This window comes from Balaenoptera musculus, chromosome 6, assembly GCF_009873245.2.
Source record: "Balaenoptera musculus isolate JJ_BM4_2016_0621 chromosome 6, mBalMus1.pri.v3, whole genome shotgun sequence".
Lineage (NCBI taxonomy): Eukaryota > Metazoa > Chordata > Mammalia > Artiodactyla > Balaenopteridae > Balaenoptera > Balaenoptera musculus.
Genome location: NC_045790.1, coordinates 12,188,655 through 12,332,833, shown reverse-complemented (window position 1 = coordinate 12,332,833; position 144,179 = coordinate 12,188,655). Strand labels below are relative to the sequence as shown.

The 144,179-nt window shown below is 39.0% G+C and overlaps 1 protein-coding gene and 1 non-coding gene across 5 annotated transcripts; one reads left to right on the top strand and one right to left on the bottom strand.

Moving 5' to 3' along the window:
• Positions 1 to 4,518: 4,518 nt before the first annotated feature.
• Positions 4,519 to 4,625, bottom strand: LOC118897609. Its single transcript, XR_005020496.1, has one exon. It is a non-coding gene; the product is annotated as a U6 spliceosomal RNA (small nuclear RNA).
• A 41,629-nt stretch (positions 4,626 to 46,254) lies between these two features.
• PPP2R2A (protein phosphatase 2 regulatory subunit Balpha) lies at positions 46,255 to 130,866 on the top strand. 4 transcript variants are annotated; one of them, XM_036854533.1, is made up of 11 exons: positions 47,073 to 47,089; positions 48,434 to 48,508; positions 83,802 to 83,940; positions 99,507 to 99,604; positions 113,915 to 114,080; positions 120,313 to 120,425; positions 121,463 to 121,640; positions 123,468 to 123,632; positions 124,555 to 124,724; positions 127,207 to 127,298; positions 129,869 to 130,863. In XM_036854533.1, the coding sequence occupies exons 3-11, from the start codon at positions 83,925 to 83,927 to the stop codon at positions 130,146 to 130,148; spliced, it is 1,278 nt and encodes a 425-aa protein (XP_036710428.1). In that variant the 5' UTR covers positions 47,073 to 47,089; positions 48,434 to 48,508; positions 83,802 to 83,924; the 3' UTR covers positions 130,149 to 130,863. The 4 variants fall into 4 exon arrangements, with proteins under 4 accessions (XP_036710427.1, XP_036710428.1, XP_036710429.1 ...); XM_036854532.1 differs by lacking the exons at positions 47,073 to 47,089; positions 83,802 to 83,940 and adding an exon at positions 46,255 to 46,578 and having other exon boundaries at positions 129,869 to 130,866; XM_036854534.1 differs by lacking the exons at positions 47,073 to 47,089; positions 83,802 to 83,940 and adding an exon at positions 47,205 to 47,222.
• Positions 130,867 to 144,179: the final 13,313 nt, after the last annotated feature.

The following is a 144,179-nucleotide window of genomic DNA, read 5'->3' as shown; positions in this document are numbered from 1 at the left end:
GATATACAGGAAACTGTTTATAGTGGTAACCTCTGCAGAGTGGGACCAAAGAATCAGGAGGAAGAATTTCCATGCTCACCGTTTACCCTCCAATACAATTTGAAATTTTACCATGAGCAGGAACTAAGCTTAGATTTTTTTTTTTTTTTTTGGCCACACTGCACAGCTTGAGAGATCTTAGTTCCTGACCAGGGATTGAACCCGGGCCCCAGCAGTGAAAGCGCTGAGTCCTAACCACTGGACTGCCAGGAAATTCCCGAAATTTTTAAATAATAAAGTAAACAAATAAATATTTGTTGAACGATTCTGTGAGGTTGTCTGGGTAAAATTTGTCTGATCATTAATTTCCATCAGCCGGATAAAGAAAGTGATATGTGGAAGCTCCTTTCTTTTCCCTTGATGTGAGTTCAAAGACCATGGGAACAATTTCTGGAACATTCAGCTGCACAGCAGGCATCTCCAGTGGTTTATCAATGTCACTGAGAGCTCCAGATGCGTTTATAATCCCACCCGTAAGAGTCAGTTGTGGCTTGTTCTCCATGATCAATTACCAGCCCCATCTTCCTCCCTGTTAGCAAGAAAGCACATCCTCCCCAGGACAAAAGGGAAAATGGAGAAAAGCAGCTTTGCCAATTGCCTCTGCAGACTTCTTGCTCTTTCCCTGGAAGCCATGTGGCTGCCTTAACAGTTGTCCCAAAGCTGGCACTGCCTAAAGGAGAGGGATCTATAGCAGCAAGTGGTGGTGATTAATTTTAAGCTGTCATGGAAAATGTTTTTGCACTTTAATGTCAGAGAACTGTATTATTATTATAGGTCTGATGCTCCCTTGCCAAGGTGACGTGTTTGCTCTCAGGCTACAAAATGAACACAGAAAGCTTTCTGGTGGGCTCCCAGGAGCATCTTTTGGAGAAAGGACAAATGGGAAGCTGCCAAGCCAGCCAGGTCCCCCCGGAACCCTCGCCACCTGCCTCCCTGCCCTAGCTGCTCCCCTCTGCCCTTACGGTTATCCACAAGGGTCTCAGTTTGTCCTCTTGGGCCATTAGGAAATCCCAAATAGTGGTGGACACCCCAGATAAGAAACGGATACAGGAGGTCAAGATTCACTCTAAAGAAACGAAGGTGCTGACATTGTAGAAGCAGGTGGAGGAGAGCATGGGGGCCAAAATCAACCAGTACACAAACATCTAAAGGTCCCCCCGACCTGGGTCTGAGTCAGAGACAAAAACTGTTTCTCGGGACTTCCTTGGTGGCGCAGGGGTTAAGAATCCGCCTGCCAATGCAGGGGACACGGGTTCTATCCCTGGTCCGGGAAGATCCCACATGCCACAGAGCAACTAAGCCCGGTGCGCCACAACTACTGAGCCTGCGCTCTAGAGCCCACGAGCCACAACTACTGAGTCCATGCACCGCAACTACTGAAGCCCACGTGCCTAGAGCCCGTGCCCCGCAACAAGAGAAGCCACCGCAATGAGACGTCCGTGCACCACAACGAAGAGTATTCCCCGCTTGCTGCAACGAGAGAAAGCCCACGCACAGCAACAAAGATCCAACGCAGCTAAAAATTAATTAATTAATTAATTTTTAAAAAAACCTGTTTCTCTCCCTTACCTACCTCCATGCCCACTATCACTCCTCACTCCCCAAATGCCCAGGGGAAGGGCGGGGGGAGAAGGGGGGCACAAAAACTGACTAGCTTTTGCATTTCAATAAAATATTTATTTCTTGCATAATCTGCCAGCAAATTAGATCAAAGAGCTGTCAGTTTATAAAATCATGCCATTTATGAAGGGAACAAACTTAAAATATACTCAGTTTAAAATAATAGTCACCAAGAGGCAAGATTGATTTTGGTAGCTAGAACAGATCTAGGAACTAGAAGAGAGTACAAAAGACAGAGACTCAGAACATTTCCTCTATAGCACTGTATCAAACACCTTTTTCAAAACTTAAGTAAGAAAATCATAGTAATAATAGTAAACTTCTATTTATTGAGATCTTACCCTGTGCCAGGCCAGACACTTTACAAAGTTTTTATTTATAATCCTACTGCATGGGAAATATAGTTATTCTCATTTTTCAGACGAGAAATCTGAGAATCAGGGAACTTGCTAAGAATACACTACAAGGAAGCAGTGAGGACCATCCGGTTCACCAGCCCGGACTACTTCCTGGGATGTGCTACCAAGAGAGATACACGTCATGGCTAAACAGCCTACATTCTAAGTGAATCTTGGATTCAAATGTTTCTTTTAATTGCACACTTATTCAAGGCATGGCAGAACCTAATTTGAGCTTAAAAAAAAATATGGTCCTCTACTGTATAGCACAGGGAACTCTGCTCAATATTATGTAACAACCTAATGGGAAAAGAATTTGAAAAAGAATAGATACATGTATAACTGGATCACTTTGCTGTACACCTGAAACTAACACAACATTGTTAATCAACTATACTCCAATATAAAATAAAAAGTTAAAAAAAAAAAAAAGTTTTAAAAAATAAAAATAAATTTTAAAAAATATGTTCCTTGAAGCTATTCAAATACTGGCTACAATAAACCAACAGGAGAAGCTGAACTTGTGCCCTGAGTCAAAAGCATCGCTATGTTTCATGTTAGAGTTTGATGGAAAGGGACTGAGAGCCAACCTTGCATATATTACCTGCTACAGTATCCATAGCTCTTTTCTTGTCCAGGGGCTTAAGCTCCCTCATAAGGTGGTAAGAGAATAAGAAGATGCTTTGTGCACCACCTCTGGACCAGCTCTCTCCTCTGGGCTCCAGATCATAACCAATGCCATTTGGATGCCCCAATTCATCTTGTCCAGAACTGAACTCATCCTTTCCCCCCAAACTACCTCCTGGTTTCCTATCTGCATGAATAGCCTTTCCAGCCTCCCAAGGGCCCGAGGCAGTAACTGGAGTGAGATCCCTAACTTCCCATCCCCCACTTCTGACACTCCCCAAGTCATGTCAGTTTTGTTCCTTAAAGTCTCAGACCTGTCCATTCCATTCTGTCTACTCTATGTCTCTCCCACTACTGCAACCGCCCGCTAACCAGGCTCACACTTTTCACCTTGCCCTGTCCTAACCATCCACTGCATCTATTCCAGAGCAAAAGTTCTAGAGTAAATCTAGGGAGTTCCCTGGCGGTCCAGTGGTTCGGACTTGGTGCTTTCACCGCTGGGGCCCGGGTTCAACCCGTGGGCAGGGACCTAAGATCCTCAAAGCTGCATGGTGTGGCTTAAAAAAAAAAAAAGTAAATCTAATCGTGACACTTTTCTTCTTAAAACCAAATGACCTCCCTATTGCCCCTCTCCCAGATATTTTTTAACAGCTTCATTGAGATATAATTCGCATATCATACCCATGTAAAGCACACAGTTCCATGGTTTTACTACACTAGCGGAGTTGTACAGCCATCACCAGGATCCATTTTAGAACATTTTCATCACGCAAAAAGAACCTCCAGACCCATTAGCAGTCAGTTCCCATTTTACCTCAACCCCTGGCAATTAATAATCCACTTTCTGCCTCGCTGAATTTGTCTATTATTCTGACATTTTACATAAATGAAATCATACAAGATGTGGTCCTTTATGACTGCCTTCTTTCACTTAGCATAATGTTTTCAAGGTTCATTCATGTTGTAGCAGGTATCAGAACTTCTTTCCTCTTTTATGGCTGAATAATATTCCATCCTATGGATAGACCACGTTTTGTTTACCTGTTCATCAGCTGATAGGCACTTGGGTAGCTTCCACTTTGGGCTATTGTGAATAATGCTGCTATGAACATTCACATGCAGGTCTTTGTATGGATGTATGCTTTTGTTTCTCTTGGCTAGACATGAGTGGAACTGCTGGGTCATATGGTAAGTTTATGTTTAACTTCTTAAGAAACTGCCAAACCGTTTTCCTGTTCTCTAAAGTAGCTGCACCACCTCCAGATACTGTAAAGCCAAGTTGTTTAACGCGGTTTATAAAGCCCTTCCTAACCTGGTTGCAGCCTACCTTTTCCCCTTCATCTCCATTGACACCCCAACTCAAACTGTACACTGTATACAGTTCAAACTGTATGCTCGACTTAGCCTTCCCTAAAAAATATATATCCTCTCTCTCCTTTGGGCTTCTGTAAACACTGTTTCCCATGCTTGGACTACTCTCCAGGCCAATGCCCACGGGTCCTCAGGCCTCAGTTTCTGTGACCCTTCCTTCTAGGACCCCCAACAAGACTAGTGTTACTCCCTTGTGTGTGTGACTTGAATTGACTGCTCTGGCAGCACTTGTCACACTGCATTATCATTGCCTTTGCCATGAGCATTGCCATTGCTGGTCTCGATCCTCTTTTTTTTTTAGATTCCATATATATATGTTAGCATACGGTATTTGTTTTTCTCTTTCTGATTTACTTCACTCTGTATGACAGACTCTAGGTCCATCCACCTCACTACAAATAATTCAATTTCATTTCTTTTTTATGGCTGAGTAATATTCCATTGTATATATGTGCCACATCTTAAAAAGACGGAATGCTTCATGAATTTGCGTGTCATCCTTGTGCAGGGGCCATGCTAATCTTCTCTGTATCGTTCCAATTTTAGTATATGTGCTGCTGAAGCGAGCACTCGATCCTCTTTTTTTGTTTTTTGTTTTTTTGGCCGCGTGGCATGTGGGATCTTGGTTGCCCCACCAGGGATCGAACCAGTGCCCCCTGCATTGGCAGCACCGAGTCCTAATCATGGGACCGCCAGGGAAGTCCCACTGGTCTAGATCATTTACTAACAAGTAAGCTCACTGAGGGTAAGGATTATACTTTTCTTCCCCAGCCTGGAATTGGTGTCTTGGAGGTCAATAAATATTTGATAAACGTATAAATTCCCTGGTCATCACTCTTCTTCCCTGGGAGATTAAAGCTGTGGTGCCAGGATCCAGAACTCCTTTCTCCCAAAGGAAATCATTCGCAAACCATCTTGGAAATGCACAATCTGATTTTCAAAATAAAACATTTGTAGTTCCTTCCTAATTCTGTTTTGCTCAGGCTAATAATAAAATGAGTTGGCATTTCTTGGGTATATATCAACTGACAGTAGAGGGAGCCCAGCCAAGAACGTGTTAGGTGACGGGTAGGAGTCTGTATGAGATTAAAAATAGACCGTGTGTAATAATGAAGAATTGAAAATTACTCAAGTGACCAACAATTAGGAAATAGTTAAATAAATTCTGAGATTAGACAGATAGATAATTAGATGAATAATACTGACATTAAAATTGTAAATAGGGAATGGTCTGTTCGAAACAATCCTAAAAATAAAACCAGAACCCCAACTAGAATCAACACATTGATTACAACTATGCAATATTGTGTATGTACAATGACAATGACAAGAAATGTCACGTCATAGAACCAAATGAATAGTAGGTGTTTTATAATGAAACTTAGAATTTTGTTTTTTCGATGTTTTTTAGCTTTTGCTGCAAAAATCTATAACAAATAATTGTGATGTATTGTATCCTAAGTGTGTATCATAAATTGAAACTATTGAGCTTTTCTAAGATACCTAAGGCACGGTTTATAGTTTGTTGGATATATATGATGCATTGCATCCCCTAAGTAAAAAATATATGTGTGCATATGTATGTATGTGTATATACAGATACCTATATTTGGCTTTCATATGCTCTCAGAGAAGGTAAAATGTTTTCACTTTGTCATTGCCCTTCGCCTCCATACTTCTGGGAGTCAGATAAACAAGCACTACGGTATTATCTCCTCTTTATCAGGTTAACTTTAAACACAATATGAAACTGAGATTTATGAGGCCATTTGCTCAAAGTGACAAGCTAGCAAGGATCAGAACCAAGACCAGAAGCCAGGTGCCTTGGCACAAACACAAATTCTTAACTCCGCACAAAAACCTGAGCCAGGATGACCAGGATGAGAGCAGCATGGGCTCACTTCACTCACTCAGTATCTTCAGTGTTCTTCCCTGAAGGACCTTGCACAGCATCCTACACAAGGAGATGCTCAGATAGCATTTGTTCAAGGGACTGATGCATCAGTGGATCCATCAATGGGCAGGAATTTAACAGGTAGACACTGATCAGCAAAAATTCTTCAGTACACTTGGTGGTATCAGTCTTCACCAGATCTTCACTACTATTTAATACCTTTCCTCTACACATATTCTATCCATTCATTTATTCGTTCAGCAATTGATTATTAGGCAACTACTATGTGTAGGAAACTGTGTCACTAGCTTACAGAATTATAGAAATAAGGTATTAGTCTTACCTTCAGGATACTTATCATCTACTAGGAGAATGAGATTTGCATTTTAAAAATCTCTATAATTCTTGGCAGAATATGAGATGAAGGGAGGATAGACAGTGTTCAGAGAGTCCAGAGGAGAGAGAAAAGGTATTTAGCTGAAAGAATAAAGGCAAGGGCTTCCCTGGTGGCGCAGTGGTTGAGAATCCGCCTGCCAATGCAGGGGACACGGGTTCGAGCCCTGGTCTAGGAAGATCCCACATGCCGCAGAGCAGCTAGGCCCGTGAGCCACAACTACTGAGCCTGCGCGTCTGGAGCCTGTGCTCGGCAACAAGAGAGGTCGCGATAGTGAGAGGCCCGCGCACCGCGATGAAGAGTGGCCCCCGCTTGCCACAACTAGAGAAAGCCCTCGCACAGAAACGAAGACCCAACACAGCCATAAATAATAAATAAATAAATAAAAATTAAAAAAAAAAAAAGAATAAAGGCAAGCTTCACGGAAATGAGGCATTTCGGCAGGGCCTTGAATGACAGGAACAATTTCACAAGAAGAGCTGGGGGAGGACATTTCAGGAGAAGCAAAGCATTTTAACAAAGGCACAAGGTGAAAATTTTCACAAAGGTGAGGATCTAAGAAACACTCAGTTTCCTTAGAGAAACACATTTTAGCTAAAACGTGTTCTTTTTTTTTCCCACAGTCGCTTTTTCCAGTCTCTTTGCCTAAAGGGAGCTGGATGGTGCTTTAGCCAAAACTCTCCTCTGACTTGGGCAGCTGCTAGAACTCGGGCCCCAGTTCTGTAGAAATGTGCTGTGAGGGCTGGTTTGTGAATGTCCTCTCTTTTATGAACAAGGTAGAAGGTATTATTAGCCTTGTTTTAGAGCGAGTGTGAAACAAAGGTGCAGAGAGACTGGGAACTTTCTCAAGGTCACAGGATGAGTCAGCTGGAAAGAAACCCTAGAACAAGGGCTACCCCTCTCCAAAGGAGCCCGCAGAGGCACGTCTGCACCAGGGGACAACGTGTTCCCACCCAGAACCCCCGGCATCTGCAGTGCCTTTTCCTAGGAGTTCAGCACGCACGGCAGACATGATTTCGTTCTCTCAGCACCCACTGAAGTCGGGTGAAGGCGTCTTTATGTTCTTTTCTCAAGTAGACAAACTAAAAGTCCCCAAGGTATCCTAAGTAGTTCATCTGCGAGCAAGTAATATGTCAAAGTCACATTGATGATTGACTCAGGAGCAGTACGCTTTTTGACTCTTGTCTTGGGACCAAAGGCCAGCTAGAGAGGTGGTGGTTTGAAGGTTGAAACGTGGCATTTTAAGACCTGAGTTCTGATCCCAGCTCTGTCCCTCACCTGCTGTTTGATTTTGGGCAATCACTCCACCTCACTGAACCTCAGTTTCCTCATCCATAAAATGGAAACAATATATCTTTGCAGGGGCTTCCCTGGTGGTGCAGTGTTTAAGAATCCGCCTGCCAATTCAGGGGACATGGGTTTGAGCCCTGGTGCGGGAGGATCCCACATGCCGCGGAGCAACTAAGCCTGTGCGCCACAACTACTGAGCCCGCATGCCACAACTATTGAAGCCTGTGCCCCTAGAGCCCGTGCTTGGCAACAAGAGAAACCACTGCAATGAGAAGCCCACACACCGCAACGAAGAGTAGCCCCCGCTCACCACAACTAGAGAAAGCCCGTGTGCAGCAACAAAGACCCAATGCAGTCAAAAATAAATAAATAAATTTATTTTTTTAAAAAATTATATATATATATATATATCTCTCTCTCTCTTTGTTCTCAGCATGTATTTTTTTTCTTTCATCTGTTGGGGTTTGCATTCTAATGCCTCCACATGTATGTTTAAATGCTAAGAAAAACAGCTGAGAGAAAACTCACAAATCCATTAAAAATGGTTACTTTGGGGGGAGGAGAATGGAACTGATCAGCTTCTATTTGTATATCCAATGTACTTCTATTTCATTTGGAATTGCTTAAAATGACCCAGGCAAACAAATAAAGGATAAAAATAACAGCAACCTTATAAATTACTGTTTGAAAAGTACCTAGCACAGTGATTGCCAAAGACCTCCTTCTGGACAAAAGTTAGTTTTACATTTAAAAATTAATCATTATGTAATGTGGCAAAAAGGAGGCGGAATCAAGGCAGGAAATCAAGGAACAAGAAGAAAATAACACAAAGTTTCTAGTAAGAGCTAAATTCCTTGGAAGACAATGAATGGAGAAGACAGAGCACAGGCCCTGGCTTTGAAAAAGAGACCTTGTTTTGAATCCAGTCATGGCCACACACGCATTCTGAGCCGTGGGAGAAGTCCCAGCCTCTCTGGGCCTCAGTTTTCTTATCTGTAAATGGAAATAAAAATTCTCACCTCATAGATTTACGGTGAGGATTACATGAGACAAACACGTGAGATGCTTTAGAAGGCACAGAATGTTACATGCAGTGTGGGCCACTGAAATGAAAACACCGTACATACCCACAAACCTCCTGTTTTAACTGCTTCTGGCAGGTGGAGTATTCCTGTGGGTTATTATAGGACCATATCATGAGGGAACGTCTAAACTGTTTAAGCCGCAAATTATCCTTTTAAAAATATTTTGTGCTGTATCCTTGAAAGTTGCTGTAAGGGTAAAGATTTAATGTTCTCATCATAACAGCAACAAAATGGCAATCGTGTGAGGTAAAGGATGTGTGAACTAGCCTGACTGTGGTAACCATTTCGCAATATATATGTGTATCAATATATGTGTGTATTATACACCTTAAACTTACGCAATAGTATGTGTCAATTATATCTCAATAAAGCTGGGGAAAAAAGTTTTAACAGAACTAAATTAAAGCCAAGAAAGCACCTTGAAAACCAGCCAAAGTGGTTTCCATCTTTCTGATCTAGACGGGCTTTTCAAGACCACATACTTGGCGGTCAAATGCTGACCTCGGTGATCCCCTGGTGCTTCCTGGACATACTGTGTTTAAGCTTCTGCAGCCTTTGGTAGCAGATGTGTTTAAAGAGCCGTAAACTCAGCAACGATAGACAGAAACATACTTGCTTTCCTCCTGGTTTCTGGCTCGGAGTCAAAGAATTTTTCCTGTGTAGGAATCTGGCCTGCGTGCCCTGTTCTGTGTATCTGAGGGCTGTTTCTAGAGGAAACTCAAAATCGGGATGATTTTTGTTCCCTTCGAATCAAAGCATTTGGCTTTCTGTTTCTTCGCCTGTGAAATGAAGCAGCCTCCTTGTCACAATGGCATAAAATTGTGACTTGTTGTGAGAGGTCAATGAGACACTCTACATGACAGTGCTTTGCAAACTGGAAACAGTAAACCATTCAGAAGAAAACACACGAGACAAGCTGAGGTCCCAAACACTACAAGCGCGGGATCAATTTTCTGGTCGAAGGAGAGACTTAATGAAAACTTTCCTATAACTCCAAGGAAAAGAAGTATTTTTGCTTTTGAACTTTATGAATTTGTTTTGCCCCAAATCTCCCACTCCTTTTGTCCTTAATCTCAATTTTCGGCTTTCAATTTTGGTTCAGTGCTTCCGCCTGTGTTTCTGTGGTTTAATCGTCTCTCCCACCTTCCTCCTCTTCTCTTTGCTTCCATGGGCATTTCCAGGCAGCACATGAGGTGGGAGAGCTGAATTTCTCAGAGAAAGCAGTAGTTGGTCCATCCAGCTCTCCTGTTAATTCCATCTCTTAATGATGCCACAAAGGACAACAACAGTTTCCTAAGAACTCTTGTCTTCTCTGCTTCTTCTTCTTCTTTTTTTAAAATATTTATTTATTTATTTACTTATTTGTTTGCGCCGGGTCTTGGTTGTGGCGGGCAGGCTCCTTAGTTGTGGCACGCGAACTCTTAGTTGCGGCATGCCTGTGGGATCTAGTTCCCTGACCAGGGATTGAACTCGGGCTGCCTGCATTGGGAGCACAGAGTCTTATCCACTGTGGCACAAAGGAAGTGCCTTGTCTTCTCTTCTTTACTGAGTGCTTCCGTGTGTCAGACATTGTGCCCAGTGCTTTAACCCCACCCCAGTCTCCCTTACAATCCTCACAACAGTCCGCTAGAGAAGACTTTTACTTATTTCACAGATAAGGAAAGTAAGGGTCTAAGTAAGAAATTAAGTGACTTGTTCAAAGTCACACAGCTGATGAATGACAGAGGTAGGATTCAACTTCAGCTACATCTGACATCAAAGCCTTTCGCCACTGGACCACACCACCTCCCAGCCTGCTAAAACTTTTGTATGACCTGGAGCACATCCGACCCCACCACTGCCCACCCCACCTCCCCACAGTCAGCAGGGCTGTCGTCCATCAAGCCTGGGACATCCATGTCTCTCTTGAGAAGACCCTGGTTGACTCTTGCCTGCCCTTCAAGACTTACAGGAGATGCCTGTGCTGAGACAACCTCGCCAGCACCCCCAGGATGATTTCGAGACCCCCCGCTAGGTTCCCAGAGCCCTAACACTATGAATTTCTTTCTTTCTTTCTTTCTGGTCCCACTGCAGGGTACGTAGGATCTTAGTTCTCCGACCAGGGATGGAACCCATGCTCCCTGCGGTGGAAGTGTGGAGTCCTAACCTCTGGACCGCCAGGGAAGTCCCCAATGAATTTTTATATTTCAATTGTGGATTTACTTGTGCTTCGCCCTCACAACTTGACCAGCAACCAGAGGGCAGCGTCTGAAACTTTTTGTGCATTCCCAGTGCTTAACCAGTGCCCAGCACTGGAATGTAGTTGGCCCTCTGTACTTGTCTGTTGAATAAATAAATGGATTAATATATAATGAATACATGAACAGCAACAAAAGCTACAACAAAGAACAAGCCAAAGCTGCTCCTTACTTCTTGTACCCTCATCCATATCGACGCGACCAACCAAGTAGCATGAAATCAATTCAACAGAGATTTATTGAGCCGTAGGGCGGTGTAGCTGAGTGCTGGCACTTTGCATCAGAATATCTTAGAAGCGAGGATGCTGGGCACAGATTTCTTGTCTGTAAAAGTATAATAATCATACTTTTATCACCAGATTGCCATGGGGCCAAATCACATAATGGATATGAAAGCACTTTGGAAACTGAGGCGTGATATGCAAATGTGGGTGGTCGTAATTTAATTGTTATTATTATGTACGAAGCACTGTGTCAGGTCCCAAAGGAGGACTTAAAGAAGAGGAAACTACTGCCCACAGGATACGCACACATAATGAAGCACTCAAGGGACTGTGAAACTAGGCAGAAAATAATGAAAGAAGTTCAAAGACCTCGAGGGGCTCAAAGGAGGGAGAAATCAGGGGTCAGGGGTCAGGGGTCCAAGCAGGCCATCATCTAAGGCTGTGGGATCTAAGGGAGGCTTAATGACAAGGTCCCCACTCTCAAGCCATTTATGGTCATAGCATTGTCTGGTGGGACTGAAATGTGTGGTGTTTGAACGCAGAGAGCTTTTCCAGTGTGTGGTCAGTGGAGGACATCAGAGACCTGGATCTTGCAGAGTGGGTGGGATTCAGGTTAGACGAGAGGGGGAAATGAGTTCCGTACAGGGAGGAGGCTGGAAACAAGGCAGGACTGAGCTTGGAGGGTCTAGGAGAGCAGAGCAGAGACCTCTGTGCTCCATCGCGTCCTCATTCCCTGACCCCGGGCACAGCATCAAAATCGTCTGAAGTGCCACACTGGGTTGGATCAATAGTCCATTCAGCACTCTATATTTGGACCATAGCTCGAGGGGATATTTTGGGAGAGCCTCTGGTTGTCCTAGTTGGGTAATCACTAATCTTTAGCGATTAGGAAGATAAATGATATGATAACCCATTATGGAATAATCATTCATGAATTTTTATTCACCCTGTCTGCAACTATAGGCAAAAATCCCCCCAAAAGGACCATCTCAAAGGAATATTCTAGAATATAAAGCTGTTTCCACGGGCTCTCAGATGGCTGATAGAAAAAAAAAATTTTTTTTTTTTTTTAATATAAGATGCAACCCTACAAAAAAAAATCCCCAAAACTTTAGAGACAGAAAGCAGATCAGTGGTTGCCTAGAGCTGGGGGTGGGAATGGGGAGTGTCTGCAAATTGGCACAAGGCGACCTTTTGGAGGATGGAAGTGTTTGAAATTTACATTACAATTTGTGGATTTCATGATATATATATATTACGTCTCATAAAATTTTTTTAAAAACCTATATAAATGCTTCCTCCCGTCCATTCCCATAAAATATTATTCTTTATAAAGGAAGATATGGCAAGAACAGACATGAGAATAGGAGGAAACTCAAAATTGTGTCACAAGAAAAGCATTTCAAGGACTTGGGGATGTTCGGCCTGGGAAGGTGAGGGGAAAAGAGAAAATCTAGGGGCACCTGGTGGTACATGAGAGAGAATGAGAGGTGCTTCATGGAATCCCAAGGAGACTGAACCAGCTGAAACAGATGAAGGTTGCAGCTTGCTCTGAGAAGCAGGGACCACCCAATACTGGAAGGCTTCAAGCCTAGGCCGAATGCCCCGTTGTTGGATGTTGCAGGTTTTTAAACAACGGATGAGGTCATGGAGTATCAGGGCTTTAAGGCCCTTTCTCACCCTCAGAGTCTCTGATTCTATAAACTGGGTGAAATGTGGGTTTTCCCCATTCATTAGGAGAACTGAATGAACATACCAGGCTTTTGCTCCTTTCCTTCCCAAAGAGCCTGACTACAAAATTGTGCAAAAAGATCCAGTAACTAAACTGGGGATCTAGACATCGGCAGCTAATATTACCTTCCTCTCCCGCAGTTTTTTATTTCTTTACAGTACCTAGAGATTGAGGGTCAGTTCTGTTGTATCTTTGGGTCTTAAAGGCCTTGACGGGACACCCAGAAGCTTCTATCCATAGAATTCTGAGCTCCCTTTCCAGCTTTCCTTCAATGTTCCCCACAGCAAACCACCTGTTCCAGGCAAACCCACCAACACACAGCCCCCCCAAACACCTTTCACATGTTCCATTCTGCATCTTTCTTCAGATCATCCCCCCTGCATACAAGCCCTCCTCTGATCCCCACACTTGCCTAAGTCCTAAGCTGCCCACAAGGCCTGGGTCCGGTTGCTTCCTGCCCCTGCCCCTGCCCCACAGGCGAGATGGTCGTGGAGGTGCGCCCTGGGAGGGCCTCACTGCCAGCCGTCCACCAGCAAAGGCCGAAGCTGGTTATTGGAGGCTGAGGCTACGAGAGGCCTGGGATGAACTTGGAAGTGGAGACCAGGAATCCAAAATAGGTCAAAGCCAAGGGGATGATGTCTTTGGCACAGGATTAGGGGATCCAAACAGAACACTGATTCCGTTTTTTTATCTCCTTTCAAAGTTTTAATTTATATATACTTTATATGTAATATTAAGAAGTCAATCTTGAAACAGAATAAATTATATTATCACCATTTAAATAGTTTACTTACATAATTGTCATTTTTATTTAAGTTCTACGGTGAATTCTGCTTTCACTCTTAATTAAAATGATGCCCTTGGGACTTCTCTGGCAGTCCAGTGGTTAAGACTGCATGCTTCCACTGCAGGGGGCACGGGTTCAATCCTTGGTCGGGGAACTAAGATCCCACATGCCGTGTGGTGGCACGGCCAAAAAAAAAAAAAAAAATTAACTAATTAATAAAATAAAATAAAATGATGCCCTTGTTGAAAATGTAACGGTCATTGAAACATCATTTTGTGATTTTAGGCAAACCAGAGAGGCGTAACTATAATTTCTCAGTCCAAGGATTTTAGAAACCGACTTATTGAGCATTCTCCAAAAGGTATCCTCTTGGCCTTCGAGGGTTTCTATGTTCAAACTTAACAAGCAAAATTGAAAATGAAGAACCTATATGCTGGAGGTTTTCAAAAGTAGAAAATATTATAAAAATTCAGTTTATATTTTTCATAATCATTAATGTATGGTCTATATAAAATTTTTATCTTCTTACCTTAAGATACCACTAAATAAAGGCATATCAGGCACAAAACCCACATGCAATAAATATATAGTAAGCAAAGTAAATTGATAAATGCCATTAGTTACACCATTCCTAACAACCAAAACCATCATTGCTTCCCAGCCTTTGGTGACACAGATGTATAGCTTGTCAGATTCAAGTTCATTACATCCTTCGAAGAAATAAATGAGTCTTTTGGAGTAGAAGACTGCATCAATTTTAGGTTCAATTCCTGGAAATTTCTCAATAATCAGTATGGGATAAACAAGATCCATAACTACCTTCTCTCATTTCCCCTCCAATACTGTTTATCCACAAAGAGGCTGGTCTTGTAGATGAGTGGATTAAACCAGCAACATCAATCTCGTCACAGAGTCAGGGAAACCCAGATAATGTGTGCTCTTGGTATAGTTGGGTTGTGGTTTTTAAATCACTGATTAACCAGTACTTGCAATCTTTAAAAAGAAAAACTTGACTTCTGGTTCCAGTTTCATATGAGGCTTAATAGCTCAGGAAGCTTCCACCAAAAGAATTCATCTTTAAAGAAAAAGATTTTTCTTCCAATTGTAATGATAGTATCAACAGTCAAATTGGAGCCACAGGTGGCTGGTTCCATGGTCTAAGGCTGTGACACTGCCTTTATGAGTCTCCATTGAGAGACCAAATGTCACAAATGACCTCAGCAGAGAGGCGAAATCTGTTGAGGTCAACATAATGTAGAGGGGGAACATAGTAGCCTTTGGATGTTTGGAATGGCCAAACTCATGACCAGCAACAAGAAACAAATGTATGCTTTTGGTGTGTTTAAATCCAGATTTCAGCCCTATCAAAATGCAAGCCTCCTCCAATACCAGCTCCAGGCCCATAAGCACAGGTGATGGTTCCATCTCTGCCGTCAAAAGAATTAGAGTCTCTATGAGCTCCTTGTGGGAAATATATGATAATATCAGCCTCATCAGGGTTCTTCTGTTTGAATTGCAGGGGGTCACATCTCTCCGTACTTGAGAAGCCTGTGGATGGCATGGTCAACATCCTTCCACACCATGGAGGGTAACTGTTGATTCCGTAGGTGACATGATGTTTTGTCCATACTGGTTTCCCCATCACTGTGCCAAACTGGTGAACACTGGGCCTCCCACATCCTGGTGTGGACATCACTGTCAGAGGAGATGCATCCAACTGCCCAGTCACATTTGGCCCCAAGAACAACTGCCACATTTCCTGGATTTTGCCCACCACGGAGTTGCTAACAATTCTCATTTGAGCATGGGAGTTCTTTCCACCAGGAGGCCATAAGAGGTGCCCAGGGACCTTTCTGCAAACAGCACATCATTTTCTTCTGGACTTGTACTATTAGACAGAGGGACAACTCCAGAAGCAGCAGCTCGAAGAACGAGAATTAAGAAAACCCGCGCGCAGCAACGAAGACCCAACGCAGCCAAAAATAAAAATATAAATAAATAAATAAATAAATTTATAAAAAAAAAAAAAGAAGAGAAACTTCATTCCAAACTTCTCTTGAATAGTTTAACCCGATGCACTTTGTTCCTTTTTAGTCTTCAGCTGGCTTTTGTTCCTGCCTCATACATATGCAGGTATTTCCACCCCCAGCATTCCTGAATGTCTCTGACACCAGATCTCAGCACTCCCTCCTCTAAATTCCTTATTATCTGTGCCTCCTATTTAATGATATCTTATATTATTACTCAACTTTTCATAAAAATGGTCTGATTTACCAACTGTATTGTCAGACCCTTGAGGGAACACAAGCCAACCTGAGTGTCCAGATTTATTATTATTGTTGTTGTTGTTTATTTGTTATTTTTTTCATTTTATAGGCTGACATCTCCCTTCCACTCTCTCCTTTGACCCTGAATCTTCAACTTTAGACCAAAAGTTTTCACAGGTGCATTCAGATGAAAATGAGGTGAGGAACAGAGAGCTACTGTTTTGCCAGAAGGAGGGAAGCCCCAGAACTCGGGACCAGTGTCCACAAATATGGCATCACAAGTATCTCAGATCAAACTTGAGTTCTAAAACTAGGACTCTATTTACAAAAGCATATTTAGAACTTCTAGGCTTTTCTGAGCTTTTTGTTGTTAAAGCAAAGAAATGCTATGATGAGGTGTCCACCCTACGTGTAAAAGGTTCCTTCAGAATAAAAAGACTTAATTGAAAACATTTTACTGGAAGTAATTCCACACTCTGAGTAGTATAGCTGTTACTGGTCTTACCCGTTAAATGGGCAGCAGCCAAACTTTTCTCCTGCCCCTTTTGTTAATAGGAGGACCACAGACATGTTTAGAAACAGCCCCAGTACAAGTGGAGGTGACTAGGACCACCTAACACACACCGCCTGCCATGAAGTCCTAGAGAGGAGATTGCTTTATCTTTTATTCCGATTATTTGCTCTTGCTTGGGCATAGAATTGTGTTTAAAAGCTTATTGGGCTTGGGCTTCCCTGGTGGCGCAGTGGTTAAGAATCCGCCTGCCAATGCAAGAGACACGGGTTCGAGCCCTGGTCCGGGAAGATCTCACATGCCACGGAGCAACTAAGCCCGTGCGCCACAACTACTGAGCCTGTGCTCTAGAGCCCGCGAGCCACAACTACTGAAGCCCGCGCGCCTAGAGCCCGTGCTCCGCAACAAGAGAAGCCACCACAATGAGAAGCCCGCGCACCGCAACGAAGAGTAGCCCCCGCTCGCCGCAACCAGAGAAAGCCCGTGCGCAGCAACGAAGACCCAATGCAGCCAAAACTAAACAAATAAAATAAATAAACTTAAAAAAAAAAAGTTATTGCGCTCAAACTCCCAATGAATTCTGGGATTCTCGTTTACATCTGGCCTCTGTCTGACCACTCCCAGTGTTGGCAGATTACTACCGGGTGAGGCCCTTCTGTCCGGTAATGCACAGCAAGGGTGGTCAGGAAACATCCCACAGGCGAGATGGATCTTCCCAATATTTGTCTGAAATTTCTGTCCCCCACACCAGTCTGCTTTCTTCATCGAGTGTAATGTCTTGAACTGCCAAGGCAGGTCCAACTCTACAAGGCACAGGACCCATGTGTGTGTTATATGACTGGATAACAAAACCCAGCAGAGACAGTGTTGGAATTTACGCTGTAGCGTATCCTCTTTTTATTTCCTTCTTCCATTATTCCAGATAAGTTAAACTTACAGAGTTATACAATTGGTAAACTTACAAGGGACTTCCATCTACATCATGAATTCTCAACACGGGCCAAAAAAATCTTACTCATTTTATATGTAAAGCACAAATGTACATACAGTTCATAAACAGATATACAGTATATCTGGTGGTATGAAAAGTTTATGGGAAAGGGCAGTTAGCAAAAATATATCTTTAAAAAGGTTCCTTAGGGGTGAGATAGTGAAAAAAACGTTGAGAGACGCTGACAGGCCAGTGTTTTCAGATCAAGTAAATCAGAATCTAGGCATGGGATCCAAGCAACACTGTTTTGTTTTGTTTTTCCTTTTGGCCGTGCTGCGTGGCTTGTGGGATCTTAGTTCCCCAACCAGGGATTGAACCCGGGGCTCCAGCAGTGAAAGTGCTGAGTACTAACCACTGGACTGCCAGGGAATCCCCAACACTATTTTTTAAACTATTTTTAAAATTTTAATGAATTTATTTATTTATTGAAGTATGGTTGATTTACAATGTTGTGTTAGTTTCAGGTATACAGCAAATTGATTCAGTTATACATATACATATCTATTCCTTTCCAGATTCTTTTCCCTTATAGGTTATTAAAAAAGTATTGAATGTAGTTCCCTGTGCTATCCAGTAGGACCTTGTTGTTTATCTGTTTTACATATAGTAGTGTGTATATGTTAATCCCAAACTCCTAATTTATCCCTCCCTCCTAAACTATTTTTCTAATGCGGTAGAAAAATCCACAGCCAGGATTGTGAACCACTGACCCAGATCAACCCCCTCTTATTCCCTGGGGCAACTGAGAACCAAAAAAGAGAAATAACCAAACCAGACAGCTGTAAGTCTCTCTTGACAGCTATGCCAACGTGTTTTCAACATGCTATGGTGTCTTTTTCAACTTTGATTCTACAGTTTGATTATGCTTTATTACATATTAGCCTGTTGACAGTTTGGTCCATGTTTTTTACACCAAACTTTATCCTGGCAGTTTGAGTAGTGATTTATGGTTTTTTGTAAAAACTGAAAATATACTCCATGCATATGGTTTCAAAAAATTCAAATACAAAACGTACCTTATGAAACCTGAGTGTCTCTCTCTCAACCCCTACTTCAGTCTCCCAGTCACCGACTCCCTTCCCCAGACGCATGCTCCGTGCCAGGTCTCTTGAGTGTCTGTCCGACAGATTTCTGTGCCTCCTTCTATCCCCTTTAAGTAATGCCAGCGCTTGATAATTATACAAGAAAGAATAACGCTCAAATCAGAGCGTCCAAGCATCTTTACTTCTAGCTCCATTGTATCTTTCTCAGGATTTGGTAATGACAAGTACACATCCTTCTCCAGGAGTGAAAATAACATCATTTTGAACAGCACTACGATTATACTTTCATTTTATACCAAATTTGCCTACACCAGAAATGTCCCAGCTATAAAATAGAACCACAACAGGCTGTCTCATGGTCCTGCTATAAGGCAACAGTCTTGGTAAGTTACCCAGCATTTCACAGAACAATCGACGTATCAAGAGAAAACAAACAAACAAACAAACAAAAAACTTTGCCTATCACAGATTTCCTTTCCTTTCCTTTCTTTTTTGTTCTAAAAGCAAATTGCTTTAAGCACAGACTAATCAAATCCTGTATAACAAATATATACAGTAAACTGTGAAAAGCATGGTGGTCTTTCAAATGCATACAAGCACATAGTATCCTTTCTGGATAATTTGGATTGTTTGACTATTGATTCCTTACTTTCGTAAAGAGATTTTTTTTTTTTAATAGAGCATCTTTGTGTCTTCCTTACCAGGACATTCCTGTTGTCCCAAAAGTGACCCGAGGCAGTGACAGGCAATCATCTCTAGACTCATTCTAGGCTGATGACTAATCTCCAAAATTCTGCTTCTTTTCTCCACCCAACCTCCAACTCTGAAGTGTTACCCCAATGAGAAAAGCCATTTTATTTCTCTGGGAAGATAAATTTTAAAAACTGTTCTCTTGAAATTTATCCCTACCCAGAACATGCTGACATAGAAGTGATAACAGTTAAATTTAGATAGCTCTTTCTCAAATCAAAGAATACTCAAGTTGAGAGGAAAAACAGAGCTCATGCTAGCCCGTTATTTCATTTCACAGAGAAGGCAGTTGAAGATGAAGGAGGTTAGCTGGTTTGTCCAAGGTTATGTGGGAAAACTCACTTCTTTTTCTTAGTAAATAGTTACTAGATGCCTACCATGTGTCCAGCATGGCCCAAGCTCTGGGGCACAGCAACGGGTGGGTTCCATCAGGGACATGTGAATGGCAGTGCCAAGGCTAGAATTCGGGTTCTGTCCTCCTCCTGCCTCCATCGCAGTCCCCTTGGCGGGGCCCTCTGGCCTTGCCTCCTCAGAGGATCCGCATTCAGCGTGATAAAAATAAGACAATTTCCAGGAAGATGGAGCCTCATTTTTCTCAGTCCCTTCTGGCAGGAATCGAAGGACATTTGGGAGGAAGCCAGGGACATGAATGTGTCCTTGTTTGTAGTGATAATGCCGTGTCCCAGAGGCCATAGGACACAGGCCTTGGGTGATTTTAGAGACAGCCCCCCCATGGTCACGCACCCCCTTTGTGAATCAAGAGGGAGGCAGGGCTAGAAGTGGCTATGTTGCCCACGGAACACACCAGGCTGACCTACTCAGGGATTGCAACCAAGACGCTGTCTCCCCTAGAACAGCGCTGGAGACAATTCAGTCACAAACAGAACTGCCCTGCCATCTGACTTTCAACCAACGACTCACTTGTTTCTGAAATGTCTATTTATTTTAGCTTCATGACTTAACAGGAATAGTGTGAGGAAAGATGACATGAATCACTTAGAGCCTTTCAGATGGTGAAGTACCAGCCTTGACAAGAAAAATAAAACAAATCCTACAGACAGGCACAAGGCATGCACGTGAGTGCATACATACTCACACGTGCACGCGCATAGGCACACACGCATACAGACGCACACACGCTCCGCTAAAGCGCATCCTTACGAAAATAAAACCTGACAAGAGGAAACTTCACGGGGCACTGACTCTGGAATACCTCTGTGCATGAGTATTCATTTTGTTAAAAACATTTCAAATAAAGTGATAAACCTTAAGGACATTATGCTAAGAGAAATAAGCCAGTTACAAAAAGACAACTACTGTATGATTCATGTATATGAAGCAACTAGATTATTCAAATTCATAGAAACAGAAAGTAGAACGGTGGTTGCCAGGGGCTGGGGGGACAGGGAAATGCGGAGCTGTTTGTTTTTTTGTTTTTGTTTTTGTTTTTATTATTTTGGCTGCATTGGGTCTTCGTTGCTGCGCACAGGCTTTCTCTAGTTGTGGTGAGCGGGGGCTACTCTTCCTTGTGGTGCGCGGGCTTCTCCTGCGTTGCGGAGCACGGGCTCTAGGCGCATGGGGGAGCTGGGTTTTTTTTAATAGGTATAGAGTATCAGTTTTGCAAGGTGAAAAAGTCCTGGGGGTGGATCATACAACAATGTGAATACAGTAAGTCCCCTACACGAAGACCTTCAAGTTGCAAACTTTCAAAGATGCAAATGTGCACTCGCATGTCCAATAACGTAAGTTAGTTCACGTGTCTGGTGTACACTGACACGTGCGTGCATCCTCTACAAGTGGTTGTGCTTTTGTGTACTTTACTGTACAGTACTGTATAGAGTATAGTAGTATAATAACTTTATTTCAAGCCCAGGATGTCCAGAAGCAAGCGTAAAAGCAGCGGTGGTGTAACTGGTACTACTGTACTTTTCAAGGTCCTGTACTGTAAGATTAAAAATGTTTTCTTTATTTTTTGTGTTTGTTTTTTTATGTATTATTTGTGTGGGAAGTATTATAAACCTATTACAGTACAGTACTATACAGCCAACTGTGTTCATTGGGTACCTAGGCTAACTTTGTTGGACCTATGAACGCACTCTCAGAACAGAATTCGTTCATATATCAGGGACTTACTTTATACTTAATAATACTGAACTGTACTCAGAAATGGTTACAGTGGTAATTTTTATGTTATGTGTATTGCACCACAATTTAAAAAAATTTTTTTCAAATGGAAAAGAAGTAATACTTCCTCTCCATGAAGAGTTTTCTACCAAATATGAGGTACTATTAATAGGTGTCAGGGAGGTAAGTTAAGTTCTTGAGGGCCTGTGAATTAAATTGACAAAAGCCAGAATTTCAAGAGAAAAGACGATGTTTATTCACATAGGTACTCAGGAGCGCATACAGAAAGTAGCTCAGCTCAATACCTTAAGTTAGGGGTTTATTTAAATAATTTAATAGGGAAAAGGGAGGAGGGAGAAAAGGGCTCTTTTGGAAAGAACAAATGGGTTTCTTTAGGAAAAACAAATAAGCTTTTAGGAGAACAAAATGGGAGATAAGATAGTTTGTAATAATGTTTGTTTATGCAAGTATGAATGGTCCTCTTCATCTTCTTTGGGGGCATGAAACTCCCTCGGAGAAGGAATTTATGGGAGTTTCATTCTAGGTCTTCTTCCTGGAGAAGAGGGGAATCATGACAGCCTCACTCCCAGAATTTTCTTTTAGTCGGATAAGGTGATGGGAGAGGGGGAGGTTGGGGGGTGGTCAGACAAAGCTTCTTGTTGCATCTGTTCATCCTCCAATGTCTTCAGCTCAAAATAATTTTTATGCCACTGTGGATTACTTCACAGATGTTCTTCCAAATGTTAAAGGCAGTGCTCTCTGTAATAGTTCCCTGAACTTTAATCAATATATATGCCAAATGAACCTCTTCCCTCCTGACAAGAAGTCCCCAATTTCATATTTATTTATACCATATATATATGTATATAATATATAAATTTGTCAGAACCTTATCTGTTTGTTCGACTTTAGCCCACCAAAAGCTGAAGCTAAAAGCTCAAAAGATCTTTTGAGATCAGTTGTCATTTGAGAGGAGCAGTGAAGTGAAAAAATTAGGAGCTGTATGTTGGTAGAAAATGTGATTTTGCACCTGGGGGGCACCCATTGGGTGGCACAGAGGATTTCATTTTTGCTGTAGAGTCTAGAGCCCAGAAGAAATGAAGTTATAAGAACCTGCCCTCCTTGAGTGGGTGCTCACTGGTTCTCAGGACCAGAGCATGTCTGAGGTGACTTTGCACGGGATGTTTATCTATTTCAGGGCGTTTTTCAGTATTGTTTTGATTCTTAGAATTCTATGGGCTTCACTACTTTACTGCAAGTATTTGGAATAAGCCTCCCTTCTCTAAGGAGTTCTCCAGGCAGAGTAAGAAATGTTCAAAGCCTTGCCATTCTAAGTGTGGTCCTGGACCAGCATCATGCGGGAGCTGGTTAGAAATGCAGACACTCAGACCCCACCCCTGACCTACTGCGTCAGAATCTGCATTGCAACAAGGGGATTCCTGTGTCCCTGAAAGGCTGGTGAGAAATGTGCAGTTCTGGGTTCCACCTCAATGAATCTCTCCTAAAGTCTGAGAGCCCCCTGGCCTAGAAGTTTCAGGTTACTTTAAAAATTTCATGTGAAAATAAGAAATTTCATATCCATGGAATGCCTATTGTAACGGTGATTGCTTTCAGAGGAAAGTACTGGGAGAAACTTCCACATTATATCTTTGTTCGGCTTGAATTTTTTTTTAGTATGTGCTCAGATTACCTTTACCGTGTAAACATGTGTCTTTCCTAACTAATACGTTCCTTAGACCACTGTAATTTACCAAGTACTTTCCTATACATGATTTCACAAATACTCTGAATATCCTTACCAAGAAGGAATACATTGAGATATTCCTATATTAGATGAAGATGTTGAAGTATAGAAATAAAAGTCATGAAGAAGCACTGAAAATTAGAGCCAAAAGGTAGGATCCAAGTGTTTAAAATATTTTTATTATGAAAAATTTCAAACATTACAAAATAAACAGAATATTATAATACAACCTCATGTACCCATCACTCCCCACCCCCTACTCCATTAGTATGCACGTAATTTTTTAAGGTAAAATGTACATACATTGAAATGCACAAATCTTAACAGGATCCTTTTTTTTCCCCTTAATTCCAGTCTCGTTTGCCAAAAAATCTGGCTCTATTGCCTCCCAGATGTAAATGCTATTGACGGATTTCCTGCTGTTTCCTACACTGTGTTGAATCATCCTTCCCTCGATTTAGGTTCGCTTGGAGAAGAGGAATGCCTTTGTTTTCAGTCGGAAAGCATATGGGGTACCAAGTCTGGCTGCTGCATTGTTACCCATTCACAAATGAAACCCAGGCATGCCTTCTTTAAATTGTCCTCTTGGCCAAGAGTCAAAAGCCTCCCTCCAAAATGGAAGCTCAAAGCCCCTTTGTGATGTTCCACCCCCAGCCAGCCTTGCACCCCTCCCTGAGCACTCACCACTCTCAGTGGGCTCTTGGGGCCACCATGAATCCATTCAACAACGCTCATTTATTCAGCCCTACTATGTGCCGGGTGCTGCCTATACTGGACCTCATCTCCAAGAGCCCCAAACTTGTAAGACTCCCATTGCCCTTTAACAGCTGGAAAAGAAAATATAAACGTGTCTTCCATCTCGTTGCAGGAGATGAGTCAGCAGAACAGGAAATTCTCCTTGCACAAGCCCTTCTGATCCCGTGGGCTGGGTGTGTGTGGTATCGAGCGAGGGCTGGGAAGGGAACCGGCTTCTCTCCTGGAAGCACTTTGAAAGGTGAACAATGCAAGCTGGCCGGTGAGTTTACATGTGTTGACACACACCTCGCCAATTAGAATGGTCCCAACATGTTTGGGGGAAAGCTCAGCGGCTTCCAAATAAGGAACAGGGCAAATAAGGAAGCTGGTTGTTGCCAAAGTCTAGGTGGCTTCAGAATGAAAGGTTGAAGGAGTTACCTCCTGTGAAACTCAAAAGGCACCTGAGCGGCAAGCCCAGCTTTCAGGATGTTTGAGGAGACAGCCATTTAAGGCGGGGTTCAAGGAAGGCCCTTTAATGCCACAAAAGCTCTAGTGGTGCAATTATGCACACGTAGAGAATTACAGAAGGAAGAAGAGCTGTGGGCATTGGAAATGCCCGCCTGTCGAAGCCCCCTCTGGCCTGATCTCTAACAACAGAGCAAAGTCCACCGTGGGGACCCAGGCTGCAGCCTGGGTTCCACCGCTCACCAGCTGTGAGCCTGGGAATAAGTCATTTAATCTCCGCGGGCCCCAGTTTTCTCCTCTGCAGAAAGAAAGTTAAACACGATAAGCTCTTCCATTTCCAAATTACTGGAGCTCCTCTGCAAATGCAAATTGATTTAGCATTAACCCTACTTTTTCCTTTCCTTTCACTACTTTTCCAATGAGATCACGAGGGAGAAATAGCTGAGTAGAGCTGTTAGCGAAACCAGGACTCTTTAAAATAGCTGTTCTGTGGGAACCAGGCACTGGGTGCCGTGTGTGTGTGTGTGTGTGTGTGTGTGTGTGTGTGTACACATTTCTATTGGGTGGGGCTGTGGAGAAGGGGGGATGCATTCAGCCAGCTCTAAATGTTTCGGCTTTGCAGAAAAATAAATGTAGCCAAGATTGAGGAGTGAGATTTGCGTATGAGAAGGAGGTGGGGGAGGAGTAAATGTGCTGAGATTCCAGCACTGAACTGAAAAAAGGATGAGGACGCAGTTAGAAGGGTAGGCTGCCGAGGGAGCCAAGAAGTAAAAATATGCCGGGGCTTTTAAATAGGGTGTAGCCAGAGCCGGTTAAGCCCTACTCTTCCACTCCGACTGGCCTTCCCCCTCACCCCACCCGCCCCATTCTAAATTCTTTCAAGGCTTGCTCCTTCCCCCTCCTCCCCCGCAGAGAAGTGATATAGGAGCCAGGAGGAAGTGACACATTTTCCTGCTTGAATGGAACAGCCCCCTGCAGCAGTCTCTCGGCAGTCGTCAGCACCCTTATCTCACCCCGGCCATCGCCGGCGCCTGGTTCCTCAAACAATGCTTTCCTCTGGCTGAACCCTGGGTGATGTCTCCAGTGCCTAGGAAAGCTGCATGCTTAGAGGTTCAGGGCACCCCGTGCATGGTTCACGTTCCTTTCCAATGCAACTTCCAAGTCAATAATCCAGCACAGAGGGTTGTGCCTAGGGCTTTGTTAGACCAGTGACGGGAACCTCGGGGAAATGCAGGACCCTTGGGAGGTGGAATGGGAGAGTCCCAAGGCTGGGAGTCCTGGAAAACCTGAATTTGCATGCCAGCTCTCTCGCTTAGGAGCTGTGTGACTTTGGGCAAGTTTCTCAGCCTCTCTGAACCTCTGTATCTTCCTCTGTCAGAGGAGGGACGATTGGTAATAATAACTGCCTTGAAGGTTCCAATGAGGCTTTCATAAAGTAGCAGGTGTGATGTGCCCTGGGAGTATAATAGATATATAAAGAAGTCCATTCCCCTTCCCCTCCCATCTTGGATTCCCTCCACCTACCAGGCCCACTCACACTACTATCTGTCTACCCCTCCATGGCACTTTTTATTAGTGCCTTACCAGCTTAGCAATTAATTTCACGCAGTTGTATTGTAGTTTAATCATACAGGCCTCAGTGACACCGAAAACTTAAATCAGCATTCCAGTCTTACATCTCATTAGTAGCTCCCAAATGACTAACTAAACGCCATACTAACAGAATAATAAAACTGCATAAAAACAGAGAGTGACGTTAAAAATCATCATGGGCGTGAATGGTCTCTATTCCTCCCTGTTTCCACTTGTTTTTTGTCCTGTCTCATGTGTATCTCTACTATATAGAATTTATCTTATTGTGTTGTAATGATCTGTTTCCACACTTGTCTCTCACTAGACTAAAAGCTCCTCGAAGGCAGGGACAATGCCTCTTTTATCTTCGTATTTCCAGAACTTAGCTTAAAAAAATACATGATGGGTAGGTGATAACTTAATGAATTACTTTGAAGAAACAATTGAGCTAGTAGATTTGTTCCTATTCTGTCTGCTGATGTAGCCTCTGCGCATGGAACAGTGCCTGGCACAAAGCAAACACTCCATAGGCACGTGCTGAATAAAGGCCTGGGACCTTCCCGAGCTGCACATTCGTCATCTGTATAAGGTTGGTTCATCAGGGTCCGTGGACTGAATTGGTGGTTCTCAAATCCTGGCTCTCCAATGGGTCCTAGAAGAAACGCAAAAAGATAGAGATTCCTAGACTCCGTTTCTGAATGATTCAGGAGGTCTCAGCTAGGACCTATAAATCTGTAGTTTAAAAAAAAAAAAAAAAGGAAAGCTTTCCACATGATTCTGGTACAGAACAAAATGTAGGCCTCACTATACCAGGTATTTCTAACATTTCTCAGGTAGTATGATTTGATATATCATTTTGACTGTTTTCAAAAGACTACAGATCATCAGAGTGGTTTACCAGGCTGATATAATGTGAATCTATAGAACTTGATGTAAACTAGTCGGCCTCAGGCAGACCAGTGATTATGCACCCTTTAAACCAATGTATTTTTTTTAATATCATCTATTTAGCGGGATTAAAGAGGAACTCATTTTCTTTTAAAGAAATAATACATAGTGCACACCTCTTTATGTTCAAAATAATAGATTTATGAGATTTTTTTTCCCTGAATTTTTGAACCAGGCAGCTCCTTAGAAGGCAGAGAGCATAGTTTCCAATTTAAATAAAAATAAGTTGTTCCAGGTAAACAACACAGTGTCATCCATTATTCAGACCACTGTCAGCTGGCTGCCTTCAAGGCTGGGGATGGACCTGAATAAAGTTGTACCTGGACCTTACATGCATGTGCCACAAAATGCTGAAGGTACAAGGGGGAAGGGCTTTGTTTTTCTTCTAGGGCACGCTCTTCTTTGGTGGTAGCAGGGCTGATTTATATTTCACCACTTAGGTGAAATAATTGGGTGCTCTAACTGGGTGGGATTGTTCAACTCTACTCCAATGATGGTTGAATACTCCTTTTTTTTTTTTTTGGCTGCACCGTAAGGCATGCGGGATCTTAGTTCCCCGACCAGGGATCAAACCCATGCCCTCAGCAATGGAAGCACAGATTTTTAACCACTGGACCGCCAGGGAAGTCCCCTGAGTATACCTTTTAGATTGATGTCCTAGGTAACCATCTGGCTGGCGGGTCCACTAGTCCTCATCACATGTGAGACAGCCTCACTATATAACAAAAAGGTCCCTTCTACATCCCCACAAATATTTTTTCTCTCTCTCCCAGGTCAGTATTTTGAACTTCATCCATTATGTAATTGCAGGTGGGGGATGAGGAGTTCAGGGGCAGAGGAAGGAAGCAGGCTTATTTTGAACTGGATCAAATTCCCTCCCACTCTGTAGTCAGGGCATCCTCTAAGAAGCCAAGTAACTGGGGGGGAGAATCCAAGGAGACCTTCTGGAGATTCGGCATCTCTCAGCAGGTGGTCAAGAGGGAGAGTCAGAAACACGTGCACATAGAAATGCAAAGCCTGGGGACTTCCCTGGCGGTCCAGTGGTTAGGACTCAGTGCTTTCACTGCTGGGGCTGGGTTTGATTTCTGTTGGGGGAACTAAGATCCCACAAGCCACGTGGTGCAGCTAAAAAAAAAAAAAAAGCAAAGCCTGTAAGCAGATATATAAACAAACATGGCGGTGACATCCAAGTGGGGATGGGACAACACAGGTACTGTGATCATCTGTTGACTTATACCAGTGCGTTTATAGTTACTCTTCATTTTTCTTTTCCATTTGGATGAAAAATCTTGGAGTTTTTACATTGTCACCGAACAACAAAAAACCTGTGACATTTCACAACACATAAGCTATTCAGTCAACTTTTGACAATTCTATTATGTTTCTGACACTTGCAGAAACATGTTCAACTCCTCTGGGAGGGTGAGGATGTCACATGTCTGCCTTTCCATTTCCCTGTGCTTTGTTTGTGTCACTATGTGACTTCTGGGGGCAACACAGGCAGACAAGATCAGTAACATGGCTGCACAGTTTCCCCAGGATGTTCTGTTTGGTGACAGAGGAGAGCAAGTCCTCGGGGATACTGGCCTCCTAGAGGTCGTTGGTAAAGCAAGTGCATGCCATTGAGTTGCAGAAGAAGGTTCAGGATTTCACAGTGAAATTCCCAATTGCAGAGCTTTGGCTGACCAAAGAAAAGAATGCGACATGGATGAATATCATAGCATTTTCTGTCAAAGTTTAGGAGCTAGAGTGACATGATGGAGGTCACGGATAGTTTGCATTTGGCCCCAGAGTCGATTTCTCTGGAAGGACCTGAAGCTCACCCTGAAGGACGTCCAAGTTCTTTCTCCTTCCAGATCCAAAACTGTGAAGCACGTCTCCCAGCACGACCTGGAGGCGGTAGCTCCTTGGGTAATCAGGAGGACCTGTATTTAGCGTGGAATCATTTATGGAGCGCCAGCGGATGGTGGTGGTATAAAATCGCACACTTATCATGACTGTGCTCTCAGACTTTCTGCAGAGGAATTCAGTCTAGCGACAAAGAAGAGTGGGGATGACTGCCACGTCAAACCAAAGCAGCCTGTGTGTCATCTTCAAGGTTTGGAGTAATCGGTCTGCCTTTCTTCAAAGGCATGTCTCTCATGAGCACTTAGGAGGAAGGTCATGTTCTCAGCAGCAACTGTTGAGTAGAAATTCTTGGTAAACAAATAGAAAAAGAGCGTATTTCACTGCCTTCAGTTCCCTCAACTATGGTGTTGTCATGCTAGTTGTATGACTGTCACCCTAAATCTCTAGCCTGATAATAATGGTGATGAGGATAAAGTGCATGACTTGCTTTGCAGTAGTGAAAGCTTTTCAAAACATTTGTTACTAGTTGTCCAATCGGTCATTTCATTTCTGTGACACTTAGTTAAAGGCGGACCCTGGAGTCAGACAGCCTACGTTTGAGTCTCAATTCTGACACTTATTTGCTGAGAGATCTTGTTCAGTTACTTACACTCTTTGCTTCCATTTTCTTACCTGTAAAAGGAGGATGGTGGTTCTTACCTCCTAGGGCTGTTGTGCAGCACAAATGAGTTAATGTATGTCAAGGGCTTAGATGGGTGTCTGGCACTGCTAGTAAGTGCAAGATAAATATTTCCTGCTTCTGTTGCCATTGTTATTCCCTCCTGAAAGCAATTCATCCACTTAGCACCAACAGCAAAACTGGCCATGCTGCTGTGTCACGTGACACACCTGTGGGACAGAACAGGTGGCATTAACCCCATTTCATCAGAGTAGAGGACCTAATAAAAATACACCACAGGATATTGAATATGGTTCCCTGTGCTCTACATTAGGACCTTTTTGTTTATGCATTCTATATATAATAGTTTGCATCTACCAACCCCAAACTCCCATTCCGTCCCTCTCCCTCCCCACCTCCCCCATTTAATATCCTGTGATAAACCATATGGAAAAGAATATAAAGAAAGAATGTCTATATGTGTATAACTGAGTCACTTTGCTGTACAGCAGAAATTAATACAACATTGTAAATCAACTATACTTCAATAAAATTAAAAAAATTTTTAAATACATTACTTTATTGTGAGTGACACTTCTTTTAACCAGGACCACTGACCCCCAGCGACGATCCTTAAAGGACCAGTATTCAACCAATATAAGGATATTTGCTATCCCAAAGTAATCATCTCGTATAATCTTTTTCTTTCCAATAAATCAGAGGTTTTTAATATTTCAGGTCATGGTCTTCTTTAAAAATCTGATGAAAACTATGGGTCTTGTGCTTGGAACAATGCACATTCACATATGCAGAGAATATTTTGCATGCAGTATCATGGGGTTCACTGATCTCAAGTTAGGATTCTCCCATAGACATGGGAGGATTAGATAACGAAAGTTCTGGAATGGATCTTCTTTCCAAAATTCTGTGAGGCCCGTCTCCATGGTGACTGTTTCAAATGCCGAATTCCAAGGCCACACCTTTATAAGACAAATCTCTGGATCCAATTGTTTTTAACATAATTTTCAACTTCTCTTCTTGCAATGGTTCTCAGTCTTGGCTATATGTTAGAATCCCAAGGGGAGTTTTAAAAATCCCAAGGTGTGTCCAAATCCACGCCCCAGATCAATTAAATCAGAATTTCTGGAGGGTGGGAGCAAGGCATCAACAGTATTTAAAGCTCCCGGGTGATTTGGATGCTAAACCAAGGTTGAGAAATACTATTCTACCGCCTCCGCATAATTAAGAGCATAATTCAGTTAATCTGGGCACTCCAGCCCCTTACAAACCCCTGTGTCTTCTGTGTCTTCCTGTGTGACTTTGTGTCTTTTCTGTGTGGGGTATAACAACTTCCTCTTTAAGCTAATAATCGCCTTTCTCCTCATGTGACTTAGTACGTCACTAAAAAACGTATTCTTCAGCCACCACTTAAGAAAGACTTCATCTGACTCAGAGTTTATAATGGGGAGAAAAAGAAGCAAAAGAAAACCAAAGCTGCCCTGGATTATTCAACTCCATCCGATCTCATGAACATGCTTTTCCAAAAGAGCAGAAGACAAAGAGGTGGCAGGGACCAAAAAAAAAGTTTTTTAAGCTGATTTTGAAGAGGTAGATGACTCAGTTAAATCTGCGTGAGTGAAGACGTCCAGAGACAAGGCAGAAACATCTAAGGAGCGATGTTCCTTTCATCGTAGGAGGTGAAGAGTAAGGTGAAGACTGAGTAGGTGGGGTTGAGTAGGCAAAAAACAAAAGGTTTTTTCCTATAGTCATAATTTTAGAACTCAAAGAGACCACTGAGAGACTCAAGTGCCATTTCTTTCATTTTATAGATGAGAAAGCAATCCAAGTGGGTGATGTCCCTGCCTGAGGTCTCAGCTGTTAGTGGCAGGGTTAGGCACAGGACCCAGGTCTTCTGAATTCAGTGTTTTCTCATCTTCCATGATGCCAGGCTGACTGGGGCTCCTACGGCTGAGAGAGACCAGGTGAGTAGAGAAAGCTAATGTAACTCATTAATGAGGTGGCCATACACCTTGTCAGCCAAACCTAGACACTTTTGAAAGAAAAAACAGCAACAAAAATAACAACAACAGGCAAATCTGGACTTACTTCCCTCTAAAACCCATTTACCATTATGTGTCATTTAACATTATCTGTCACCATACTGATAATTCTACCATCAATTATGCTGTGTGGAGAGTGGCTATTAGTAGTTTTTCAATGCCCTTCAACTCATCTGCCAGCTCTTCCCATTGAGAACACCAAATTGTCAATCAAAAGAAAAGTGGGCTGGTTCTAACTCTGGTTACTGCTCTTTCTCCATCTTTCATCTAGATCCTAGCATTCCAGTGGGGTGACACGTGGACTCTTGAGAGAACGGTTTCACGAACACACTTTCAGTGGTAGTAAGGTCTCAGATGTGTGTCCTGTATCTTGTACTCCACTTCCTTCCTCATGGAGTTTCCGGTTATGAAACTTTCACTCTGTAGGAAGCCTCTCTGGGTTGACTTCTCTCCTTCCCAGAGATGCAGTGTTGCTTCCCAGTTGAGCACACTGGTTCTCTTACCCACCATAGGTTTCCTTTTTGGGAAGATGATGCTTTGATTTCTGCTGCTTTTTTTGCTTGTTAAAAGACAGACCTGGGGCTTCCCTAGTAGCGCAGTGGTTAAGAATCCGCCTGCCAATGCGGGGGACACGGGTTTGAGCCCTGGTCCGGGAAGATCCCACATGCCGCGGAGCAACTAAGCCCGTGTGCCACAACTACTGAACCTGCGCTCTAGAGCCCACAAGCCACAACTACTGAACCCGTGTGCCACAACTACTGAAGCCCACGTGCCTAGAACCCATTCTCTGCAACAAGAGAAGCCACTGCAATGAGAAGCCCGCGCACTGCAACGAAGAGTAGCCCCCGCTCACCGCAGCTAGAGAAAGCTCGCGTGCAGCAACAAAGACCCAACACAGCCAAAAATAAATAAATTCATTTAAAAAAAAAAGACGGACCCGCCCTCTTTCCAAATTAGGCTCTGTGTGCTTAGGGCTGGATTTTTTTTTTTTTGAATTTTATTTTATTTATTTTTTTATACAGTAGGTTCTTATTAGTTATCTATTTAATACATATTAGTGTATATATGTCAATCCCAATCTCCCAGTTCATCCCACCACCCCCCCTTCCCCCCCACCAAGGGCTGGATTTTAATATCTGCCAAATCTTGGTCGGTGATATCAGTGGGACCTCCAGTCAGTTTTCCATAGGTGCGGCTCTTATGAGTTACCCTGTTACACTTCTGCACTTTGGGGACCTTCCAGGAACAGAGCGCCGTCTCCTTATCTGAGAGGGATGCTGTTTCCAAATGGGCTAATTTATATCTCTCCTGCATCACCTGGGTTTTTCCCCAAGGGGTCGAATGTAGTTACCAGACTCTGAGATGTTTGGTAAGCCCTTTATGATCTCCCTGCATTGACATGGAGTGAACTCCTAGTATAAAACCCTTGAGATTGCCTTTTGGGTCTCCATTTCTCATCAAGATTGGGACCAATTGGGAACAGGACTCAGTCAAGGCTACACAATCCCTTTAAAATATTTAGATCTCAGTTATCAATACTTCAACGTCCACCCAACTGTTGCTGTCTCGTCTTCAGATTTCCTAACATCGCATCTGGTTAATTCAATGATCTTAAATGAGTGGCTTACCAAGCACTGGGGCTCTTCAGTTAGTTTGCTGTTAATGTAGATCTTGCTAAATGGAAATAGCTTAAGCCCATTTATTCTTTAGCTGTGGCACTGTCTTCCAACTTTGTTGGAGCTATTCCTACCTTATCATGTTGTCTTGATTTTGATTAGCCTCCCTCTCCTGACACAAAGCAGTATTTCCCCCTAGATGAGTTGCTTGGGGCCATGAAACCTATAGTGATAAAAGAGGCTAAATTGTGGAGGCGGGTACTTGTATTGGAGGTAAATCTTCTTGGGTTGGAAAGGACTCTGGCAGGAGACATAGGTGGGGCACTCGATAGCATCCTCATGTGACCTTCCAAAGAACCACATACTTTTCCTTCTGCAACGTGGTGGGGATTGCGAACTTTGCTGTGGTGGAGGAGGTTAGGTTCTGGAGGCGGGTGCTTCAAATAGCATTTGCAGAGTGGTGCCTCACCTAATTTCCCTTGCTGAAAGCAATTTTGAAGTTCATCTTTTGTCATAGCTTTATTGCCTTCCAAATTAAGAAGTTATTAAATTAACATTTTTATTGCAAAAAGCTACCAACACACCATGTCAGAGAGGTTTTTGCAGGTCTATTAAGTGTAAGCTGGATTTGATTCATTAAGCTTTCAATTTTCTCTAAAGCCATCTTCAAGTGTTGGTGGAAGCATTCATAAGCTTTTTGGAGGTGAGAGGAGAGTCTGCTCTAAAGATGAGGGGTACACTCATACCAGACTACTATTTTGGACCCTCATAAGTGAGTTTACATGTTTTCCCCCCCAGGGAATTTTTACTCAGCCAGTTCTAGTTAGATTGTTTTTAAAATGTGCATGTTTGAGGATGTATCTTCTGTAAGATCTGTATCTTCTGTGCTCTGGGCCAAAGTATGGTACTGAGGAAAACACTAGAGAAACAAGCAGCTGGGTGGGATAACAGAATAAACATAAAATTGAGTGGACTGAGCCAAAAATTGGCTTCCAGCTCCCAGCCTCTCCACTAACCAGCTGGGTGACCTCAAGCAAGCTACCAGCATTTAATAACAAATGCCTTAATCTCTTAGAACCCTGATGTGTCCTCATTTATCTTATGAACATCTTTGAGATAATATACATGACAAAGCGAATGTACTATCCAGTTGCAGGATATTATTGTTGATTTTGTTGTCATGAATAATAATATGAGATTTGAAACCTGAATTGTGGTAAAAACTGAAATGAGCAGGGCTTTGGCTCACTCAAAAATGCACAAGGCGAACACAGGAAGACCTGCAAAGGCATCTCTTTCCCTGTACCCTTCGGGGGCTTTCAGCGCTTGAAGCAGACTCAGCGTTGGACCAGCATTTGAATTCAGGAGTGCTATTGTTGAGGTAGGACATTGGGAAGTATGTATCAATATCAAAGGCTATTTTCTGGATGGTTAAGTGACAAACTATTTGTTGCTGAAGGGCCTAGAAGCAACTTGGACTGAACTTGGTTATGGTTGAATAGGATCCAGTAATCAATATTAGAGGACCCCCAGGTTCTTGAATGTATCAGACCCAATAGCTTAACTAAATAGTTAGTGTGAAACTGATGAATAGAAGGTCTAGTCATCCTATATCAAAGATCTAGGATTGGGGGTTGAATGTTCCGTGACTAAGAATGTGTGTAAGTAAGGAAATGTGTGTAAGTAAGAACTCAGAGAAGTGCTGTTTCATCAGTGTTGTCAATGAGTCCAGTGGAATAATGAAGGACAGTGCCAAATCTCCCACCAGGGGCTTAGAAGAACTATTAGCACTAGAGAATTTCTTGTGACTCAACTACAGAATGCACTGAGCTACATATGAGTAGGGAGGGGATAATGGCAAGATACAATAAACCTAGTAAAATGGATGTCCAAACTGAGGTTGAAGCACAGAAACAATAACTTAAATAAGTCCTAAAGTACATTATCAAACATTGGGGCAGAGTTGTGGACTGACTTCTGGGGGGAAATTATGGAAGCAATATTAACTGGAAGTAGGGTTAGAAATGAATAAGTAACAGCTTCTAGCATGTCCAAATCGATCTTTACTGCAACTCAAAACCAACATTTATGTGTAAGCATTGATTTCTTTTTATGTTGTTCAGTCAATCTTCATTCGTGACCACACATGTTCCAACATCACTATTTTGCCATCTCAGTAGAAAAAAGGTTCACATCCAATGTACAAGCATGTTTTAGTAAACATCCTAAAATTGAATTTTTTTTCGGCTGCACCAAGTGGCTTGTGGGATCTTAGTTCCCCGACCAGGGATCGAACCTGGGGCCCAGCAGTGAGAGCACAGAGTCCTAACCACTGGACCGCCAGGAAACTCCCTTAAAACTGAAATTTTAAAATAAAAAGTTCAGACTTATCATGGAGATGAGGGTCATCATAACTGGAACATGTCAATGGGAGGAAACACTTTAGGGTAAAAATATGCTGATTAGGAAGGAAAGCAGAGTACAGCTGTAGGACAGAGATTTACTTATGGGGGAAAGTCACTACCCAATGCATGGGCAATGATGTGCTGGTAAATGTTTAACAACTTTTTCCAGCTTTCTGATGTGGGATGGGAGGGGCCCTGATTTCTAGCATTTGCTTATTTCTGAGGTACAAATATTCCCATCATGACCAGTTCCCACCACACAGTTACAATAGATGTAAATAACCCCAAGAACCTAGTAAATAGTAAAATGTAGTAAAATAATTAAGTGATGAGATTTGAGTATTTATTACCTTTGTTTATAACATACACGATTTAATTGTATGTTTACATAATTTAATTTCTAATAATGTCTGCCTTTTGACAACCAGCTCACAAAATTCCTAAAAAATTTAACAATCAGCTCTTAAGAGCCAGTACAAGCTCGTTCCAGCAACCACAGTCTATGAGTGAAAGAACATCTTTAGGGAAAAAAAAAAGAGCATCTTTAGGGAAAGATTAAAAAAATAATAAAAAAAATAAAAAGGAAAGAAAAAAGAAAGAATAAATGGAGTTGCAGTGAAATTTTTTTTATTTATAAGAAAATATGGAGAAATGTGGGTTTAGATTCTTCTTCATTTAAATTAATACTTCACTATCGAATGATTATACTCAAATAACGCTAGCTAATGGATCAGTCTCTTGTCCTCTACGTTTGGGGGAGTGCTTCATGTTAGATCTCATCTGCTGCAGATTCACAATGTACAGGTGACCCCTGAAAAACACAGGTTTGAACTGTGCAGCTCCACTTATAAGCAGGTTTTTTTCAATAGTAAATACTACAGTACAACACAATCTGTGATTTGTCGAATCTGTGACTGGGAATCTCGGATTGGAGGAGTTGCAAACGCGGAGGGCCAACTACAAGTTACAAGCAGATTTTCAACTGTTCAGAGGGTGGGTGCCCCTAACCCCAGTGTTGTGCTAGGGTCAACTGTATATTTAAAAAATCACACAGTAAAGAACCCATTTACACCTCGTGTTCCTCAACATTTTTGACCATAGAATCCTTTGTGGGTGTGCTGTAAGTAGCCTGCCCCTTAACATTTCCTATTAATAATTTCCATCAGACACCTTATAGCATGTTGATCAAATGTGTAGATATACTACGTCAGTGATTCTCAAATTTGACTGCACATCAGATTCATCTAGAAGATTGATTTATAAAAACTATGTATATATTTAAGGTGTACAACATGGCATTTTATACACGTAGAGTGAAATGATTACTACAATCAAGCTAATTAAGGTATCCATCTCCTCACAGTTACTGGTGTGTGTGTGTGTGTGATGAGAGCATCTGAAATCTACTGTCTTAGCAAATTTTTTTTTTTGACTGCACGACGCAGCATGTGGGATCTTAGTTCCCTGACCAGGAGTTGCACCCCTGCCCTCGGCAGTGGAAGCTCAGAGTCCTAACCACTGGACAGCCAGGGAAGCCTCAGCAAATTTTCAGTATATGATAAATGTGGTATTATTAATTATAGTCATCATGCTGTACATTAGATCTCCAGAAGTCATTCATCCTACATAACTACAACTTTGTACACTTTTGATTAACATCTCCCCATTCCTCCCTCCCTCCCAGCCCCTGGCAGCCACCACTCTACTCTCTGCTTCTATGAGTTTGACATTTTTAGATTTACATAAGTGAAATCATGAAGTATTTTCTTTCTGTCTTGCTTATTTCACTTAGTATAATGTCCTCCAGTTTCATCTATACTGCTTCAGATGGCAGGATCTCCCTTTTTAAGGCGGAAGAATATCCCTACATATACGTCACATTTTTAAAACTCATTCTTCTGTTGACAGACTCTAAGATTTGTTTCATATCTTGGCTATTGTGAATAATGTTGCAACGAACATGAGAGCACAGATAATTCTTTGAGGTCTTACTTTCATTTCCTTTGGATATATACCCAGAAATGGGATTGGTGGATCATATGGTTGGAAGATTCTTAAGGGACATAGTAAATTAGAATCTTTGGAGTTGGAGCCTGAAAACTCTCTCTTTATTTTTATTTATTTATTTATTTTTGGCCACGTGGCTTGTGGGATCTCAGTTCCACAACCAGGGATCAAACCCGGGCCACGGCAGTGAAAGCCCAGAATCCTAACCACTAGGCCACCAGGAAACTCCCTGAAAACTCTCTCTCTCTCTCTCTTTTTTTTTTTTTAAGATTTTTTAAAAAATTTATTTTATTTTATTTTTGGTAGCTTTGGGTCTTCATTGCTGTGCGGGTTTTCTCTAGTTGCGGCAAGCGGGGCGGGGGGGGGGGCGCTACTCTTCCTTGCGGTGCGTGGGCGTCTCATCACGGTGGCTTCTCTTGTTGCAGAACATGGGCTCTAGGCACGTGGGCTTCAGTAGTTGTGGCTCACGGGCTCTAGAGCGCAGGCTCAGTAGTTGGGGTGCACGGGCTTAGTTGCTCCGCGGCATGTGGGATCTTCCCTGACCAGGGCTCGAACCCATGTTCCCTGCATTGGCAGGCGGATTCTTAACCACTGCACCACCAGGGAAGCCCAGATTTTTTTTTTTTTTTTTTTTTTTTTTTTTGATGTGGACCATTTTTAGTCTTTATTGAATTTGTTACAATATTGCTTCTGTTTTATGTTTCGGATTTTTGGCCACAAGGCATGTGGGATCTTAGCTCCCCGACCAGGGATTGAACCCGCACCCCCTGCATTGGAAGGGGAAGTCTTAACTACTGGATCACCAGGGAAGTCCTGAAAGCTCTCTTTTTTTTTTTTTTTTTTTGAAAGCTCTCTTTTTAAGAGGCATCCCCTGGGAATTCCCTAGCGATCCAGTGGTTAGGACTCAGCACTTCCACTGCCGGGGGCCAGGGTTCAATCCCTGGTTGGGGAACTGAGATCCCACAAGCCATGTGGTGTAGCCAAAAAAGAGAGAGAGAAAAAAAAAGAGGCACCCCTGTCAAACATATGAGCTAGCAGTAATATCTTTGGGTGTGGTGGTCCACTTTTTCCTAATAATTTGTTAATGTGTAATTTATAAATTTTTGAGCATGTAGTATGACTGATAATCATGAAATCAGGGGGCTCCAGATGTAAGAATTTATCAATGCCTTAAGATAATATATTTGAAATCCTCGTTTAAAAAGCATTTTGCAGGCTTCCCTAGTGGCGCAGTGGTTAAGAATCCGCCTGCCAATGCAGGGGACACGGGTTTGAGCCCTGGTCCAGGAAGATCCCACATGCCGCGGAGCAACGAAGCCCGTGCGCCACAACTACTGAAGCCCGCGTGCCTAGAACCTGTGCTCCACAACAAGAGAAGCCACTGCACTGAGAAGCCCGTGCACCCCAACGAAGAGTAGCCCCGGCTGGCAGCAACTAGAGAAAGCCCACGCACAGCAACGAAGACCTAACGCAGCCAAAAATAAATAAGATGAAATAAATAAATTTAAAATATAATAAAAATAAAAAACATTTTGCTACCAAATTTTAAGCTGAAAAGTATTTGGAATAATTCTGTGGAAAGAATTACAACTACATGGCTTTTTAGGTTTTCTTACAAATTATTCATAATTTCTATGAACTGATCATCAAATTATTACCAATAAAATTTCAATTATGAAGGAAACAATTAATAGAGAATAAGATAAAACCTTCTATTTGTTTATCCAAATATTTATCAAGTTCCTACTATGTTCCAGAGATTATGTATCAATCCAAAAAATGAACCATTGGGAAAAAAGACTAAGGAGCTGTGTATGTGTTAACAGCTATGCATGGAAAAGGGCCCAGATCACAGTATGTGACTGTCAAATCCAATGGACTCTTGGCTAATGGAAATATGGTTTGCAGAAGAGGGCAGGTAACAGTTTCACTCAGATGGGTAATTGTCAGGCCTGCATCGTTATATTTAGTTCTGGGCATCATTATATGACGGTTTGGAACAGTTAGACTATATGCAGAGGATATTGACTGAGATAATACACTGATACATAGATCAAAGCTGGATCAAGGAAGGAAGCTTTGAAGAAGCTAAGTTAATTACTGTGGAGAAGAGAAAATTTGGAAGACATGATTATATTCCAATATCTAAACCACTTTTGTGTTCATGTTGAAGAGGTCCCAGATGGGAGAACCAGACTCTGCAGAATACAGCTGCAGTGAGGTACATTTCTGTACAATACAGGGAAGAATGACTTAGTGATTATGGCCATCTAAGAATAGAATAGATTTTAGTCCTTGGTTAGTTGGAAGTTTTTAAGCAAAGGCTGAATGAACACTGGAGGGCATCTTGAATAGGAAATTCAAGTATCCATTGTGAGAACTGGGCTAGTTAGTGTGAATTTCCTTTCACCTTTGAGCCTATACATTTCTGTTATTTAAGCGTAAAACATGTACTGGTGCCATAGCTAAACTCAAATGCCAACTTGAAGATCTACAGCATGGAAATAGACATACTTCAAACAAATAGGCCTTTTGAATAATACTTTATGTTACAGAGCATTTATGATCATTTAATAAGCAACACTGAAAGTAGATTTCAGAGATAATGTTTAATTTCATAAAGTTTGCATTTCACACCAAGGAGATTTCAGGTTGTATATTTATAGACCGTACCTCCCATGAAAGCATAAGACAAGATTTTTGGTTGCAATTTATAAACAGAAGGTAATGGCATGAATTTACTAATCTTTCCTTCAATTTTAAATATACATAATGTTAAAAGACCAAAACAGAAATGTCTCGGTTTTAGGGTAAAGCCATGGATTAAATCACGTCTGTGTATACGGTTATAATGGACTACAATCTTTACTTTAATGTGGGAAATCTGGAACATAGACTTTATCATCATGCTCTACTACCAGCATTAGAATGGATCTTAAAATTAAGTTTATTCTTTTCCCTAATATATACAGATTATAGAATATTTGGAGAAATGAAAATGTCAAAGGAGAAAAAATTACTCATTGTGCCACTGCCCAGAGACATTTCTGTGAGCACCTTGTGCATTTCCTTTGTATTTTCCAGTCTACATATCTGGTGTATGTTTGTTGTACTGCTTTGATCATATTGTATCAGTATTTTGTATCCTTTTCCTAAAGCACAAGCAATTTCCTCTGTTTTCCCAAATGTTTGATGACATAATAATCCTCCTGGTGGATTCACTATTGTTTTTCTTAAACACCTGCTAGTGTAGGATATTTTGGTGATTTCATAGTGAGTTCTACACCTTGAACATTGTGGGGTGAATTGTCATTATAATCTAGACTCTGCGGAGTCTTGGGAAACTGTCTTCCAGGCCGAATTTATAGATATTAAGAAATTATGTAAAAAGCTGACATCTGCTTATAATATTCCCTGTAAAGCCCTTGAAACTGTTCCATATCAGAAAGCATGGCTCTGACAGGTTTGCTAGAGTTTTAAACCATATCATTTTCTCTTTTTAAAATTTGTTTTATTCAAGTATAGTTGATTTATAATGTGCTAATTTCTGTTATACAGCAAAGTGATTCAGCTATGCATATATATGTATTCTTTTTCATATTCTTTTCCATTATGGTTTATCACAGGATACTGGGTATAGTTCCTAAACGATATCATTTTCTAATCAGGAACCTCTCTCTTTTATTTTTGTTTTTATTTTATTTATTTATTTTTTGGCCTCGCCACATGGCATGCAGGATATTAGTTCCCCGACCAGGGATTGAACCTGTGCCCACTGCAGAGGAAGTGCAGGGTCCTAGCCACTGGACCACCAGGGAAGTCCCAGGGACCTCGCCTTTTACGTTTGAGTTGATGGTTTTTCCTAGACACCCCAAGTTCTAACTGCCTAGAGGAGAGGAGCATCTAAGTGCCACTTCTACTTATTGTGGAGAAGGTTTGTGTTCATCTTAACTCCAAGGAAAAGAACAACTTTCAAGTGATTCTCCTCGCATCATATAACATTCTTTAAAAAGCCTTCTTGCAAAAACCCACGGGTGAGTCCCGTTAGCTCTGTTCTGCTGGTGAGATTGTGGGTGTCCTTTAGTGCCTTTCAGCTCAGATTGGAAGCAAAACACCTCCAGGCCTTACAGACTCTGAAGGACGTCATCAGGAAAACCCAGAGGGAGTTTTCCTCTTGGTGTGCCTAAGCTGAACCCAGCTCTGCTAGGAACTATTACTTTGTGCATCTGACATGTGGCCAGTTGTTGAAGTTCTGGCTCAGGCTCACATGGAAAAATGCTTGCATAATAGCATGTGGCTCATGTTGGTGAGGGAATGGTGTCCAATGGGATTCTCTTAGATAATATGTATTCGGGGACAAAGGACCAGTTGGAAGTAGTGGGAAGGACTCTGCCTATAAGCAAGTTAAATCTTTAACCAACTATTGCCTAACAAATGTAGATCAGCATGACCAAGATAATTTGTAAAATGTCTCCTTCTTCCAGGATTAAGAAGGGTGAGGGAAAACACTTATGATACAGTAAATGATAAGGAGCCAACATGTCAGTGGTTTTCTTTCCAAGCCAGAGAGATTTGTTCACTCATCCATCAATCCAACAAATTATGTGGCTTATGATGTGGAGGTGAATATGACATACTTCCTACCCTCACAGAACTCAGTCTAGTAACAGACACATATTTAGATAATTCTAACATGATCTAGTAAGAGTGAAGTGCCTTAGATTTTTTAAAATAAATTTATTATTTTTTAATTTATTTGGTTATTTTGGCTGTATTGGGTCTTTGCTGCCACACGCCGGCTTTCTCTAGTTGCAGCCAGCAGGGGCTACTCTTCGTTGCGCAGCATGGGCTCTAGGTATGCGGGCTTCAGTAGTTGTGGCCCGCGGGCTCTAGAGCACAGTCTCAGTAGCTGTGGTGCACGGGCTTAGTTGCTCCGCAGCATGTGGGATCTTCCCGGACCAGGGCTCGAACCCGTGTCCCCTGCACTGGCAGGCGGATTCCTAACCACTGCGCCACCAGGGAAGCCCCAGTGCTTTTTAGATTTTATGAGAATATTTTGGAAGGGCATCTAACACAACTTAAGGTCGGTGGGAAATGGGGAACATATCAGGGAAGCCTTCCTGGAGGTAGTTACATCTACATTTTTTTGTTTGTTTTTAATATTTATTTATTTATTTTGGCTGCACTGGGTCTTAGTTGCGGCACGTGGGCTCTTTCATTGCGGCGTGCAGGCTTCTCTCTAGTTGCGGTCCACAGGCTTCTCTCTAGTTGTGGTACTCGGGCTCTCTAGTTGTGGCGTGCAGGCTCAGTTGCCCCACGGCATGTGGGATCTTGTTCCCCGACCAGGGATCAAACCCACGTCCCCTGCATTGGAAGGTGGATTCTTAACCACTGGACAACCAGGGAAGTCCCTACGCAGGATCATTTAGTTGCGGGCATGTGGTATCTTTTTAGTTGTGGCGTGTGGCCTCTTAGTTGTGGCATGCGGGATCTAGTTCCCTGACCAGGGATTGAACCCAGGCCCCCAGCAGTGGGAGCGCAGAGTCTTAACCGCTGGACCACGAGGGAAGTCTCTACATTGCTTTTTAAATAACCAGAAAGCGTTTTGTTGGCTGAGGAAGGAAAGAGGGATGGGCACATGGGTGGGGGTGGGGTGAGTGGATGGTGATGTTCCAGGAAAGAGACAGTGTCTGCCAAGGTATTGAGGGGACACGGAATTAAGACTTATATTCTGGCAGTGCTTGTTTGAAATTTTTTAAAAAAATAAATTTATTTATTTAATTTATTTATTTATTCTGGCTGCGTTGGGTCTTCGTTGCTGTGTGCGGGCTTTCTCTAGTTGCGGCGAGTGGGGGCTACTCTTTGGGGCGGTGCACGGGCTTCTCATTGCGGTGGCTTCTCTTTGTTGCTGAGTACGGGCTCTAGGTGCGCGGGCTTCAGTAGTTGTGGCTCATGGTCTCCAGAGCACAGGCTCAGTAGTTGTGGCGCACGGGCTTAGTTGCTCTGCAGCACATGGGATCCTCCCGGACCAGGGCTTGAACCCTAATCCCCTGCATTGGCAGGCGGATTCTTAACCACTGCGCCACCAGGGAAGTCCCTTGTTTGAAATGTTTATTGGACATCTGTAGAAATGTCACGTAGGCAAGTAGAGGTGTGTGTCTGCAGTTCCAAGGCAAGAACAGAGCTGGAGATCTAGATTTGGCAGTCACTGGTAAATACATGGTACTTACACCTGTAAATATCTGTAAATACTGAATGAAGTTGCCCAGAAGAGTGTGACGTTAGAGAAGAAGACCCAGAGAGACAGATTGCCTTAATATTTAGAGGGTGGTCTGGGAGGAGGAGCCAGCAAAGGAGCTGAAAGGGGTTCCTAGAAAGTTTGGGGGGAACCAATAATGTGTCAAGAAAAAAAAGGGTCTCATTAAGCATGGGGTGATCAGCAGCTTCAAATGCTTTGGGGAAGTAGAGAAAGAGAAAACCAAAGAAATGACCATTGCATTTGGTAACTTGAAGATCGTTAATGACCTTGACAGAAACTGTTTCTGTGAAGTAGCGGGGACAGAACCGTAGTGCAGAGGATGGAAGATAAAATGTAAGATAAGGACAGGGAGATGAACAAGAGCAACTCTTGTCTTTGGGCTAATGGGTCTTCTGGCCTCTCTTCCTAACTGCCATTCAAAGGAAAGGGAGGGAGTTTGTGGTCCACCGAAATGACTGCCCAGGGTCAAAAAGAGCCAGGTCACTCATACCAGGGCTCCAGGGGGCACTGATCCTTTCTTATTAGGCTCATCTCAGCTTCCACAGACATGTAGTACTTTCAAGACTCTATGTAATGTTCTTAGAACAGCACACAGCACATAGTCAGGGCTATATGAACTTTTGTTAAAATTATCCCAATTTCTAGGCAAGCTCTTTGGTGCCTAAGAAGAGCAAATCATTTACGTAGACCAAATTATTTTTCAGGAAGTGTGAAGACACAAATCTTAACACATGGCAAAAACTGAAGCATAAAAAAAGAAAAACGACTTGTGTATAGGGGTGCCAGTCCTCTAGTTTAATGATCTATTCTCTCTCTTTTCTGGTTAAGGTTTTTTAGAGAGTGTAGGATTGAGCTATCGAACAAGGGCAAAGAACATGAAAAGGAAAACAAAGAGTAAAGGCATATCCAGAGAAATACATTTACGAAATCAACCAAAATAGAAGTCAGTACAGCACACATTGCGTTAAAGTTTTGTATCTTTCAGGTAGCTGAAAGATGACAGATACAGGGTGGATTTTTAGTTTTGGTTTGTTCATTGTTTAGATGAAAAATATTAACGTAGAAACGGAGGAATAATAATACAACGGTGCAGCTGTTCCACGTGGAGGAATTTTGAAACCGAACTGCTCCGAAGATCAAGAATAAGGCAGAAAGTGGAGATAATGGAGAGGAAGTGTAAATAATCGTAAACTTCTCCTTGGTCTCTGAATGCCTTATCACTCCTTTCTGCCTGAAGGTTAAATCCTGGATGTTTTCACAGTTTTCATGTGGAAACTGTGGTTCTCTATCTTACAGGAGTATTGTGGAGATTAAGTGAGATATGTAAAGTATACAGTATATAGTGACTGCATCTTTAGTGCGTCTTTTTTTTTTTTAGTTTTATTTATTTATTTATGGCTGTGTTGGGTCTTCGTTTCTGTGCGAGGGCTTTCTCTAGTTGCGGCAAGCGGGGGCCACTCTTCATCGCGGTGCGCGGGCCTCTCACTATCACGGCCTCTCTTGTTGCGGAGCGCAGGCAATTGTGGCTCACAGGCCTAGTCGCTCCGCGGCATGTGGGATCTTCCCAGACCAGGGCTCGAACCCGTGTCCCCTGCATTGGCAGGCAGATTCTCAATCACTGCGCCACCAGGGAGGCCCTTTAGTGCATCTTTGAAAGAAGTACACATCCCCTCTTGACTGATGACTGGTGTTTCCACTTTATTTTTTTCCTTATACCCTTTAACTCCACTGAAGATGCTTTCAATACAAATGTAATAATAACTGCAGCTAACGTTTATCATGTACTCAAATTAAGTCATTTAATCTTTGAAACAATTCTATGAGGTAGGATTGTTACCCTCATCTCGTGCGTGGAGTCAGCATTTGGCATCCTGGCTTCAGAGCCCAGCTCTCAACTACTATTTCTCCACTTTTGGCCGGACAGACCTGGGCCACCCTTTCGGGCATATTCTGCTGCTAGCAAACTGAGTTTTCTTTTTTGAAACTACTCTTAACTGCCTTCCTTTGCCAAGGGCTCTCGCCTCAGTTCCAGGGCCCATGAGAAGGTAATTTAATTCACCCAGATGGCACCAGCCCAGCTACGTCCTCCTCAGATCCGCGAACTTTCACCTTGGCTGAGCAACGAGTCAGCGCTACCGTCCCTGTATTTCACTGGCCGCGGGGCTGCCCTGCAGTGTCATTATTTTAAGTAGCAATACAGTACGGGTATTCTCTGCAAAGACACAGGACCCCACCAATCTCTACGAGCGACCACGTTAACTGGACCACTGAGCCGGCCCCAGAGTCCAGGCACTGGCGCGATGGTGTGGGCACCGATGCGCAGCAGGACCTCGGACTGGGACTGGCAGGGCGGGCAGAGGGGGGAACAGCCTGAGACAGGGAGCGCGCGGGCCAGGCCAGAGGGTACGCAGCAGGCGGGGCGAGGCGGGAAGGGGCGGGGCCAGGAGCCCGCCGGGCCGCTCCCCCGCCCCTCCCCCTCTGCTCCCCGCTCCAGCCCTCGCCCCGCCCCGCCCCTCCGGCCCAGGCCTGCGGCTCCGCCCTCCTGGTGACGTCACTGGCCAGGCCAGCCGGCGCCATTTTGAAAGTGGAGTCGCCTGCCCTGCCGCTGCCGCCGCCGCCGTCGCTGTCGTAGCCGCCGCCGCCGCCGCTGGAGAAAGAGCAAGAGTGGGGAAGACCAAGAGTGAAATCCACCATCCCGCCGGCTGGTTTGCCAGCCCCTCCTTCCTTCTCCCCCGACCCCCGCCCCCTCCCCCCACAGGTGCCATCCGCCTCCATCCGCCCTCTCTACCCCCCCATCCCCAGGTGAGGGGGGTGAGTTCAGGAAGCGGAGACCCCGAGGAACCCAGCAGGGTCACCATTTGCAGCGCAACATGGCAGGTAAAGGAGAAATCACCCTCTCCACTGACAAGGCACCGCTTCCTTCCTCCTCCCTCCATCACCCCCTAGCGACTGCTTGCGCCTCTCGGAGAGCCACGGGGCACCCCTGGGATTTCAGGGAATCGGTGAAGTGGGCTGGGGTGGGGGTGGGGTGGGTTCTGGGGAGGCGAGTGGCCGCTGTGGTATCGAAATGGCTTTGAACAGGAGAGCTGGAGCCTGGGCATGGGTGGGGGTGGGGTGTGTGCCGGCGAGCCGAGGGGTAAGGCGTGGGTGGGGCGGGGTAGGGGCGAGTGCCGATTCGTCCCTGCGCTTGGGAGCCCGCTGGAACCTCCGCCCCCGCCCCCCTCTGGGGGCTTTTTTGCGGCTCTTCCTGCCTTTAATTCCTGTGTTTCTCCCTGCTGCAAGCCTTCTTGGGTGTTCCTACAAATAAACATATTTTGCACTGAGAAGGAAGAGTGCTTTATAAGTTAAAATACAATGGGGACATAACGTGTATTTCTTTCCACTGTGGGTACGTATATTTTTGAGACTGTAAGCCTGAATTTTTTTTTTTTTTTGTCTGGAACCATCTCCCTTTCGTTTTTTTTTTACCCTTTAGGTCCAAAGAGTGCAAGGCCTCTAATACAGCGAGTTGCGTGAAAAATGTAATTTAAACTTTCCGTTTTGCATGTTAGCTTTTGTGCAGATGTCCTTTTCCCAAAAGGGTTTCATGGAGTTAGTTAAAATAGTTGTGGAGCTCAGAGATATAAATAGCCAAGAGAAGAGAGATTTAGGTAAAAGCTTGGGGCGGAGGGGGGGAGATGCAGAGAGAAAACCAGGTTGGAATATTTAGCAAGGAATGGAGGTGAAGGAAGAGAAAGGTAATTGCTTCGAGGATTATTTTTGTACATTTTGGTGTTGCTGAATATCTTCCTTCATCTAGTAGAATCAGTCCTAGATCTAGATTCAGTTTCTTTCTCCATAGATCCAGGACATTTCCCCCTCCCTGCTTGGCAGTGAAATGGAAACATTCAGGGACTAAACCAGTTTTCCGTGCTTTTATCAATATTTAGATAGATAATTAAACCTGTAAAATGTTAACATATTGGATTGACTTAGGGTTTGCTATGCGTAAGTTGCTTTTTGGCCTTGTTGAATGATTAAGTGAAATTAAAATTGTTCTGCACAAGATGATGACAAATGAGCGAAGTTAATTCTTTGCCAGGTCCTTTGGATTCTGAGGGATTAGGTGAAGGGAGGCAAACCAAGCTTCTTTTTGGCAATCTCTTCACCAACATTCAATTCAGTTTCTTTTCCTCTCTGGAGCCAGTGATTTGCTGGTAGTGAACTGCAAAGAAATGGGTGGTGAGGTTGTGTTTGCTGTATGTGCGCTGTGGTGATAGGGTTCATATGAATCACCGCTCCTCACCCAGGCAGTAATGTTCCTGAAGTTTTCTCTTCGTTCCGTGTTTTATGGTAGCTTAACCTTATTAACTCTCCTGCAGCCTTTTGTAGCCTTAAAGGAAAACTCTTTAACTTTCGGTATTTACTTTTTTCTGGTAGGTCTTGCTTGAAGTAAGGCTTTTACTGTGTTTGAGGGGAAGGGAAAATGGAAGGGAACTTTTGAACTGATGTACAATGGTAACGATAGTACATGGCCTTTAAATATTTCAGACCTGGAATCTCTCTCTCTTTTTTAATGCAATACCAACTATTGGGGACTAACCTTTTTCCAAATTAGTGCTGTGGGGTGGTGGTTGTATGTGTGGGCAGTACCAGGCTGTTAGTATCATGCCAACTATGGATGCCATCTCTGTGTTTAGGAGAGTAAACATGAGTAGGACTCAGTTTTAATTGGTATGTTTTCTTTTTCCAGGAGCTGGAGGAGGGAATGATATTCAGTGGTGTTTTTCTCAGGTGAAAGGAGCAGTAGATGATGATGTAGCAGAAGGTAAGAAAGCATTTAATAATGCAGAATTTGGATATAGAATCTTTTCAAAATCTCTGTTGCTGAAGGATTTCCTTTCAGCTGAGTCTGTTCTAGTTTAAGATCGTTCTATGTTTGTTGTCCAAGCAGGGAAAGAACAGTTTTAAAAGTCAGCTTTCTGGAAGATAGTCTTAAATCTTTTATTACTGATGCCGTGTTTTATTGTTATTTTTTCCTGAATAAAATAAGGAGCACTAGATGATGATATATATAAAACCGTCACAAGAAAAGTCTAAGGTCCATGCGGTAAAGGTGTCCTTGCTGTGTAAATTTCACGTACAAATAAATGGCGATGCATTTTCATGGTTGTACACTGTTTTTAGAAAATTTAGTTGAAATAGGTGCCATCAGTATTTAGCTCAGAAATATTCTTGATAACATCTTCCATTTTTAGGGGAGATTTTTAGGTTTTTTTGCACTTGCCTACTATGAGAGTGTGGTGTTGATTGGCATATTCTGTGAAGAAATGCTGGCTCAAATGATGCATTTAATTGTCTTGTAAAGATTAACTTAGGTGGCTAAGAAAATAACGGTGTTATAGATATATAGCATGTCTTCTGGAGAGCTTATTGTTGTGTATTTTGAAGCTCGATTTGATCAGTGGAAGGGCTTTAGTTTTCCACCAGATTTGTTTATTAGTGTATTTCAAAATTCTAAAGTTTTGAAACTTTAGGATTTTGCATTCATTTGAGATGGTCTTAGATGAAGGAAGTCTTGAGATGGAGGAGACATTATTTTCTATAAAGGAGTTTTATTATTTCATTGTTCAGAAATATTAAAGTTTGAATTTTAATAGTATTGTGTTTGAATTACAGTAGGAATTTTCTAATACTCAGATAAATTAAATATGTACTTTTAATTTTCAAAAATTCGTCTAGTGAAAATTTATAAATTATCTGTCTCTACATTGTGTTGTCCTCATAATAAGATCCTATTTCTGACCTACTGTCAGTGTACTGTTTGTTTTGAGGGTTTTTCCAGGTGACGGTAGGATGATGGCCTTGTGTTGAGCCAGTTGAATGCTTGGATTTGCTTGTGTCAATGTTATTCGTTTTTGTTTTTTGTTTTTAATTTTTAAATTTATTTATATTTTTAAATTTTTGTCTGCGTTGGGTCTTCATTGCTGCGCACGGGTTTTCTCTAGTTGTGGCAAGTAGGGGCTACTCTTCGTTGCGGTGCGCGGGCTTCCCATTGCGGTGGCTTCTCTTGTTGCGGAGCATAGGCTCTAGGCACGCGGGCTTCAGTAGTTTTGGCTCGCGGGCTCTAGAGCGCAGGCTCAGTAGTTGTGGCGCACGGGCTTAGTTGCACCGCAGCATGTGGGGTCTTGCCGGACCAGGTTCGAGGACCAGGGCTCGAACCCGTGTCTCCTGCATTGGCAGGCGGATTCTTCACCACTGCGCCACCAGGGAAGTCCTCAATGTCATTCTTAATTAAGTACCTGATCAGTTTGCTAAGTTGCGTGGGGAGCCAACTAGCATATGTTGTACTTCTGATACAGAGCACTCTCACGTTTCTTTCTATTGAATCCTCATCTGTTTTTCAGATGAGAAACTGGAAGCTTTAAGAAGTTGAGACTCACTGATGGTCATACAAATAATGTAAATCAGGGTCTTCTGATGAAGCCTGTGGTGTTTGGCTTGTTCAGAGAAATAAATCCTAAGTTCAAGGGAGGAGTCATGTGTTACTCATTTTGTAATTCCATTACCTATCGAACAGTAGGCACTCAGATATTGGATCATTAGTTCTGTGCTGTTGTGTAATACTCGCCAAGTTATGAAAGTGCTGTATACTTGAAAAACATTCCTTTGTTGATGTCCATTTATTCCCTTTATCAAAGATATTCTAGGGGCCTCCAAAATGCTGAGCACTAGGGCTCCAAGGTGTCTAGAATACAAACCCTGCGCGTAGTTCACTGTTAAACGGGCAAAGACCACATGCATTTTGTTTAATCAGAAGAAACTGATGATTCCAAACTTAACTAACTGAACCAAATGATAGTTTGTGACATGTATGATGGATCAGTGGTAGTTTTCTTCTGCTAATACTTAGTAACTGCATTTTGCTACTGATTCATTAAATAATTTTCATCTGTGGTTGTTAAATATTACTTATACAGTACATTCCTAGTATCTTATGCTGAAGCTTGGTATGTATATTTTAATAAAAACATGATTTATTCTAGTACCTATGTCTATACAAATGCAATAAGTATAAAAAGCACCCAATTTTCAAATTATGCAGCTTTAATTTGGGTTTTTTGCATACTGTAGTTTGCACATCATAGTCTATTATGTTTATTTTACTAAGAGAAGGTTTACTTTTCTGAAATAAAGTAAGATTAATACATTTCCCCCTTGGTTTAGAGTATAGTCTCTAAATGGGTTACATCTGGCTCAACCTTTAGTTTAGCTTGCCTGTTTTCTGTTAACAGTACATCCTAAGTTCTTTTCCATCAAGGGCTCCAAATTGTCTTTCCCCTCCTCCATGTATTCAGCTGTCATGGCATACTCTTTTTACTTCTGTAATGCTTTAATCTTCTTTCCATATCCACTTTTACCTTGGTTAAGGTTCTCAGTATCTCTCATCAGGATTGCTCTAACTTCCTAAATGAGTCCCTGCTTCTTGTCATGTTTTGCTTCTAAGTTAATCTTAAATGCCGTCCCAGTTTTATTTTCCTCAGAAATCTTTAGTGGTCACTGTATCCACAGGCTTATGAATTACATTCAGATATTTTAGCCTAGAATGTGAGACTTCTCACTGGTATGGTCCCTACTTCTCTAAGTTTATTTGCTAGTGTGGTTTACGATCCAGCTAAATGGATACTGTTCTTCAAACAAGTCCTGTACACTCTTACTTTGGGGACTTCGTGCGGTTTATTTTGGTTTTTTTTTTTGCTGTTCCTACCTTGGAATGCCTGATACTCCTGCCACAGTTCTCTTATCACAATCATATTTATCCTTCAGGTCACGCCTGTAACCCTTTTACTTATCTCCCTTTTTTGGAAGTATTTTAAGAATCTTCCTTTGTAGCACTTTGTATTTATAATATTAGTACCTCAAACCTCTGCTGTTGTACTGTGAGCTGTATGTGGGACATTCTATATATAAACTGCTATGCTTAGAAGAAAGCCTGGAACACAGTAGGTGTCCAGTATTTATTGAATGGAGGAAGAAAATTTACTATAATGAGGTTATGAAGGGGGACAAGTATGGGTGAAAGGTAGCATGACTGAGACACACTTGGCAATCATGAATTTATTTACTTGGCAGCTTTGTAAGTGGACTGATGGTATATAGCCGTGTAGTAGAAAGAAGCGAGGAGACCTTGGGTTTCTATCCTAGTGACAGACTAGTATATGTCACTTTGGGTAAGTACTCCTCTGAGTTCCAATATACTTAGCCTTAAGAAAACAGAACTGGATTAGGTGATTTTGGTTGTTCTTGTACTCTTAATCTTGTTAACTCTCAAAGATGTCTTAGAAAAGAGACAGCCCCACATTATTACCACTGGTAAGTTAAATTGTTTGAGATGTTAGACTCTGGGGGCCTTAATTTAAAAATAAGACAGTGGACTTAGTTACTCAAGGCTCAGAATTTTTCCTTAAATAACATTACAGAACTAAGACAGAATTTTGACATTTGATCAGATACTCTCATTGTTTTTTGGCCCAGGTAAGCCCTTCAGGACAGTTACAGCCTGTGTTGGGGTACTTATTCTATGCACACGGCTCTTCAGGCACTTTAAGTAGTTTACCTTTGATGTAGCTAATTGTTTGGGAGAAGGATGAGGCACTAAAATCATTCTCATGTAGTTTTTATTTTAACCTTCATAGTAACAGTAATAACATTTTATCATATCCTGAACTTTTAGTTTTTCCTTTATTGATAGCTATTCTCCCATGAGAAGGTAGGTCAGAGCACAAAGTCCATGATTTGAATCCTGCCCAGTCACCTACTAGCTGTGTGATCTTGGGCAAGTTAACTCAACCTCTTTGTGCCTGTTTTCCACCTCTGTAAAATGAGGATGACAGTAAAACTTGTCTTAGGATGTTGTTTTGATGATTAAATGAGTTAATATTCCTAAAACAGAAACCCAGCACATAATTAGGGTTTAGCTGTTGTTATTACTTGAATATTTATGATGAGTAAGGGAGAGTAGGAGAATGAGGAAACTGGGCAATTGTCTTTAAAGGCTACTAAAAACTTCTCATCAGCCGAAGTGAGGAAAATGGTATGTGTATGTTTTATACATATTCTTTGATTCCACAGATATAAAGTTCAAAAACATTTAGAATTAAACCATAGATTTAGAGACACATATGAAGCTGGTAAAACTCTATAAAGAATAGCTACAAAGTAATTAACTGTAAAAGCCAGGATAGTGGTTATCTTTAAGCAGTGATAGGCAGTTGTGATTGCCAGGGGTTCTGGGAAGGCTCATGGGATGGCAAATTGACCTGGATGGTGGTTGTACAGATGTTTGTAATAACTGGTTAACCTGAAGATTGTTGTTTTGATTTTGATTTTCTATATTTGTTAGACTTCACAATGAAAAAGGTTTTTTAAAAATCCCATACTGTACTAAAGGGTTTAGAATGAAAAATGGCAATCCCTTCCACACTCACTCCCTAATCCTCTGTAGCCCTTCTCCTAAAGGCAATTATATTGAACCCTTCTTCTAGCTGTATTTCCTTGGGCTTAATTACATTTTTTGTGAATAAAATGATATTTCTATTTCTTTCAATTTTAGACATTTTCAATTGACTTCCTTCCATGGTAGATGAAGATTAAGCTGTTGACGTTTTTGTCCCTTTGCCCCAGCGTTACATCATATGTTGTGGTTAAATTAGAAGTCAGTGCTTACATTGTTACGGGGATGCAGATGTTCCCTACTGAGCCGGTGCTGCACTGTAGCGTTGCTCATTTCTTGTGCATCCCTTCATTTTCCCTGAAGCTAATAATTGCCTGTTTTTTAATTTGCCTAGTTCTTTTGGAATTTTTTTTTAAAACTTCATTATGGAGATTTTGAACATTACAGGAAGAAGATGAAATAGTATAATGAATTCCCATCACCCAACATCAACATGTGGCCAGTGCTGTCCCATTTATAACTTGCATGACTTGACTCCTTCCCAGTTCTTTGTTATTTACTAATAGAGGTATTATTGGTTTTGTTTTTAAAATCTAGATTCAACAAACTAGAAAACCAAGTTCATCATTTTAATGTGAAACAGTAAGGAATATTTCCTCATGATTTTTTGCAGTAGCAATTCTGATAATTTGTTAATTTGTTCAAATTTTACTTGTGAAAATAAAATTATTAAAAATTCAAATACACGTGGATAATCTGAAGTGTGTATAATTTTGGGTGAAAGATAAGGAAAAATTAACCAATATGGTTATTTTAATTATTTTAATGCAAATTTTCACTATTTAATATTAAGTATTAAATAATAAATTTTTATTATTTTCATTAATAAATGTAAGTATAATTTTCTTCATCTCCATATTTGACATTCTTAAACTTTCTTTCATAGGATATTATTTTAGGGTATGATTTTATTACATGAAGTCAGTGAAACTTGGATCCAAATGTATTGCATCTTTTCAACACTGCTTCCTGTTTATTTTTGGACTTAGACTTGTGGACTGCTTCTTGGAAAAAAAAACTTTCATTGGGAGAGTCTAAAGACTCCCCACATAAGGACATAAATAAAATTTGAGAGGTAAATAATCTTGGGGTATCACACAAAATTTGAGGGTTTTAAATCCATTCAGTATGTTTTATGCTACAATATAAATAGATTTTAAGATCATTTGTGTTCTGTGTTTCTTAGAGTAGTATGCATGTTAGATTTAGGCACTAGGGTCAATTAGTAGAAGAAAATAGTAGAACCCCATTTTTTGCAAATTTCAGAATATTGGCACATCAGCTGTATTCCAAAACGTAATGACTCATAGCAAAGGTTTTAGTTAACATTCTTACCTTGTTTCACATGTCACACTTCTTTCTCTCAGCACTAGCATTACTGCTGACAGAAGTCTGGTACTAATGCAGTACCATCACTTAAAGTAGTGTAACTTCACCCATTAAATAACATGAATGATCATATTTATCTAGTATTAGGCAGTATCCTTGTTTTCTTTTAAGATGCTAAAATTTTTTTCTTACCCCTTTATTGGTAAAAAAAAAAAAAAAAAATTACAAGAGATAAATGGCATTTTGTCTCAGGTTACTAAAATAAACCAAAAATTACACTTAGGTAGTTTTTAGTACTCTCTTTTAGTGAACTATATTTTAAAATTTTTGAAAATTGTGGAATAAGCAGAATGATGAGAGACTGAAGCAAAGAATTAATTTTATTAAATCAGTAAAAAGATTACCATATATTACATATTTATACATCTATATTTGCCTAGTTGAGTTGCAGGAAGAAAGGTAAACTTTATTTTAAGCTTCTTATGCTGTTAAATAGGAAAATTAAAGGGTTGGAGATAGATGTTTTAGCTAATATTCTCAATTACAGTCTCTTTTCCCGTAGGTGATAGTGGAAATTAAAATTGAGTAATCAAAGGTCTGCAAGTTGCTTCCTTAGTAGAAGGAAAGAGAAGTAAAGTCTGGTAATATATAAATTAGATTTCTCAATTATGTGCCAGGTACTGTTTTAGGTGCTTTATCGATATTAATTTATTAATCTTTGAAATAAATAGATGCTGTTGTTTTTCCAGAGAGACAGGAAACTCGGCTAGGAAGGCTAGTTTACTAACTGTATCCTTGAGCAGGTGGTAGAGCTGGGATTCTTAACTCAAACCTTTACATTTCCCTAATGTAATTTTATTTATTTAAAAACTTGAGCTACTTCTTTTAGTTTAGGTGAAGGTGTTTGAGATTGTTGGAATGTGACTTGTTTAGAGTTTATTTGTAATGCCGAGTAGATTATTGTTTTGAAGTAATTAAATCCAACTTGGAGATTTACTGAATCTTCTGCTAATGGAATTCTTAAGCTAGGACATTCGATAAGGGATTTTTGAACCTTCTGAAGTTGTATGTAAAGTTGTAATGTGTGTGCTTGTACATAGGTGCATTTTTCTGGTCACAGGGGGTCTGTAACCACTGTCAAAACAGCGATCATTTATTCCATTTTGTCATGTGGTCTGGCAACCCCTCAACTGTATCAGAAGGTCTCTGAAGTTGAAACTGTTTTCATAATAATACTAAGATAATATTTGCCTTTTTCACTGTGTTGACATTTGCACCAATGGTACAAAAGCAAGGGTTGGTAAATCTGCTGGCATCTTAGCGTGTATCAAGGCCTTGGCACCAAATGGTACCAATAGTCATGGTAATCTTCATTGCCATGTACCAGCAGTTTTAAAATGCCAGTTTTATGTAGTGTCTTTGATGAAACAGTAAAAATTAATTTTGTCAAGTCTCTGCTATTGAAAGTCTTGACTCTTGAGTACATGTGTGTTGAACATTCTGTGTGACAGAATGGAAAGTACACTTAAAGCACTTATGTTATAGACTAGACAGAGTACAGTGGTTGAAGGAAAAGCATGGGTGCAATTACTTGTTTCAAGCTGAAGTAGTTGCTCTTTTCATGGAACATTATTTTTACTAGAAAGAGTTTCTGACAAACTACTCAGACTTGTATATTTGGCAGACATTTTCTCAAGTGAACGGTGAATCTGTTACCTCAGTGGACAGTGTTTGTTGCCCATGATAAAATCTGAGCTTTCAAGCAAAACTCAAAGTTTTGGAAAACATGTCTCTCCTGAGCTTGATAACTTCTGAATACTTACAGGTATTTTAGATGAGATCAATAGTAATATTAATGATTGTGATTTTTAATACTGTGTAATGAAATGTATCAACATTTGGAAAATCTGCATAACTGAATGGCCAATGCTTGTGATGTTAAAAAGTTATGCATAAGTAAAAGTGCAAGATAGAGCATTGGATTCTAATATAACAGACAACTGATATGGTTTCAGACTCCACAAACCTTTAAGAAACTATCACGTGTTGAGTTTTGCTGTAGTATCAAAGAGATATCCGTAACTACCTGAAAAGCCTATTAAACTATTCCTCCCAGGACTTCCCTGGTGGTCCAGTGGTAAAGAATCTGCCTTACAATGCAGGGGACACAGGTTGATCCCTGGTCAGGGAACTAAGATCCCACATGCCTCAGGGCAACTAAGCCCTTGCGCTGGAACTACTGAGCTAGCGAGCCTCAACTAGAGCCTGTGTGCTGCAAACTACAGAGCCCACGCACCCTGGTGCCTGTGCGCCACAACTAGAGAAGAGAAAACCCGCACGCCACAACTAGAGAGAAGGCCGTGTGCTGCAACGGAAGATCCCTCATGCTGCAACTAAGCCCCGACACAGCCAAAAATAAATAAAATTAAATAAGTAATAAATAAAGCTTAAAAAAAATAAAAGGCAACATCTATTTAAAAAAAAAAAAAGGAAACTATTCCTCCCTTCCCAACTACATACCTGAGTAAGACTGGATTTCTTCATATATTTAACCTACACAGCATAGTGTAGTATGTTGAATGCAGAAGCGATGAAGAGGATCTCAGCATTTTCTGTTAAGTCAGACATTAAAAAGATTTGCAGCAATGTAAAACAATGCCATTCTTCTCACTAATTTTTTTTGGGGGGGCAATAGTCTCTTTTTTTTCTTTTTATAACTTTTTTGTTAATGTGTAGGGCTGCTTATTACATTCTTGTTTTTTGGCTGCATTGGGTCTTCGTTGCTGCACGTGGGCTTTTCTCTAGTTGCGGCGAGCGGGGGCTACTCTTCGTTGTGGTGCATGGGCTTCTCACTGCAGTGGCTTCTCTTGTTGCGGAGCATGGGCTCTAGGCATGCAGGCTTCAGTAGTTGGTGGCACGCAGGCTCTAGGGCGCCCAGGCTTCAGTAGTTGTGGCGCACGGACTTAGTTGCTCTGGGGCATGTGGGATCCTCCCGAACCAGGGATCGAACCCTTGTCCCCTGCATTGGCAGGCGGCTTCTCAATCACTGTGCCACCAGGGAAGTCCCCGCTTATTACATTTTTAAATAAGTAAGTATTTGAAAATTTAAAATATCTTTGGGGTCTTCAGATTTTAATAGTATAAGGAAATCCTGCCATCCAGAAATACCTCACAACTGTGGGCTTAGTCTGTTAATTTCATTGTTCTATTGCTTTAAAAGAATCTCATGAACTATAAGTGATCAGAAAGAATCATAAAGTGCTGCTTTTGTGCATGTGTATTTAAAGCTTTCCTATGACTTCAGATTGTTTCAGCCTACTTACTCCCTTGCTGTTCTTTAGGTACCAAATTAAATCTGCCTTCAGTTTTTTAGGGTTTTTCTCACTATCTCTGCTGAGGTCCAGCTATCATTAATACTTAATGTAGGATTACTAAATTCCTTAAAGCCTAGTCTAGTGCCATTTCTGGGTTGGCTGCGTTGTCATTAGAAATGAGTTGGTGCCCTTGACATTGGGTTTTATTTTGAACCCGACATGTAGTGGTTTGATGTGTTATTTTTTTCTTGTAAGAAAGGCACAGAATTGGCATGGTAACTATTTTCAACTCTTAACCACTAAAGGGAGGAAAGGAGAAGGAACAGTGTTTTTCTTTAAATTCTACTTTAAAATGCAGCATAATTCTATATTTAAATAGTTGCTGAGTTCCCATTCGAAGAATGCAGTATCAACTATTTATTGCTTAGTATTTTCAGGTTTTTTTTTGTGGCTACTTTTCTACCCTTTTAAAAAAATTGTCAAAGTATGTAGGACTTTTAAAACTAGCTTTACCAATTTTCCATTCATGTTTAAACATTTAAACATTAAAATAAACATTGAGTTTATTTTAAAAACAGCTAATTTTTTATTAATATGGACATTTTTAGTTAATGTTAGCTGTAGCTGATTAAAATGTCATCTAGATCTTTGCCTGTGGCATATGTGGAATTCCTGGCAATTCATTATTGAATGCTTCTGTGTGCCACTATACCAAGGGTCAGGCTCTTGTAATTTTAGTTTCTATAGGTTGACTTTCTCTCTGAATGTTCAGATATCAAGTGGAATTTTCTTTTCTGAAGTCCTTGAATGATCTCTTTTATCCAGTTCAAGGGGGTTCATGGACAGTGACCCTGTTTAAGAACCTCTGCTTTAATCTAAAAATTTGTCTACGATTATATGCCTATATGCTTAAGTTGGAGGAGTCAAGGATATTTTATATGGTAACGATAGTTTTTAGGCTATTAAAAGGGTATTCTTTCTTAGGAATCTTCTTAGTACTTACTGTTACTGATATAATATTAGAGGGATAAATCTTCTAAGATACTGGACCTGACAGCTTTAGTGTATTCCCATCTTGATTTTTTTTTTTTTTAATTAAAAAACTGCTGTCTCTTTAACCATGGGTAAAAATATTACAGGAGTATATTGGATTTTTATCTAAGTGCTTGTTTATACTTCATTCAGAAGGAATCTAAATTCTTCTTAAGTGGTCTGTATTAAGAGAGAAACCGAAGTAGGTAAAAGGGATTGGTGGGAACATTTTTTAAATTATTTGAAAATCTGGAACAATGTTACTTTTTAGAAGTTGCCATTGTAGTTTCAGGTTTGCTGCCTATGAAAGTGGAAACAACCTTTTTGGTGTTTCCCCATGTCTTTTTTTTTTTTTTCTTTCCCAGTTTACCACAAGGTGAGAGTCTTCTGGGCCTGGGGTAGATATGTTTTTAAGATAGCATAAGAGGAATTTTTAATATTTTCTGTTGGCTAATAGATTGGGAAGGCTGTATTTCAAGAAAACAAGCTGTTGTAGGCAATCAGTAACTCTTGTCAGATTCCTTATGTGGGGATGCAACATTAAAAATGGTTATAAGAATTGGTAGTGGGGAAAGGATTGCTCCTAGTCTTCTTATTTTTTTCTAGCAGCAGAACCACATCTTTAAGTGAAGTACTTTTTAGCTCCCTAATGTTTTTATGTATTTTTCATTGTAAAAAAACACAAAAACATAAAGTTTACCATCTTGACCATTTTTAAGTGTACAGTTCAGTAGTGCTAACTGTATTCACATTATTGTGAAACAGGTCTCCAGAAGAACTTCATCTTGCAAAACTGATACTGGACCCATTAAACAACAACTCCCCATTCTCTCCTCTGCCCTGATATCCACCACTGTGCTTTCTGTTTCTGTGAATTTGACTACTTCAAATACCTCATACACGTGGAATCATACAGTATTTGTCTTTTTGTGACTGGCTTATTTCATATCCTCAGGGTTCATCCATGTTGTAGCATGTGACAGGATTTCCTTCCTTTTTAAGGTTGATTTCATTTTATGTATATACCACATTTTGTTTTTCCATTCATCTTTTGACAGACACTTAGTTTGTTTCCACCTCTTAGCTCTTGTGTACTTCCAGCCTTTTTATATATAGCTGGGGTTCTGTGGGGAGGAGCATCCTATAAGTACTTTCTGTAAGTGATTGGAGGTGGACAGGAGAGCCCTAAGCAGAACAGGAAAGTATCAGATTAGAGGATCTTAAAGAATACAGATCGGTACTGCTGTGATACAGATCTGTTAGCCCAGATTAACAGTTTGAGGACAAGAACTGGGTTACTTTATTTTGTAGGCTATTTCAGGATAAGATTAGGCAAAATCTAAATTTTTGACCAAAGTTTCACCTCATTTGCAGTTTCTGGTTAAAAATAGAAAATCCCATAGATTTTGTAAGTCACATTTCATTACTGTAAAACTAACAGTAAAGACAGTACGTTGTTTTGTGTGTACTTTAATTAGGCAAAGTCTTCACCATAATAGGAAAATTTGATAACTGCATTGCATTTCTTTATAATGAAATTGTAGATAAGGAATGACCAAGGTTGCGTTTCTTAACAATAGCCTTTGAGGTAGACATTATTGTCATTTTGTACACAAGGGCACTGAAGCTCCAAGAAGTTGAGCAATGTTAATCTAAGATTATGAGTTAGTAAAACTGTTCTGTCTACTTTTTAGGCTCCCACGTTGCTTCTATGTGGTTCAGCTTTAAAAAAATACTATTTGATTAAATCTAAATCTCGGGTTCTCATAGGGAATGGTGCTAAGGTGAGACCTTAGGTATTCATCTACAAGTCAACAAGTACTTGTTGAGTGCCCAGTATTTGGAGAATGTGAGAGAAATAGAAGACATGAGTCCATCACTTTAGGTATATTAAGGAAGGTCAGTTTTATTACAATAAGCATTCTCCATAACACGTTGTAGCCTTTGGTATTAACCAGTTCATGTCACCGGGAGATCCTTGACTAATCGTATGTAAAACTTTTATAGGTAATGCTGGGATATGAGTAGTAAATCATTTCCCCTTTTCCAAGTTGACTTGACTTTGCTTGATATTGAGATGGTGTTGTAGTACACATACTTGGTTGTTCAAAGAATCACATATATTTCAAGTCTTTTTTTTTTATGAGATGTCTATATTTATGCTTTAGAGAAACTAGTAGTATATAACATTAAGTAGTAGTGTTAATTCTGAGGTCTCATAACATGAGCATTTTCCACATTTTTGGAAGAGTTAACTGCAAATAAGCTGTTATCAGTTGGAGGGCCTTTATTCTGTGAAAGTAGATGACAGTTGTCATGGGTGTAGGTTGAAGGCATATGGAGATGTTTGTATATGTTATTTATAGCTATGATGGTAAGAATATCCAATACCAACTAGAAAGAAAACCCCACTATAACTTTGAAGTGTTGTATTTTATTTATGTAACTGATGCCTGAGGCCTCATGGAAATAAAGTGAGAGCTAATTGAAGTTATTCGGAAGTTCCTTTACTGTTAGAATTATAGTCCTTTAAGTCGGGAATGCTCAGTTCTACTCTGGGAGCATTCTGTTATTAACACATGTTAAGCATGTCTCAAGTCTTTTTAAGACATAAATATGTCTTTCAGTGGTTTCAGATGGTCATGAGTTGAATTTACTAATGAATATAACTGGAGATTTCTCCAGGCAAATGTTTGTGGTAGCTTACAAGCCCTTTTGTCCCTTTCCTTTGTATCCTGTGTTTCAAAACCTTCATTTGAAATTTGGCAGTTCCTTAAAAAGTTAAACACCGATTTGCTCTGTAACCCAGCAGTTCTACTCCTAGGTATATATCTAAGAGAATTGAAAACCTGTGTCCACAAAAACTTGAACATGAATGTTTATAGCAACATTATTCGTAATAGCCCAAAAGTAGAAACAAACCAAATGTCTGTCAACTGGTGATGCATAAAGAAAAGGTGATGTAGCCATACGGTAGAATATTCCACAGCCACAGAAAGTAATGAAGTACTGATACATGCTGCAACGTGGGTGAACTTTGAAAACATGCTAAGTGAAGACACCAGTCACAGAATCCACATACTACATGACTCCATATACATGAAATGTCCAGAATAGGCAAATATATTGAGACAGAAAGTAAATTAGTGGTTGCTAGGACTCGTGAAGGGTGGGAGTAAGGGGAGTGGCTGCCAACAGGTACAGCGTTTCTCTAGGGGTTGATGAGAATGTTCTGGAACTAGATAGGGGTGATGGTCGCAAAATTCTGTGAATACAGTAAAAACTGCTGACTTGTACACTGAATTTGAAAAAATAATAATAGTAAATAAACTAAAAAATAAACAGGAGAGACAAGGTAGGATTCTGTTTCTTAAAAAAATTTCTAGAGCCAATTAAAAACTCCCATTTACAAAAGAAAAAACTTCATTTTGTAGTACTTCTCATATACAGACCACATCTACATCTGACTTTCTCCACTGTAGTAAGCAAATCTAGTTTGCATATCTTTTTTACAAACCAAACGTAAGGCAATTATTTTTGTATTTTACTAACCAGAATTTAATATAAACACACACACACACAGACATATACAATGGTAAAGCCAAACAGTACAAGAGGTATACATAGAAAGCATGTCTCCCTTTTACCCCATTCTCCCAGGTTCTGTGTCCCCGGAGATACTGTCACAAATTTCTTATATGTTATTCCAGAAGTATTTCATATTTGCATATTTTTAACTTAATGGAGCCTGTTCATCATTTTAGATTTAAAAGTAGGAAAATACATTCCAGAAATCCATGATAGGAAAGGTCTGTAGGCCCCCTTAGCTACCAATTTCTTTTAACTGGTCTGTGATTTCTATATCTTCAGCCTGAAGAGTTGCTGAGAAGGTTGTATATGTTTGGGATGTGCATCTAGGTGTGCAATTAGTGTGCAATAAAGCTAAGTAAAATTTATAATTATTAATGTCTAAGATATCAAAGTCTTTAAAAATAACAGTTTGTGTTCATTGATACCTGGAGTCTGTGCCTTACCCCTTATTAAAGTAGATCTTGAGCTTTCTGGAATTGAATCTTACTGTTCCTGGTAGAGTCTGAAGTGACCTGGTCTTTTTGGTGATTATTTAATTAAGATTATAGTAGTTATTATAGAGTAGGCTAGATCCCAAGGACCTAATTTTTTTTTCTACTGTGTCTTTCTGACTGTTCAGTAAATACATAGGTCCTTTTGTTCACATATCCACCATCTCTAATTCTCAGATGAATTTCTTGGGAATTTGGTTAACATTGTTTAAAATGCTAAAATGCCCTGATTTGTATACTGCTCAGTTGATGAGAATACAGCTTTATCAAATTCTTGCTATGTGGTAATTTGCTAATGTTATAAATTTTTATTTTTTAAGGAAAAACAACTTTCTGAATATAAACATAAAATGTTGATATATTTTAAAAAATAAGAGCTCACAAAACTTAGCTGATTGCCTATTAGTGTAAGCACTTTGTATGCATTATCTCATTTAATCTCTGAGGATAGGTCTTATCACTTTCATTTTATAGATGAGAAAATCAAGGATTAGATAAAGTAACTTGACCAAGGTCACACAGTTGGTAAGTGGGGGAGCCAGGGGATGAACCTTGGTTTCTTCTGACTTCAAAACCATCATAAGTAAGTGAAAAAAATAAAACCACATACAATCTCACCATTTTTAAATAACGGCTATTAACATTTTGGCATAGATCTTTCCAGTGTACAGTCCTTTTTCTGCTGTGAATGTGTATTTTCAAAGCTGGCATTACACGTATAGTTTTGTATTATGCCTTCTTCCCAGTTAACATTTAAGAAGATAAATGGCTGTATGTTATTTAATTGGATGTCTGGTATATTTAATTTGGACATTTCATTTGTTTATGACTTTTGCTATTATAAATTATGATGAACATCCTTGTGAGAATTTTATCATTACTTTAGGGTATATTTCTAGCGGTAGAACGTAATAGTCAAAAGGTGTGATCTTTTTTTTAAGGCTAATGGTATGTATTACCAAATTGCCGTAGAAAGGTGGCGTTGGGTTTCCCTTCCTCCACCAGTGAATGGGAGTGCCCATTTCCTGACCTGATGACAATGTGTGGCACAATACTACCATTCAGAAATATCTTTTCCACTTATTTGTTTGTGCGTGTTTAAGTGTGTAGATTCTGTCCCTGTCCTTTGTCTGTTGTTCTTTGGGGGTGCTTGTCTTTCTTATTCATATGTATTAGCACCACCTCCCCCCCGCCACCCCGCCCCGCATCATATTACACCTGAGGGAGGTTGTATGGAAGCACAAAGAAGAAATAGTTTGGGTCTAGAGTAGATGGGGAAAACTTTCTAAAAGAAGTGATTTTTGTGTGTTTTTGACAGGCAAAGGAAGGCCAAAGGGTAAGGAAACAAACATTTGAGAACTACTATGTGTTTTCTTATCTGTAAATGGGGGTAATTAATAGACTTGCCTTGTTATTCAGAGGATTAAATGTATGTGCGTGCTTAGTTTTGACACATAATAAGTGCTCAGAAAATTTAGTAGGTGCAGTCATTTAGTTACGTAATGCTAGCAGATTAACAATTAACAGAAGAATAAAAGCCTATATGAGCCCGTAAATTTAAAAAAATCTAGTTGGTTTTGAGATTTGGGGCAGGTTACAGGCACTTTGAATAAGTGTATGTTGCATTAATGAATACAACTGTAGTTTGGTTGGGTTAGGAATTTGGGAAATCCAAAGACAGAAGTGGGAAGATTAATTTCATCAGGATTGGGGTCAGGCTGGGTTCTGGCACTTTGCCTATTCACTTGACTAATTTAAAATTAATGTGTGGCAAAATAAACTCAAAATGGATTAAAGACCTAAATGTAAGATCAGACACTATAAAACTCTTAGAGGAAAACATAGGCAGAACAGTCTATGACATACATCACAGCAAGATCCTTTTTGACCCACCTCCTAGAGAAGTGGAAATAAAAACAAAAATAAACAAATGGGACCTAATGAAACTTAAAAGCTTTTGCACAGCAAAGGAAACCATAAACAAGACAAAAAGACAACCCTCAGAATGGGAGAAAATATTTGCAAACGAAGCAACTGACAAAGGATTAATCTCCAAAATATACAAGCAGCTCATGGCAGCTCAATATCAAAAAAACAAACAACCCAATCCAAAAATGGGCAGAAGACCTAAATAGACATTTCTCCAAAGAAGATATACAGATGGCCAACAAACACATGAAAGGATGCTCAACATCACTAATCATTAGAGAAATGCAAATCAAAACTACAATGAGGTATCACCTCACACCGGTCAGAATGGCCATCATCAAAAAATCTACAAACAATAAATGCCGGAGAGGGTGTGGAGAAAAGGGAACCCTCTTCCACTGTTGGTGGGAATGTAAATTGATACAGCCACTATGGAGAACAGTATGGAGGTTCCTCAAAAAACTAAAAATAGAACTACCATATGACCCAGCAATCCCACTACTGGGCATATACCCTGAGAAAACCATAATTCAAAAAGAGTCATGTACCACAATGTTCATTGCAGCACTATTTCCAATAGCGAGGACACAGAAGCAACCTAAGTGTCCATCGACAGATGAATGGATAAAGATGTGGCCCATATATACAATGGAATATTACTCAGCCATAAAAAGAAGTGAAATTGAGTTAGTTGTAGTGAGGTGGATGGACCTAGAGTCTGTCATACAGAGTGAAGTAAGTCAGAAAGAGAAAAACAAATACCATATGCTAAGACATATATATGGAATCTAAAAAAAAAAAAAAAATTGTTCTGAAGAACCTAGGGGCAGGGCAGGAATAAAGACGCAGACGTAGAGAATGGACTTGAGGACACAGGGAGGGGGAAGGGTAAGCTGGGACGAAGTGAGAGAGTGGCATGGACATATATACTCTACCAAATGTAAAATAGATAGCTAGTGGGAAGCAGCTGCATAGCACAGGGAGATCAGCTTTGTGACCACCTAGAGGGGTGGGATAGGGAGGGTGGGAGGGAGATGCAAGAGGGAGGGGATACAGGGATATATGTATACATATAGCTGATTCACTTTGTTATACAGCAGAAACTAACAATGTAAAGCAATTATACTCCAATAAAGATGTTTAAAAAAATATGTGGGTCAACAAAATTTCAAGCTTTTTTTTTTTTTTTTTTAATTTTTTGCCTCATCTTCCCATTTTTCTCAAGTTCCTCCAGTGTTGTGTTCTTCCCTGTGATTGTATACTCTGCATCTTCTCTCAAGAATAATATAATTCGGGAGTGAGGGGGAACTTGGAACAGGCAGTAGAGCCCAAAGCATCCTTCACCATTAGTTTCATTTTCCCTGAGCAAGTAAGAGTGGAGCTTGGGACACCTGAAGATGTGATATCAGGAAAATCCCATTACAGGTATTGACCCCTAATTGCTGAGGCTCTAAAAAAGCCCTATCGCGTACCCCCTGCCCCAATCTAAGGCAACATTATAAGTACATTATTCTTTTATATTATAAGTATTTTCCCACTCTTCTTTCCTCCACTCCTCAGCTGTTTGTATGATGATCTGAATGCTTTACCAAACCTTGAGTAGGCTGACGAATATATGGTTAGCTCGTAAAAAATTCTACAGGCGTCTGAAGAGAAAGCAAGTTTTATTGTACCAGTGAGCACCTTATTTCTCTCCTCCATTCCTTATTCAGAGGTGTGCTGTTTTGTTGTCAGAGGGATGGTGTTAGCCCAGTACAGGTACTTCTCAAGCTTTATGTGCTTACGAATTTCCTGGGAATCTTGTTAAAATGGAGATTATGATTCTGCATGTAGGTCTCGGGTGGAGCCTATGATTTTGCACTTCTAACCAGCTCCAGTGACCGCCATGTTGCTGCTGCTGCTCTGGTGGTCTGCGGTCCACACTTTGAGCGACAAGGCAGTTGATAGCCTTCTTTAGGGGAAGGGGAACAGGTAGGGTAGTCTCTTAATTCTTTTACTCAGCATTTCTGACAGACTGAATAGATCCATTGTGCTCTTCTCACATCAGTTAACATTTGTTCAATAAATGAATAAACACCTCCTGGGAAGCTTTGTACTAGCTGTTAAAAGAACAGCTTGCATCATAGTACTACACTTTACCCATCCCTAATTGTTAGGTTAAATCCATGTTTGCAAGTTCAGTTTAGCGCAGGCCAAGATCTTACTATACTTATAGGCTTGCTTTTGCTAATTTGCTTTTATAAGTAGATTGTCCCCCAGTGCTGTGAAAAGGATGAGTTTAAGAAGTGAAATCTTAACTCCTTAATCGGTTGTTTCATAATCTCTAACACAGGTTTCAATAAGTATAAATGACTAACCTTTTAATTTTTATGTTTGTGATTCTTCTGTTTGCTTCATTAGCCTTGAGTGACCTTTTCAGTCTCCAATAAGGATTTCTCCCTCCCCGGTCACCTAATCTTAGTTTTGTTTTAGGCTGATTTTCATTTTATCCATATAGCTCATGTACATAATTTAACAAGTCATTAGTTTCAAAATGCTTTTGAGGAAGATTAATAGTTTTCTGTCCCTCCTCACCTATCCTGACCTTGACTCCCCTTCTTCAAACTCTTCTAGCAGTTTCTTCTGGTATTTGTTTTCCTGTTTCTAAGGAGTATGCTCATAGAGCTCTTTATCAAGTTTAGACATCCTCAGGTGTAAATAGTAGCTATCCGTTCTGTCCCTCTTACTGCTCCTGCTCTGTTTCCTCAGGATTGTTGTGCCATTATTATTGTTTAAACCAATGTTAGAGTGAGTTTAGACAGGCTGAATAACGCCTCCCTCCCCCTCCCAAAAGAGGATACCCAATTTGTAACCCTGGGAATGAGTGAATATTATATGACAAAGGGATTTGAGATGTGATTAAATTAAGGATTTTTTTGAGACAGGGAGGTTATTTGGGCTTATCCTCCTAGGCCCTAAATGTAATCACAAGGGTACTTTGTAAGGAAAAGAGGAGGAGATAAGAAGATCTAAGGAGGAAGTAGTAGGTGTGACACCAGAAGCAAGAGGTTGAAGTGAAGCAAGGAAAGGATTACAAGCCAAGGAATGCAGGTGGCCTCCAGAAGCTTAAAAAAGGCAAGAAACCATATTCTTTCTTAGAGTCTCTAGAAGGAGCTAGCCTAGCCAATACCTTTAGTCCAGTGAAACTGATTTTGGTCTGCTGGCTTCCAGAACTGTAAGCAAATAAATTTGTGTTGTATTAAGCCACCAAATTTATGGTAATTTGTTACAGTGGTCATAGGAAACAAATAGAAAAGTAAACATTATTATGTCCATATAAATACTGTTCACGCTGCCAGGTAATGAATTATGATTATATCCTTTCTGCTATAACATTGTTTTTTCTAGGGGTAATAATTACCGTGTTTTTCCATTTGTTTTTTTTGTTTTTTTTTTTTTAATTTATTTATTTATTTATTTATGGCTGTGTTGGGTCTTCGGTTCTCTGCGAGGACTTTCCCTAGTTGTGGCAAGCAGGGGCCACTCTTCATCGCGGTGCGCGGGCCTCTCACTATCGCGGCCTCTCTTGTTGCGGAGCACAGGCTCCAGATGCGCAGGCTCAGTAATTGTGGCTCACGGGCCCAGTTGGTCCGCGGCATGTGGGATCTTCCCAGACCAGGGCTCAAACCCCTGTCCCCTGCATTGGCAGGCAGATTCTCAACCACTGCGCCACCAGGGAAGCCCTGTTTTTGGTTTTTTTTTGTTTTAATCTACCATCACTGTTTTCTTTCTACACCTTTCAGTAGCCTTTCAATATTGTTTTCTACATGGTCAAAAGAATCAGGTAATCAATTATTTTCTCTCCCCTCGACCCCTGGAGTTCTCCATCATGCTGTTTCAGGCTGAAGTGATTTGCTTCATTTTTTGTGAATCTATCACTGAATCACCCTCAAATCCTCTGACAGGGAGACTAGCTTTCCTGACAGTGTTTTGAAGCACATTGGATGTTCTACCAGTTTCCCTTTTGCCTTGAGCTCTGTCCCTCTGATACTCTGGGCATTTTCTAAGTTTATTGCTCAGCCTTGGGATTTTCCTTTGTTCTTATCATTTTCACATCACCATCGTGGGAATTCCTTTTGCCTTTCCTGTGTTGGATCTCCTTGTTCCTGGATGCCATGTTTTTTTCTTTCTTGGTTTACTCCCTCATTTTAGTGGTGTACAGCATCTAGTATGTCATGAGAAAGATTTCATGGGTGGTAGTTTTTGAGATCTTACCTGCTTGGAAAAGATGTCTTTATTCTGCCTTCACACTTTTGGGTTTGGCTGGTTATTGGAAATCATTTTTCCTCAGAATTTGGAAGGCATTTCGTCTGTCTGCTACTGTCCAGTGTTGCATTTGAGAAGCCTGTTGCTATTCTGTAGCACACTATTCTTTTTTCCTCTCTGGACGATGTGCTATAGTGTGAGTCTTTTTCGTTGGTTGGGCTAATACTCGTTGGCCCCTTTAAACTTGCAGATTCATTTCCTTTAGTTTTTTTCTTCTCTGTTTGTTTCTGCAACCCCTAATATGTGAATCTTGGACTTTCTGCATTGATCCTCTAGTTTTTGTGGGGGGTTTTTCCCTTCTATTTTCCATCATCTTTACATTTTGTTCTTTCTGGGAGAGTTCCTCAATTTTGTTTCCAACTCTTTCACTGATTTTTACAATTTCAGTTATTATATTTTTAAAAGCTTTTTGTGGAGTATTCTTTTTCAGCAACCTCTGTTTTGTAGACGGAGTATCTTTGAGAAGATCCATCTAATCTTGGCATTCCATTTCCTTTGAGTTCCTTTGACAGAGCAAATCAGCTGGTGGGCTCAGTGAAGGTGATGAGCCTGGGATTCTCAGCGTCTCAACAGCAGGAACACTTTCAGAGGAAGGTGTGTGTGTGGGGTGTCATAGCTTAAGCCTGGCTGCTGACATCCTGAGAGCCAGGAAGGTCAGCTCATTGCTGAGTATGCATCCTTTCACTTGATTTCGTTTTCAGTTTGGTACTTCGCCTTCAGCTCCAACCGATATCGTCTCTGGCTCAGTTTCTTCAGAAACTAAATAGTTCTCTCCTTGAGAGTAGGACTTCTCTGCATCTTATGTAGATGTTTCAACCAGTAGCCTTGTTTTGAGCCCCATGTCTCACTGTTGTCCTGTGCTGGCCCCTTGCATGGTCTGCGGTCTGCGGGGTGAATCTCCTCGTCTCTCCTTGGCAGCCCCCTCCACGTGCTTTTAGTTTTCAGTTTCCTTTATTTTGCTAAGTTACCTGCTTTCCATTTTCCAGCACATTTGTTATTGTCCTCTGCTGTTTCCCTACATGTTCCTTTGTTCTTATTGTCTTAAACTGTTTTTATTCATTTATTGTCATTTTAGTGGGATCTAAAGGGGAGAGTTAAATGAAGTGTTTGGAATCTCCATGTTTAACAGGTAGATCAATAAATATAGTTCGGTTTCCTTCATGTGGCAGGACACTTGGTAATCACTTTCTCTGCCATGGAACAGGAGAATTCACAGAATTCGTATTTCTAATTCTTTTAATGTAAAGGTAGACTTAATTGTTTTCTCATATTTAAATTCTAACGTTGTGTACTATTAGTCTCCATATACTATAAGCCTTGGAAAATTGTGGAATCTTTCCCTCAATTAGGGCAAAAAATGAGAGAAATTAAAGTAAAAGACACTATTTTCAAACCAAATTTTAGACGTTAAGGAAACAGCCAAAAGGAGTGAGTTTTTAAAAAATTTACTATTATAATTTTTAAACTTTGAAGTGTATTTTGATACATTGAACTCTACAAGGACCAGGTCTTTATTTACTGCGATACCTTCAGCACCTGCAGCAGTGTCTGCATACGAATAGTAGAAGCTCTTGAGATATTTGTTGACTGAATGCATATGTGAAATTTGTTCACATCTTTAAAATGTCAAGAGAAAGCTTGAGCTTTATTAGATATTAATGACTTTTAAGGTTTTTTTTTTACTCCTAAAATCACTTGTAATTAGTTGAAATGTTTGTCCCAAAGTGAATAAAATAAGATTATAGTCAGTTACTGATTGCAGGGCAACTAAGTTCATAATTTTCTACTGGGAACATCACTTATTCCTGAAACCAAGACAGAATTAAGGGAGTAATAATTTTTCTCTCTTTTTATCAGGAGCTCTCATCCCCTGATGTTAGTACTATACCATTTGTATACTTAGTAACCAGGCTGCCTCTGCCTGCCTCTGAGGTCTTTTCTGTCATCTCCTCCATGTGCTCCATGAACATACACATACGTAGTCTTGTTCTTGTTGAAGGCTTTCAACTTGCCTTTTTAACCTGGAATGTACATGACCCAAATTTTTGCATGGCCTTAACTACCAGTGTAAGTTAACTCGAGTCCCCTCCCAACCCCAAAGTACACTCAGTGTTATCTGCTTTTTTTCCTCTTTTTCACCCGCATTATTATTTGAAATAATCTTATTTATTGTTTGCTTGCTTATTATAGGCCTTCTCTCAAGTTTAAAGTTTTCACGCATGAGGCAATGAACTCTATTTCTTTATTTCTACCACTTTATTCTTAGCATCTTGAATAATCTCAGGCACGTAACAGTATTTGGCGCACTCAGTGAGCATTTTGTAATTATTTGTTGAAAGGGTGTATAAATTGTGCAGCGTGTTTTCACATGTCATCCCATTTCTTTAAACATACATAAAACTTCAGTGTTTTATTTTACTAAATGTATATACTAGTTTTTTAAAAACAAAATACAACCAGCTAAAGAAGTTAATAGCATTCATATCATTCTTCTCAGTTTTGTGAACCAGTAAAATGAGGCCCAGAAAAGTACCCTGAGTCACACAAGCTATTATAGACCAAGCTGCTGTAAAAGATCCAAATACCCAGTGGTTCCCCAAATTGGAAGCTTTTTTCTCTCATGTAAGCCACCAGTGGTAGAGAGGAGTCGGAAATGGATAAGCTGCTTTTTTCCAGGGATCATCCAGCACCCCAGATTTCTTAGGTCTTCGTCTTTACTCTTCCGTAGTGTATTGCTCTTATCTGCATGGCCAGATCTGGTTCACATCTGTGTTCAGCCCTTGGGAGGGAGACAGAGGAGGACAAGGAGCTTCTTTTTAAGGATGTGCCATGGAAATTTTACACTCGTATCCCATTGTTCAGAACTTGGACACATGGCCTTAGAAGAGCCCAAGAAATGTAACCTCTACTTTCCTGTTCAAACTTTGTGTGTGGTTTTGCTGGGGGTGCGGGTGGAGGGCCCCCGGTGGGGAGAATCAGGGTGTTTTACTAAAAGGAGAAAGGCGGAAATGGCCACTTGCAGGGTCAGTCTTAGGACTTTTTACTCAGGCCTGATGATTCCTTAGTTCAATGTTCTTTCCTTCCTACCTCATCTGCACCTAATTAACATTAGATATCTTCTTCAAGAAATTAAAAAATTTAAAAATGCTACTGTAACTTTCATTGTCAGATAAAATGTTGGTTAATGCAGAATGGAATAGGTTCTAGAGTAGTAACAGTTAAAATCTTCAACTTTGATTGTGTCTTGTTTGAAGTGGGGTGGAGTAGGCCTGCATCTCCTTTTTAAGAGGCATGAATCCCTCTCCCCCAGTCATGGGTGCCCTACATAGATAGCTTGGTTAGAATAGGGGAGATTTTCTGGTTTAGTGATGATTTGGGAGAAACATGCCAGCTTAGATCTTGGTTTTCACACTGGTTAGATAGGAAAAGGCCAGTCTGGCTTTTTTTTTTTTTTTTTCATTATAGGTGGCTTCATAGTTTTAGGACTAAGCTAAATGTGAAATGAGGTCAGACAGATAATATTAGATCTATACAATGAAATATGAAGAGGTCTCTGCTGGGGGCAGGAACCAGAGGGGTGGTTCCCTGAAAGGCTTTGCAGCCCATTGAAAAGAAACCCAGAGAGGAGAGAGCTTCCTTTTTTGCTACCATTGTACGAGAATGTATCTGGAGTTGCTATATTCCCTCTATCCCTTCCTTTTCCAACTTTTATTTTGAAAAATTTTAAGCCCACAAAGAAATTGAAAAATAAATATGATAACCATTCTTTATTTTACTTATATTCACCAGTTGTAAACATTTTGCCACATTTGCTTTATCTGTACCTGCACTCCGGCCCCTAAATTTTTTGAAAGTAAATTGGAAACAGCATGATGCTTTACCCCTAAATAACTCAGCTTTTATCTCTTAAGAACAAGAATATTCTCTTACACAACCACAATACCATTATGATATCCAAGTAATTTAGCATTAATTCAGAAATGTTCTCTATTACACAGTCCATTTTTAAACTTCCCCAACTGACACAAAAACTGTCCTTTAAAAAAAAAAATTTATTTTTTTCAATTCAGGATCCAATCAAAGCATTCTGTTAATTTTGAAGAGTCAAATCTTGTTATAAAATACCTCACTTTCTGGATTTCACCAATTGTTTCCTCATAATTAAATCCATGTTAAACATTTTTGACAAGACATATTACGTAAGAGTACATAGAGTGTGCTTCCTGGTACATCAAATCATGTAATAAATTTGTCCTGTTATTGATGATTGATCTCTTGGTCATATAGTATATACTAGATCTCTCAAAAAAGGCCCTTTTCCCTCCTTTGTAATTAATAAGTGAATCACTGATGGTCCTTGCCTGAGGCAGTTATTACATTGGTGGATGCAGAATGGTGATCTTCTAATTTCCCAACTCTTTTCCTTTTTAGTATCAATGTGGACTTGTAGGTTCTTTTTTGTTCCATGTATTAACAATCTATTAATGCCACCCAATCTGTTAATGCCACCATTTCTTTTGATGCTCAAATTGTCCTAAATTTGGCCAGTGAGAGACCCATCAAGTCTCTTCCCTTTACATGTCCCAGTCAGTCTTTTAATATTCCCTATTCTTTTGACACGAGATGTTTCCAGTTGTACTTTTTCCCCTGCCATACTGGGAATTATTTTTCTAAGAAATTTTGTGTTCTTTTAGTAGAGAATGGTATTTGGAAACCATTATATGTACTAAGTGTATTCTTTACTGCTGGAATGTCTTTATTCCTAGGCCCTGTCATTTTTTTGTAGACAGAACTAGGAAATTAAAAGGTGTATTTGTTTTTGTTTTGGCCACACTGTGAGGCATGCGGGATCTTAGTTCCCCAACCAGGGATCGAACCCGTGCCCCCTGCGTTGGGAGTGCGGAGTCTTAACCACTGGACCTCCAGGGAAGTCCTGGGTTTTGTTTTTAAATCGTGAGTTCATATAGGATGAAGTACAGTACATTGTTTTATCAAGAGATAAACTGCAAGAAAAAAAATAGAGGGGGAACCTATAGATTAAAAAAACTTAAAGGATGTATCAATCCATTGTAGTTTGAAAACCGCATTGGATCGTAATTCAGATAGTTAAACTTTTTTTTTTGACGCAAGACAATTGGAAATTTGAACATATACTGGATATTTGATACTTGTAATACTGATTTTTTTCAGGTGTGATAAAATACGATTGATTTTTTTCAGGTATGATGTTTGACTATATTAAAAGTGGTGGTCTTATCTTTTAGAGATAACTTCTGAAATATTTAAGGGTGAAATAATTTGATATCTGGGATGTGCAAAAAATAATATGGGATGACTTAATGGATGAAACAAGATTGGCCATGAGTTTGTGATTGCTGAAGCTGGGTACGTGGGAATTTGTTATACTATGCTCCTCTACCTACTTTCGTATATGACTGAAATACTCTGTCATAAGATTTTTAAAATACCAGTTTATACTGATCGACCAATTTCAATTGACTACCACAGAGTTCTTGCTTACCTCTCCCATTCTGTATTTATATCTTTTTTCTCCCACACTAAGAACTCTAGATCCCAACCCTGTAGCTATCTTTTGTCAGAATATAAAGATGAAAAGAACCTGGATCTTTAATTAAATAATCTGGTGAATTAACTAACATTGGATTTAATTGCCCTACCTTGGAATTTCTTATGGGAGATAACTAATTTTTTTATTGTGATAAAATATACGTAAGTTTACTGTTTTAACCATTTTTCTGTGTACAGTTCAGTGGCATTAAGTACATGACACATTATGGTGCAACCTTCGCCACCATCCATCTCCAGAACTTTTTTTCATCTTACCAGACTGAAACTCCATACCTATTAAATGGCAACTCCCCAGTTCTCTCCTTTCCCAGCCCCTGGTAACTCCCGTTCTACTTTCTGTCTCTATGAATCTGACTACTCTAGGTACCTAATAAGAGTGGAATTATACAGTGTTTGTTCTTTTGTGACTGGCTTATTTAACTTAACATGCCCCTTGTCTTTGTCTATTCAGGCTGCCGTAACAAACTACCAGAGACTGGGTGGCTTAAATAACAATTTATTTCTCACAGTTCTTAGAAGTCCAGGATGAAGGCACCAGCAGATTCTGTGTCTGGTTCACAGATTGCTGTCTTCTCCCTGTGTCCTCACATGGCACAAGGGGACAGAGAGCTCCTTGGGGCCTCTTTTATAAGGGCACACTAATCCCATTCATGAAGGCCCTACCCTTATGACCTAATCACCTCCCAGAGGTCCCACCTCCTAATGATCATCACACTGAGGGTTAGGATTTCAGCATACGAATTTTGGGGGCCGGGGGGACAGAAACGTTCCATCTATAACAGTCCTCAAAGTTGTATGTTGTATGTAGCATGTGTCAGAATTTCTTCCTTTTTAAGGCCGAATAGTCCATTGTATGTATATACCATTTTGTTTATCCAATTCATCTGTCATGCACGTTTGGGTTGTTTCTACGTTTTGGCTGTTGTAAATAACGCTGCTTTGAACACTGGTGTTCAAATATCTGTTCAAGTCTGTGCTTTGAATTCATTCGAGTATATACCCAGAATTGCAATTGCTGGATCATAAGATAATTCTGTGTTTAACTTTTGAGGAATTACCGTACTGTTTTCCATAGTGGCTGCACTATTTTAATTCCCACCAGCAATGTTGTACAGGGCTTCAATTTCTCCATATCCTTACCTACACTAGTTATTTTCTGTTTTTGTTTTTGATAATAGCCATCCTCATGGATGTCAAGTGGATTTGATTTACACTGTGGTTTTGATTTACATGTCCATGATGATTAGTTATACCGAGCAAATCTTCATGTGTTTATTGGCCACTTGTATATCTTTAGAGAAATGTCTTTTCAGGTCCTTTGCCTGTCTTAAAATTGGGGATTTTTTTGTTGTTTATCTGTAGGAATTCTTAATATATGCTGGATGTTAATCCCTTATATGATTATGATTTGCACGTTTTTCTCTCATTCCATGTGTTGCCTTTTCACTCTGTTACTTGTGTCCTTTGCACCAAAGGTTTTAATTTTGGTGAAGTTCAATTTATTTTTTCTTTTTTTTGCCTGTTTTTCAGCGTCGTATTCAAGAAATCATTGCCAAATCCAGTGCCATGATGCTTTTCCCCTGTGTTTCTTCTAAGAGTTTTATAGTTTTAGGTCTTTTAAAAAATTTATTTATTTTATTTTATTTTATTTATGTATGTATGGCTGCGTTGGGTATTCCTTGCTGCGCGCAGGCTTTTTCTAGTTGTGGCGAGGGGGGGGCCACTCTTTGTGGCGGTGCGTGGGCTTCTCACTGTGGTGGCTTCTCTTGTTGCAGAGCACAGGCTCTAGGCCCGCAGGCTTCAGTAGTTGTGGCACGTGGGCTCAGTAGTTGTGCTTCACGGTCTCTAGAGCGCAGGCTCAGTAGTTGTGGTGCACGGGCTTCGTTGCTCCACGGCATGTGGGATCTTCCCGGACCAGGGCTCGAACCCTTGTCCCCTGCATTGGCAGGCGGATTCTTAACCACTGCGCCACCAGGGGAGTCCTAGTTTTAGGTCTTATGTTGAGGTCTTTGATCCATTTTACGTCAGTTTTTGTAAATGGTATAAGGTACGAGTCCAACTTCATTCTTTTACACATGGATATCCAGTTTTTCCAACACCATGTGTTGAAAAGACCTTGTCAGAAAGCATTTGACCATGTGTGGAAGGGTCATGTGTGACCAGATTTGGAGTAGAATAGTGTTTATTTCTGGGCTTTCTATTCCATTGGGCTATATATGTCTGCATTTATGCCAGTCCCATACTGTTGATTTCTTAGCTTCATAGTAAGTTTTGAAATCAGGAAGTGTAAAACTTCCAACTTTGTTCTTTTTCAAGATTAGTCTGACTTTTCAGGTCCCTTGAGATTCCACATGAATTCTAGGATGGATTTTTCTATTTCTGAAAAAAAATCATCAGGATATTGATACATCGAGTCTACAGAACGCTTTGGGTAATATTGAACAATATTAACAATATTAAATCTCCCAATCCATGAACATGGGATGTCTTTCCATTTATGTTTTTAATTTCTTTCAGTAACGTTTTGTAGTTTTCCTTGTGTAAGTCTTTCACCTCATTTATTAAGTTTATTCTTAAATATTTTATTCTTTTTGATACTATTGTAAAAGGAATTTCCTTTTTGTATTGCTCATTTTTAATATATAGAAATGCCACCGATTTTTGTGCATTGATTTTGTATCCTACAACTTTGCTAAGATAACAAGTAATTTTATTCCTTAAGTGAAGTGCTAAAATGTTTGAAAATCCCGTTTGACTTAGAACATATCACCTAGAAATCTGATGAGATCAGATACAGGGTTAAGCCTCAGGCACTGTGCCTTTTGTGTCTGTACCGGATGGCTGCTTGTGTAGGTTAGATCCTGTGCAGCAGTATGTGGTGGCCTTGTGTTTACTTAAGGTATTTCTTAATTCTGTTTTCCACATATTCATCAGCAGAAGACAAAGAACCTGAATTCCGATTATCCAGTACCAGAGCATCACATCAGGAAATTTGTTGATATCTGATTTTTTGTTGATTCTCTTCCTACCCACTTTCCTAGTATGCTAAGGAAATAGGGTGAATAAATTATCTTCCTGGGAATGAGGGTGGGGTATAGGAATAATGTGGTATAGGAAAATATTTTTTTACTGTTAAACCAAAAATGGATATTTTCGTTTGTGAGTGAGAATGCTGTTGGTGTTTTTTACTTCAGATTTGTCTTTAAAGTGTTATGTCCATCCCATAGTGCTGGTGCCCCCTGCTGGACACATAGTGGTAGATGCTTCTTTACAACGCTCTCTGATTAGTTCATCCTGCTGAGCAGCTGTGTGTGTGATTCCTCTAAAAATAATGTTAAAGCGTTTCTGTGCTAAGTTTTCTAATTAGTCACATCTTAAACTGAACTAAGTTTGGTGACACTACATTTTTTAGAAATCAGCAAAATTTAGTTATTTAAATTACCATAGAAGAATATATCTTGGGAACTGGTGTAGATTGAAACGTCTTTGTTTTATCCAACAACAGGATTGAATTATATGACTAAGAAAACCAACAAGTATTTCCTGTCATATTTATCAAAACAGAGTCTTTGAAGGAATGTGTAAAGTGCTTTACTTAAACAAATAGCTGTGTTGACTTCCAGTGGAGGATGGTGATCTAAGCCCATGTGTTAAAACAAACAGACAAACACACTGAAATGACCAAGAAGCATAATGGGGAGAGTTCAGTTTCCTTGGAAACCCTGGAAGAGTGCTGTAACAAAACTGAAAAGAATTTTGGCAAGAGACGGTACAGATGAGAAGCATAGTGAGGGAAGTCCTCATTAGCTGACTTGGGTTCATTTATGTGGTTGAGAATCCCTCCTGGGGTGTGACTAAAGGAACCTACCTTGAGCAGCCAGAGCTAGAATTGAAGGTGGTTCATGGGGCAGTTGGTTGGTGAGGTATTTTGTACTTTGAAGCAGGGTTAAACACTGAATGAATCAGCATGGTTCTTACCAAGGGGAATGTGACCAGTTGAGAGGGGCTGGCTACCCATGGTTGTAGGAGAGAGACTAACCATGAAGCACAATGTTAAAACTCCCTGCTCTAAAGCTTCTTTCTCTGGCCTTGTAATCCTGCTTTCTGACCACATATTGCTGAATTGATAAGCTGACTAAGGGTAATGTGTGGCAGACAGTCTCTAAGATGGCCCCCAGTGACCCCTGCCCCCCACTCATGTCCTTGTGTACTTATGTCCCTCCCCTTGAGTATGGTTGGACCTAGTGACTTGCTTCCACAAGTGTGGCAAAAGTGATGGGATGTCACTTTCAAGGTTAGGTTACAGAAAAGCTTTGGCTTCCACCAAAGCCTTTTGGGCGGCCCTGTCATTTGCTCTGAGGGAAGCCATCTCCCACTTAGTGAGCTTCCCTGTGGAGCTCATGCGGCCAGCAGCCCTTGAAGACCCGAGGCCTGCCAGCAGCCGTGTGCACGAGCTTGGTTTGCAAGCTCCCCCACTGGCCCTCATCAAGTTTGGAGATGGCAGGTGCCCTGTCTGACACATTGCTGCCTTTTGAGAGATCCTGAGTGAGATGCACCCAGCTAAGCCACACTCAGATTCCTGATCCACAGGAACTGTGAGATAATACTTGTTCACTGTCTTAAGCTGCTAAATTTGGGCTAATTTGTTAGGCAGCAGTTGAGAACTAATACAGGAAGTAACAATGTAAACATCTCCCCATCCCCAAAGATTTGAACTTGGTTCTAAGTGTTTTTTGATTGAACCCAACACAGTTCCCAATATTGCATAAACATAGACCTCTCTCTTTAAAGTTGAATACACAAAAAGACACAGATGCAGTCTAAGAGAAGGTGACAGACTTACTTCAAGAAACAAGAGAAGACATTGAAATTTAAAGAAGAACTAATTAATATTCTCAAGACTCGTGAGCATTTGAAGAAAAAGTATCAGAGAGCAGAAAAAGGAATTCTTAAGTGAAATATGTGATTCTTAACTATTGACTCTTTGGAGGCAGGAAGCAGCAGGGCTGTAGAAATACTCCTGCAAGTCAGAGGAAAAAATAAGATGAATATTACAGACAAAAATACAAGAAATACAAATAATAGATTCCATGTAGAATATAAGTTCAGAGTGAGAGGTCAGAGAGAACAGATCAAAAGGGCTCAGGGAATATATTTAACATTTATTGAGCACTTAACTATGTGCCACGTGTTTGGCAAGTTGAAACTGATTTAAAAATCTCTACACAACTTCCATGTGGAAGGGTCTGTTAATACTATATTCTTTTACAGATAACTGAAGTGCATACCAAGCAAAATAAATGGGATCCACACCTAGAAATAGCCTAGTGGATTTCTAAATTTTAAGATGTGGAAATAAATAGTACAAGTATTGAGACAAGAAACAGGTTACTGGCAAAGGAAGGTATATCAAGTAGACATTATGTTTGTCTTCTGTATGCTAGAGCTGTCCAGTTAGTGGTAGCCACTAGCCATCTGTAGCCGTTAAACTTAATTAAAATAAATTTGTTCTCTCACCACTGGCAGTTCAAGTGCTCAGTAAATAGCTACATGTGGCTAGTGGCTACCATGTTGAACAGTGCAGAATAGAACATTTCTGTGATCACAGAAGGTTTTGTTGAACCCTGCTGCGCTAAAAGACAGTGAGTGGAGTGCCATGTAGAAAACTTTGAGGAAAAAACTGTGTAAACTGAGAATCTTAAATTGGTGAAACTATCCTTCACATAGGGCAATAGAATAGCATTTTCCAGGCTTGGAATGACCCAGTGTATCACTCAAGTGCTTTTCTTGAAAAAATACTACACTCAGTATACCCAGCCCCCTGAGAAGTCAGCAACTCTGGAGCATGATGAGTCAGCTTCAGTGTTTGCTTAACCCCCTGTTTCCCAGAATAATCCAAGACATATAAAAGTAAGGGAAAATCTTCATCAGTGTCAGACGTAAAGAGGAGGCCCTTCATAAGCCAAATTTCAAACTGTCAGAGCAGTGATTTCAACCTAGACAGCTCAGTGCCAGAGCTGCTTCTCCTGACAACTGTAAAATAAAGCCACAGACAATAACTTTTATTTTAAGGACACCAACCCCCTGAAACCACTTTTGTCAAAATCACCCCCAAAATCTGCATGTCACCAAATCCAAGTTTAATTCTCAGCATTCCCTTGATTTCTATGCACTTTCGGACACAGTTCATCACTGCCTCCTTTTACTTATTCATTTATTTACTTATTTTATTTTTTTCTGGATGCGCCGCGTGGCATGCGGGATCTTAGTTCCCCGACCAGGGATTGAACCCCTGCCCCCTGCAGTGGCAGCGCAGAGTCCTAACCACTGGACCACCAGGGAATTCCCCATCACTGCCTCTTTTCAGAAAGACTGTCTTTGCCTGGCTTCCAGAAAAGCTCTTCTTACCTCACCAGTAGTACTGGTGCATTCTCCTTTCCTAGCTGCTTTCTCCTTTTCAGCTAGTGGTGGGAGAGCCTGAAGGCTCAGTCCTCAGACCAGACCTTGTTTTCTTATCTGTACTTGCTCTCTAGGAAATCACATTTAGTCCTTAAATGCCTCTACTAATTGATGATACTCTAATTTATATCTCCTCTTCCTCCCATAAACTGTCAAATCTGTCTAGCTGCCTGGATGGCGTTTCTACATGTGTGTCTGGTCGAAATCAACACCAAAGATGTGAAAATGGAATTTTTGGCTCCTTTCTTACCCCAAACCTGCTCGCTCTTGGTGTGTCTCTCCTCAGTAAATGGCACTGACTTTCCTCCATTGGACATGGTTCTAAAACCTTGGAATCATCCTGTGACACCTCTTTTGAAACCTCAGCAGGTGCTGCAGTGCTGTCTTCATATTGTATTCTGAATTCATCCATTTCTCTGGCTGCCACCTGAGTTCAGACCATCATCATCTCTTACTCAGGCTACTGCAATAACTTATGAACCAGATGAGCACTTTAAAACATAAATTAAAAACTCTCCAATGGCTTCTTATCACTTAACGACAAATCCACAGTACTACCATGGCTTACAAGGCTGAATATGGTTTGGTCTCTGTTAAATGCTCCATCTTTTCTACCACGTTATTCTGCATTCATCTTATCAAGTTTGGCAAACTCATTTCTACTTAGGTCCTCTGCTTGGAATGCTTTACTTTACAAGCTTGGATGACTAATTCCCTGTTCATTTTGGTTTCTGCCTAAGTCGTCTCCTCAGGGAGGCTTTCTTTGACTACCCTACTGTATTTGTATGGTACTTATTAGCACTACCCGGTACATTTTATATTTATCATTCATTTATCATATGCCCCCATCACTAGAATGTATGATCCATGAGGGCAGGGATTTTTTGGTCTGTCTTATGAACTCCCATATCCCTAGCACCTAGAAACGCTGGCATAACCTGGAGTGTCTTAACGTGTATTAGATGCTCAGGAAAATATTTGTTAAAGGAATGACTCTCTTAAGAATTTGTTGAAGGAATGAGCAAAACAACAAAAATGTGCAGGATTTATAAAAAATAAGATCAGTTGTCAGAGGAGTGAACTTTTAGTTCAAGTAAGTGGAGAAAAACTTTAATTCTCTTTGAGTAAGATTCATGAAAGAAATTGCATCTTTGAAAATGGAATCGTGAAATTAATTTCAAATTATTTGAAAAATACGATTATAATTGTTTAAAAAGTATAGCGGAAACAATGAGTTGCAGTGTAAATACAATTGAAACAAGGTCAGAGAACTATCACCAAGAGCAAACTAACCTAGCAGAACTGAGAAGAAAAGGATAAAAAAGGGAAAAATGAGGAAAAAGAATGTTCTGAACGAAATTACTTTTTCTGTAGTAATGTATGATGTATTCCTTTTGGTTAAGAGTTTTGGTGAAATCATTCATGACATACTCTTTTGAACTTAGCCAATGGTGCTTAGCTTTTTTCTTTTACCTGAAGTTGGACCTGCCATTTAGATGCTATTAAAGAATACCTAAAGTAAGGTAAAATATCTGTCCATTGATGGTAATAAGTACATTCAGCCAGCATGAGAACCTGGACATTATTCTTGCTTTCATCTTCAGCTCTCCACAGCTTACTAATTATCAAGGCTTGCTTTATATACTTCATAAATGAATTTTAAAGTCTGAACACTTCTGTCCCCTCTTTTGCCTCCATGCTTTAGTTTCTTCATCTGTTAAATGAGTATATTAGTACCACCAGCTTCATAGATTTGTTATGAAGATTAAATACCTAACATACTGTAAGTGAATTTTAAATGTTGGCTACTTATAATATTGTTACTATACTAATACTGATTCCCTCAGGTCACCTTCATTGCTTACCAGGATTTCTAGAGTAACTCTCGATTTGTCTCCAGACTTCCCTCTACTTACCCTTCTCCCAATTCCCAGTCCACTTCAGCCTGAGTAATCTAAGGTGCATGTCTAATTGGATTACTCATATTTAAAACTCCCCAGTGGGCTTCCTTTTGTCATCAGAATAAAGTCGATAACATTATTTGTATTGTATCTTAAAGTTCTCTAACCTCTTTTTCTAAATATTCTGCCTCTTTGTACCCAGTTTGTAGGTGAGCTGAAGGAATTCTATCAGAAAACAAATTTGCGCTGGGTGGTCAGTGAAGTGCTTTCAGGTTCTTATAGCGTGGCCATAATAATCCTAGTTTGTAAAGATTTTAGGCAGATAATAACCAGATACCCATCTGGTTATAAAAATATCTTAATAAGGCATGCGTAGATGCAGGAGCTTTGTGCAGTACTGCTTGTTTGTATAATCTCCACGAGAAATGATTTGCATTTTATTTTGATAATGCAACCTAATGAGATGATTTGTTTAGTGGACTTAATTATGAGTCCGTTAAAAGTTGGTAAACATCTAATGAAGATGGTAACTAGGCTTAGAATGGTCAATTTAGAGCTCTTCTTTCTAACATTATATATAACATTAATACACCAAGCCTTGTTTGTTAAATCACCCCTGTAGACTAAATGTATTAGCAACTGTTTATCTTTCTGTTCTTTGTTGCAGGAGGGTATTGTTCCATTCCATTTTATCCAAACATGATATCAGATTATCCAGGAACAAGTAAAAAAGAAGGGAGGCTGGTTCCAGAACACATCTCTGGAAATCACCTTATGGACCCTGACTCTCATGGCAACATTACAATGTAGGTTCCGTATGAGCATCAATAGCCAGCGGTCTTTGTTGAGCTTATCTCATAACGTGTTCCCGGTCACTGAGTCAGAGGTTGAGAAACGGTTATTATGAAGGCTGTTAGCACTTACTTTGTTCTTGGAAATCATGGTAAAATCGAGGTGATATTTTGACCAAGAGACAGAAGTACAGGATCGTATCCTCAACCAGTTGTGCTTCAACCTGAGGCCTCTTGAGTGTATCTACAAAGAAGCAGCAAGCCCGGCAGCTGCAATACTTTGTTCCTAGTTTGGGCTTTAGCCTCAGGCTCCTGGGAGCTCAGCTGGACCATTTGGGGAACTTTTTTTACCTAGGCTAGATTGATTGACTGGAATAGTCTAGAAACAAGGGAAACTGCTTGTTTCTGCTTTGTGCAACAGAGCCCAAACCCCAGCCCACATCTTCTTTTTACCAGTTTGCCTACTGTGTGCCTTATTCAGGGATCATTTCTTTGCATTTATGGCTTGTTTAGTCCTAAAAGCAACTCTGAGGTAGGTATTTAAAGATGAGGAAATTAAGCGTTCAAGGGGCTGAGTTACTTCCTTAGGGTCATACAGACAGAAGAAATGGCAATTTGACGGTGGGGAAATGACCAGTCTGACTTCTGGTCATTTCCTGCACAAGTTCCCTGCAGATGTGGCCCCAAGAATGTGGTAGAGGTGTGCTAAGGTAATGATCCCTCAGTCCTCGGAGCGGACGCGAGCAGCCTCCCCTCACCTCCATGCCAGCGTGCCCTGGCGGGAGGGAGGTGGAGGTGCACTGGCTGCTCCCAGCAGCAGGAGTGCCGCCCTCCCTGCAGCCTTTCAGGCTACAGTGATCTGCCCTAGCCCATGCAACGTAGGAGAGAGGGAGAGAGGAGTCGGGACGGGAGAGAGGCAGAAGTGGCTGGGGCCTGCTCACTGCAGGAGCCAGGTGAGCAGGGCACGTCTTACTCACTTCTGCGGGGCAAGACATTGCTAAAGGGATGGCATACACTTAACCTTCTTTTTTGGGGTGCCGAAATAAAATGTTCTTAAATTTTGACCACAGCAAACTTGTGGGAGGAGTGTCCTGACCTTTGGGAAAAAGTAACGAGAACTTTGAGCTCCCTCTAGAGGTCAACAGTGACAAAGGAACATCATAGCGGTCTGTAGGGAAATAACTATACCTTCAGCTTGCCTACCCTTTATCAAAAAACTAGCATTTTATAGCTGCATTATCCAGCAAAGTATTTTCTATGCTAGGGAGTAATTAGTTACCTTTGAGAAGAAATTTGGGTGAATCATATTCTGCTTAGCTGTGTGGGGCAATCCTGAAGTTCAGTGTTCTCCGCATAGGGTATATACTAAATGAAGAGAGGAGAAAAGACCATGAAAATGGTCATGTGTCTGAACAAGGATAACATGCTTTTTTTTTTTTTTTACATTTATTTTATTTTATTTTTTTAACATCTTTATTAGACGTTATTTGCTTTACAAGATAACAGGCTTTTTAATGAGGACTCTTAAGTGTTGAAACAAACTGGATCAAAATGAGAATTAATTTCTGTGCCTTTATGTGCCAGGATGGTTTGACAGCAGGCCCTTGACTATAATGGAGAGTAGTTTGCCTGCTGTGTTCTCACCCCACTTCCCCAGCATCTGAAAAGAAAAAAAAGCAGTGAGTACCGGAAGATTAGAATTATGAAATCCAAGTTGTAGGCATGTGCTAAAACTTCTAAGAAGGCTAACACACACCGTTTCTTAACTTTTAGAACCTCAGCTGACCAAATGAGAATCTATTCCAGGATAGAAATCTCAGTCATGGTCAGATAATCCAAGGATGAGAGTTAGTTACGGTGCTCTAGTTATTCCTTTTGTTCTCAGTATATTTATACTTCTCTTCAGAACTGAGAGAATTCAGTTCTTAAAACTTAGTATGTAACTATAGAATGAGTTAGAAGTCATCTTTAATTTGTGGTAATATTAAGAATATCTGAAAGTTACACATTAAAAAAAATATTCCAGAAGTGCTCAAAAAAACCAGAAGGATGGGAATATGTCAGAGGGACCCAGGAGCCAGTCTGAAAGAGTTCTCAGTGGCCAAATCAGGAACAGTTTGAGCAACACAATAATTACATATTATTAGATTATAACCCAAAGTATGACATTAATGCCTGTGAGTTCCTACTGATAAATGATTGATTGGATAAACAAATGAGGGAGAAGAGACAAATTTCCTATACAGAAGAATTCCAAATAATTTAACTAGCTACTCCCCCTCAAAGGGCTGGAGCTTAACACACACACACTCCCTCTCCCTCTCTCTCTCTGTCCCTTTAGTGGTTTCTTCAGGAGTACATTCTAGGGGCTTGGAGTGACTGGAGGAACTTGGCAGACAGTACCTTGGCCAGGTCATCCGGGTTGTCACCAATAAGTCATACTGGTAAGATGTACCCTTGATGTGATGTGATAAGAATGGCACCTCCTCTCTGTGATCTTCCTGCCAGTAACCCATAATTGTAGTCTGGCTGTGAGGAAAACACAGTCCCAAATGGAGAGACATGCTGCAAAGTACCTGACCAGTACTCTTCAAAGCTGTCAAAGTCATCAAAAACAAGAAAAGCCTGAGAAATTGTCACAGACCATAGGAAGCTAATGTGGTATCCTGGAACTGAAAAAGAACAGTAGGGAAAAACTAGTGAAATCTGAACAAAACTGTGGAGTTTAGTTAGTAATCGTATTCAAGTGTTAATCCCTTAGTTGTGACAAATGTACCATAGTAATGTAAGATGTAAACAGTAGGAGAAACTAGGTGAGTGTAGATGGGAACGCTCTGTACTGTCTTTGTAACTCTTCTGTAAGTCCAAAATTATGATAAAATAAACTTATAGAAGACGAAAAGATCCAGCTCAGTTAACTCTTGTGTTATGTAGATTTTGTTCCATGACGCTTGAAAAATGGGGAACTTTTCTGTTATGTGTACATGTATTAAGTAGTTTCTGACTTGTGTATAAAAGCAAGGAAGATACCATCTCGTGAAGGTGTGTGAGTTAACGACAGATGACACGAGGATCTCTGGTGCTTTACTGCTGCAGCAGTGGCTGAAGTTGAGCAGAGCAACTTCATTGTCTGGGTTCCATTCCTATTTCATCATTGATTAGCTTAAAACTAACTGGAAGTAGCTTTCATTAAATCACTATTGTTGATGAGTTCCATGTTAAGAAATAAATCTGGGATCCATTTTTGTCAGAGTGAGATCTCTAGCAGAGATCCGTGGTCACGGGTAGAGTTATGCAACTGTTGCAGATGTGTTGTTCTTTTAGGTCTTCAATTTTTTGCGTATTAGAAGTTTATGCATCCTAGTAAAAGCATGTTAATTTTCTCCAGCCAGTAGTCTGTTTTCTTCCTCCCTTAGATGTGTTGAGTTTAAGTGTCTGAGTACATGTTGTGTACATGCTCTGTGAAAGACAAATCCTCTGAAGAGATCATGTATCAATGTTTCCTTGCAAATGAGGAATTTGAAGTTCATGAAGATTAATCGACTTACTCACTGTCAAATTATTACTTAATAGCAGAGCTGAGACTGTTTCCCCAGGGTTCTTGTTGCTCTTCCCTAATGGTTAATGAAGAGCCAGGGCTTGTAGGGAAAGGGTGAAAACAGAGGAGGATTTCAGGGAAAATTAGAGCAAAATGTGAAAGGATATTGGCAGAATAAGCACATTTGATGTTTTCTTATATTCTCTAACATTTTAGATACTTTAAAGACATTAGTATCTTTATACATTAAAAATTTTTTTGGATTATTTCAGTAGGATGACTTAGTGACATGAAGTTCCAAGGGAATGAATGCTTTGTGGCTTCTGATATAAATTATGAAGTAGTTTTCTACAGTAATAATATATACTTCTATCTACAGTGTAGGCAGATACCAGCCTTATGAACAATTAGTATTTTTCCTCTAGTTTAGGAGATGGAAAATGGTGTCTTGTTAAAAAATTTATTTAATTTGCTTTGACTGGCTCTTTATGTTTTACTAGTATTTCCCCTCCTGTGAATTGTTCTCCTATGTCATATGAACTGTTTCTAGAAATAGAAGTATTTTTCCTAGTCCACTTGTCTTCTATTTAGTTATTGTGTAAAAATCACATTTTTCTTTTATTACATCTATAGATTTTAATCTTCTGGTGTAGTTTTACCTCTCCAGAAATCTAATATGAATTAATTCTGTTTGGTTTTTTTTTTCCCCTGATGGAGCACATACAGAAGGGCTGAAGGAAGGGGGAGAGGAAAGAAGGTATTTCAGGCAAGGTAGACAATATATCCACGCTAAAGAAGGAGTAGTGAGGGTGGGCAAAAGTATGTATGTGGGAGGTGTAAAAACATCAGCTTCACTAGAGAATTTGGTGAGTGCTATGGTACTAGGAAGTAGGATGGTATACCTAAGGGAGGTCTTCATACTGTGGAGGAGATTGAATGCCAGGCAGTACTTCAAAAATCTTCTGGTAATCCTTAGAGGACCTTGAAGGTTTTAGAGCAGGAAAACATCTTGTAACCAGTAAGTAAAACGTAAGAGACAGATTTTGGCATGTCTGAGATGAGATTCCAGTAGTTGGATTTTGTTCTTGTTTTCTTATGGTATAATTTACATACAGTGAAATTTCTCCTTTTATGTATAGTTCTTCAAGCTTTGATAAAAACCACACAGTCACTACCATAGCCAACATAAAAAGCAGGTCCGTCACTCCAAAAAGTTTCATGTTCCCTTGTAGTCAACCTCTACCCCACGCCTATCCCTGTAGTTATACCTTTTCCAGAATGTCAGATAAATGGAATCATATAGTGTGTAGCCTTTTGAATCTGGCTTCTATCGCTTAGCATAATACATTTTGGATTTTATCCATGTTACTGCTTCTATTGGTAGTTTGTTCCTTTTTTTTTTTTGCTGAGTGGTGCTTCACTGCATGGATATATACCTCATTTTGTTTATTCATTCACCAGTTGAGGATCATTTGGTTTGTGTCCAGTTTTTGGTGATTACAAATAAAGCTGCTATAAACATTTGCATTCAGATCTTTGTGTGAATATAAGTTTTCATTTGACTTGGGTAAACATCTAGTAATGTGGTTGTTGGGTTGCATGGTGTTTGTTTTTAGCTTTATGAGAAACTGCCAAATTTTTCCCCCAAAGTGGGTTGCATTCCTACCAACTATATGTGAGGGCTCCAGTTGCTCAGTACCAGCACCAGCCATTGTCAATTTTTAAATAAAAGTTTAGTCATTTGAATGGTGTGTAGTGCAACCTCATTACTTTTTTTTAGTTTGTAGAGATTCGTCTATCATTCGTGTATCTGTTACCTGGTCTCCCTGTCTAAGCTCTTGTCACCAATTCCATAATGCTCTGATCGTTTTGTTTATGTTATACCAGTAGGATCAAATATGATTTGTAACTTTTTTTTAACTCAGCGATATAATGTAGATAACATTCTTTCTCAGTACAGTAGATTTTTTTTTGTACTGAGCATGGGAAGTACATGTGGACAAACTATGGAAGGATATACTATACTGAAATTCTCTCAGAAGAGGGGTTAAGAGTAGATGACTATAGTTTTTTACAAAGTAGTTATTTGTGTGATCAAAAAAAAAGAGTAAAGTTAGTTTTAATTATAATTCCATTACTGAAATTGGTCTTACAGAAGTCATAACATATATAAATTTCAATAGATCTGATACATATTTTGCAATTTGCATGAGTTTGCTTAAAAGATTGTTCCTTCATTACTTATGGTTATCCCTTGTGGTGGGATTTCAGGTTTTTTATTCTTTCAGTTTTTATAAGTTGGTTAGTTTTATAGTGATCATTGTATCTCTTTTTTTAAAAAAGAACAATACTATCTTAAATATTTATATACTTATGTTCCTGTAAATCTTTTAAAATATTTTTATTGCAGTACTGATTTTTATCTTTGCCCTTAGAGTTTTAAGCTTACTCAGTGGTTGATTAGAACCAGTGGTTATTAATCTTTAGCTAATTTTATTGTGATTGAGAATGTGGTCTTTATAAGTAGAATATTTTAAGGGGCTCTGTCGCTGCACCTGAGTTTTTTAAATTGCAAAGCTCTTTGGAAGAAATACGTATTTTTATATTGGTATAAAGTTCTGTGTGTGTGTGTGTGTGTGTGTGTGTGTATCAATTATATTTTTCAAGTGTCTGTCCTTTCTTTCTCCCTTCCCTGCCTCCCTACCTATTTTTAATCTGTCAGGCGTGGAAAAGGATTTGTCCAGCTTCTATAATTATTGTCAACTCTTCTATTCCTAATAACTCTGAAGTATATGAAGTATAAAGTAAAAATCTTTGAGTATAAAGATTTATGACCATTACATCTTCACCGTACCTTTTATCAAATATATACATATTAATAAACTCTAGTCCTATTGAATTCTTTTTTTACCTAATTTTACCAATGATTAAAGGCATTATTGGCACTTACTAGGCATGGGCCGAGTATGCTAGCTATTCTGCAGTTTGCAGGACAGTCTTGAACAGGAAGAAGTTGTCCCATGGTCTGCATGATTTAGAATATTCTGCCAAATGTTCGTGGTGTTGAAAAAGACTTTATTTTCTAAGCCTAAAACCCAGCTCTATTTGGTACTTTTAGTATGTGTTTAATGTGTATACTGAAGTTTACTTTGTAAGTAAGGGGAAAATTATGCTTTGAAATGCTGGAATTCTTCATGATTTTGCAGTCACATCACTAACAAAAAACTAATGAAGTTTATTGAGTTGCCACTACTGTATACCTTTGTAAGTCTGCATTTATCCCTTGGTTTGATTATTCTACATATACTGTCATCATGCTTGAGCACTTACATACTGGTCATTTTTCCAAATATTCCCCACCTTTTTTCCTGGGACTGCAGTGATACGTATGTTAGAACACTTGATATTATCCTACAAGTCAAGTCTCTCCTTTTTTCACCCCTTCTGTATCATTTTGATTCTGTTACTAGGCCTTCAAGTTCTTGACCTTTTCTACTGCAGCATCTAATCTGTTACTCCCATCCGGTGTATCTTGCATTTCAAATTGTGTACTTTTCATTTTCAGATGTTCCTTCTTTGTCTTGAGCATATGGAGCATATTTACAACAGCTATTTTAAGGCCCTTATCTTCTAAAAATGATTCTTCCATCACTTTTGTCATTTCTGGTTCTGTTTCTATTGGTTTGTTTTTCTTCTGGTTATGGGTCATATTTTCCTGCTTCCTTACATTCCTGGTGATTTTAGTTGCCAGACGTGAATTTACGTTGTTGTCGGATTCCGTCCTTGCACGTAGTTAAGTTACTTGAGATCAGTTTTTCAATATTTGCTTTTAAGCTTTGTCAAGACAAATTCAATATGGTGCTGATTTAGTCTCACCTAAGGTGATACCCTTCTGAGGACTCTACCTGATGCCTTATTAATTATGAGGTTTCTTTACTCTGACTGAGTGGGAGACCTCTTTATTCTGAGCCCTTGTAAGCTTTCTGATGGTTCTTTTCTAGGCCTTGTGGAGCAGCGCACCACATGTCTTCAGATCAGTATTAAACCAAAGATTTTAAGTGATCTCTGTAGATCCCTTGAACTTTCTCTCTGTACTCTATCCACAAAATCTAGCTGCTTTGGCTTTCCTTAACCCCCAGTTTCTGACTCCACAACCCGGTGAGATTGCTGGTCTGTGTTTGGATTCTTTCTGACTCACTGCACTGTCCAGGCGGTAAGTTACGGCAAATACAGGGCTCACTTACTCTTTTCTAAGAGTTCACAGTCCTAAACTCCATGTTGTCTGTTGTCTGAAAACAGTTTCATATATTTTGTTCCGTTTTCTAGTCATTCATAGCTAGAGGCTGAATCTAGATTGTCTTACTCCCCCATGGCCAGAAGCGGAAGACCAATTACAGATTTTTAATTTTGACTTTTGTCTTTCACTTCAGCCTTTTGAAAGAGGAAGTGCTAAGTTACTTCACATTTTTATTGGTACTTTTTTGGGACGCCTTCGTTTATGCAGTTAGTTGTAGTGTTCTTTGTTAACCTTTGTTTTTACTGAAATGTAACAAAAAGGAAAGGAGACTGATTACCTAGTAGAGTTTTGTGGGAAATTAAATATTATTTGCAAAAAGTCAAGATTCAGCATAGCCAACTTGCTAATAAGCTCATTTTCTTCCAGGCGTGAAAGTTTCATTTGATACCTAGAAGTCCACGCTGGCAGCTGCTCTTGCAGCAAGTCTTCACAGATACTTGCTTTTTTCGCCAGAGCGGTCCCTTTTGAGATAATATTAAAAATGTAGAATTTTAAGAAATAGTGATTATTCATAGAATTTTTGTGAACCTCTTGTCATGAGATTTATGCTATCTTGTGATGCATAAAGTAGATAGGCCTGAATTTTTTAGAATTATTTGCTGCAGCAGTGTTTATAGTATTTTATGAATTTTAACCTTTTAAATTTTCTTCTGTGTTAGTTAGCTTTAAAGACTAATCATATTGAGGGGTACTTAGCACAGTACCCAGCACTGTGTAAGTATGAGCTGCTCTTATGGGGGGGCTCTTAATACTGATGTCTCAGTGATAGCACAGTAAGTGCTCAGTAATGTTTTTGTGAGCAAGTGAATTTGCGACACGGGTTAAAGTATATGCATTGTTTTCTGGGTGGAATAAGAATAACAGGTTGGACCAGGTTAAGTTAAACTTAGGATTAAGTAAAAATGTTTGTGATCTGACATAATTTTATTGAAAAAATACTGCACATTCTTGTTTCATTAAAAAGTGTATCTATATTTAACATATATTTTATTTAATAAAAATTCTCTTAGGTCAGTAAAAAATAATTTTAAAAATAAAGACTAATCATATTGAGAAAAATAACAGAATCAGGTTTGTCAGCATTCAGTGGATGCTATGTTAACTGTTTCAAGTGAAACTTTTGGGAATCTGTAATCCAGATGGGTAAAAATATGTAAGCAGCTTATTCTAGTTGATTCCTCCCCCTTTATTTTTAAAACGAAGGGAGCATCTTTATATATTTACTCAGTCTTTATGTCTTAGAATTCATTTTATAATTGTTTATTTTGCCTTACAATATTCCTTCTTTGGTTCTCTTAAACATTTACTAAATCTTTTCTTGGTTAACTGTTTATCTGTTGTGATTACATTCTGCTTATAAGCCTCTTTAGAGGGTAGAATTTAGACTGTGGATCACCCAGCCCCTTGAATATAGCAGGTGCTTAAAAAAATGCTCAGTTTTATGGTAGGGCTACAAGTAACTGTAATGGGGTCATTAGTAAATAGTATAAAGGTGATGTAGTTTGACTCTAAATGTTTTATTGAACACAGACATTTTGGCAATGAAAAAGCAGCAGTAAACTGAACACATATATTATTTCTTTATTCATCATCCAGTGATTTATAGGATTCTGTGCTGCTACCTTACCCATATGATTGTTCACACCTGCTAAATTTGAATCTTGGCTCTGACACTTGACAGAGGTGTGATAGGCAAGTTACTTAATCTCTCCGTGCTTTCGTACACTCCTATTAATTGAAAATGATGTCTATATCATAGTGGTATTATAAGGATTAAATGAGGATATATGTAAATGCTCACTTAGTATAGTGCTTGGCACATTATAGTTGTACCTGTCTGTAGACAGTGTGTGCTTTGACATTAGTTTGTTGTGTCTCTGTACCCACATAAGTCATATTTGTTCATTTAATGTTAATATCCAATTATATTAATATTCTAGAGCAGGGGTTGAGGAGCATTTTTTGTAAAGGGCCAGATAGTAAATATTTTCAGTCTGTCTCAACTGTTCAACCCTGCTGTTGTCAAGTGACAGCAGCCAAAGACAATATATAAACAAATGGGCATGGCTGGGTTCCAATAAAACGTTATTTACAAAAACAGCTGGTGGGCCATAATTTTCCAACCTGTGTACTAGAGGTTACTTTTATATTTCCTCATTATCGGCTGTGTGAAATACGTTCAGCTTATTTCATAACAGGCACATCTCAGGTATTGAGGGTTTGGCTCCAGAAGACTGCAGTAAATAGAGTCACATGAATTTTTTTGGTTTCCCAACGCATATAAAAGTTGTTTGCACTATACCGTAGTCTGTTAAGTGTGCGATAGCATTTATGTCTAAAAAAACAATGTACATACCTTAATGAAAAAACACTTTATTTTTTAAAAAATGCTAACTATTGTAATCTTTTTGCAATAGTAATATCAAAGATCACTGATCACAGATCACCGTTAAAAATAAAATAATAATAATAATGAAAAAGTTTGGCATATTGAGAGAATAACCAAAATGTGACACAGAGAAATGAAGTGAGCAAATGCTGTTGGAAAAATAGTGCTGATAGACTTCGTCCTCGCAGGGCTGCCACAAACCTCCAATTTGTAAAAAAACGCAGTACCTGTGAAGAATGGTAAAGGGAAGTGCAATAAAATGAAGTATGCCTGTATGTAAATAATTCACCTATAACCGTGTTGGTACTAATTTTAATTGGTTTCTTTCAAATTATTTATTTGGACTGTAGTCCTGAAATGGAATTATAAAATCAATGAGTAACCCTATAAAGTGTCTTTCAGTGTAGGAGTTGAAGTATTTAGAGGATGTCAGAGCTAATAATAATTTGGTCACTTAATATTTAGTCATTACTGTTAATTACTACCATTTATAGATACTATCTATTAAATTTCCCTCATCTGATTTTTATGCTGAGCATGTTATACTTTTGAACCTTCGGTTGTCTGATTGTGTCCTATTCTGCTTATTAGAGTACATAAGAAATAGAGAAGGTAGGTAACAAGGGGACGGTGTGGTGTGCCTGATGAAGTGAAAACAGACCAGTAACACCGCTGTTGTCATTCCCACCACCACCAATTGCTGTTCCACCCCCAAAAGAAAGTGATTATTTCACCTTCTTAGGGTGAAACCTGGGCGCTGACAGTCTAGAACGAAGAGGTTGGAAGAAATTAGAGTTCCATTTTGTATAACACATTATAAATTCCTTGGTTTTTATTAATAGTATATAGAATTTCATAACAAAGGTCAAAAACATTGTGTTTTCTTACCAAAAATCAGATTGTGCCTTTTTAAATCTTGCCTTTAGTGTGTGCCTAAAATGGCTGTGTGTTGACTTAAGGCACAGTAGGACCGTTGACTGATGTTCTGATAGAGTCCTTCCTTTTTATTAACTGTATTAGAATGTTCTTTAGATGATTAACACAGGTGTTTTTTTCCATTGTGAAATAACATTTTTATTGGTCGTAGGAAAGATTCTTATTTTTCTCTTTAGAAGAGGAAGTTTTTTGTTCTTTGAAGTTTTTTGTTGCTTTATGAGAACAGACCTAGTTGATGTGTTATACCGGACCCTGCCTTGAGTCCAGTAATATGACTCTAACAGTGAGGTTAATGTCTGTCTTTTTAAAGTATATGATAGTGACTTTAATCTCAAGAGTAAAGTGTTCTCAAGTTTTTGAGGCTTTCATTAACAGTTTGTTTTAAAAATAGTATCCAGGAATCTAAATTTTCCTGAAATGCATTTATATTTTCAGCCTGCTCCTTGAGGTAACAATCTGGGTGTGTGTGTGCACGGTAGTTTTATTTTACCCATAGTGCACTGTTTAAACGTTCAGAATTCTCCTAGTTCCAGCATTCTTGGCTTTGCAGTAGAAGTCAGTGTCTACTCTATAATGTTTTAGACCTAGGCTGTCCAGTATGATAGCCCCTAGACACATGGCTAAAGTTAAAAATTCAGGAGCCACATGTGGCTAGTGATTACTGTATTGAACAGCGCAGATATAGGACACCTCCATGGTAACCAGAGAGTTCTGTTGAACAGTGCTCTTGTAGACTTCCTGCAGTCATCTACTCTGTAATATTTTTCAGTGGCATAGGAATCAGAACATTAGAAGAATATTTTCTAGGAGCAGAGTTACTGTTACTTTCAAAAACATAGATAGCAGTATTTGACCAACCTCATTTGGGTATCAGTGCACGTGATGTGGGAGCACTATTTTTAGAGCCATGCTTCCTCATCTTTTACACATCCTGGCACACTTGAAAACAGAAATGTTTGTATGGCATACTGAGGGAAAGAGCTTGCTCAAAACTGGAGGTTACAAACCCATATCCCCTTCTTGGCGCACCAGGGTGTAGAAGCACATACATACAGCTCAAAGCTCAGTTTCGTAGCATACTCCATAATGGATTCCTGGATATTTTTCTTGGTCTACAAAGCAGAATTTGATCTTATTCTCCCTTTTATTCATCATTTTTATATGTCATATTCCCAGTGAGACCTTGTGAGATCTAGGCATTTTACAGCTCAGAAAAACTCTAAAAGCAGTCATACACTTGGAGATTTAATAGGTGCTTGTGTATATGGTGGCTCTCTCACACATGTGCGGATGGCCAAGCATCCAGAAATCATGGTGTTTCTTTCTTTTCTCCCCTTGCTTTTATTGTGGGGAAGGAGGAGGGAACACCATGGCATGGTACCTATTTACTTTCATCATACAAGCCAGGAAAATAATTTACCTATCTGAAATATGGCTATATTAAATATATGCAGTATAAAAATCACAGCAAGGAGGCCATGAGTCTGCCTGCCCACCCCTCCCCCAAATAAAATTCCTCTACACTACTCACTAAGCATCAGTGGCTTGGTTAGCTATTTCTAAAATTTTCTGTTTGTTCATTGGCTTTTGGCAAGATAGTCACAAACAGTAGTGTCTTAAAAATATCTAAAATGAGAAAATTGTATGCCTTTCGCTCAATATTTCTCTCCCTAAAGGATTTAAAGTGCGTTGACTTTTATGGTGTAGATCTTTGTTTCTTGTCGTTTCCTGACGTTCAGCCTCTCACTGTGTAGGCCATTTGTTTCTAGGGTTCCTCAGCCTGTCTCAAGTGTACCTGTAAGAGTTTTGTACCCTTGCTGCAAAGCTGGTTTGGTACTAAACACATATCATTTCACTTTACTCTGCAGCTCTTGTTGTAAAATAACCATTCTTGGGATAAGAAGTGACACATTGTAAGAGCAGACGTCTTACTATTCCTGTTGCGTCCTGCACTAAATTATTGGTCTTTTCCTCCTCTCCTTCCTCCCCTCCACACCCCATGCATGTGCTCCCACCATGCACGTGCACACACGTCTCCTTCCCTTCCCCATCCGATGTTCAGTGACCTCATTATAACCAGCTATGTGAGTCAGTAATGTCTTCAGTACTTGGGGGTATTGTGCCTGCTGTTTTATTCCTTGATTCTTGTTCTGTCTCTAAGAATAATACAGGTGTGGAATCCCTACCGCCACCACCCCCATCCCAGATCTCCTCAATCCTCTTATTATAATGATCTCCTTACTGACTTAATCACCTCTAGATTTCCCCCTGTCCAGTTCACCTAAGGAAGATCGACATTTCTCCCCATTAGAAATGGAGCCCATCCTGCAGCATTCTGTCCTCCCTGCTTTTTACTACTGCCCAACAGAGAGTCCAGCCAGGCTGGTCATACCGTGATCACTGACATATGCCCTGTTAAGTCTTATCTGTAATAGTTCATCTACCTAACAAGGAATTAATTTAGGTGGCTGCAACAATTTGGACCTGGGGAAAGAGGAAATAATTTAAATACTGAGCCTACTCTTCCTGTTATTCCATTGAGTGAAAAGGAGAATGAATCTGGAGTTGGTATCAGGTGTGAGCATTTCACCAAGCCAAGAGCATACACTAGAGTTGAGAGATAAGGTGTTTTTGGTGAAGCATGACTTTATATTCAAATTAACTAGTTCATTTGATGAGTTAGCCAAAGAAATCACAAACTATCAATGCTGTAGGGAAAATTGGCTGAGTTGGACTTAAAAGAACAAGAGCAAGAGTTTGCATCTCCAAAGTGGTGCCTGTCTGAGGGATTTGAATTTAAAGATAATTTTTACTATGTATGGCTTTTACCTTATTCCCTGATTTTAGAATCTAACCTTCAAATAAGGTGTAACTATTTGTTCTGATATTGTTAGCTCCTACTTACTTTCTCTCTGTAACTATACTATAATGTGCTTTAAGTGCAGGGACTATGTATGTTTTTAATCCTTTATTATATTCACTACAGAAGTAAATACAGTACAGAGCACCTAATAGAATGGCTTTTAAGTATTTATTGATGTTGGGCTTTACAGAATAGTACAGTATATTCAGTTTTACACCGTGGTGTTACATATGCATGTAGTGTAAACACTAGATTTATTCTTTCCTCCTGATACCACCGGCCACGGTGAGTTGTCTGGGCTAAAGGTTTTAACCTGGAGGTGGGATGCTGTCCAAACCTTTTGAAATTATATGCAAATTTTTGTGTGTACTTAAATATGTACAGTTTCTTGGGAGAGCATGTGAACTTTCAGTAGGTTCTCAGAGAGTTCCAAAAAGGTAAGGTGCCTTGGACCTAGACAATGGAGGAAGCAAAGAAAGCTTTCTAAAATCAAGCTGAACTTGGAAAAATCACTAAAATGAAAATGGTAAAATGCTGTGCTGGACAGGATATTGATATGATACAATACATTGGTCAGTAAGTTTTAAAATTTAAAGTATACAGTGTTCTTTACTATATAAAGTCACATTTTAAAATTCTTACAGTTAGCTAATGTAGGCAAGAAGATGACCCTTCTCCTGTAGTAAAAGTTTGATTGTTTATGTAACATGCGTATGATGGGGTCTTTCCTAATTTGGCATAATGCTTGTGAAAATGGTGAATTGTATAGTGTAATTGCTTTATCTTAATGCCCAATTCTGTAACTTAGATTTTTTTCTTTAGGAAAATGGCTCTGGTGTCAAAAAGCAAGGAAAAAACCCTGATAATTTTATTTGAACTTGACTGTGAAGTTAGCACCGACTTTGGGTGTAACATGACTGATTCTAGTAGCCCCTGCTGTGTTTGGGAGCCACAAGAAGAGCTGTGCATATTGAAGGTGCATAGCACAAAGCATTGCTGGTATAAGTGTGTTCTATTTGCAAACATTTGTTTAAGAGACCATAATTTGAATTTATATATTTATGATTGTTAAATTTCCACCTGCAATTATTTTTACATTTTGAAAATTTCCCCATTTTATTTATATCTGTCTTAATTTTATAGACCATCTTTGGGTTTGCATAAAGAAGCTTATCAAAAGTATATCAGAAAGAAAATTAGCACAATAATTATCGATATTAATGTTTAATGGTGCTGTCATAGAATGTTTCACAAATTGTTGATTTCTTTACATTCATGAATTTAGTGAAATATTAATAAAGCACTAGTGTTTATTATTTGTTGTGTTTCTGTTTGTTAAAATAGTGTCACTGGTTTACTCTGGGGAGTTTTTTTTTCTTCTGGGTGAACCAAAATATCCATGAAAGAACTTTAGATTTACTTTATTTCTGATGGCAGGTTGATATATAGACTTGGAATATATTAGGAGAAACATGCTAAGTTCTCATTAAGAAACTCTGTAGTGAGTTGGGAAAGAAGAACTAATGTCTTTTTTTTCATTTTTGTTTCAATTATACAGCAGATATAATTTCTACAGTAGAATTTAATCATTCTGGAGAATTACTAGCAACCGGAGATAAAGGTGGTAGAGTCGTCATCTTTCAACAGGAGCAGGAGGTAAGTATTTAAAGTTTAATATCTAAATTTCAGTTTGCTCGTGGGACTGGAGCTTATGCTGGAGAATCTCATCAGAGGATGCTGGCAGATTTTTAAAGAAGTGTGTTTATCGAGCAGAGTATCCAATGTATAGATGGCTCTGGTTTTCTTAGCTCTGTGTGTGTGTATGTGTACGTGTGTGTGTTGTTTTAATTGTGAGAAGATTTGGTTAGAGAAAGGGGTGGGAAGTGTGGAATAAAAGATTTTAACTGGTTTTAAAGCCTTGGCCCTCTTTTTTTTTTCTTAAAATTCCATAAACTAAAATTGCTTTGACCTCTTTTCAGTGCATAGTTTGCTTTGTGTAATTGCGGGTGGGAGCGTAGTTTAAAGAAAAAGCTGCTCAATTATTTTGACATCAGTTTATACTAATACTATTACTGGGATTTAAGTATAAAGGTTTTAAATGACAGTTGCATGTATACGCATGTAATGTAATTTATAAGCTCAGTACCCCTCTTAAAGTGGAGTCGATTTGAAAATTGTTTCCTTTTCTCTTTGAAGAAAGGAATTTCTCATTGCAGAATCTGTGATTAAAGTAGGGTTTGGTTTTGTTTTGGGTACAACTTAGGCACACTTCTAAATCTGATTGACAAGATTTCTCACTAAAATTTTATGCTGAACAAAATTTGTCACAATGGATTTTCTCTTAGTCTCTCCCTCCATATGTAGATCAAAGTTAAACCTTTATCATTTGTTTCCAAACATTCTGCCCCTGTCTCTATAAGATATTCAAGAAGAGTTAAAAGTAATGTGGATAAAATGCAGGGTTTTACAAATAGATGTCTAAATCATAACACAGAGTTAGCTTTTAAAGGATTGTGAACTTCCTTAAATAAGCAAGAATCTAGTAATAATACTACTACTTTGCACTTCTATAGCGCCTTTGACCTGAGGATCTCAAAGTGCTATACAAACACTAATGAATTAATCCTCACAACACCCAGTGAGGTAGGTAATTTAATTTTAAAAGAAATGATTAACAGTGTCTGATTCGAAGATGCACAAACACTAAATATGTCTCCTTTTATTTATTATTATTTTTTTGGTTGGAAGAAAATATGAAAATAAGACTCAGGCTTTTCTTGACAGAGAATGATCTTGTGGGAAGGGGGGCAAAATCAGTTTTTGTTCCTGTTTTCAAGCAGCTAAAAATGTGACCATAAGAATTTTGAAATACTTAAGAGTCGAAATGGAACCTTACAGGTCATTACCGTTTCCCTTTATTTACAAGTGAGAAAGCCAGGCTATTAAGAGATCACTTGATTTCTTCATGGCAGAGCTAACAACCAGAACCCAGAACTTCCAACATGTTATCTCTCAGTGCGCTCTAATGTCTTTCATGTTAGGTAACCAAAATGTGAGTGTTAATTTTGTTATTCAGAAATTAGAGCTGGCTTTCCCGTAGGCATTTTCTGCCCTTACGTGTATTTTTTTTTTAACTGAAAATTAATGGCAGTCTACACTTTTGTTTTAAAGAAGGGTGTTTGGAGAAAAGCATTTAAAATTAAGTTTGCTTCCTAAGCACTTCCATCTTGAAGGGCTTTACATTGAGGGTTTCTGAGAGAGCCTACATTTCAAATGGGGGCTTTGTGTTATTTAAAAGTGTAAGTTGTCTGTCATTCTTAACTGCATTTAAGAGTTAAAGACAAAAATTAATTATCTAGAAACTCAGATTAGTAGCGTGTCTTTTGAAAATTACTTAGTGTAAATATCAGTGTATTTTTTAAGGGATAGATTAAATAACAAAGATGGTAAATTATTGGCTTTCCCTCTTGAAACTTGATCTTGTTAATATTAATCTGATGCATTTTACCTAATATATTTTCCACATTTTTAAGCCCTGTCTTATACTGGAGCTTCTAATATAATGCTGTCTTCAGGACATTCAGTGTCTATGTCGTTGATTATAAATGTATGTACCTTACATTTATATCAATACCTAACATACTTAGGTTAGATTTTATGAGTTCACAGCTATACATCTGTAAAATAGTGTTACAGTTTAAAAACTGGAAGAGAACTTAGAGATAGTCTTTTCCTAATGTTTCGGTAAATCCTAACAAAAGTTTACATAACAAAGTTATATTGCTTAGTTTAATAGCAAAGCTCTGGGATTAGAACTTGGATCTCTAAATTTTAATCCAGCTTTTTCTAACAACCACAGCTATTATACATACATTCCAAGGTACACTGGCGCTTAACAAGTGAGCATTTCTTAGACCCTGATGATGATGCTAGCTCTCTCTGCAAAACACAGTGATGTTTGAACTACAGTGTCTACAGTGTCAGGGTTCCTTGCTAAAATTCACTTGACTGGAGATTTACATATTTCCACTCACTTTTTTTATTGCCCTTAATTAAGAAGAAAAGATCATACTGTAGCAGCAGTGAACCTTGCACATCAAACTTTGACATCTTTAACCCACCTTTCTGTCTCACTTTTACCCTTCAGGTGTGGCAGGTCCCCTTCCTGTCATCCTGTCGGGCACACTTTGCTGCCTGTCCCTCTGTTTCCCAGGCAGAGAAACTGGGTGGTCAATAAACAGGGTCTTCATTCAGTTTATTTCAGCCTGAGTATATTCAGAGTATTTATTCAGAGTATATTTCAGCCTGGTGTTCCTGTAACATTTTCTGCTGTTATTTAATAGTATTTTTATAACTAACACGTTTGAATAGTTTTCTATTTGACAGAATCTCTGTGATGGAAGCAGGGTGTGTAGGGAAATTGAGGCACAAGGGTAAATCGATTTCCATGAGGCATCATATGCATCACATGGTCAGAGTCCAAAATTTTGAGTCTAATCCAGTGTTCTTTATAGCATGTCCTGAAACAACTGACCCATCTTACTAATTTTCACAGCTTGTATGTAATGGCTTTTGACAACAGAGTGGATGGTGGGATACATTCCTTCTGATAATGATAATTTGGAGGGAGATTCCATGCAGCTGTTACATTGTGGTGTTCCGTAGTTTTTAAAGGATCTTTGTTTCTATGGGTGCTCATGTTAAATGATCAGCAGTTGTTGAAGTAGTTGGTTTCCTGTTGGCTTTGGATTGCTCAGAACTTCTTCAGGTTTCTCTGAGGCTTTTTGATATACATGATAAGCTAAAGTGTTGGGGGAGGGTTGATGTTTTTAAGGGACAGTTAAGGAGAAAAGTGAGCAGAGAGGTGGTTCCTTTCTGATTTCTTTCTAGATTGTTATGCAGCATTTGTTTTCTGTTTTCTATGACTGCTGGTTACTTTCTAGGATTTCTTTCTCATTTTTTTGTTCTTTATGTGGTATTCCCAAAACTCCTTAACAGAGTATAGAAGAAAGCAAAAGACTGGAATGGGACTCAAAATCAAGATGTGGTTTAACAGAATAAAATATCGTTTATACAAAGGGCTTGGTTTAGTCTGTTGTTTAAGTGAAGGGACAGATCCTACTGTTTTAGAGTGATGTGGCACCGTTCACTTAACATAGTACTTCCTGTGTGCCAAGCAGAATAGCAGATTTAGAAACATTGGAGAGGAATGGTTGAAGGGACTAAGGCTGTAAAGCCAGGAGAAGAAGAGACTACGAAGAGTCTTGTAACTTAGGGATTCATGTGGAAGAAGAGGTTAGTTTATTTTGTGTGTGGAAATAAGTACACAAGAATTGGATGCCCATCTGTCAGGAATATTGTGGAAAGAATATGAGAAGTTCAAGAAAATACTACCACTGTGGTTTCTTCCAAATCAAAATATCTATAAAATAAGCTTCCTTTTCTAAGCTACCAGGCTTTAACTGTCTTCATTTTTCATTCAATTTTTTAATCTAAGGTTGTGCTTTCAGAGTACAAAATGTTAGAATCACCTAAAAATGCACCTAACCACCTAAAAATTTTAACCAGAATGTTAAAATGCAGATTCCTAGATTGCACTTCAAAACCACCAAATCAGAATTTCTGGAAGCCAGAGACACCATCACTTTTCATTCATTCATTCATTCATTTATTTATTTATTAATTATAAACTCCTTTGGGGACTTAACCTGATAGAAAGTTAAAATTAAAATTGACTGCATTCCAATACCAGGATAATGATAAAAGCTCCAAAATACAGCTTCAAGTTTATCTTATCTAAAAATATGTTTAAACCGTTTTTCCAAGATAGATCATGCATATAGAAAAATTCATAGAATTATATGTGTACAGTTCTATGAATTTTCACAACAAATACATTTGTGTAACTATCATCTGGGTCAAGAAATGGGATATTACTGGCACTCCAGAAGCCTCTCTATCCTGTCACTACTACCCCCCTATCCTGAACTAACTGTGAATTTGTTTTGCCTGTTTTGAACTTTATATGTATATGGTGTGTTCATAGAAATTAAGAGCTAAAATTTATAGGGTTTGCAGGGCTTCTTAACCCTTTCTGTGATGTAGCTTCCTTCAGTAGCCTGGTAAAGTCTGTGGACTTTTCAAGAATGTTTTAATTGCATAAAATACATAGGATTGTGAAGGAAACTATTGAAATATATTTTTCAATTTATTAAAAACACTTATTTTTGAGCAGTATGTGTTTTTTTGTGACTAACAGCTGAAGTGTGATTTTAAAACATGTCATTTCTATAGTGACAAAGTCATGGTATTGCTAATACTGTGGCCTGCTGCTACATCCATAATTTAAAGAAATGCTGAATTTCAGCTAGAGATTAGTAAAAATAACATGTAAATTTCTACCACATCCAAGTTTATAAAATCCCATGGACCCTTGGGAGTTGAGTAGTCTGTGGGCCCCAAATTTGTAACCTCTGGTAATGCAACCTCTTTTTACCAATAAAGAAACTGGGGGGCTCAGACAGCAGGTTTACTCATGGAAAGTCATACAGTTAACAAAGAAGTGAACCCTTGCTCTAGAACCCTTATATCCCGATTCCCTGTCCGTTGCTTTTCCCATTCTGACATGGGTATAGCAACAACAGTTTATATGCCAGACCCTCTGCCAAGCTCCCTAAATCTTATTAATCTTCACAGTAAAATAACAAAGATGTTATGCACACTTACTATGTCTCAATTTATTACAGATTTATAAATGAATTGAGATTTAGCGAAGATAAATGTCTTCTCTAAGATCACACAGCTAGTCAAGTGGGTAAAAAAAAAAAGCTAATCCTGTATAAATTGGGATGAATATCCACAATGAAAAAAATCTTACTCCTCTAAGTAATGAGCTTAAGTGGTATAAATCACACAAGAAAATCAGTTTCATTAACTTTATAGTAATGAGAAAAGTACTTGATCATCAGACTTTTTAATAGTAGCCATTAAGGTATGATGTTTTTCTCTGTAGAGGCTTAGAGAGGGAAAAGTTGGAATGAGTTTGAAAACCCTGAGAGTTTAAAGACCTGGGTTCTAGTCCTCATTTGTATTTATTCATTCATCCAGCCACCCCTCTTGTTCAGCCATCTATTATCCAGATTTCTAGTTTCAGTTTACCTCTTAATATTCCCAGTAATTAAAATTCTTTGCTCTATGCCCCGCTCTTATTCTGTGTCATGGTTTAGAAATAAATTATTCTGGGTAGTTAGATAATCTGAATAATAGCACATTAACTATTTTAGATTTTATAACATTTTAAAGCATTACAGTTAACCCTTGAACTACATGGGGTTAATCCCTATATAATTTATGGTCAGCCCTCCACATCTGCTGATTTGTGGTACGGTCATATTTACTATTGAAAAATATCCATGTAAGAGTGGTCCTGCACGGTTCAAACCCGCGTTGTTCAAGGATCAACTGTATATTAATTGTAACTTAACACATTTTCTTTAAATTTTATTTGAATATCATAGGTAAAGAATAATACCACTTGATTCGATTTTCTAATTGATTCAACCAGGTATCCTTTTTATCTCTCCCACTATGTTGTAGTTTTGTAAACAGGAAATTATGACTGATATTCTTCTAGATTACATATTGATTAGCATAGTACATAATAAGAACTCAGTGAATGAGCATTAGCTTATTACTATTGGATATAATTTAATAGGATCCTGTAAAATCTTCAAGTATTTCAACTACCATCACTGTGATCAGCTTGGAAAAAGTTAGAAATTCTTTTGTTTGTTTTATGTTTACCCTATCTTGTATTTTGCTTTATTCTAGAAAATTCCCCTAGGTTGCTGAATGCATTGATAATGGTTTGTTATCTGATATGAATTGATTTTGTTTTGTACCATTTCTGTCACTGTCCCTGAATTGCTGTTTCACAAAACTCAAAAACTCTTTAAACTAACTGTAGGTGACCCTTGAATAACACAGGTTCGAACTGTGTGGGTCCACTTACACATGGATTATTTTCAATAGTAAATACTGCAGTACTACAGGATTCATGGTTGGTTGAATCCACAGCTGTGGAGCCACAATACAGAGGGCCAAGTCCGAGCTATATGTGGACTTACCACTGCGCAGAGACTTGGCACCCATAACCCCCATGTTGTTCAAGGGTCAACTATATTTTGAAATATAAAACAAATGGTTGTCTCTAACAAGTAATAGGATTAAAGGAGCATTAAAAAACAGTAACTAAGTTTTCGTAGTGTTCTATTTGGAAACTTAAAAAATGTCCATTTTTTTTTCTCATTTTTATGTGATCAAAGGAAAATACAGTTAATGTTTTCTAAAATTTATGTTTTGGTCTAGGAGCAAAGTAAATATTTTCTGTATTTTCACAGTTTCATTTAAGGCAGAGGAAGTTAGTAAAAACACAAGGCAGTTTTTTATATATTTAGAATTAATTAGCTGTTATAGAACGTCAAGTGATGTTACTTCAAAGAAGTCATTTTTAACTCTTGATTATTCTTAATATGTTTATCGTGGAAAACATGAAAACTGTGTATCATTTCCACAAAGAATAAGATAAAAATCCAAAATCATCCCATCACATGAATAAAGATCAATTTATGTATCTGTGTTTATTCTGGGGCTTTATTTTGTTTTGTAGAAAAAGTATCATGTTGTATGTATCATTCTGTAACTTTTTTTTTTTAATTTTACTTACTTACTTATTTATTTATTTATTTATTTATTTATTTATTTATTTATGGCTGTGTTGGGTCTTCGTTTCTGTGCGAGGGCTTTCTCTAGTTGCAGCGAGCGGGGGCCACTCTTCATCGCGGTGCGCGGGCCTCTCACTATCGCGGCCTCTCTTGTTGCGGAGCACAGGCTCCAGACGCACAGGCTCAGTAGTTGTGGCTCACGGGCCTAGTTGCTCCGCGGCATGTGGGATCTTCCCAGACCAGGGCTCGAACCCCGGTCCCCCGCATTAGCGGGCAGATTCTCAACCCTCCGCCACCAGGGAAGCCCCTGTAACTTCTAATGTTTTCTCCGATTAATCTCAGTCTCAGTCAGGGAAGTGAAGAGACTATTGCAAACCCTGAGTGGAAAGAAATGCATGTGTCATTTGGAAGAACATAGTCTGTCTTTATAACTTAAATGACACAGTTTAACAAACGTGTACCTTGTGGGATCTGCAGAAGGTATTAGCAAGGAAGCATTGCACATAAATTAACATGGTTGAGAAACATTGATCTCCATATGAATTTAATTGGCTCTATAGCATTTCATAATTTACTTGACTTAGGCTGTTTATGCATTAAGTTGTTCATACAATTTTGCATACATTGTTTTTCATTAGGTTATACTTTGAAGTGGAATTGTTGAGTACCTTTTTAAGGCTTTCAATAAGTATGGACAAATTATCCTCCAGAAAAGCTGTGTAAATTTATACTTCTCCCAGTAGTGTATGACTTTGTCCATATTCTCATCATTAAAACTGTGGTCATTATCATGTTCTTTTTATTCTTCATCAGTTTAAAGGCAAAACATTATTCCTTAATTTTGAATACTAATGATGATGAGTAGTTATACATATATTTGCTGATCATTTTTTAGGTAAATGACCTTTTCATCTTTCAGAGGAGGGTGTTAATATTTTTCCTAATTATTTTTAAGGACCTTTTACACATGAAAGATAGTAACTGTTGTCTTAAGATGCACTTTTCTCCCCAGTATACTGTTTTTTAACCTTTAAGTATTCCTACCTAGTCAGACAGACGTCCACCTTTCTCTGCTCTTTGCTTTCATTTTTATACTTAGCTCTTTTTCACTTCAGAATTATATAGAAATTTGCCATTGTACTTTCTTTTGGCTGCCTTTATTTACTTTTAAATATTTAATTATTTCCTCTGGAATTTATTTTTGTGTAAGAAATGAAGTTCTAATTCTCTTTCCAAATGTTTGTTTGGCTCAAACATCATTGGATATTACTGCTGTTTTATATTCTGTTTTGGTTTGTTTGAACCTCAGGGGCATACTTGAGTTCATGACACTACCATTATAGATCATGGCGAGGCCCTTTCTTTCAGTAAACAAACACGTGCACGCACGTGTGTAGTCACACGTACATTAACTTTTATTTGCATAATGTGCTGCCATTCTCCCATGCACCTCTCCCTTCATAGATAACCATTTGAATGTGTTCTTATAATTTGTATTTTGTTATTGTGTGCTGTTATTTAATTGTGGCAAAATATCATGTAACATTCAACCTCCCAACAATTTCCATGTGTACAATACAGTTTTAACCACATATACATTGTTATGCAACAGAACCCCCCAGTTCTGCATAACTGAAACTCTGTACCTACCGAACAGCAACTTCCTTCTTCCTCCCTCCACTCCCCGGCAGTCACCATTCTCCTTTCTGTTTCTATGAGGTTGACTACTTTAGATACCCCGTATAAGTGGAATTATGCAGTACTTGTCATTTTTGACTGGCTTATTTCACTTGGCATAATGTCCTTAAGGTTCATCCATGTTGTAGCCTATGACAGGAGTTCCTTTTTTTTTTTTTAAACATCTTTATTGAAGTATAATTGCCTTACAATGGTGTGTTAGCTTCTGCTTTAGAGTTCCTTTTTTTTAAAGGCTGAATAATATTCCATTAAATGTGTATTATACACACCCCCCCACACACATTTTCTTTATTCATTTAGCAGTCGATGGACATTTAGGTTGTTTCCACTTCTTAGCTATTGTGAATAATCTCATTTGAGATTCTGTTTTCAATTATTTTGGATATATACCAGATTGCTGGATCATATGGTAGTTCTTTTTTTTTTTTCCCCCCATCTGTGCCTCGTGGTATGCAGGATCTTAGTTCCCTGACAGGGGATCAAACCTGTGCCCCCTGCAGTGGAAGCGTGGAGTCTTAACCACTGGAACGCTAGGGAAGTCCCCCTTTTTTTAAAAAAATTAATTAATTTATTTTTGGCTGCATTGGGTCTTTGTTGCTGTGCGCGGGCTTTCTCTACTTGTGGCGAGCGGGGGCTACTCTTTGTTGCGGTGCGCAGGCGTCTCATTGCGGTGGCTTCTCTTGTTGCGGAGCACGGGCTCTAGGCGCACGGGCTTCAGTAGTTGTGGCATGAGGGCTCAGTAGTTGTGGTGCACGGGCTTAGTTGCTCCGCAGCATGTGGGATCTTCCCGGACCAGCGCTCGAACCCATGTCCCCTGCATTGGCAGGCGGATTCTTAACCACTGCGTCACCAGAGAAACCCTATTTTTTATTTTTTTGAGGAACGCCCATACAGTTTTCAAAGTGGCTGCACAGTTTGTATGCTGCATCTTTTAAAAAGCTCTATTGAAAGATACACAGAAACGTGCACAGAACACTAGTGGATTATCACACACAGAACTTCCCATCCTTCCTTTAACCCTTCTCATTCCCCTTCCCAGTCATTCCTTTCTCTTTCCTCCCCTTGTAAGCCTGTCTTCTAATACTTAGTTTGGCTTGTAGTTATAGAACTTTTTATAAATGGAATCTACAGTAAGTATTTTATGTCTGGCCTTTTTGCTCAGTTTATGTTTGTGTAATAATTTGCTCACTTTCATTGCTATATAATGTTCTTTTGTAAAACTGTACCACAATTTGTCCATTCTGTTATAAATAGATGCAGACATTTTGGTTGTTTCAGTTCATGGATTAATAATGCTGCTGTGAACATTCTTGATCACATTTTCTGGTGCACATTGTCATGCTTGAAATTATCATGTCATGGGGGTAGGCATTTAGTTTTAGTAGACAACACAGTAAAAAGTGGTTCTGCCAATTTTATTCTCATGAACAATATATGAAAATTCTGGCTGTTCCACATCTTTGCCAATGTTTTGTATTGTCAGTAATTTTAAAATTTAAATATTTGGAGGTTATGAGGGTATCTTATGGTGGCTTTTTTTTTTTTAATGAGCAAGTGTTTTTCAGGTCATCTTTTATTTTATTTTATTTTATTTATTTATTTATTTTTGGCTGTGTTGGGTCTTCGTTTCTGTGTGAGGGCTTTCTCTAGTTGCTGCGAGCGGGGGCCACTCTTCATTGCGGTGCGCGGGCCTCTCACTATCACGGCCTCTCTTGTTGCGGAGCACAGGCTCCAGACGCGCAGGCTCAGTAGTTGTGGCTCACGGGCTTAGTTGCTCCGCGGCATGTGGGATCTTCCCAGACCAGGGCTCCAACCCATGTCCCCTGCATTGGCAGGCAGACTCCCAACCACTGCGCCACCAGGGAAGCCCTTATGGTGGTTTTAATTTGTACTTTCTTGATTAACGCCAAGGTTCAGCATCTTTTTATGTGTTTATTGGCCATTGGATATCATCTTTTGTGAAGTGCCTACTAAAATCTCTTGCACTTGTTTTCTGCTGGGTTGTCTGTCATTTTTCTTATTGATTTGTGGGCTTTTTGCACTTTTTGAATATATGAACCCTTTGTCAGTTGTATTTGTTGGAAGTATCTATCTTCCATTCTGTGACTTACCTTTTCATTTTTTCTAAATGGTGTCTTTTGACAAATAGAGGTTATTAATATTAATATAATTCAGTTTATCAATGTTTTCTCTAGAATTAACTGCTTTTTCTGTCCTGTATAAGAAATACTTCTCTACCCCAAGGTCCAGGAAGATACACATTTCTGTTATCTTTTAGATCTGTGCTCTCTAGTATGGTAGTTAGTAGATCCCTGTGGCTATTTAAATTTTAATTAATTAAAATTAAGTAAAATTTAAAGTTCACTTCCTTAGTCACAGTAGCTACATTTCAGGTGCTCAGTAACCACATGTGGCTGGTGGCTACCATATTGGACAGCACAGATACAGACTATTTGCAGAAAGCTCTCTTGGACAGTGTTGTACTAGACATATTCACATTTATATTTCTGATTCACCTGAAATCAGTTTACATGAGTGGTTTGAGGTGTAGTAGGGGTCAGGGTTTGTTTTATTATATATGAATAGCCAATTAACCAAAAACTATTTAGTGAGAAGACCATCCTGGCTCAGCAGTGCCACTTTTGTCCAAATTCAGGCCTGTTTCTGGGCCATCTGTTCTCTTCCATTGGTATATTTGTCAGTTCTCGTGTGAGTACCACACTGTCTTCATTGTGGCTTTAAAACTTGGTCATGATACAGCATCCTTTATGTATTTGTGGCTTCTGTTTGTGTCCATGTTGAAGTATGTGATTTTGTTTTTGTGGACTGTGTTTTTTAATGTATGTGAAGAATACTATGTCTTGCACCTCATTCTGTGCCCTACTTTATCACTAAGAGCTGTGTTTTCCAGAACCTTCTGTCTTGCTGTGTGTGCATCTAACCCATTCTTCCTAATTTCTGCACCATACTCCATTTGCCAGGTTAATTCCAGCTTCCCTTTACCATACTAGTGCCACCTTTTATTCATTCTTTTTGCTTTTATTTTTGTTCATTTAGAAAATTTTTATTGAATGCCTGTTATATGCCAGATACTATTACAGGTGTTGGGATGAAGCGTTTCTAAATTCATTAAGAAGATTTCACATAAATAGATTGTGTGGTTAAGAAAATAGATTCTGGAAAGCTGTACAAGAAAAACCCAAATATGAGGCATTCTGGAATGTATCATGATTCTCTCTGATTGTAGGAGAGTTTTTAAAACAAAAATAAACTAGCCTTCTTTGACTTTGATGCGTTCTTGTTCGAGTGGCACAGTGTTGAGGACATGGGATTATGTTCCTTTTTTTTGTTTGCTCAGTGTACTTAGTGCATGCAGAGAACAGTGCTGTTGTGACCATTATAATGTAATCCCTCCCCACGTTTTAGGGAAAATCCCACTGTCTGCTAGGGTTCGGCTCTCTGTAGTTCGTTAAGTCGGTCATTGTTTTATGGCATCTGTTTTATGACATCTTTCATTTGTTACTGCTGCTGTCATCTCTGCTGTTATTTTTTTGTTTTTATCCATTGTCTTTAAAAATTCACTGTAATTTTAGCAGTTTCAGGAGAGAGTGCACATGCCTCATGTATCTTTAACTTGTCAGCTGTAACTTTCTCCTTGTGTGTGTGTGTGTGTGTGTGTGTGTATACATTTATATATATGTGTATATATATATATATATATATATATTTTTTTTTTTTTTTTTTTCCCTGTCGGAAAGAAACAGTGCTTCTTGGCAATCCACTGAGACGGCCAAATACCTCCAATGATTTTGTTTCTGAATCATGTAATAGATCATGTTTAGACCCATGTAGTTATTCTTGAGTCTTAAGGATGATGTTATTTTTCTGTTGTAGAAAATATTTTTATATGGTTGTGCTTTTCTTTTCCTTATCATCAAATACAGCGTGACCCTGTGATAGACCTAGTTTCTGCATATACCTTGGCCCTGCTTACCTTGGCTCTTTGTTTTGCTTATCTGAATTATATGGACCTTAATTTCTACTTTTGACTAAAGTTTCACACACACAAGTTACCGGAAGGCAGAGATTCTGTGTTATTAAATTTCTCTATACCTCTGGGACCTAGTGTACATAGTATTGTAGTCTCTTGCTTAAGTTAAAACACTTATTGTAGCTTTTTTTGGAGAGTAACATGATAAACGTTTAGAAACTGAGTAACTTTCAATGGAAGACTTCCGGAATTTCTTCTGGTGAGATATTAGCGTGTACACATTAAATGGGTCAGGTTATCAGATTTGGTGTAAGAGTATGGTAATGAGACCAAGGTTCTGAGTTTGACTTTTACCCTTTCCATATTCCCAGTGTGGATTATGTTCTATGGTATGCTTTGCATTCTCAGTATTGGCAAAGCCACTCAGTAATAATTGATACTACTGTCAGAGGACCCACACACAACTGTAACCATGAATGATCAATCCAGGTAATCAAGCTACTGGAAAAAAACAACCCAAAACATACACTTACAAGATGATGATTCAATAAACTTTTCTTTTTATAAGGAGAAATAATAATAATGACTAACGGGTCATTCTTATTATCAACTAATCTTAAACATTTCATTTGCTAATTCACTTTTACTTAAAACAGTTGATTATAAATAATATCTTTCTTTTAAACTATTTTTCCATTGGTTTTTTGAACTAGACATTTAATGTCTTTAGTGGAAAGGTTTTTGATTATGTGATGATGGATTAAAAGGTAAAATCCTGAACATGGTTTTAATTCTCATTTTTGCTAAGGTCGTGTTAAGTGAAGAAGTTCACAGGTAGTCTCTTTATCCAATAGCTTAAATTATATTCACTCACACTGATACTAAGTGAAATAAATCGTTGGTGCGTGCTAGGCTCATAATATAAGAAAGACAGTTCAAGGAAGGTACGCAGTTGTTGATGGGGTGAGGCCTGCTGGGTATTGCTGAATGTGGGCTCGGTGGGTAATAGAGCCCTGTAACTGTGGTCTTGGGTGGGGGAGGTCGGGGTCTGATGTGCTGTTGCATTTATGAGAGCTCTTCTCTTAAAGAGTTTTTCAGCAGTGAAATGACCTAAAGGCAGGCATGAGAAAGGGAAAGGAAGAGGACAATACATCATGTTAAGTAACGGATAGAGAACTGATCCTTAAGACAGTGGGCAGAGAAAGAAAGTGTGCCTCAGCCAGCTGTTCCTGATGAGCTTTTCTTATTTAATCTTTACTTTTTGTTATGTATGCTTAGTAGTCCTCTGTACTGTGTCATATATAATGGTAAAGTAATCAGCAGAATGATCCGTATTTTAATAACACTTTTCCTCATGAATTGGGCCTAATTATTAGGTTTTATTTAGCCTTTCCTTTTTTTTCTTTTAAGCATTTGTATTTATTCCTTGAAAGCCTTTAAATATAAAAAACAATATAATTGTATATAAGATTCAGGATCTGTTGGAATTGACTATATGTTTGATTAATTTGAAATATTTCTCAACTGGTCCAAATATTTTTGTTTCCATTTTAGAACAAAATCCAGTCTCATAGCAGAGGAGAATATAATGTTTACAGCACCTTTCAGAGCCATGAACCAGAGTTTGACTACTTGAAAAGTTTAGAAATAGAAGAAAAGATCAACAAAATTAGGTGGTTACCCCAGAAAAATGCTGCTCAGTTTTTATTGTCTACCAATGGTAAGTGTAAATTTTTTCTTTTCATGTGCCCACTATGTACACATATCCTGTAGGATGCTTTCCCCTTTTCAAAGAGGAGTAGTTGTTAAGAGATCTCCGCAAATAGACATTTGGAAATATTTTTTCCCCATATAGAATGTAAACTCTTCTATTTTGTCTTCCCTTTTTTATTGTCTTTTAGTTTTTAAATTCTATGAAAGAGATCCTCAGGTGTCCACTTCTTTTAGTCCACACGGTTTGTAGTGAAAAGAATGAGCTTTACCACTGGGTTTGGGTCAGATCCTGTTTCTGCCACTTCTTGGCTTAGTCACCTTGGGCAGCTTACTAACACTGAATCAAGTTTCCCTCATCTGCAAACTGGAGATGGTAATATCTGTGTTACAGTACGGTTGTGAGAAGTAAATGTGATGACTCCTAGTGTACATAGTGAGTGCTCAGTAAATATTGATTTCCTTTCCTCTTCCTTTTTAAGTGTGCCTAACTCTCCAAAGAGTATTTCAAACTGTAAATACAAAACACTCTGTCAAAGGACGGCCCCCATTCCAGGATACTCTCTAGGAGAGCGCTCTTCCTACTTGATCCTCATCCAAGAAGGACACAAACCGGAGTTGACTCATTGCCTTCTTCCCAGCGAGCCTTATGGCTGTAAGAAGATGCTTCTTATACTGTTTTGTTTGTTCAGGAAACGTTATTAAGTGAGGTTTAGAATTGTATAATCACTCTACCAGAATTTAAAGTCCTTTATGACAGGTTAAGAAGTGGGTCATTTCTTTTGTTCTTCTAAATTTTTTTCACATGAGTTGTTGTGACCTGGTTTATCCCTGTGGATTTGAGTCTAAAGAGAAGCATTAGAGTGATTGAGGGGTACATCCAGGTGTTCTGGGTAGCCATAGTCTGTAAAAATTTAGATTAAAAGTTTTTTGAGGCTGGCACAAGGATTGGGGAAAACCTCTCATTTTCTCATCCCCTCGGTGTTAATAAAATCAGATTTTAGCACCTAGACCTCACCATTCTTTAGCACTTGCAGAATGTAAACTCAAGTGACTTCGGGGGTGACCCAGTAGACAGTATTAAGTGCTGCCCTCATCCACCTTAGGCCTTATCACCCATTGTATCCAGTTATTGGAAATGCATTCCCCAGAATGATGCCACTAGCTGACAACATAAATGTTTGCTTCCTCTTAGATGCCGATTTTTCTGATTGTCAAAGCTCTCCCTAACAAGTCCATTGAAATCTGTACCATCTACCCCCTCTCTTTTTACATAAACTGCATTCCCCTCTCTTCTTACTGAAAGAAAAATAAATAGAAATAATGATTTAAAGCTTGTAACTTAGAGCATCCTAGGTGAAGGGTATATGTTTACTCATGTCACATGTTGGCTTCTAATCTTGGTTCAGTTTTAATTTACATAGGTAACTAAGTTATTTCAAATAGCACTTCAGATACTGCTCTTTGACACAAATAATATGTAATTATACCATTTACGTAGTTTCTACTTTGGAAGTAAATGTCCCAGGAAGTGTGTTTGCTCTTAGTAATTTTGGCGGTTCACTTTTTTAAATAATTAATTAATTCATTTATTTTTGGCTGCATTGGGTCTTCGTTGCTGTACATGGGCTTTCTCTAGTTGCAGCGAGCAGGGGCTACTCTTCATTGCAGTGTGCGGGCTTCTCATTGCGGTGGCTTCTCTTGTTGCAGAGCATGGGCTGTAGACACGCAGGCTCAGTAGTTGTGGCTCACGGACTCAGTAGTTGTGGCGCACGGGCTTAGTTGCTCTGTGGCACGTGGGATCTTGCTGGACCAGGGCTCGAACCCGTGTCCCCTGCACTGGCAGGCGGATTCTTAACCTCTGCGCCACCAGGGAAGTCCCAGTTCACTTCTTATAGGCTAAATCATTTTACTTTTTATAGAGGGGAATTTTTAAAGTACAAGCTGAAGCAGAATAATGAAGCCCCATATACCCAACACCCAGCTTCAACAGTTCTCAGTTCATCACTAGTTGTGTTTCTCAGGTACTTCTCCTCCCCCTCCTTCTCAGTATTATTTGGAAGCAAATCCCATTTCAGTTCACTTATGGATTAAATCTTAAATCTCTTTCAGTTCTTATTTATATCCACACGTGTCTTCCATGCAGGTTTCCATGTGCTTCTCTGTGATTTGAGATAAGGCATCATTTAACCAGACGAGCCTTTCTAGACACTAAACTCTACAAAAGTTCAGTGGAAGGAGAAACCACTGGAAATTGCAGTGGTTGGGTCAGGGGTTATGTGAATCTATGTAATATTTTTCTGTGTACAGAATCAGTGTTTCCCAAATAGGATTACTGTGTAAATTTGAAAAATCATTGATTAATAATACAAATTATTTTAAAGGACACTACACAATGCATTGTAGGTTTTTGTCTTTTTGTTGTTAATGAATACTAAGTAAAATACAAATTTTGGGGTGGGGGCTGTATTTTTTGTGCTAAAAATAGAGTCCATTGTGGAAGGCTAGAACAAGTATGGACATTTTACAAACTGCTCTACCTGGGTATGGTGAGATAGGAAAAAGGATGAGAGGAATAGGACTTAAAAATCTGTATCTGAAAAGCTTTATTCTTTCAAAAGAGAGAAAGCAAATATGGAAAAATGTCAACTTCTGTTAAATCTGAGCAGTATCTTTCTGTTATTTTGTATAGTTTTCTCTCTGAGATAGAGCATAATAGTACCTTTTCCCCCCACACGTAATGGGTCTTTATACTCACAAAAAGATTAGAAACTACTGGGGAGAGCGGTGGAAAATAGGACCAAACGTTCCAGCTTTGAATAACCAAAATTAATCTTACTTTCATCTTTGTATTGGCTTTCCACGATCATCACAAACTGTTCAGTGTTTCCCAGATTGTTTATACTTAAATAACTTCATAGTCACCTTCTTATAACTTTATTCACTTAATGTTTCTTCAAGTGGTTTCATTCTCTTTCTCTTTAACCTTCTTTTGCCTTTCTCTGAATTCTCCTCAGTTTCTCTACATTGCAAAAACATCCGACTCTAATCTGCTGACCCTGGGTCTTTGAATATATGAATAATACAAAGTTCACTTGTAAACAGGTTGTGTTTTAACAGCTTATTACTAAGAAGCTTTTTGGATTTTATATAAAAGCTACATACCCACAAAGGAGAGTTGGTAGCATGGATTTCCCTGTTCTGACCCTCTGTGGTGAGGGGAGCACCGGGATTTGGACTTGGGGAACGCTTGTTTAGTTATCAGTGCTCACAGTGGAGGGAAACACTGGAGAGCAGTGGTTCTTAACTTTTTGGAAGCAACAGTTCTCTTTGAGGAATCTAATAATCCCCTTCACAGAAAACGAGTATATTCACATAATCTTGCATGCAGTTTTATGGAATTTGATTATTCTCATGTACCTCCAACTATGGACCAAAAACTCCAGATAAAAAGGTCACTACTGTAGAGCATAAGAATTTTGATTTTTTAAAAATTCCTGACCTGCCTTGTTCCCAGGCACTGCACTAAAATTGTGTAGTACTTCTGGATCCTTTGTTTATGCCATTAAAAGTTTTAAAAAGTCTCTTAAATTACAAATTTTATCACTTTAAAATTTTTGTTTTGAAGTTTAATTTGTTTTAAAAATCTGTTTACCCAAGTTTTTTTCTTTCTTTTTTCTTTTTTTTTTTTTTTTAGAATTTTATTCCTATAACACTACTAGGAACCACAAACACTGATTATGTCTTATTTGAAATGTTTGATAAGTATATCATGATTTCTTTATTTGGATCTTTAGTAAGGATGAAAAATTTGAACAGGCCATAAGATAATCATGGGGGTGTGTATGTGCGGGGGGGGGGGGTCATCCTTATCATATTTAGATGATAATTTCTCCCGAAATGTAGAATTCAGGCCTTGGCTCATTTATATTACAGATTTGGGGACAGGTTAAATATTCTAAAATATATCACTCTTTACCTAAATTATATAAATATATATAAACTAAATAGCACATAGAAAACACATATAACTTAACTGCAATATAACTGAAAAACAAGATTACAGAGGGTTCAGGTGAAATACTAGGTTACAAGTTAGTAAAGTGAGCAGTTTTTCTCTGTGTACACTTCATCTCTGCAAAGGGCACCCACAGGGGCAGCTTAGCATGCTCTTCTGCACCAGGCAGAGAGGGGTGGCCAGGCTGGAGGAGTCCCTGCTACCTCTCTGTGACAGAGTTCTACGGTACCTTTATGCACTGCTTTTTCCAATTGTGTTATACCCATTTGCTTAGAAGGGCCATTAAGAATGTGATACTTTTTTATAAGTGTAGTTTCAGGATTGTAACACAAAGTATAATATTAAATAAACGTGCTTGAGTCCATAGTGATACAAATGGTTGACTGAATAAATAAAAAGTGGGGAGAAGGAACGCTTGTTACAAATAATATGTGGATGGATATTCCTCCGTGCAGGGACTGTAACTGCGTTGTCCTTTTTTTTTTTTTTTTAATTAATTAATTTATTTATTTATTTTTGGCTGTGTTGGGTCTTCGTTTCTGTGCGAGGACTTTCTCCAGTTGTGGCAAGCGGGGGCCACTCTTCATCGCGATGCGCGGGCCTCTCACTATCGCGGCCTCTCGTTGCGGAGCACAGGCTCCAGACGCGCAGGCTCAGTAGTTGTGGCTTACGGGCCCAGTTGCTCCGCGGCATGTGGGATCCTCCCAGACCAGGGCTCGAACCCGTGTCCCCTGCATTGGCAGGCAGATTCTCAACCACTGCGCCACCAGGGAAGCCCCTGCGTTGTCCTTTTAAGTGTAGACTGGACTTAGTGACTCACTTCCAAAGAACAGAGTATGGCGGGGGGGAAGGAGAGAAACCTGGCAGTTACTGCCTTAACCAAGTGATCACATCTAACATCACCAGCGGAAAAGTCACGTTGGTACTATGTATACACTCGCTTCGTCTCTGGGCTCTTCCTAAAAACCCATGATCCCAGTCTGATCATGAGGAAAGAGCAGACATACCCAGTTCAGGGACATTCTACACAATACCTCGCCACTGCTTCTCAGAACTGTCAGGATGAAGAAAACTAAGGAAAGTCTGAGAAATTGGTAAAGTCAGAGAGACTAAGGAAGCTTGACAACTAATACGGTGTTATTTGGATCCTGGAACAGGAAAAAGGCATTAGTGGAAAACCTGGTGAAATCAGAGTCAAGTCTGGAGTTTAGTTAATGGTAATGTAGAATGTTAATTTCTTAGTTTTAACAAATGTACTGAGGTTGCATAAGATGCTGACATTAGAAAAAACTGGGTGAAGGGTATATGGAAACACTCTTTGCAACTTCTCTGTAACTCTAAACTTACTTCAAAATTAAAGCTTGTTTTTAAAAACACTATATATTCTCTTTTTTCTTTTAACATTCATTCATTCATTCATTCATTTACAGCTACGTTGGGTCTTTGTTGCTGCGCGTGGGCTTTTTCTCTAGTTGCGGTGCGAGGTCTTCTAATTGCAGCGGCTTCTCTTGTTGTGGAGCACGGGCTCTAGGTGCGCGGGCTTCAGTATTTGTGGCACACAGGCATAGTTGCTCCATAGCATGTGGGATCTTCCCAGACCAGGGATCGAAGGACTTGGGGACGTATGCTTTTAATTGGTAAATTATTTTCAGACCCTGTTACTTACTTGAATTGAATCCCTAATGCAACAGAGGAAAAGAAAGATTTTAAAAACAGATCCTTCCAGACCCATGAAGAAATTTATGGAGTGTTTGATAGCATCTGCTAGGAAGTGTGGGACCAAGGGAGATAGATATTCTTTATGATATTTTTATTCTAAATAGTAGGCTATTTTAACGACTCTGTGTAAAAATTAAATATTAAGCATTATATATGTATATGTTTGTATATATGTATAGACATATATGTGTTTATATGTACATAAATATACAATTTTACCCCTCTAGCTTTAATTATTTTTGAAGGATAAGGACCTGGCTCTGACTTGATTTTAATATCAAATGGAATTTTACGAGTGCCATTAACATAAATGTGCGATTTCTGTACTGTTTTTCTATGTATGGATGTTTTTATTCATCTGGTGGTAGGAAATTTGTTTTCTATTAAGTCAGATCAGGGATTTTATTCTTGGGATACGAAATGGTGTGTTTAAATATATCTTAAAATGTTCTTCTTCTATCAGTTTTAATCTTTTTTTTGAGGACTTTCTTTATTTTCTCCCCAGATAAAACAATAAAATTATGGAAAATCAGTGAAAGGGACAAAAGACCAGAAGGGTATAACTTGAAAGAGGAAGATGGAAGGTATAGAGATCCTACTACAGTCACTACACTACGTGTAAGTACATTAAAAAAAAAAAAAAAAGATTCTAATTCTGATGAATAGTGTTTTGTATTCCTGTTATATATTATACTCAGCAGAACATGAATAGGAATAATTACAGTCTGCTTCTTCCCAAGATTCGGTAACCAGATAGAACATTAATAACTCAAATTTTAAACAGACCCTGATCTACAGAGAGGTTTCACTGTGGTCAGGGGCTGAACCAGGACTCAGCACAAGCCTGTGTTTGTTTTTTTTTTAATAAATTTATTTATTTATTTATTTAGTTTTGGCTGTGTTGGGTCTTCGTTTCTGCGCGAGGGCTTTCTCTAGTTGCAGCAAGTGGGGGCCACTCTTCATCGCGGTGCTCGGGCCTCTCACCATCGCGGCCTCTCTTCTTGCGGAGCAGAGGCTCCAGACGCGCAGGCTCAGTAATTGTGGCTCACGGGCCTAGTTGCTCCGCGGCATGTGGGATCTTCCCAGACCAGGGCTCGAACCCGTGTCCCCTGCATTGGCAGGCAGATTCTCAACCACTGTGCCACCAGGGAAGCCCCCAAGCCTGTGTTTTATACTGTGCCACCATACTCTCTTTTGCTCTCATGGTTTGTCAGCTGTTAGAAGGTTAAGTTTCAAGGTTAACTTTCTTTGGAGATCAAAAAAGTAGAAATGGACTAAATCTTCTAGTTGCAATTAAAAAAATACCAAGAATTAGATGCTTTGGGCTAATTTCCTTTTTAGCCACTTTAAATTATAAACATTTATTAGCTTTGCAAGTCTTTCAAGCAAAAGATTGAAACTGGGAAAAACTGCAAATTCTCATAGTACTGCTATCTGTAAAAGAAGGTAAATTTTCCAGATTTTTTATTTTTCTTCCCATTTTAACACTTTAAATAAGCAGTCAACATCAGTTGCTTTATAAAACTAAATCTGTGTAATATTATACTGTTTTATGTTCCCTCAAAAACTGGAGTAATGAAGTGTTCTGGACCTTCAGTGCTCTTGTAAACAATAAACATTTTGTAATCACGGTTTTTCATGTGTCTTATTGACAGGTGCCGGTCTTTAGGCCCATGGATCTAATGGTTGAGGCCAGTCCACGACGAATATTTGCCAACGCTCATACATATCACATCAACTCAATTTCTATTAATAGTGATTATGAAACGTATTTATCTGCAGATGATTTGCGGATTAATCTTTGGCACCTGGAAATTACAGACAGGAGTTTTAGTATCCATTTGGTTTCTTTTTTTCGGTGTTTGGTAAAGAATGCATGTTGTGCCCATACTGGATTTATTTTCATCTCTCCTTAGTGTGTTTTAATTCTTTTTATAGTAGCTTCTTACTTTATACCATTTTTTCTTTGTGTTTAAGTGATTAAACACTGGCTGAAGTTATTTGATAAAAAGCATAATGTATCAATTTAAAAATTGGATTCTTAGAATTTTAAGGAATTCATCTGTTTGTACCTATGAAAATAGAAAATTTTTTAAATAGCTGTTTCTTGTAACAGAAACAAATATGTGGAGTATTATCCTTAAAAAATGTTTTTAATTATAAAAATAAGATTGGAAAAAGAAATTCATACAAGTCATGATGCATGACAGTATAAATACTTACCCAATCCTCATTTTCATTGTTTGTTATCCTCCTGAAATTTTTCTGTGCATAATCAAGTGTGTGATATATGAGATATATACACACAAATATACTATATACATATAAATATAGAAATGTATATATGTTTGTTTTTAAGTATTTAAGTTCTTGATAAATGTTAGTTATTATAACTAGTATTAATGTATGTCTTTCCAAATAGGTATCATTTGAAAAATTAACACTCTACTATTATTCATACTCTACCAATACATGCATCCCTGTAGTGGTGGTTGCTGAAGGGTGGAGGAGCTGTGGCAACTTCTTTGAAATAAGACAACAGCGAAGTTTGCCACGTCAGTTTTGACTCTTCCTTTCATGAATGATTTCTCTGTAGTCTGCAGTGCTGTTTGACAGCATTTCACCCACGGTAGAACTTCCCTTCAGAACTGGAGTCAGTACCGTCAAACCTTGCTGCTGCTTTATCAACTAAGTTTATGTAATGTTCTAAGCCCTTGGTTGTCCTTTCAACAGTTGACTAAATTCACCATCTTGTGGGCACAGTTCATGGCAGCCCAAAACAATTACAGTAGTGACATCAAAGATCACTGACCACAGATCACCATAACGAATGTAATAATAATGTAAAAGTTTGAAGTACTGTGTTAATAACCAAAATGTGACAGAGACACAAAGTGAACAAATGCTGTTGGAAGAATGGCGCTGATAGACTTGCTAGATGCAGGGTTGCTACAAAAGTTCAATTTATAAAAAAATGCAGTATCTGTGACGCTCAATAAAAGCGAAGCACAATGAAACGAGGTATGCTTATAGTGTATAAAAGAGCCTGTTTTCCTATACCTTTAGCAGTCTAGTTAGTGAAAACTTCTCTTGTTGTTTTGATTCGCTTCTTTCATCCTGAGTAGATTTGAGCATGTTTTCATATTTTTCAACCATTTATATTTCTTTTTGTTCTTTTCCATATTTTTCGTTGGATTTACATATATTCTTATTGGAATTTCTTTGTTTTTAAAGCACCTTTTTGACATCAAGTAAATCAGCTCCATTGTGTGCAAACAGTTTCCCTTTTTTGCCGCCTTTCAGATTTTTCCTTTTGTTTTGTTTGGAGTGTACACTAATATTTAGGAATATCTTCTTAATATTTAGGAAGATGGTGTGTCAGTCTTTTTTTTATGGCTTCTGAGGTTTGTATCATACTCAGAAAAAAAAGACCTCTACATTCTAAGGTGATTTAAAATTCGCCCGTGTTTTTGTCTCAGACTTTTTTTTCAAGCATTAAGAGTTTTGATCCCTCTGGGATTTATACTCATGTAAGTAGTAATATGCAGTTTAGAATTAATAGTTGTGCTTAAGTCTATGAATGAATTTTAGATTTGAAAAATATAAAATTATGCTTGACCTTTTTTCTAAGTGGAAATTCCTTAATAAAATGCTGTCCAGATATTGTGGATATCAAGCCTGCCAATATGGAGGAGCTGACAGAGGTGATTACAGCAGCAGAATTCCATCCAAACAGTTGTAACACATTTGTATACAGCAGCAGTAAAGGAACTATTCGGTTATGTGACATGAGGGCATCCGCCCTCTGTGATAGGCATTCTAAACGTAAGTTAATTGCATCTTGTTTTCAAATGATAACATTTTCTGTTTGTCTTCAGACATGGTAACTACATTTACATAGGTTTGCAAGTCTTAAACCTCCTGTTCCCTTTGGTAAGCTGCCTGACTCAACATGAGGGATTATAGGTTATTCTACTGGAAGAGCACAGAAGGCTCTCTTGGGGGCATGTCTGTTGAGTCCCAGTGGATGTATTTTTAATGCAATGCTATTCTTTGGGAACTTGGGTTGGGTTCTCCAGTCCTGTATTCAAGTAGAGCAGTTCCTTTCTTCCCTGCCTCCCTTCTCTCTTTTGCTCCCTCCCGTCCTTCCTTCCTTTCTGTTTTGAGCTTCCTAGGAAGATTTCTTCTGAGATGAGGTTTCTTTGGCTTAAACAAGTTTGAAAAGTACCAGGTTAAAAAAATTAAAGGATTGCATTATTCTTATCTTCAAGTTGTTGAAGATTTTAAAAACTCATGAAGATAGGTACATGCTGCTTATCAAAATAATTTTACCAGGCCACTAAAAAAATAAAATGCGGGTATGAGTTGGAATGGTGAGGATGGTGTGTTTCTCATGGTGACAGTACAGGCAAAGTCAGTGAGGTATATGCAGGACCTCAGATTGGTGCACTGAAGTCAGACATGTTGAGTGAGTCTGGTTCTGCTGAATTAGCTGAATGACTCTGGAAGGTGCTGTGCTGCATACGTCCTTTTGCATCTTCAACTTCAGTACTAAGTCGCTCTGATTCTCTTAAACTCTCAGGGAGGGTATGTTCTTATAGCTAGAGAGATGTTTTTCGGTTCTTTATCACCCTGCCATTTTTAGCTCACTCTGAGGAAGTTGATGAATGGTGTTTTGAGTAAATGCTTTGTCCAAGCCAGAATATTTACAAATTGCCCTCAGCCCTCCTATTTTGCTTGTTTTTAGTGTTTGAAGAACCTGAAGATCCGAGTAACAGGTCCTTTTTTTCTGAAATCATCTCTTCAATTTCTGATGTAAAATTCAGCCATAGTGGTCGATATATGATGACTAGAGACTATTTGTCAGTCAAAATTTGGGACTTAAATATGGAAAACAGGCCTGTGGAAACATACCAGGTATTTGCAATTTTTTCTTTCAGTGAGTATATAACCTGTTTACTTACTTTTAAGTGTTTATAGAGAAGGATTTTGTACTATGTGTTAATCCCAGTACAGTGCAGTGTATGTTCACCATTAGGTTTTTTTCCTTCAGAGATCCATGAGTACACTGCCTTTCCTTATGTAAAATTTATATATACTTTTATAGGTTGTGTTGTCTATTCAGTTTTAAAGTGTAAAGCTACCAATTTGGTTCGGTAATAACTTTTTTTCCCTGTTATCTACATTTAAAGTGAGGATGGAATTACGGTCTCTATCAAGGTCTGGGGGAAGAGGACTGGGGAGAACGGTCAGTCCTAGTCGAGGTGTCCCGGATGGAGTCTGGATCGTGCTAGTTGAACTAGAGCGTAGCTTTGGTGTGCCCAGTCAGGTGAACTGGCATTCTCCTTCTGGTTAATAACTGTTGTCTTAACCTAAAGGAGAAGGGCTTGTGAGAACCCAGCAGACAGCTTTAGGAGCTGCCTTTCTGTTGTAGGATGTCAGCTCTGGATTCTCTTCTTGTCAGCCAAGCCGCTACCGTGGATCCCTTTCTTCTGGAGAAGAGAATGAAGATGTGCACAGCTGGGAGCAGGGTCGGGGGGCCAGTAGAAACCTGTGTTATGCCCTAAGCTGCAGTGTAGAAAACATTTAACACTGCTTTAGGAACACAGAATTTATAAATGGTACCTTCTTTACATTGTATGTTCTCAGTAAAATTAGAAGGATGCTTCTCAAACTTTTAATCCTCTTTGACAAACATGAACCACTTAAGAGTCTCCTTAATGGTATTTGAAATTTCAAAATAAATGCTACATTGAAACAACAACAAAGGGATACAATATTGCTTTGTTTTTAAATTACATTTGTGTAACTGCCAAGATTCTGATCTATCTCCTAGTGATCCTCACCACCCTCACTATCACACCACCACCCCATTCCCATTGAGAATAATTGATCTGAACCTTACCTTCATTCTCTTACATTGTTTGGTGAGAAACCCTGTATGTGCACTCTAAAACTTGGCTGAATTATCATGATTTACCTAATTTTACCTGATTTGCAGTTTTTCTACCTATGCTGAACTAGATTAGTGATTGGGAGTAGAGTCACATCATTCTCAAACGTAGCATATGCAGATTCAGCTATTATTGAATATGTATAATTGAAATGGACACTTAAAATGACTTTAGGTTGTTTCATAGAGAATTCTAAGCATTGAGAAGGTACCTACTCTTTATTTATTTATTTATTTATTTATGTATTTTTGGCTGCATTGGGTCTTCGTTGCTGCACGTGGGCTTTCTCTAGTTGAGGCGAGCGGGGGCTCCTCTTTGTTGCGGTGCGTGGGCTTCTCATTGCGGTGGCTTCTCTTGTTGCAGAGCATAGGCTCTAGGCACGCAGGCTTCAGTAGTTGTGGCACATGGGCTCTAGAGTGCAGGCTCAGTAGTTGTGGCGCACGGGCTTAGTTGCTCCACGGCATGTGGGATCTTCCCGGACCAGGGCTTGAACCCATGTCCCCTGCATTGGCAGGTGGATTCTTAACCACTGTGCCACCAGGGAAGTCCCAAGGTACCTACTCTTTTCTATCATTACTTCTTTCTAAGGTTCTCTTTAAGTAAAGAAGAATAGTGAGATAGAAACTTGTTTTTTTCCCCTTATGATCACAACAAATACTTTGGAACTGTCCTTTGTAATTTAGTAATATTAATATAGAATTGTATCATTTCTCAGAATACTTTTTATGTAACTAATTTATTTTCTAGTTGATCCCTTTGTGAAATACTAGTGAGTAAACATAGAATTATACTTCAAAAAACAGAGCTACATTATCATTAGCTTTGGATATTGTATAGGTAATAACAAGTATATCAAATATTTCCATAATACATACCTAGAATAACCATATAATTTATCACCAAACTAGGGCAGGGTCATGCAATGCATAACATATGCACTTAATAAGATATTGTAGGCTTCAGTTATTTATGCCCCAAAAATGGTAGTTAAAAAGGAAGTAAAGCCACAGTATTGCATGTTTTTTATCAACAATTAATGGGCTGAAAATCAAGTGTTAGCAAATTCAAATATTGCTATAATATTCTTTAATTAGTCTCTTATCTGTGCCAGTTTTAAATGTTTTCTGGCCTAAATATTTCAGTCGAGCTTGTAAAGAGTACATGTGCTGTGCCCAGAAGGGTATTTTTCTCTATTGTACGAGAGGAAAATGTGTGTTCATGGAAGGGGGACCAGATGTCCGTGAAAGGATAAAATACCTTTACTGTTTCTCAGAGAATTGAGTTTGTTTGTTTTGAGAATTGAGTTTTAATGAGATTAAAAGGTATGTATACGTGTTTGTATATGCCTTAAAAAAATATAGACTTGTTAAACCATTTTCTAATTTCAAGAGCAGCAGATCTTAAGGTGTAAGCTAAGTATACATATATATTTGTTTTTTCCCCAGGTGCATGAATACCTCAGAAGTAAACTTTGTTCACTATATGAAAATGACTGCATATTTGACAAATTTGAATGTTGTTGGAATGGATCTGACAGGTAAATTGATTTTAATTTGAACTGAACCTCTTATTCAAATTGAATTTCATTAGAGGAGAGAAATTTACTATTTCACTCCTAGTATGGTTGCTACATTTACTAACGGCCAGCGTGTTTTTAAACTGACATAAATTACATTTCCCAACTTCATTTTCCCTAGGGTCTCCTTGAAATAAATTTAGTAATCTTACAGCAGTATTGGCAGATAAAAATTAAACATTATGTTTCACTAGTAAATGTGAAAGTATACCAAAAAATTATAGATATAATAAATTATGATATAAATTTTAAACTTTTCCCTTTTATGAACCAGATCAATCACATTTTTGACATGTCAGTGGTTAAAATGGTGAAATTTCAGTTTGGTTGTTACTTTGCTATTAAATTGTTTTTAGAAATATTTAGGCAGTAGATACTTCATTTGCAGCGTTACACACTGGTTTTTCCAGGTACTACATTAATACCTCATAGAAGAGAAGAGGTAATTACCATGTATTATTTTAACCATATTACCATGAGTAATTAAGCTTTTTATAATCCACAACTTTGCCACAGTATGATTGCTTTTTACTGTGTCATCAAAATGTGTACCATTATTTCGAAGGATAAATAAGTCTTAATCATTCCATTTTTAAATGTCAGTATTTATTTATCATTTATTATGTTCCAATAGAACAGACAATAGTAAAAACATAATTCTGGAATTATTAAACTTGCTTTCAAGGTACTCACTCATTAGAGTATTTTATTCAACAATAGTTTTATCACTGAAGCTTGATATGAGTCAGGTTTCATGGTGCTGTTGAAGATAGTAGAACTTGGATAATTTATCTTTTGTCTGATTTTTAAAATTGTTTTTATCTGATTATAATATGAGGCCCTATAGGCTGGCCACAGCACACCTGGAGTAGGAGCAAGCAGGCCTCGTCTTTGAACGCCACTGCTCACCCTGAGGCATCAAGGAGACAGGAAAGGGAAGGCGACACTGATGGAGTAGGATATGGCGCAGTGCTACAGCCAGCTCGTCCTCGTAGTGTTTAAGCGTCGTGTTCCATTGTCAGGAAAAATTATTTCCCTTAACATAAAAAAATTTTTTTGAAAGACTCTCTCCTATATAATGACAGTACTGGCATCTAAAGCAGAAAAATTCGCATTGATGCAGTACTGCCATCTAATCCACAGATCCCCATAAATAACACAAGTTCTCTCAGTGATGTCCTTTCTAGCAGAGAAAAACAATCTGGTATCCAATCCAAAAGTGTATGTTTCATTTGTCACATCTCATTAGTCTCCTTTAATCTGGAAAAGTTCTTCATTCTTCCCTTGTCTTTCATGACCTTGGCTTTTTTGAAAACCACAGGCAATTTATTTTGTAGAATTTTCCTTAATTTGAGTGTTGTCTAATATTCTCTCGTGATTAGATTCCAGTTATACATTTTTGGCAAGAATACCACAGAAATGCTGCCTAACAACACCTTTTAAAATAGCATACATTAGGTGCCCTAATCCATTAAAAACCTCACAAATTCAGCTAACATGGGGATGCCTGTCTAAACTACACAAATTATTTTAAAAGAAATACAGTTTTATTACTTTCAGGTATATGCACCGACCTGAGTTTGGTTAAAATGTTGTGAAGTGTCCTTTGGGAGAATTGACATTAATGAATAGGTCATAATCATTTGTATTTAATATGTGACCCTGTATAATGTATAATATTTGTAAATATTCAGAGATGTTTTCAAGCATTACTTTAAACAGTTCCCGGTGTCGTATAATCTTATTTACAATAATAATTTAAACCATGTGGGAAGGATGTAAGTACTTTATTAATGGTTTCAAACATGTGAAGTTTTGCTCATTCGGCTGCTTAGCAGATGTTGAGCCGTGATGGAAGGCGAGTAGGACTGACAGAGAAATTGTCTTAGGCAGGGCAAGAATGTGGTGCCCCTGCAAACTGATACTATTAAAAATATTTGTCAAAAAATACTTGCTTAAAATATATTTAGTGTTATATAGGTTAAACGATTTTCTGTTAATAAAAGTTGTATATGCTACTTTCTTTCTATACTCTGAAGCAGATTTCTTGTAAGCATACATAAGACTTTACTGTCTGAACCAGACAGTGTCCTGGGAACATAAATAGCTTATAACGTAAATCATAAAATAAAGCATTGGTTTCTTACAGAAAGCTGTATACCATAGTTTTGTTTTGTTTTTTGTTGTTGGTTGGTTGGTAGAAGCTGGCTGGCCTGGTTGGTTGCAGAGACTGAAGTTGCAAAAATATTCAACTAAGATAATTCAGTACTACTTATAAGCTTTACCTGAGGATGCTTTCAACTTTGGTGACAGTTTTGGTAGTCATGAAAAGGAGTCATTAATAGAAAATCAAGTTTACTAAAACTATATTCCTAGTTTATTCCAGTGATTGTTCCCTGGGTTGGTGTCAGCCGCCCCCTCCCTAAATCCACATCTGCTTGAAGTAGCTCTTTCTTTGGAGTACTAGGCAAGGTTTCAGCAATGAAAACTAATGTTCATTATTTGACTGAGTGCTCTGTCTACTTTTACAGTGTTGTCATGACTGGATCTTACAATAATTTCTTCAGAATGTTTGACCGGAACACAAAGCGAGACATAACCCTAGAAGCATCACGGGAAAACAATAAACCTCGCACAGTTCTGAAGCCACGCAAAGTGTGTGCAAGTGGCAAGCGAAAGAAAGATGAAATAAGCGTTGACAGCCTAGACTTCAACAAGAAAATACTTCATACAGCCTGGCACCCCAAGGAAAATATCATTGCTGTAGCTACTACAAACAATCTGTATATATTTCAAGACAAAGTGAATTAGGGTTGGCATTCCTAGCAGAAGAGCCCACTTCCTGCTTAGTTGAGATAGTTGAATCTAGCATTCATACTTAAAAAAGAGAGAGGTCCATTGTGGCGCCCCTTTTCCAGTGTTTGACAATGTGCCATTCGACAACACATTTTTAATAGCTACATGGAGAAAGCTCTGTGGATTCCTCACTGTGGTGTTCTCCATGTCTGCTAGCCATTTAGGTAAGGGTAGGGCACTTTTAATTTAAATGACTTCTTGCACCATCTTGCCTAATGGACTAGATTGGACTGTATCAACATTGATTTACTCCACTTTTTATGCCTTCCATTGTGATGACGTCAAACACAGTGAAAGCCTTCAGTCATGCTTATGGGATTTAATTGTGTATCCTCATTACTGTATCATTTGTGGGGTACACCCCTCCCCCCTTTTTTAAATTAAATACAGCTCATTCTTACTGTGGCTTGTAGCATTCCTCCTCTTCTGGCCTCCTGGACTCTTCCCCTTCATCTCTCTTACCCTTGCCCCTCCACCCAGTCTTGGTGGTGGTATAAAAAAGGAAAGAACGAAAGCACACAAAACGAGTCAGTTTGGGGTCAGTGGTAAAGGGGGTATATGTTGCGAACAAATGTTTTAATAACAGTTGGCTGTAATCACTCCTTGCCGTGTCTGGCACTGAAAATAAGGAAAAAAAAACTACTACTGAATAAAAGTGACAAAGAATGGAGAATCTGGTTTTCTTTTTCTTTTTAATCTACCTCTTTAAGCCAATATTTTGTGTCATAGCTTTGGGTGCAGTGAAATGAAATGAGGTTCCATTGTTTTATGGGTATTTTTGTTAATTATTTTTAATAAGTGTTCTTTTACATGGAGGAGGAGAGGTATTGGTTTTGTATGAACATGTTTTGACTATATATTGATATTACTAAGGATATCATGATCTATACATGCTACTAGAGATTTTTTTTTTTACTGTAGTTATAAGGGTATTGGATACATTGTATCTACACTTAGTTCATTATCTGTTAATGAAACTGTTGTAAATGGGAACCAAATTTGTAGAACTTCATTTTTAAAGACTTTACAGTGCTTAATTTCATTTTTGCATTACTAAATACTAAGTCAAAGTCTTAAACTTTTTAAACAAGTTAAAACTTTTTTTATCAGTCATAAACCGTTAACATAAAACTATCAAGTGATTTACATAGATAAAATTGACACTGCTCTAAATTTTTTTTTTTTTGTATTTTACTGCTATCAAATCTGAATGAAATGTACTTTGTCATAGATGTTTTTCTTTTATTTTTGGTTTTCCAAAGCTATTAATGTTAAAGACAAACTTTAAAGGTACAGTGTTCTAAAAATGCTTAATGGATTCCAACAGCTGCCTCAAATAAAAATTTAGTAATATGTATATGACTACATTTTCCCTAAATGGTGATACCTTATCCAAAGATGAAGAGTACCCCTATTTTTAATAGGTAGAATGAACCTTTGTGTCAGTCTTGCAGAAGCTTTAATGGAGAAAGAATGACCTTTATTTTTAAAAGATAAATGAGTAGGCATTTATATTAGAGAATGGTAGTATGTTTTGGTCGAGCAGTAATATACAGCCTTGAATTTTAGAGGACTCTGAGTGCTTCTTATTTGTCCACTACCTTATTGTTCTCTTCTCACCAATGAAAAATGATTAAAGAATTCCACCGTTATTCCCTCTACACTTAAACAGATATTATGTCTTGTAAGTTAACATTTTTAGCACACAGGAGAAATTATATGTAATAAAATTACTGTATCTTTTGGACTTAACAAATTTGAATTTGTATTTAAACACTTTGATTATATGTCTGATAATTCTTAAAATAATGGCACTTTTACTAATTTATTTGGGGATCTTGGGTACATTCATAATTTGTGTTTTTCTTCATGCTTGACTTGGAAGTGGGCTACTCCCCTGCCATGAGCAGACACTGATACTCTTTCTCTCTGATCAGGCAGTTTTCCAGAAGATCTTTTTGGGAGATTGTTTCCCTAAAGTTTGGGTGTAGGTATTGAAATAACACCATCGAACAGCTCTTGGAAATTGTTCTTTCATTTAGCAGTAGCTCTGATGATTCTCATCCATGACACTAAGGGTTATTTTTATATATTTAAGAGAGAAACATTGCTTCTATATAGGAATATAAAGGAATGCTATTATAAATTATTGTAACAGTATTCTCAAGTATCAATTTTTAATTTCTTTGGTGTAGCAAACTATAAGCCCAGCCACTCATGGTCGTGGTTAATCTTTTATAGAATAAACTTAGTCTTGTCAAGTTGCTTGTATTCTCCTATTCTCTTGACACCTACAAATATATACATATTCTGTCCCTCTGTCTTAACCTTTTTGAAAAATTATGGTAGGAAAAATAACTTTCATTCTGTTAATCTCTTGATCTTTATTTAGTGGCTGGGCAATAGTTATATAAATCTGTATCTGTATAAACTCATGTTTATATAACTTAACTCTTGGATATTAAGCTTTCTTCTGTGAAGCCCTGAGACTTTTTGGAACAGAAAAGTACATTCACACAGTCTTTTTCCTTTCAAATTAAGTGAGGATTAAAAAAAAAAACCTTCAATGTGAGAATTATTCTGTTCACAGACATTCCTAAGGAAAACTAAAAATAATAAAACTGAGGTTCTTTTAGTTTGTAACAGTATTTATACAAGTTAACGTGTTTATTCTTGGAAAATGATTTGTGAAAGCTAAACAGTTACTGATAAAAGTATTTTAGTGAAATTTAAACCATTACCTTGTTGGGGAACACTGCTTCAGCATCTTCTCTCTGCCACATAAAAATTCAAGGGGAGATAGTAATGTGCACTTCTGGAAGAACAAAGCCAAGCCCAACCACTACCCCCCAAAAAAGAAAGAAAAGACAGGTATATGCTAGGTAATCAAGAATCAAGTCAATTTTACTGTAGTATTTGAGAGCACTACTATTTTAGATATTTATCTGTTGAGACGGTTGATAATTAAAGCTTTGTGTGTGTGTGAGAGAGACCATGGTTAAAAGAGGTTTTCTATACACCCCTCCTCTCCAGAAAGCCTTGGAAACTCGTTCCGCTTCATCTTGTAACTACGCGTATAAGGTCAAGACATTATGTCTCATTCTTTGGTATTAATCAAAAGCTTAGAGAATTTGCAAAGTCTTGAGGTTCTCAGATGCTGGTTTTAAGTGTAATGGTAAATTGAGTTTTGTCTCCTTGACATGTTATTGCATAATGATATTGAACTTTGTGACCTACTGTGTAAGAAAGGAACGCCCACCTTGCAGGCTTAAAGTTAATACGTATGAAACGGCCCACCTTAGCACGTACCTATAAAAAGGAAGGCACTACAAAATTTAGTTTCCTGCAAAAGGAGGAATTTGGCAAACATAATTAAACTGGCCTAAAGGGAGAAAGCTAGTATTTATTTACCTTTTTAAAATGTTCTACACTTACATGAACAGCAGCCAGTTATTTGAGGACTTTCCCACTAGGGGACACCAGTTAAGCCTTGACCAACACAATTTTTGTATTTTTGAGAATGAATGCATAAATGAGATTCTTTCTCTATATTGAAAGAGCTTCATTATTAAAAACCAAATTGGGAACCAGATAAAGGGAAAGTCCGAAGTGTATTTATGCCCAAATAAAACCGCTATTCATGATCCTGGAGTGAGTGATGGAGGGGGAACCCAAATATCAACTATGCTGTCATGGTCATACCTTATGGGAGAAGTAGCAAAAATGAAACTGGAAGAGAATTATGAACTGCCCTTTCAGTCATAGATTACTCAGTCTGCCCCCTTCCCCTTGCAAAATCAGATCCTTATGTACCATGTTAGCTTTCTCCTTTACAAGGAGACCAGGAATTTCATGTTGCACGTTTATGCTGATTAAACTCTGGAATGTCTAAATTTCTTTTAAAGGTAACTTCTGCCTTCTGAATACATGGTCTTCAGATAGACCAAAAAAAGAAAAAATACCCCAGCAGTTAATCATGCAGAGAAAACTCTCATTCACATTTGTATGAATTTCTTTTGTTCTCTCTCTTCTGGGCATACTTTAAGCCAGATTTCCCCTCTGCATAGCCTCATAATCTGTGGCTGATCCTTTATTTATTTAACTAGTGCCTGTTATCAAGATTGATTTTTATTTTCATTTTTGCAAGTGGAAGTATTGGAATAGTGACCATACATACCAGCCTTGGTGTGTGAGATTTTTAGGATACATTCCTAGAACTGTAATTACTGTATTTAAAGGATATGGGTGTATTTAAGATTTGGTACATATTGTCAAATTTCTGTTCCAAAAATGGAAGTTCCATCACAAATACACCCCTATCTTCACACTCTGAATAATGAACAAAAACCTCGTGTTTTATCTTGGTCAATCAGAAAAAGTCAAAAATGGTAACCCAATTTGTGTTTACATATTTCTAGTCAGATATTATTTTCTATAATCTGGATACCAGACTTTATCACATGTGCTTTATAAATATTTTCTCCAGTATGAGGCTTGTCTTTTCACAGCTTTTTGAAGAGCAGAAATTCTTAATTTTCACAGAAGTCCACTTTTTCAACTTTTTCTTTAATGGGTTATGCTTTTGGTGTCATATCTAAGAAATCTGCCTAACTTAATGTGACAAAAATTTTTAATATTTTTAGAAGCTTAATAGTTTTCAGTTTTTATATTTACGTCTGATTTGAGGTGGTTTTTTTATTTGTTTACATATAAAAATTATATATGTACCATATATAGATTGAGGTTCATTTTTCTTTGCACCTTTGTTGAAAATCAGTTGACACAGCATTAGTCTATTTCTGAACTATTCCATTAGTTTATACGTCTGAGCTTTCACCCATACTACATTGCGTGATCACTGTAGCTTTGCATAAGTAATACAACTATGTTCTTTTTGAAAACTGTTTTGCTAATTTTAGTTCCTTTGCCTTGTGCTATGTACATTTTAGGATCAGCCTGTTGATAAGAACAAAACCACCTGCTTGGATTTTGATAATGACTGCATTGAATCCATAGACCAGTTCAGGGAGAGTGGACGTCTTAATATTTGTCCTCCAATCCATGAATGCAGCATGTTGCTCCATTTATATAGGTCTTTGATTTCTTTTATCAGTGATTTTAGATTTTAGCATACAGATCTTGCACATATATTGTTAGTACTTTATGGGTTTTTTTGTGTGTGCTTTTGTAAATGGTACTTTAAAAATTTTCAATTTCCAAAATGTTCATTGCTAATATCTAGAAATACGATTGATTTTTGTATTTTGACCTTGTATCCTGACACCTTGCCAGATTCACTTATGTAGATTTTTAAAAAGTTTTCTACGTAGTCATGTCTGCAGATTATTATTATTTATAATAAATGTTTTATTTTTTTCCAGTCTTTCCAGTTTTCCTTTCCAACGCCTTTTATTTCTTTTTCTTGTCTTGCTGCACTGGTTAGACTTTCCAGTATGATGGTGAAAGGAGTGGTGATATCAGACACATCCTTGCCTTGTCACCAATATTAGGGGGCAAGCATGCAGTCTTTTACCATTAAGTGTATCAGTTGTAGATTTTTGTAGATGGTCTTTATCAGGTTGAGGAAATTCCCTTTTACTCCTAGTTTTCTGAGAGTTCTTAATCATGAATGTATGTTGGATTTTGTCAGATGTTTTTTCTGCATCTATTAAAATGATCATTCTTCATAATGTTGACATGGTGAATTACACTGATTTTTAATTGTGGAACCAGTATTTTTGCTTCAGGGTTCATGAGAGATATTGATCTATAGTTTCCTTACTTTTTAATGTCATTGGTCAGTGTGATACTGACCTCATAAAATGTTTCTCTCCTCACCTATATTATTGAAGATTGTAGGTAGAATTCATATAATTTCTTCCTTAAATGTTGGGTAGAATTCACCAGTGATGCCACTTGGGCCTCCTTATTGAAAGGTTGTTATCTGAATTCAATTGTTTTGAAGACATAAAATTACACAAATTATCTATCACTTCTTAAATGAGTTTTGGCAGTTTGCCCTTCAAGGAAACTGTCCATTTCACCTAAGCTTTCACATTTATGAGCACAGTTATTCATAACATTCTCTTATCCTTTGTCTTAGTCTGCTCAGACTACTTTAACAAAATACCATAAACTGGGTTTTCATTTATGATTTCATAGTCAAACCAAAGAGTTATTTATGGTTAGAAAGTCCTTCTCCAACTTAAAATGAGAAAAAGTTATTTTATGTTCATTATTCTGTTTGATGGTTTTATTATGAATCATTTTATTCCTTCATTGTATTTTCATTTCTATTAGTGATGTTCTAATTCTGAACTCCATTAAGGTTATAAGAGGTAAAAATTGTTATAGGTGAAGTATTCACTCCAAAATACCAAATAATGTGCCCCATTAGCATTAATTAATCTTGATCTATATACATCAATAAAGAATTACTTTATTGCTTAAAGGGACCTCAAATGTCATTAAACCAAACTCCTCATTTGAAAGATGACACAATATAAAATTGTTCTGTCAAGGGTCACATTAGCTGTGAGTCACTCTACAAAGAGAACTGTAATATATGTCCCTTTTGAGAATTGAAATGTATTATTATTTTATTATTCTCTGAATCTCTCAGCAGAGTCTGCGGAATGAAGCACCATAATTTGAAGTTTTGCAAGTGACATTTTGCTTCCTCACAGTATCTTTGAAAATGTTAATTTATTAGCCCCAATCTAGATCAAACTCTTGCTGCACACAGTTTACTTAGTAACGCCTGAAAGGATCCCCTGATCAGGTTATGTAGTTGTTACCTTAAGCGGCAAAGAACAAGGGGGTTAGGATGTGGGGTAACGCCACACCTGGAACCCTGCCAGTCTAAGAAAAACTATAAAGTTCTTTCCTCCTCTTAGCCTCCCTTCACTCTCAACTGGCAGCAAATGATGACCGATCTTGCAGAAAAGTTGATTTGCTCACTGGATGAGAAGGCCTCTCAACAGCTCATTCTTCAATTTATTCTACCATGTTTACTTACTCTCTTCCTTCTGAAACCACTAAGTTTACACCTCTTCTGCTTTAGAATTAGGGCCAAAACAAGGCAAAATTATTTGTAATTGGGTATGACATGGAACTCGTACTCAATATAATTAATAATTACAAAACAGTTTGCAGAGTACATCATGGTTTATGTAGCGCTCTTAGAAACATCCCATTTGATCCCTACTACATCCCTGAGATAGTGAGAGAGGATTACTGTCCCTATTCGACCCTTGATCAGGCTCAGAGAGGATGTGACTCGCCCAGCATCTCACCACTGGTAAGCCTGGACATGGGACCCAGTTTTTCTTACTCCAGGTCCCATGGTTTTTTGTGCTACATTACACACAATGCCTCTCTGAGGTTAAAGACATCTGTATTTTTACTTAATTTCCACTTTATAATGGTAATGATGATGATGATAATTGCACTGTACTAAGGATTTTACATAATTTTCTCAGAGTAACCTGCCTAGAGCTACACAGCTAGTAAATACTACCCAGTTGGTCATCTCCAGAGCCCACAGTCTTACCACTACTTTAGACTGCCAGTAAAGAAAAAAAAACGTCCATCCACAGTTCTACCTCTCAGAGATCATTTGTTTTGCTTTCATATATACAAAACATGGAGTGCTATTCATACTGTTCTGTAAACTATTTTCACATTATGGCCCACATTTTCCCATCACTGATAAACATTTTCATTTTTAATGACTGCATTACAAGCATATACCATTGTGTATTAAACTGACTTTATTGGCCACATCTAGATTTTTCTTCTAAATTTTTTGTTGCTAATAATGCTGCAATGACTATCCACGTACAGACTCTGATTATTTTGTTAGGCCAATTTCCTGAAAGTTCTAGATCAATAGACCACATTTAAAATTTGGATACACAGTATCCACCAGAAAGGGTGTAGACAAAGCTTTGTTAGTGTGATAAGCTTAAGATCCTAATTTATTTTTGTTTGTTTCTTTTGGCCCTGCACCGCGTGGCTTGTGGGATCTTAGTTCCCCCACCAGGGAGGGAACCCAGGCCCTTAGCAGTGAAAGCTCGGATTCTTAACCACTGGACCTCCAGGGAACTCCCTTAAGATCCTAATTTAGATATCAACATTACAGGTGCCAAAGCAGTTCCCAAAACTGTGGCTCAGTACGTCCATTTCCTGACTGATTTACATCATTTGGTCCTTATTTTTCCAAAAGCAATAACACTGCAGAGTTCTCGAACTCGATGAAACTTCAGGGATCAAGGCAAAATATTTTCTGCAGATACAACTGTGGCTCTTTCTCTTGACAGGAAAGTAAAACTATAATTAGAGAGAAATCATTTCCTGGATTAATGCACAGGCAGCCAGCATTTTTTTCTTTTTTTTGAGCATTTGAAAGGAAACCAATCCTTTCCTACAACTCAAATGCTAAATAATTACACCTCATAGACTAAACTTCGTATAGCCCCGTAACTAATAGGTAGGAACTCTGATTAGTAAAAAGTTCTGAAGGAAGGGTGCCTGGCAGTGCAGCTGGTGTGTCCAGGTGGGATCTCTGTAAATCCGGGTAAAGAAGAGTCTGGCCCAACCAGAGCCATTTTTCTAGACAGGGCCTTGGAGGCCAAGAAACTAGATTACAATCAGAATACACTGGCCACTTCATTCACGTGCGTGCAAATGAAAAGGGAGCATAGTAGCGGTGAGTCTGTACTTTGCAGTCAAGTGGTTCTGGGTTCGAGTACTAGCTCTATCACTGTCATCTTGTGTATGGTACTTTGCAAGTGTCTCAGTTTTCTTATTTGTAAAATAGTAATAATACCTAACTTGTAAGATTGTTGAGAGAACTAAATAGGAAATGATCTACATGAGGCACCTATAAAGCCTGGCTCACATTAAGTACACAGTAACTTTCGCTGCTATTGTAAATGTCTGACACCACCTTCTACCTGATGTATTAGCTAACTGGGTGTGGATGAAGGCAACGTGTGTACATCCACTACGTACAGTGTAGTATCTACAAACTCTTAGGCATCTAGACCCAGCGTGACTCCTACGTAATACACAAGTGTCCCCTCGTGGTAAATAACATGTCTGATGGTACAGACTCACCTTCAGGCCTCCCCCCAAAGTGGGGCCGGCTAGACCACATGTCCTGCCCCCCTAACTAGGAACTCACTTGCATGTGGCTTTTCTCACCATGATACATATGGGAGAGGGACATTTACCAGGGCAGTTGGGAGTAACTCAGGCTTTACTCAGTAATGCACTTTGCCGTAACTGAAACCTGCTTCCCTACATCAAGGAAACCCTAATGCAGTTTACGCAGTCCTGGAGAGCCGGCCGTTGTCTCTCGCGCCCTTCTCCTCCTCGAGTGCTCTTGTCTGTGCCCTCTGCTCCCGTTCTCAGGCCTCCTTCCTGTGCTCTGAGCGCGCCAAGTTTCTGATCATCACAAGGCTGCCCCGTTATGTCTCCGTTCAAATGTCTACTCCTCAGAGAGTTTTCTGCGGACTAAATCTAGTCCACATGCTTCAGTCAGTCTTCATCACCAACCCCTGACCTTCTATTTTCTTCTTGGTGCTTGTTACTCTCTGAAGTTATTTCAATCACACACGTGATAATTACCTGTCTCACTACTGAGATAGGAAGCTACAATAAAGAGGCTTTCTTTCTTTTTTTTTTTTTTAAATATTTATTTATTTATTTATTTGGCCGGTCAGGGTCTTAGTTGCAGCCTGCGGGCATGTGGGATCTAGTTCCCTGATCAGGGATCGAACCCGGCCCCCCCTGCACTGGGAGCACGGAGTCTTAACCACTGGACCACCAGGGAAGTCCCAAGAGGCTTTCTTCTTTTTTTTTTTTTTTTATTAATTTATTTATTTATTTTTTTATTTTTTGTTGTGTTAGGTCTTCGTTTCTGTGCGAGGGCTTTCTCCAGTTGCGGCGAGCGGGGGCCACTCTTCATCGTGGTGCGCGGGCCTCTCACTATCGCGGCCTCTCTTGTTGCGGAGCACAGGCTCCAGACGCGCAGGCTCAGTAATCATGGCTCACGGGCCCAGCCGCTCCGCGGCATGTGGGATCTTCCCAGACCAGGGCTCGAACCCGCGTCCCCTGCATCGGCAGGCAGATTCTCAACCACTGCGCCACCAGGGAAGCCCCCCAAGAGGCTTTCTTAACTGCAGTGATCTGGATGCCAAAACATGCCTGGCACCTGACAAGTGCTCAAAGAATATTTTATTGAATGATTGAGTGAATACATCCTGGCTTTTTGATTAGTCCTCTATAACCTTGCTGAAGCTACTCAGTGTATCTAAGCTTTCGAGTCCTCATTGGTAAAATGATACTGATAATGATACTTAAAGTCACAGGGTGTGATGAGGATCAACTGAAGCAATTTATGTGGCACAGTTCCTGGCATTAAACAGTAGCTATTATGATGTTGGCATATTTAATGATGATGTGATATCTTGTAATGTATTTATTAAAGGAAATTTTCATTGGATATAGATTCTCGGTAGACTTTGTGCTTTCAGCACTTTTAAGAAATTCCAATACTTTCTGCCTTCCATAGTTCCCAATGAGGAGTTTGCTGTTTTCTTATCTTTGTCTGTCCGTAAGTCATGTGTCGTTTTTTAGCTATTGCTTTTAAGATTTTCTCTTTATCACTTTTTTTTTTGGCCACACAATTATGATGTGCCTTGGTATGATTTCCTTCATCGTTTTCCCATTTAGGGAAACTACAAAAGAACTGTAGGACAACTACAAAAGGTGTAACATACACAGCTTATAACAGAAGGAGAAAAAAGGAGAAAAAGGAAAAAAAGAAATATTTGAAAAAAATAATGACTAAGAGTTTTCCCCTAAATTAACATCAAATACCAAATCACTAATACAAAAAACGCAGAACACCAAGCAGGATAAAAGCAAAACAAAACAGGGACTTCCCGGTAGTCTAGTGGTAAGAATCCGCCTTCCAATGCAGGGGCCGGGGGTTCAATCCCTGGTCAGGGAACAAAGATCCCACATGCCACGGTGCAACTAAGCCCGCGTGCTGCAACTACAAAGCCCACGCACTCTGGAACCTGCGTGCCACAACTAGAGAGAAGCTCGCAGGCCACAACAAAAGATCCCGCATGCCACAACAAAGACCCAATGCAGCCAAAAATAAATAAACTTGAATAAAATTTAAAAAGCAAAACAAAATAAAATGACACCAAAGCATATTGTTTTCAAAGTACAGAAAATCAAAGATAAAGAAAAAAATTCTTAAGAAGCTAAAGAAAAACACACCTTATCTACAGAGGAACAAAGATAAGAATTACAAGTGACGTCTCCTCTGAAATCATGAAAGCAAGAAGAGAGTAAAATATTTAAAATGTTGAGAGAAAAAAAATCTAGAATTCTGTATACTGTGAAATTATTCTTCAAAAATGAAAGAAAAATAAAGATTTTCTCAAACAAAAATTGAGGAAATTTGTTCCAGTAGACCTGCCTTGCAAGAAATGTTTTTCTTGAGAAAGAAAATGATATAGGTCAGAAACTCGGATCTACAGAAAAACAGGAAAAGCATTGGAGAAGGAATAACTGAAGGTGAAATAAAAAGGTATTTTTCTTATTCTTAACTGACTTAACAGATAACAGTTTGTTCAAAATAATAATAATAGCAACGATGTATATATGCTCACGTGTAAATGATAAATGACAACAATAATACTAGAGAAGGGACTTCCCTGGTCGCACAGTGGTTAAGAATCCACCTGCCGGGGCTTCCCTGGTGGCGCAGTGGTTGAGAGTCTGCCTGCCAATGCAGGGGACACGGGTTCGAGCCCTGGTCTGGGAGGATCCCACATGTCATGGAGCGACTGGGCCCGTGTGCCACAATTACTGAGCCTGCGCGTCTGGAGCCTGTGCTCTGCAACAAGAGAGGCCACGATAGTGAGAGGCCCACGCACCGCGATGAAGAGTGGCCCCCGCTTGCCACAACTAGAGAAAGCCCTAGCACAGGAACGAAGATGCAACACAGCCATAAATAAATAAAAATAAATAAATTAAAAAAAAAAAAAAAGAATCCGCCTGCCAATGCAGGGGACATGGGTTCGAGCCCTGGTCCGGGTAGATCTCACGTGCCACAGAGCAACTAAGCCTGTGTGCTACATCTACTGAGCCTGCGCTCTAGAGCCCATGCTCTGCAACAAGAGAAGCCACTGCAATGAGAAGCTCATGCACTGCAACAAAGAGCAGCCCCTGCTCGCTTTAACTAGAGAAAGCCCACGTGCAGCAACGAAGACCCGACACAGCCCTAAATAAATAAATAAATAAATAAATAAATAAATAATACTAGAGAAGGGATGGAGGAATTAGGATTATTTTGTTATTATAAGTTGCTCACACTACCTGGGAAGCAGTACAGTGTTATTTGAAAGTAGATCTGAATTCGTTGTAAATGTATATTGTAAACTCTAGGGCAACCAGTGAAAAAAGAGGGAAAAAAGTATAAATGATATGCTAAGAAAGGAGAGAAAATGGAATCATATAAAATGTCCAATAAAATTACATAAGACAGGAAAAGAGTGGAAGACAAAAATAGGAAGAACCTGGGCAAAAAACAAAAAACAGTAACAAGCAACAGCAATAATAAAGAATGAAATCATGCCATTTGCCACAACATGGATGTATCTTGAAGGCATTATGCTAACTGAAATAAGTCAGACAGAGAAAGACAACTACCATATGATCTCTCTTTTATGTAGAATCAAATAAATAAATAAATAAATAAAACCAAGCTCATAGATACAGGGAAGAGATTGGTGGTCACCAGAGGCACAATACAGGGGTAGAAGAAATGGGTAAACTGTTTTTATTTAGTTAGTTTAAATAAACTGAATAAAAAGAAAAGAAAAAAAAAGAAAATGGTGATAAATGTGGTAAATATTAATCCAACTATGTCAATAATCACTTTGAATATAAATGGCCTAAATGTGCCAATTAAGAGACAGAGATTGTCAGAGTGAATCAAAAAACACCACCCACCTACATGTTACCTACAAAAAAGTTTATTTTAAACAGAAAAACAAACATAGATTAAAAGTAAAGGAATGGGGAGTTCCCTGGTGGCACAGAGGTTAAGAATCTGCCTGCCAACGCAGGGGACGTGTGTTCGAGCCCTGGTCCGGGAAGATCCCACATGCTGTGCAGCAACTAAGCCCATGCGCCACAACTACTGAGCCTGTGCTCTAGAGCCTGTGAGCCACAACTACTGAGCCCACTCTCCTAGAGCCCGTGCTCCGCAACAAGAAAAGCCACCGCAATGAGAAACCCATGCACTGCAATGAAGAGTAGCCCCCGCTCGTTGCAACTAAAGAAAGCCTGTGTGCAGCAACAAAGACCCAACACAGCCAAAAACAATAAATTAATTAATTAATTAATTTAAAAAAAAGCTTTTTACTTTACAGCTAGAACTGCAAGGAGAAATAGATGAATCCATTATTATGGTCAGAGACTTCAACACACCTCTGTAAGAAATGGACAGATTAGACTAGCAGAAAACCATTAAAGACATAGTGGGAATCAACAGCACCATTGTTCAACTGGATATAACGGACATCTATAAACTATGTCATGCAAAACCACAGAATACACATTTTTCTCAAATTCACATGAAACATTCACCAAGCTAGATTACATTCTGGCCCTAAAACATACCTTTACAAATTTAAAAGAATAGAAGTCATATAATAACTGCTCTCAGTCCCCAGTGGAATTAAACTAGCATTCAATAACAGAAAGAAGCTGGAAAATCACAAAAGACTCAGAGATTAAACAACACACTTCTAAATAACACACAGGTCAACAAATAAATCTCAAGAGAAATATAAAAATATTTGACCTAAATGAAAATTAAAGCATAAGTAATCACAATCTGTGGAAGGCAGTGAAAGCAATGCTTTAGAGACATTTATACTATTGAATGCATGTATT

Bases quoted from the DNA above. Each gene is read 5' to 3' on its own strand.
- PPP2R2A (XM_036854532.1), top strand. The intron at 121,641-123,467 runs GTATCCATTTGG...AATGCTGTCCAG, and splicing joins AATTACAGACAGGAGTTTTA to ATATTGTGGATATCAAGCCT. The intron at 123,633-124,554 runs GTAAGTTAATTG...GCTTGTTTTTAG, and splicing joins CTGTGATAGGCATTCTAAAC to TGTTTGAAGAACCTGAAGAT.